A 144,179-nucleotide genomic window follows, 5' to 3' on the forward strand; every position below is an offset into this window, starting at 1 on the left:
CAGGGTGCATTGTAGGTGTAAGGTAGGACAAGCCCTGATGTGTGTGGCATGTCCTAGTAGTGAATTACAACTAAATTCGTATTTCACTATTGAAGGCTACCTGCTTCCGTTAGGCCAGAATGGGCTGCTGGAATTATTACACTCTATAATCCCAGCAGGCTCAGGGAGCATGGTAGAGAGTCATGTTTAGTATGCCTGAACTCAGAATAATAAAATATTTCTTTTAGTAAAGTTTATTTTAATATCCTGTGTTTGCAGATGCTACTTTTAGAAAGTTAGCATTTGCTTGCCTAACCATTTCAGCCCGCCTCTGCTGGTATGTGTATCTGACTGTCTGGGATGTGGGAGTGACAGGGCTGGGGGATGACAGGTGGTGAATGCGTAGATTGCACCTTAGTGGGAGGTAGGAGTGGCTCTTGACTCTGAATCTTGCTGTGCTCTGCCACCACAATGCTGGCTCCACCCTCCTGGGGAGCGACTGATGACTCAGCCGACACCTGGCCCAGGAAGGGCGAAGCCTCATCAACAAGGTACTTCTGGCTGCCCCTGTCCACACAATGCTGGCTCCACCTCCTGTGGGGCGTCTGATGCGCCTGCCCCTCACACTGAAAGCAGAAGCCGGATTGCACCCACCAGAGTACTCAAGGACTGAAAGTGGCTATGCAAAGGCCCCCCTGGCCTGCGAGAACAAAAGAAATGCAGTATAAAAGTAGGAGCCCTGCTCCTTGTAAATTAGATCCTGTTTGGGCTACAGAAGGAACTCTACCCGACGAGAAGGACCTGGAAGGACAAGGCGGAGTGCTGTCTCTGGCCTGTGTCTGGTGCCTTGCTGCAGAAGGAGAGGAAAAGAAAAGACTACAAGAAGACTTTTGCTTTGTGAAACTTTGTGCCAAACTCTGCTGAGAGATCTCCAAGGGCTTGCTGCTGAACTTGCCCCCTGACCAGCACCCCAGGACCAGTGGGCGCTACACCCTGAAGAAAGCGACTGTGTGTACTGCTTATCGCTGCAGTACTGACGGAGGAGTCTCATCCAAGGCAACGACATCCCTCCGAGCACCGTGACCGGGGCCCAAAGCAACAGAGAGAGCAACGTGAGGTCCAGCCGCCGCTGGCCTGAACACCATGACCGCATCTGCACCGGGAGCCCGAGAGCAAAGTGAAGGAGGACCCGTCCGGTCCAAGCTCCCGAATTGACTGCGCTTCGAGCCGTCAATCCACCTGCAAAGACGGACAGCCGCCCTGTGAGAACCCCCCCTCTGGTCGGTATCCTGCCCGACAGCTCAGCTGTGAGCGCACAGCTGCAACCCGCACTTGGCTGGGTACGTCCTGCACTTGAGGACCGTACTGCCACTTGCCGCCCCCACACAACCGCCGCCTCCAGGGTCGGAGCGGACGACGAAGGAAGGACCCTGCCGCCACTGAACACCGCCGCCCCGGATGACCCGTGACCTGCCCGGCTGAGAGCCGCAGCGAACAGCGACCCCGGAAAAGCAACGCGACGTGGGACAGCTCCCCTGGAAGCCGCCGCTCCACAAGAATTTGAAAGGTACTGTGTTGTATCCTCACGGTGCGAGTGTCCTGCAACTCGAGCTCGCACCGCGCTATCTGCTCCCAACGCGAGCTGCCTCTGAAACCAAGGCTCGCACGGCTCCTGGTCCTCGGAGCCCACGCGGGAAGCGTGAATTCTGGCCGACCGGGCCCGATCTCCTCTCTGAAGCGAGCGGAGACAGCGGAAAGCGCATTGGGGCGCTACAAGACACTGAACCTTTTTGAACCTGGGCAGAAGGCCCAAAAGATTGCTTATTAAAGAACTGTGGCAACCTGAACTTAAGTAACCTGGAACCGCTATTGAAAGTTTGACAACTGTATTTACAAGCCTGCTTGAAATTTATATAAAGATATATATTTTTACGAATACAGTTTGGTGTCATTGTGTGGTGGGTTGGTTGTGACGGTGTAATATTGCAAATGTTTAACCCTATGTGCCCCAGAGATTAGCCAAAGACTGCTTAAGCCACACTACCTAGAGGGTAAGCAGAGGTTGTCTTGAAGGTAGCCCTCAGCCCTGACGAGGAAGAGAGAGTCCCTGCTTGTCGCTAGTGTTGCACTGCGCCAACTAGAGGCTCCCCCTTCCTACACTCCCATTCTAGCCTTTCAATATTGAAAAACGAAATGCACTGTATTTCACCATAAGGACATGTCTTACCTTTCACATACACTGCACCCTGCCCAAAGGGGTACTTTGGGTCTACCGTAGGTGTGACTTACATGTCAGAAACGGGAAGGTTAGGGCCTGGCACGTGGGTGCACTTGCCAGGTTGAAATGGCAGTACTAAACTGCGCACAGACACTGCAGTTGCAGGTCTGAGAACCCTTTGCAGGGTTGCTTGTATGGGTGGCACAATCAGTGCTGCAAGCCCACTAGGAGCATTTGACTCACAGACCCTGAGTACTCACAGTGCACTGTTGTAGGGACTTAGTAGTAAATGAAAGAAGCCAATCCTGGAAACACCAATCCATAATAACAATTTACACAGAGATCATTTGCACTTTAGCACTGATCAGCAATGGCAAAGTGCCCAGAGTCCTAAAAGCAACAAAAACAGGGTCAAAAACAGGAGGTCAAAAAGCAAAAGGTCCAGGGATAAACCGGCTGGAAAAGCCAGGTCTAACAAGAGGAGATACATTTGTGCTTCAAAGTTTGTTACATGACAAAATCATATGTACTATCCATGAAGATAATTTGGGTCAGATAAATGTGTGCCTCAAAGTTTGTTACGTGACAAAATCATATGTACTATCCATGAAGATCATTTGGGTCAGACTATTACCTAGAGGAAAATACGCTCAATGTTTTGGTGGACAAGCATTGATACGGACATCACTCAATTTGTCAGGGAAGGTGTCATATGATTTACTAGTGATTAATCACTTAAAACTGAAAGACCACCATTAGATCCAGTATGACTACCAGAGGGTCCATGGTCTAAACTCACCATAGAGTTCAATGCTCCATTCAGGGTCCTTCCTCACATTTTTAAGTTTGCTGTGGTGGTTGTGATTTATTACAGCAAATGGTGGGAGGTGGATTTTGTTCATGAACCGAACAACAAGGCTTTTACCACATTACTGGGAATGATATTTCTTAGAGAGGGTTTGCCCTTAGAGTTAGTATCAGATAACAGTGTCCAGTTTGTTTCAAAGGAAATGAGCAATTGTTTGGCACAATGTAGTATTGTACATAAAGTGTGTCTTTATATCATCCACAAGTCAACGGTTTGGTAGCAAAATGAATTGTACGTTGGTAGAATATATTCAGTGGGCATATAGGAACAAGATGGATGTATGTAAGCAGTAGAGAGCATGTTATTCAAACATTGCACAGGTCCTAACTGAGTAGCTGACAAGACACATTTTAAGGTCATGAGAGAGCATTTGCTTGCATGTGTGATGTGCCCACCATGGCTTAAAGGGTAAAATCATGGTCTGAACACGAGTGCAATATGGATAAGGAGATCTGTTCCAAAGTGGAAGCCTCACAGAAGAAAATTAAAGACTATTTTCATGACAGGCATAGGGTCAAAGCGGTTGATCATAAAATCCAAGTGGGAGATTGGGTAGGTATTCAGGATCCCAGTCTGACTCAGGTACCTAAGGGTTCATCAAAGTAAATGCAGTCAAAGTAAATGCAATCAGGATAAAAAGGCATGAATGGTGGAATCTAAGTAGGGATAAAGATTCCCAAGAAAAACTGATAAACGGATTTTCTTTACAACATCAGTCAGAAAATGGTCACGCCAATATCAGAGAAAAAAGGGTGATCTGGAAACCGCTACAGTTTCGCACTTGAAAGGGATTCAGCGTTTTCTCTTGGTTTTTGCTAAACTGACATTCATATATTTACAATAGGTAAAATCATGTTTATGAAAGTGTACAGTTTATGTCAAAGTGTTTTTATTGTATTTATATTTTATTCATAGGTTGAATAAAGGGTGGAAGATGTTATAGTAATATAATGTTATCATGTTCAATCATTCTGTTATGGGTAAATTGATGCACATGTGAAGTGTCAATGGAATGCCTACATCATAGTAATTCTATGTTCTCTATGGAATGATAGTGGTTTTGTCAGGGTGGTAGTTGCTTCCTGGTGCTGTTGTTTGAGCACAACTAAATCGTCTCTGCTCATAATATCTATGCATGTCTTGGAGGTCTTGGTTTACCACTACTACAGAGATTCCACAGAAAGGAGCAGGATTCAGCCCTTTGAACTACTCTATGGCCATTCTGTCAGGGGACTTCTGAGCCTTGACACAGAAGAGTGGGAGCAAGTTCCTAAACCATCTCCCCAGAATGTGGTCAGCTACATGCTGGGCCTTCATAACCAAATATACCGCTTCTGGAAAAAGACAAAAAGTAATTTTGAGGCCAGTGAAGAAGTTATGAAGCTCTGGTATGACCAGGAGGCTATTCTGGTGGAGTTTCCGCATGGCCAGAATGTATGGGTCTTCAAGCCAGTAGAGCCCTGGGCTCTCCAGGACTGCTGGAACAGGCCATACAAAGTGAATGAGCAAAAGGGTGAAGACCCTCCTGGCAGAGCTCCAGACCCCCTAGGGACCCCTTAAGCGTCATCCATGTAAGCTGTCTTAAGCCTCTCTTTTAGAGGTCTGAATTGAGCAGTCTCCTGGTGACAGATGAGATAGTGGAAGAGGAGACTGAACACCTCCCTGACCTACTCTCTAAGCAAGAACATGATGGGTCAATGGAAGGTGTCAACCTCTGCTTCACTGACCTCAGAGCAGCAGGGCAACTGCTATTAGTTACTGGGACAGTTTGCCTCTCTGTTCTCCACCATCATTCCTTGACTCACATACATGTGCATCCATGATATTGACACTGAAGACAGTTTACCTGTGAAGAACAACATTTTCAGGTTGTCAATAAGGTGAGATCCAGCATCAAGGATAAGGTCTCCAAGATGCTGGCATTAGGGGTTGATTGAGCCCTCTAACGGTCACTGGTCAAGCCCTGTGGTGCTGGTCCCAATGTCTGCACCACCGGACGCCTCATCAGCACTCCAGTTCTGCATGGACTACCAAGGACTTAATTAATTAAAGAGGACTGATGCACATTCATTCTTGAGCTCATTTTACAGGATGGTTACTGCCAAATATTTTAGCATCTTTTTTTACATGAGGGTATTTTGAGATCACTTTGACTGAAGGGTGCAATGAAAGGTCAGCCTTTTCAATCACAGAGGGCAAATTCCAATTACAAGTGCCTGAAGAACACCCCTGCTACCTTCCAAAGTTGGTTTGTAGGGCCCTGGCTGGCAAGGAGGTATTTTATGCCATCTACTTAGATGACATTGCTGTGTACAGTTCCAGCTGGCAGGAATACCTTCATCACCTTCAAGAGGTGCTTCAGGCCCTGCAACAGGCAGGCCTAACCATCAAGGCAAGTAAGAGCTGGATTGGGCAGGGTTTTGTGGGATACCTGGGTCATCTGGTGGGTGTGGGGAAGGTGGAGCCCCTCCATGGCCAGAATTGAGACTTTCATGAGCTGGCTACCACGTAAATCTGAGACAGAAGTGAGAGTCTTCCTGGGCCTCACAGGATACTACCAAAAAATTGGCTCAGGGATATGGCACCATTGTTGCCCCTTAACAGAACTGACATCTAAAAAGCAGCCCAAATTGGTGATCTGGACAGAGGCTTGCAAGTAAGCCTTTGATACCCTCAAAGAAGCCACGTGAACAGTATCTGTATTCAAGGCACCTGATTTCTCTGAATAATTATTAGTGCAGATGGATGCTTCTGAGCATGACATAGGGGTAGTATTAACACAGTTTAATGAAGAGGGCCTAGACTGACCTGAGCCTTCATTAGCAGGAGGCTACTTCATGGGAATAGAAGTGAAGTGCAATTGAGAGAGAAGCACAGAAGAAGTTGAGACCATACCTGTACGGGACTCACTCTTCCTGGTTCAGACAGACCTCAGACCCCTCAGATGGCTCATGAGGATGAGAGATGATCATTTCAATGGGCTGAGATGGTTCATCTCCCTACAGGCAATGCACTTTATGGTCAATCACGCCAATGCTGATGGTCTCCCCAGGTTTTTCTGCCTTAATAAAGAGAACTCACAAGGGGTTGGGTAGCTCTCCCCACTTTTAGCTGAAGGGTATACATGTTAGACTTGACAGCCTAAGGGTGGTCTCCCCCTCACATTTTGCCTTTTGCCTCCACTTGTTCTGACCTCATTTTTACTGGCCTATTACTCTGAGCACTTTACCACTGCAAACAATTGCTAAAGTGCATGTTGTTAAAACTGGGATTTGTGGTTCTCTAAGGCTTGCGCCAAAGCCAGGCAGAAACCACCACTCTAGTCAAGGCAAGGGAGTTACACGCCAAAGATAACCCCTGCTCACCGCCTTGGTAGCTTGGCACAAGCAGACAGGCTTATCCCGGAGGCAATGTGTAAAGCATTTGAGCACGCACACAGCAACAACATCCCAGGCACACTACAAAAGGAACTCCACACAAGGTATATATAAAAATAAGTTTTGTATTCTTAAAACACATCAGATAGTAATCACACAATATACATTGTGCCAACTGGCACGGGCAATATTCACAAGGAATTATTTACACAGGACAGGGCCACGTGGGTCACTGTCAGGATCAACACTTAGTAGAAATAGCACTTAGAGTAACTGTAGCACCAAATAACAATTATAGACCACAACCAGTAACCAGTGGTAACAGGTAGGTACACACTACGCAATACTGATCAACATAGGCATAGATCACGCAGGGACACAAACTTACTAGTATAAATTATACTAGGCAAAACACCCTCCTAAGCATGAAAACACATTTAGAGGTATCACAGGCATAAAGGCATTCCACATTACGCATAAATCACATTAGGCCTAGACAGTATAAATACAGTAGGCAATCTCCTCACTAGTCTAAACACATTAGACCCTACCCCTTAAGCATAACTCACATTTAGGGGCGTAAATCATAGTGAAGCACAATCTCACTAACACAAGCCTCCACAAGTAAAACCATTTCTAGAGGTATCAACACAGGGTGCGTAAAACATACTAGATGCATTTAATTTCCTGGCACCACATTCAAAGCACATAAACCACATTAGGACCTTGCGCCCTATACATCCACCAACCCCCCCTGGCCAACTGGCCACCTAAGAAGGGGCTCAAATGCCCTGTGTCCAGAATGTCAGGGCGCGCTGCCAATGCAGCGCCAGTCAGGGGTGCGCCACCGGTGCAAACCTAAACGTTGCAGCTGCCCATTACTTGCTGGGCAGCTGAGAACAAGCACATGGGGCCTAAACACTGCAGCTGGCACTAAGTGCTGCGCAGCTGTGGAAGGCCTGGCACCTCTCTGCCACTTCTGTCCCTCTCAGGGGCTTTCACTCTAATTGCGCCTAAACGGTGCAGCTGCTGGGCAGCTGGGAATCAACAAAACTGCGGCATGGGCTCTCACTGGCCCCCAGGACAAACTACGCCACAGGTTGGAGCCCTCTAGGCTCTGGAACCAATACTGCGCACTTTGGAGCCCTTTCGGCTCTGAAAATGAACCTGCCTCTCGTTGGAGCCAACACACAGCTCTGGAAAATAAATACCACATTGGAGCGGCCCTCTAGCTAGCGGGCCGCTCAGGAAACAAACATGGTGCCCTCACTGGCACCCCACGGGGCTTTTAAATAAACTTGACCCCTCTGTGGAGCGCACTGGCTCCCGAAACAAAACAGGCCCCCATGGTGGAGCCTTGGGGCTCTGAAATCCACTGTGCAAAACATTGGAGCCGCCCGCTGTCATCCGGGGCCACTCTGAATGCCACCAACATACTCGGCCTCAGACAAGCACTACTACTCGGCCACACGGAGCTTTAAACAAAATATGCCCCCGGGGGGGCACGCACCGGCTCTGGGCACACCGGGGGCCCTAACACAAATGTCCCCCATGTTGGAGCGGCCCTCGGGCCACACAGGCCGCTTTGACTTGGGCCCTTACTGACACCACCTATGGTGCACACAGAGCCCCCAGGACCTCAGGACCCCCACGGGCCCTTGAAACAAATGAGGCCATCGGTGGAGCGGCCCGCAAAGGAGAGTCCGCTCTTCTCCACCAACAAGAACTGCCAGGAGCGGCCCGCAACATCAGGACCGCTCTGGGTAACAAAAGGGTCAACCCCCCAAGCCCTCGCTTACTCAGGGGACTGGGTAGCAGCGTTGCACTGCATTCCCTCTCCTCAATGTGGCAACACTTCTCCTGTAGTCGTGGCGGGGGCAGGCCAGCATGCGGGGCTCCATTTCCCCCAAGGAAGGGAGACGCGGAAGAGGAATTTGCCAGGCCCGCCCACATCCGGGCGTCTTTTGGCTGCCTTCTAATTTTGGGCCCGTTTGCGGCGGGGATTTCTCCAGCTGTACAACGCGGGGTCGGCGCCGTAAATTAATAATAAAACTAAAAGGTGGCAATGACGCGGGGTGGCTGCTGCTAATGCAAAAAAAAGTCGCGGGGTGGGCACCCGCGCACTAACGATAATTAAATAACTGGGCATAATGCAGGGTGGGCACCTGCAAGTCACAATCCAAATAAGCGAGGTGGGCACCCACATTGCAGGGGCCACCGGGGGAATCCCTATGCTGGGGATTCTCTCCTCCACGGCCAACAAGGAGAATAAAGCACAGCGCTCACAGGCGCTAGGGGCACAAGGAGTACTGGGACAAGGAAATGGAGCAGACATCTCCCTGCAAAGAAAAAGTCCCCCCAGTCCTCTTCAGGCAAGGCAGAAGGGTCCCAACAACAAGCAGGGAAACCCAGGAAAAGGTCTCCAGGGCAAGGAGAAAGTCTCCCAGCCATCCTCCGGCCAGGCAGAAGGGGCCCCAGAAAGAAGTCCTCCAGCAATCCAGGGGCTGGGCGGGGCAAGCCTTCCCCTGGGCCCCAGCAGCAGCACGCCCCTGATAGATTCAAGTCAGGAAACAAGAACATTTTTCATGGTGGTCACAGCCCCTTTTTATACACTTGTTTAACAGGGTGCAGGCAATGGGAGAACCAGCTACAACTGGTTCAGGGGAACTCCTGAGCACTTTGTTTTGCTCAGCCCCTTTCTCCCTTTCACTGGCCAGGCTAGGGACATCAGACGCACCACAGGGGGTGGAGCCAGCATTGTGGAGGGAAGGCCCAGCATTATTCAGGTCCCAGGTGCACTCCTTCCTCCTATCAACATCCAGATCTCTCAATTCACCGCCGGGGCAGACCCATCATGACTCTTGGAGCCAGGCACACCAGCCAGCTCCAGCCAATCACAAGCCAGACAGCCAATTCACCTTTACTGCACAGATATACCAACTTCTAGAAGTAGCACTTTCACACTAGACACAATAAATCCACACACATCATCGCGCAGCCTTTAATCACACGAGTTCGCACATACCAAACTTCACCCTCTACTCCCCACAAATCAGGAACTACCATGGACACACATATTCCCCATGCATTCCTTTGGGAGGGCAGAACACTCTCACCACACATACGCAGAGAGCGCACGCACTTTACACTGGACCACAGTGAAAAATTGCGGAGAGACCTAAAATCTCCAACACCAGGTTACAGAAACAGGCTAGGAAAATGCAAAACGTTTCGGGGTGAACCTGCCTAAAGGGCCAAGTCCAACACATGTACTCTCTCCCTAAAACACAGTAGTTTTGTTACATCCCTAATTGGCATTTTTAATTTACTTGTAGTTTTCTAGTAAAGTGCACTACACGTGCCCAGAACCTGTAAATGAAATTCTACTAGTAGGCCTGCAGCACTTATTCTGCTACCTACTTAAGTAGCCCGCTAGACATGGCTCAAGCCTGCCATCAAAGAGCCTGTGTGTGAAGATTATACTGCTGTTTGGACCTGGTAAGATAAACTTGTTGCCAGGCATAAAACCTTCCATTTTTCTACATATGTCACCCCTAATGTAGGCCCTAGACAACCCATAGGGCATTGTGAAATGTATTTAAATAGCAGACTATGTAATTTATTAGTTTTAAACGTCCTGGTAGTAGAAAACTCTTTTTTCATTACTTCAAGGCTATCACTCCCATTGGATAACATTGGGATTACCTTATTGTATCTTATAAATGTAATTCCGCATTGTGAAGGGATGGACTTTTCAAGTTTGGTGTCTTTGGAATTGCAATTTAAAATCCAAACTCATGGCATAGTCAGATTGCTTGCTGCCTTGTTCAGATTACATTCTGGGGTGGCTGTCTTTTGAGCTTTGTGTATTTCCCCTGGACAGCCACACATAATAGGAGTTTCAGTGTGACTTGATGGGCTACCCTGGCAGGAAGGGTGGGAGGAGCTGGACCCGCCTCACTAAAACCTGAATAAGCTGTGCATTGTCCCTACACCAAGGGGGGGAAAGGGGAAGAAGGGAGGGCCTCTGTGAACTTCAAAGGCATGTCTTTGAAGTCTCCCTACTTCAGAAAGCACAACTGGGTATTAGTACTGGAACTCTGACACCACCACTTCAGTGCACTTCTGGACCTGTAAAGACTATGAAAGGACGACGGACTGCTCTGGTGCTGAAGGAACTGCCACTCTGCTGGACTGCTGCTTTTAAAACATCTCTCCCATATAGCCAACGTGTTTTGTCCCCTAACAGAGACCTCTTCAGGACTTTAGGTAATGACAGCACATGTCAGTCAAAGACCCAGAGAGACTCACAGCATAGCTAGCATTGTTTGTGATGTTTTATGACTTTTCCAAGGTGTTAGGTCTCCTGTTTAATTTAGATTTGGTAATCGTAATATTAGGACACATTATATATGTATGTCCTAATCCCATGCTTCCATCTACTGGGCTGTTCTCAGCATGTAGGCATCTGCACCAGTTAACCCGGTTAGCTGACATGTGGTAAAATGTGGCATGAAGCCGATTCATTCTTTAAATTGAGAGTGAAGTTTTTAAAAGAATAAGAAGATGTGAATAAAGGAAACCTTTAGACAAATCTTGATAAAGTCTGTGCACTATTTAACTTAGACACTTCTATAATATTCACTTATTTGATATGATGGATGATCGGTACTGCTCCTTGTATTGCAAATTGTTCTATGGAGCAGTGCTCCTCTGTGGAAGATTAGGAGAATGATCTTCTAGATTGATGCACCACCTAAATTTGGACAAATATTGACTCACTAAAAGTGATAGATGCAAATTTGTTGCCGTAGCTTACTCTTTGTAAATTATATGTTGGACTCCGGTCTCACTGTCCTGACCTGATGCCTGATTCACTCTTGCCTGGGTGAGAGGACTGGCCCTGCATCATATGAACCTAGAGTGACTCCAAGGGCTGTCTGACAGGCTGCCTGCTCCGAAGTCTCAGGGATATAAAAGACTTTCAACCAACCTGCATTTGCCACCTGTTAGTTTGCCCTGCCAAGTGGTGCCATCTCAGTCCTGGACCCTTGGAGTTAGTCCTAAGGTGTATCTCCAGTGGAACCAATGCATCCTCGGTTGAGCAGAGGATCTTTGAGGACAACCTCTGCATCGCCCGTGTTGCATGGAGTGAACCCTTTGCAAAAGAGACACATCACTGCAGCCTCCCACATTTGGGACCAACGCATTGCTTTTGGAACTGCCTCTGTGCAACACTCTACTTGAAACAAGCTCCTTGCATTCCTCATTGACAGCCGCTACAGCGACGGATCTCAGCATCGCAGACTCAGCGCTCATAGAAACTGACATGTGACCTCCACTGCACCTCGCATCCTCAACAAAAGACTTCGCATCGTAAACCCTGTCAACAAATTATTTGACATCGATACATCAGGACCTTGCACTACAGCCTTGTCGCAGCTGGGAACTAACGCATCTGCTCAGCTACACAATATATCTTCAATGCGAATCCACACATACACTCCACAACTGGATGTGAGATTCTTTGGTTCAGCTGGCTTATCTGGGTCCTTGTATATGGCCCGCTCTCTATCACTGTTGGCTTGAACTATTCATTTTGTACCGGTCCGGCAGAAACAGATATCCCCAGTAGAGCTTTATTTTTCTATATGCTATTTTTACCTAAAACCTTTAAATTTAGCATCTTAAGTTCTAGTCAGTTGATACTTGTCTTGGTTAATTTTTGAAGTGAGAACTGTTTTCCAGACTTACCTTTTTGTGTGATGTTTTCACTGTTTTACTGTTTGAACTTTTGCACACAAACTTTACACATTGCCTCTCAGTTACGTCTGACTGCTCTGTGCCAACTACCAGAGGGTGAGCAAAAGTTAATTTAGGGTTGCCTAATACTTACCCTGACTAGGAATGTATTTGTGTTTTGACTAGGGTTTCAATCTCAGTCAAACAACAACCTTATGTCTAACAGATTTGTATTGTGTTGTGGGTTTGATTGTTTAGGTACTTCTAAATGCTTTACATATTTTGTTTAGCTTAGCCTGTCTCCTCTGTGCCATATCAATCAGGGGTTGAGTTCAGGTTTAAATGACTAAAATCTTTCCTGGACCTAACAAGAATGGTAATCTTTTTCTTGAGGTGGACTACTATCCACCCCAACTATTAATCTACTTTCTTACAAAGGTGAAATATGTATTCATTTTGCTGATTACCAGATTCTCCATGGTTCTATGACAAACACTGGCTTTTCTTGCCTTGTAAATTGACCAGCTGCATTGAAAACCTGCTCACATGATATACTGTCTACATAACATGTTAGATATATTTTGCTGGACTGCTGAGGTCTCACTATCATTCCATGTTCCCATGGATTTGGACCCATGTAGAATTGTGTTTCTTCATTCAAATAGTTTAAAAACGTCTGTATTGTTACAGTCATTGAAAGTTTCTGTCTTCTCCATCTACCATGGCTGTGGCAATACGGTAGCTGTCAGTGGAAATAAATCAATTAATGAGATCTGTGTGTTGAAGCCATTCATGAAATTTGATATTGCATGTATCCAGGATATTGGCAGCTGTGTGTGCTTTCTCCAAGAAGGGCATTGGAACTGTTGCATACCAAGGAATGCCCCAAAAAGTATTTGTAATGATGGAGCTCGCAGCAATCCGTTGTAAATCCCCTAAATGAGACTTGGGCCAAGATTTACGAAGGTTTTGCATTGGGTTTGCATTACTTTTTTAGCGCAAATCTGTTGCAAAGCCTTTTTGGGGATTTGCAAGCCAAAGGAATTTGGTATATTTGTTGGTTTGTTAGGAACAGTAACGCACATCAATGTGAAGCGCTGCTTTGCGTTACTTAGCGCCAAGGCTTCCTTTCATGGGTGTTTCCATGCAACTAACCATGCTTTTTGACATAAAATCCTATCTATTAACATTAGCATACAGGGGTTTGCACCAAAAAAGCCAGAAAGCAGGCGTTAAATGAAGAAATGTTTTCATTTTGCTTTTCTTTTTCTGACTTTGCATGTGTGCTGCACTGTATAGCATATAAACATAGTAGGAAAGGTTTTAACCCCTTCCACGATGATGACGAGCTGGGCTCGTCATGGCGTAGCCTCCTCGCACGCTGATGATGAGCCCAGCTCGTCACGTAAAGTGCGTTTTCGCAAAACCCAGCGTGCGAGCGGAATTACGCTAGCGCGCATGGTGTTAAAACTGGTTTACCCATAGTATTTAGTACTATGAGGGGAAACCTTTTAAAACAAAACATATGCTAGACTCATGCACACACCTTGGCACTATGGTGCACACACCTTTGCACTATGGTCCAAAGGCATATGTGTGGCGCTCGGCACCAAATTCTGCATCGGAACTAAGGAGAGGGGAAGGGAGTGAAATATCTTTGTAGATATAAATCTCTCCTGCTCTCTCACGCAACGAAGAGCAGTACCTTTGGGTGCTGGGCAGCATGACACCATTGTAAATCTGGGCCGACTTCTGTAGACTGACAACTGTTCTACATTGTGTAGTGAGATGGATGGTCTGTACAGTGCTAGAAGCATGCGATATTAGAGAAATGTACTTTTGTATTATTGCATGAAATTACAGCAATATTACAAAAAAATGATGTGTAGTTACACAAAATACACATCTTTCCTTTGGCGCTATATTTTATTGCATAATATGTCCTACCATAATTGTTGGACACAACGATGTATTTAATGCCCAAAAATTAGTAAAAAATAACAAATACACTGATAACAGTCACTCACATTCTGTTGATCCTGTTAGTTTGCAGGATATGTTTACAGTGAATGTCACATATGCTGCAAGCTTTTACACCAGAATGCAAGTCATTTTGTGAAGTGGAATAATGGCGTAATTTTTAGAGTTTAGCATAACAAGTATAACATAAAATTCCAGAAAGTTTTCCTTCGAACCTCAGAGGGTTACGCAGAAAAATAGCTTGTACCTCAGGACTCCCCTAATTGCACTTGTGGCAGGCCCATTCTTTTAAGCTTAATAGAGGTTAACGCATTTCATTTGTGAGCTAATGAAGAACAGTACAGTCCAAACAATAAGCTGGGATCCTTGCCAGGGCTACTTTTTCAAGAACCGACTACAACAGAGAAGACCAAGCAGTGTTGACTTAGCAATGCAGACCTTCACTGTTGTCTGCTAGTACCAGCCCCAGCCCTGGAATTACTTGATGGGCACTCTTACACTGCCAGACGGTCAAGCAAGCTTGAAAGGGCGAGTGTGTGAAGGTGCTTTTTGGTTCCTTTATGACCCACCATCCCAAAAAAACAACTACCCACACAGTGGCCCTTTCAGGCTGGTATATTTGGCAGTACCAGAGAGCCCAACAGGCCAGACCCAAACCATATCTTCTATATGAAGACCCTTACTTGTTCAGGACAAGTCCTGATAGATAGTAGCAGGCCAGTTTACAGACAAATGCAAACATCGTGCACAAAACTCTCCCTGGCTTAAATAATAGTTGTGTAGGGCTGAATCAGCTTCAAACACATTTGTAAAAGAATGGTAGATAATGTGCCTCCGTTCGGCAGCTACCAGGAGTGGAAATATCCCCTCGGAGATCAAACTGCAGTGTAGAGACATCGTAAGATGTAGGGGCATATTATCAAGGGGGTTTATCTCCGCTTTTTTGGCTTTAAAAGCCAAGAAAGCGGAGATAAAATGATCTCCCTATTACCTAGCTGTCGCTAACACCAGTTAGAGACAGCTAGTAGGAGATAGCGACCATCTTGGGCCCCACTTTGCATGTCAGTGATATTTATCACTAATGACATGCAAAGTGGGCGTGCCAAGATGTTAGCGACTGGAAACAGTTGCTAACATCGCTATCTCCTATTACCATTTATGGAGATATTCGCGCTAAGCGCGAATATCTCAAAAAGCTAACACCTGCCCTGAGCAGTTCTTAGCCATGTTACCAATGGGAGGTGGATAACATGGTTAAGAGCATTAGCTCGGTAATGCATGAATATTGCTGACTTATCAGTGATATTCATGCATTGCGGCCGATTTTTATCGCATTTGCGATAAACCTTGATAATACCAAGGTTTAACTGCGATAAAAATCGCCGCAGCTCAGCGGTAAATTTTTGTCTCTAACCAAGCAATAGCGATAATTATCGCTATTGCTTGGTAATATGCCCCCAAATCTTTTACACTTTTTTTCATTTCACCTGTTTAATAAACCGGCTGAGGTTTTGTTTTTCTTTAAATCTCGTACAGCTATTTTTATTCATGTGTATCATACAATTTTGTTTCTAATTTCACCTATTCTCCAATTCAAGCTTTAATTGTTTCTATAAAGTGCATTTGAACTATTTTAAGAATTTGTATATGTAGCCTGCGCCCAGACCCTTACTTTCCTTAGCTCTAAAACAAAGATGTTATCTTCAGCTGCAGATCTTTAACCCAATAAGAGCTGGATTTGGGACTTTTTGGAAGGAAGTTCAAAAGTTTCAAATTCATATAATCCGAAACTACACCCTCTTCTAGATGCGTTTGCCCTTACCGAAGTGGAATACTACATTTAGTGGTTAACCTGTGGTTTTATAGCATTCGAAGACTATTTTATGCCAATTTTAGTATTCTGTAGTATTCTTTTTGTGAAGGCTAGTGCATGAAGACTACTGATATGTGAGTAATTATTCTTGAACACTAACTGAATACTAAGCAAATACTTCTTTGCTAACCGTATAGTCTTCATTTACAATGCAGAACTTTAACTGAATACATACAATTTGAATACTACTGCACTTTACCCAGACTACTATTCAAGCTGCTGCCAAACACTTCTATGCTAACCGTATAGTCTTCATTTACAATGCAGAACTTTTACTGAATACATACAATTTGAATACTACTGCACTTACCCATAGCTGCAGATTCTATAAAAAGTTATGTCCAAAGCATTTGGGTCAATTGCTAAACCGAAAAGGTATGGCTAGGCTAATAGTCACAATATTAACAAATAAACAGGTACACTAGTAGATATTTCCCAATTACTCATGCATAGGTGGGAGGATCTTACATTCCTCAATCATATATTTGTTTGAATTAATGGTCAAAGTATTCCAATACTCGGTTGACTTTTTGGTTTATTTTCAACAGTCCAAAGATAACAAGTAAAAGTATAAGGGGTATCGGTAAGACAATGAACAATATCCACAATCAATGACAGAAGCCCATTCATTTATCATTGAAAACTCTTGGAAAACTATATGGTTGAATTTAATTTAATTTTCTTAAGTACATTTGATAATAGCACACAACAGTGTGAATTCCTATGGTGTTAAAATCTAGCTTTTACACAACATTTAAAATGTACTTAAAATGTACTTCTAAAAACATTTGGTAAAAGTAAACACATAAAAAGTAAACACATAAAAGTAAACATATCCTTACGGGTGCCCTGGCAATTACCAGTTTACAGTGGGGGAGAGGGTTGCAGTTTAAAGTGATGTGTATCATTTCCGATCACAGAGGATTGTGTATCATATCCTAGTAATTCCAGGGTGAAGTTTGCTAACCCCCATATCAGTTTTTCAAATCTGCTGAAATGTATGGTACCTTTTAAAGATCTGGACATGTCGATTTTTGGCTAATACAACAGCATCCACTAATCTCTCTCATAGTGATTTGGGAATTCACATACAAATGACAATTTTGTGGTACAAACAAAGCAGCAACTTCCTACTATTTCCGAAATATATACTGCTATTATCTTGTTCCAACTTGGGTTAACTTGATGGACATTGCAGTCACTGGAATATGTGTTTACACAAGGCATTGGATTTAATAGTGCCAAGTTGTGAGTTTTTCTATTTATGTCGTTGACCTGGATACATTTCAACACTTTTCCAAACTGTATTTCTGAATTATCTAAATATTTTATTGTACTTTGGTCCCGTCTGACTAGTTTGTTGTAGTTTGCTGCATACACATAGCAATAACCCTTCCTTAAACTAATTTTATCATATGATGCTACTTTCCTTTCAAAGTATACAGATACTCTTTTTTCAGCTGCTAGGAACTCATCATTTGTTAAATCTTTTATAGTCATTTTCCCCATTTGAAAACACCCATCTATTATCTCCATTCTCTCCACACGTATCGATGGATCCATAAGTCTATTGATTGCATTTTGTATCTCGCCATCAATATTGCAGGTTGCTTTAAGTAATGGTATCATCTGAATTAATGTCACAGTATTCAAAATTTGCATTTCTACATTTTGTGTTCCTTCGATGTGAGACACCATGTAGCCATTTAGGTCTTCAAAATGTAAACAGCTATTTGAAAAGAGTGGCCCATTGTGGTGTACACAGTCTGAAATATGCATTAACTGATGAATATTCATAGTCATGAACCTCTGATCATACAGGTCTTCAAAAATTTTGACAAAGGTGAGCAAGCAAGTCTCTGCTCGGTTGATTTCTGAAAATGTTAGACTTTCTTTATCTAGTAAATATATTCCTTTGGAGAAGAGGCAAAAATGTACAAATAGCTGATTGGGTAATACATCAGCTAGTACTGGTGTTCCCCAGAAGAGCAAGAAGTTTCTGTATTCAGAGGATTTCCATAAATGTACATCTTCAAGGCTACGAGGAGGTCTTGATATGTTAAATGGAGGCTTGATAGCCTGTACTCTCTTGCTAACAAGGTCTCTGTAAGAGTGTGCTGAAAAGCTTGACTTCTCATATTGCTTCTCGAACCACAATGTGAGCATCAGTTTCATTACACCTGCGCAGACCCCATGCATATAATCTAAACGAAATCCATTAATACATGGGAAAAGGGAAAGGAATAGAAACCGGAAAGTGCCTTTCACACCATGAACTGAATATTCATGTTCACCCTGTTGTATTTTAGCTAATGTTCATTTATATCAGTCTTCAGATTTTCAGTTGTTCTCGGTGGTCCTTCAGGATCATCATCATTGTAAGGAAAAACATGGCAATGCCCCATTCCCGATCTTGAAGTCATAACTGGCTGTAAACAGGACCAACAGCTAAATTTCCCATTGAACTGCTTACTGTTGGTAACCAAACAACGAGCTGGTAGATCACAAGTGCATGAAAGTAGTGCAGCACGACATACAAAAACAGAGCCTGTATGATCTGTAAACATAACTCCCTTTTCCAAACGACTCAATTCCCTCAGTTAAAGAATGTAGGTATGTCCACACATATGGCTTTCTTTGCCCAATCCAAATTCCATAGACAAGCATGTTTTCTTTTGCTTTACGTTTTGTTACGGAGAGCTCATTAATCATCAAATACACAGGCCACATGCTTAGTTTACTACTTTTAAAAATGTTGACTCCATCTGTGTTCATAACAAAAGAGATATTGTTTTTCATACTTAATATCCCCTTATCAAACAGGTTTTTGTATCCAATTCCATCATAAACATCACCTATTACAGAGTTTCCATTCTGTTTGTAGTGCTCATATCTGTGTGTTCTCACTTCCTCCGTAAAATCTCTCCTCTTAAACATAGTATTTAGCTGTTCAATTATGGAGTGTTGGACAAAAAAAGCAACAGCACCAGGCTCTGTAAGATCCTTCAGACAATGGGTGTTCGTGCATATCTTTGCATTATCGCTGATGCTTTCATAGCATGAGGAACAGTAGTTTCTTATCTTAGGAATGGGGATCAGGGGGTCGTGCTGGGGGTAGTGTTTTCGAGTTTAGGGTAGTGTTGTGGTGTGTGTGTAGGGTAGTTTTTAGGGTTTAGGGTAGTGCTGGTGTGTCGTGCAGGGTAGTGTTTTAGTGTGGGGACTGGACTGGGTGTAGAGGGATGGTCGGGGGAGAGTTGTGCTGGGGGTAGTGTTTTAGGGTTTAGGGTATGTTGAGTCCTCACTTATGACGCCCCCAGAGCGACCGCACAGCGGACGCGCGCAGCGGGAGCACCGATTGAGTGCCGAAGGTGCGCCAAAGGTAAGCCTGTCTGCGCCCGTCCGCGCCTGGACCGCGTCCAGTGCCAGGACCCCTGGACCCCTGGACCCCAGCCCACCCGCCGGACGTACGATGCCGCCGCCCTCAACGCACTCAACACCGGCCGAATCCCGGGATGCTACAGAGCCACCCCGAGACGAACCCACAGACCCTTCAGCTGCCACGCCTGCAAGTTCACCTGCATACGGACCGGCACTACACCAGCACCCACCAAGCCGAACAACAGCAGCAACCACCTGAAGTGCATCCTCCTCAACACCCGCTCCGTCCACAGACACGCCATCGAACTCTGGAACCTCCTCGACACCACAGCTCCTGACGTCGCCTTCCTCACGGAAACCTGGATGAACGACTCCTTAGCGCCCAACATCGCCATCGCCATCCCAGAGGGCTACAAGATCACCCGAAGAGACCGCGACAACCAGACTGGAGGAGGCATCGCCATCATCTACAGGGACACCATCCGCATCAAGACCAACACCGACGACACCCTGACAACCGCCGAACACCTGCACCTCCAGATCCACACGGACCCCAAAACCACCCTGAGAGGCACCCTGATCTACCGACCCCCGGGACCACGCACACAATTCAGCGAGGACATCGCCGACTTCATCAGCCCGCATGCCCTCCCCTCCGCTGACTACATCCTCCTGGGGGACATCAACTTCCACCTGGAGAACAACTATGACCGCAACACCATCACCCTGCTCGACAACCTCGCCACCCTCGGTCTCAAGCAGCTGGTGTCCACCCCCACCCACCTCGCCGGACACACACTCGACGCAGTCTTCTCATCCTGCAAAGACATCGTCTTCAGCCACGCCACCGGACTCCACTGGACGGACCACAGCTGCGTCCACTTCACCTTCAAAAGAACGACGATCCACCACCACCAGCAACAGGTTGCTCAAAGAAGCTGGAACAAGATCACAGCCGACCAGCTCGCCGCTTCCCTGAGCCAGCACCCTCCAGCCAGCTCAGCGAACCCCAGCCAGGCCGCCGACAACCTCACGAAGTGGATCAGCGACTGCGCGGACGAACTCACCCCACTGAGGACCCCGCCCAGCAGACCCGGCAGCAAGAAGGCCCCATGGTTCACCGACGAACTCAAGAGCTCCAAGAAGAACTGCCGAGCCCTCGAGAAAGCCTGGAGAAGGGAACCAACACCGGACAACATGACCACCCTCAAGCTTGCCACCCGGAAGCACCACCAACTGATCCACGCCACCAAGAAAACTGCATTCAAGGACCGGCTGGACAACAACGCACACAACTGCAAGGAACTCTTCAACATTGTGAAAGAGCTCTCCAACCCCAATGCCGGCAACAACGACATCACCCCATCGCAAGACCTCTGCAACTCCCTCGCCTCCTACTTCCACAACAAGATCGCGGACATACACAACAGCTTCAGCACTCAACCGACGCACGCCACACCCGAACCTCCGCTCCCCACCACCACCCTCCGCGCCTGGACTCCGATCAGCACCGAAGACACCGTCCGCATGATGAACTCCATCCACTCCGGATCTCCAACTGACCCCTGCCCTCACCACGTCTTCAACAAGGCCGACGCTGTCATCGCACCCCTCCTGCGGACATCATCAACACCTCCTTCGACACCGCCACCTTCCCGGAGAGCTGGAAGCATGCTGAACTCAGCGCCCTACTCAAGAAACCTACAGCGGACCCCACCGAACTCAAGAACTATCCCCCCATCTCGCTCCTCCCGTTTCCAGCCAAAGTCATCGAGAAGACCGTCAACAAGCAGCTGGCCGCCTTCCTCGAGACAAATGGATCCCTCGACCCCTCACAGTCTGGCTTCCGAGCCAACCACAGCACTGAGACCGCCCTCATCGCGGCCACCGATGACATCCGAGCCCTGATGGACAACGGAGAAACAGCGGCCCTCATCCTCCTAGACCTCTCCGCGGCCTTCGACACTGTCTGCCACCGCACCCTAGTGCAGCGCCTCAGCAACGTCGGAATCCAGGAGAGAGCACTGGAGTGGATCATCTCCTTCCTCGACGGAAGAACACAGAGAGTCCGACTTCCACCGTACAAGTCAGAGGCCACCGAAGTCATCTGCGGCGTCCCTCAAGGATCCTCGCTAAGCCCCACCCTCTTCAACGTCTACATGAGCCCCCTCGCGGCCATCGCATGCCAGCACAACCTCAACATCATCTCCTACGCCGATGACACCCAGCTGATCCTCTCCCTGACCAACGACCCCGCCGCCGCCAGAGCCGACCTTCACGAAGGGATGAAACACGTAGCCGAGTGGATGACGACCAGCCGCCTGAAACTGAACTCAGACAAGACGGAGGTCCTCATCCTGGGCTCCTCGCCCTCCGCCTGGGACGACTCCTGGTGGCCCCCCGCCCTGGGCACCGCACCCAAACCGACGGACCATGCACGGAACCTGGGCGTCATCCTGGACTCCTCCCTCTCCATGACCAGACAAGTCAACGACGTCTCCTCGTCATGCTTCAACATCCTGCGCATGTTACGGAAGATCTTCCGGTGGATCCCCACCGAGACCAGGAAGACGGTCACCCAGGCCCTCGTCACCAGCCGACTGGACTACGGCAACGCCCTCTACGCCGGAACCACCGCCAAGCTCCAGAAGAGACTCCAGCGGATCCAGAACGCCTCAGCCAGACTCATCCTCGACATCCCACGACACAGCCACATCTCCGGACACCTGAGAGACCTGCATTGGCTCCCCGTCAAATGTGTGTAAATGTATAGGCATTTATATAGCGCACTACTTACCCGGAGGGTCCCAAGGCGCTTCGACCGCTGCGAAACCCTTCCTGGCTTCCCTGAGAGATGGTCCCTTAATGGGTATCTCCAGGGTGAGACCAGGCATCCCCGGCGGTCTGGTGGGGCCGTTAGTGAGGATGAGGCAAGCTAATGCCCAGAGTTGCCGAGTGTGATCGCTGATCAGAGTGGGCACCGAGGTGAGAGAATTATCGAGTCCGCTGACCCTGGTCCAGAAACCTGCCGCGCCGGGAATCGAACCCTGGTCCCGGGCCGTCCTCTGCTCTCGGGTCTGCCGCCTCTAACCAGTGAGCCACACTACCTCACGTCAACAAAAGAATCACCTTCCGTCTCCTCACCCACGCACACAAAGCCCTACACGATCAAGGCCCGAGCTACCTCAACAACCGCATCAACTTCTACGCTCCCAAACGCCATCTCCGATCAGCCAGTCACGCCCTCGCCGCCGTCCCCCACATCCGAAGAACGACAACAGGAGGAAGGTCCTTCTCCTACCTGGCTGCCAAGACCTGGAACTCCCTCCCGACCGACCTGCGCCTGACCCAAGACCACCTCTCCTTCAGGAAGAAGCTCAAGACCTGGCTGTTCGAGCAGTAGCAGCACCCCCTCCCCCCACCCCCCCAAGCGCCTTGAGACCCTCCGGGTAAGTAGTGCGCTCTACAAATGTCTTTGAATGATTGATTGATAGTGTAGGGTAGTGTTTTAGGGTTTAGGGTAGTCACTCTCTATTACTCACTCTCTACTACTCTCTACTACTCTACTCATTCTCTCCTACTCACTACTACTCACTCTCTACTACTCACTCTCTACCACTCTCTACTACACTCTACTTCTCACTCTACTACTCTCTACTAGTCACTCTACTACTTTCTACTACTCTCTAGTACTCTCTCCTTACTACTCTCTACTCACTCTCTACTACTCTACTACTCACTACTACTCACTCTCTACTACTCTAATACTCACTCTACTACTAACTCTCTATTCCTACTCACTCTACTACTCACTACTACTCTCTACTACTCACTTCTACTCTACTATACTCTACTCACTCTAATACTCTACTACTCACTATCTACTACTCAGTTTCTACGACTCCCTACTACTCAGTCTCTACTACTCTACTCTCTACAACTCACTCCCTAATACTCACTCTCTACTACTCACTCTACTACACACTCTCTACTTCTCTCTACTCTCTACTCTCTATATATATATATATATATGTGTGTGTGTATATATGCATACATATATAAGCATGTATATAATCTGCATATCTATGATGTAAATACAAATATAAATGCATGTATATATATATATATATATATATATATATATATATATATATATATATATATATATACACATATATGCATACATATGCTTGATATGTACATGAAAGTGTGAAGGACACTAATAAAAGCAAAGCTAAAAAGCCACCTAATTCCAAACAGAATTGCTTTAACTTAAAGGAGGGCGAGACCTAATTCCTTTTCAATGCTTGTTTACTTGGATTATTTATTATTTTTTCACATTCGCCTTTTTTTTAAATTAGATTACTGTACTTTTCATATTTTATTCTTTCTCCAGTCATTGCCACTTTCTGGACGTTTGGATACTTTGCTAGATTGCTTGTGGCCTCCCGTTTTGTGAGTAGTATTTTTTCCCTGTTCTACTTGCGTAGCGCTGACGCGATGACGTACATTGTTTGCGTGGCTCCTAATAGGACCGCAGTTCAAAGTTTGGGAGGTTGTCAGCCTAGGCTGCGTGATGGCGCTGCTCGTATCGCCCGACCGGCCACGGCGGTAAATTTAAATCAATGCTCTTGAGTGACCTGCTCTGAGCTGCTGCCCCTGTTGTGAGCCTGAGGGATTCTGATGGGGATCTCCGGGAGTGCACGCACGTTTACAATTCCCAATGGACTGGAGACGAGTGAAAACGTGTGATCAGACTCTGGGGAGTAACCGGAATTGCTGTCCTTGCATGTAAGTGTGAGACCAGTGTCAACTGTTCTTTTTAATGCTTGCCTGCTAATGTAGAATAAATGAGTAAGTGAGACTGAGGGGTGCATTGCAGCCATCTGAGTATGTGTGTGTGTTAATCATTTACATTATACAAATACTTTGTGCAACTGCTTGCAGTCAGTGGGTGCGGCCCTTACAGACGTGTAGCTCACTCACAACGTCTGCCCTGGTGCTGGTGCGGGCCGGCTCCGAACAACTGTTTCTGGCTCCCTTCATTTCTTTCGGGTTTATTTCTCCAAAGATCCAGGAATACTCGCAGTTTGAAGGTTCGTTTCACGACAGTAACATTTGACTAATAATGAAAAACTGCTTAAGCTAAAGCTAGCTCGTATTTTAGAAATGTACTGTTAAACAGTTATGTTCTTGCAGGTTGTGATCCTTGTTGCTCACTTTAATTGCAGCGAAATGGGCTCCAATATTAGTTGACATGATGTAAAATGCACTGGGAAGATAAAAATGATCCATAAACCATACTATTTTTTCTCGTTTTTTTTTAAACGTGTTGCACAAGTTGAATTTGGTCAGCTTCAGGAAAGGTATTTTCATTTTGCTTGGGAAGTGATCAATGTGGCTTAACGGTAATCGCTGCCGGCTTTGCAACTGGGGAACGGGGTTCGAGTACCGATGTGGACTCAACAGCCTGTTGTTCTGGGCAAATCACTTAATCTTTACATGCCTGAAAGAAGAGGAATGCGACTGTGTGCATTTTAATTACCGCTCCACTACACTTTGGTTGAGTTCACACTGAAAATCTGCCCAAAAATATTTGCAGCGATATGGACCATTACCATATTTCCATCCATTTCCATAATTCTTGCCCTGTCCCTTCAGAGACCAGGCCCCCTATGGTCCGGGCTTGACCCTCCCTGGATTTGGGCAAACCCTCCCAGAGAGGCAGGGAAACTGATTCCATTTTCTGCTTGTTTACATGGCTGTGTTCCGCTGCAGGTCACTCTGTACCTGTATCCATTTATCTGTTTTTCGTTTTTGATAACAAATGTGTGCTTGACTAAGACCAACCTGTTGACTTTGCCAATGCATGTAGTATACGTATCACAAACCTGGTTGCTGTTGTACCACAGAAAATTGTGCACTCGAGGGGGTGATTTTATTAGCAGTGTGTGTGTTGCTGGTGTTTATGTTCACGGGGACAGCCATTGTGAGGTGGTGCTGTGCCAATCCTAGGGCTCTGGGGCTGCCCTGGGCGCAGGCATGATGGGGTGATTATGTCTTGAGTATGACTATCTATGGTGACAGTGCAATGGTTGTGGGCTGTGTTACTGCTGAAAGTACAACAAGCACTGGCAATGCTATTAGATTCACCAGGGCACATCTTATATGTTCTTTTTGCCTGTTACCCTGCTCCCCCCCCTCCCCCACGGATTTTTTGGGTATATTGCTTGACAAACCTTTCTGGAGTGGAACACACTAAGGCCTACTTCTTGCAAGTATAAATCTTTCTACTGCATGCTTTCTAGGTAAAGTATCTTTCTCTCTCTGTGCACAGATCCACTCTTATAACCTATACAGTCCTATCCTGTATGAGACTGAAGGTACCAGCAGAATATGGTTATCAGGCCTGCTGCAGAGCACTGATGCTTGCAGAATGCCTGGACACCATGCAGAGGGAATCCCAGCAATGAGGTGCACCTGGACCTGGGTGGACGCAGTGGGCTTGGTTGACTGGGGAAGACCCTTCTTTGTCACCAGGTTGAGTTGCTTTTCAAACGCCGGTTCTCCATCACCGGTTCTTTCTACGGGGGTATACTCACAGAGCTATTTTTCTACCTCAAGCCTCTCTGAAATTAAAACATATCTACAGCACGTTTTCTAGTGCCCAAAAACGCACAACATGTTCCCCTCAGACTTTCTTAAATATCAAATCATGTATGCTTCACCCTGGTAGGTTATTTACAATTAAGAATGTGCTGTCTTTGAAATGGTAAGTGGTAACAGTTCCAAGTGTAATTCTTATTTCACAGAGCGTGAGGTGTTTTCATGGCGCCACTGAGGCGGCAATACCTGAACTTCAATGACTACGCTTCTCAGATCTGTTCAGTTTTGCAGTTGTCAACTGCCGTGGTTTGTTAGTCATTCTTCTGGCGCGGTGCCCATTGCTGCTCACTCATTCCGATCAGGTGTCGTGGACACCAGGTGGGGTAAGTTGCCAGCCTCTGAGGTAAGTCAGGCGTTATTTCAGCATTGCCAGGCAATCCGACTGCTCATGGTAACAGATGCCATTGAAGACTGGATGAGAAAAGCTGAAAGAGGCCTGAGCTCTGGGTACCTAGGGATATCCCGACAGTCGGGGTGTGAAAGAGAAGTGGAGCGATGCTAACGTCAAAACCTATGTCACGTGATACGTAAAAGGTTAGGACTGGACAGGGCCAGTCACAGGCCAGGCAGCGCAGGGCTATGGCAGGCTCAGTCAAACGCCAGCTGACCTGTTGAGAAATCTGCTGCTTCTTTGGAGCTCAGTCCTCTTTGGAACAAACTGGGATGACAACAAGTGTTATCTGAAATACCCGCAGTCCTGTCATTGTCCATTTTATGTCAAAGTTGTAATATGCACGTTTTCTATCGCAGTATTTTTATGCTATGGGGGTTTGCTAGGCACTCTATCACCATGTCAGGGTTACTTGGCGCAGTGCCGAGATTCAGGGACTTTTAAGGCAGACAAACTAAAGGGAAAACAACTAGGAGTTTGTACCATAATCAAGGAATCTGTTACTCTGCTGCGTATCCATCTTTTCTACGTCCTCATTTATATAGATCTTGGTTTCCAGCGATAGGGCAAATGTGACTATTAACGAGTAATTGGCCAGCTGTGGACAAAGAAATCTGTGGTGCTGGAAGGTAAAACATGCTATTCACATGCAAGTGCAAAGTTAAACACTGCAAAGGCAGCGCAATAGGGCAAGCAACTCGTATATGCAACAAAATTAAAATAGATTTCTACCAAACCGGCGAAACTTCACGTTCATTTCTGAAGCTCACAATAAGATCACCGATATCCAACCATGTATGTAAAACCCAAAGCATTGCGCATATTTTGGAAATTTATACACATGTTCTTTGTGTGTCTGGAGATGAACACAAAGGAGTTTATGTGCAAACGGCCTTTTGCAGTACATTAGCAGTGGTGGCTGGTAATTTTGACAGGGAAGGGGGCGGGCGGGCCACAAATACACCCATACATTCACAAACATGCACTCATGCACCCATTCATAGCGCTCATTTACAACAAATTCATATGTTTATACATACACGCACGCACCTAACATTCAAAAACACAAAACGTACCTCTCCTGCAGCTCAGAGAAAGGTAAGCCTCAGAGGTCCTAGGAGTGGTGTGACTGCTGCTTTCCTGTATAGCCAGTGAGGGAAGGCAGCAGTCCCCTACTCATCACATTGTGGGATGGGTTTGGTGAGAGTTGCTGACCCGACCCCACTATGAGGACAAGGAGTGTCTCGCAGGCTGACCTTTGCTCAGCCTGACAGAAACTCTTCCTCTCTGGAAAAAGGTGAGGGGGCGTGGCCCCTTCACCCTTATGGGTGGGCTGCAGCTGAACATTAGTAGTACCAAATAGTACTCCTACAAAATGCTTTTCGGTAACCTGCATACAGATGTTAATGCCTCCGTCTCTCCTATTTTTTATATGTAGAGCTCTCCACTCTAACTGCGGAGGTCTCTGCACGCATATGGCTGCGTTTAGAAGTAAATGTGGGAGGAACGGTGGCATGGCTGGAAAATGCGGAATGCTTGCTACTAAATGGGAGTGGTTAAGGGAGGAGTAAGGAGGGGATTAGCGATGGTTAAGGAGCGGGTTATGGAACGACATGCACGCACCCACAAGACAGCAACCCTATTGATGTTCACAGACTCCATTTCTATAGTTATACTTGCGCTTCAAAACCCCATCAGGCGTAGCAAGCTCTATATAAATACAAACCTCTATCCCTTCACTATCCCGCCACCTACACTTCTATACCCAAAAAACTGAATAACATATCCACTACTCAAATTTCTTCATATTTTGCTATACCAATTTTCAACACTAATCCTTTGAGTTCCAGAGTGGCGTGCTACTTGCCAGAAAAGCGCTTCAACATCCATCGGGGTAACAAGTGCTATATGAATGCAAACCTTTCTTTCCCTTTTATCCCTCCGCTATCCGTCTCACTCCAAATAACTGATTAATATCCACCATTTGAAATTACTTTAATATTTCACCATATTAATTCACCACTAATCCTTTATGGGCTTCCTGAATAGCATGTTTCAACACCCCATCAGGGGTAACAAGCGCTATATAAATACAATCCTTTTTCCCTCCTCTATCCTTCTGATATTACCCTCCTTCTTCCCTCTCTCCTGCCTCCAGCTTTTCATTATTTATATCTTTTCTATTCATCTCCCATCCCATCATTTTCAATTATATGCCCCTGCTTTCCTTGTTAGTCCTTTATTCTCGCGGTCCCAGCTTTTTTTTTACTCAGCTTAGTATCTCCTTTCTCCATCTCTCACTGGTATCTACTTCATATCACTGTCACTGGTATCTCCTTCGTCCATCTCTCACTGGTCACCTTCGTCCATCCTTCACTCGTATCTGTTTCGTCCGTTTCTCACTCGTATCAGTGTACCCAAATAAATTATAAAGGCCGCCGCAATGGGCCAGTGCAGCGCGGCCGCCGTTTGAAGTTGTTGACTTTTCCCCACATCACCTTGGGACACCACCACTTTACTATGGGACACCACAACTTTACTATGGGACACCACCCCTTTACTATGGGACACCACAACTTTACTATGGGACACCACCCCTTTACTATGGGACACCACCCCTTTACTATGGGACACCACCACTTTACTATGGGACACCACCACTTTACTATGGGACACCACCACTTCACTCTGGGACACCACCACATCCACATCACTCTGGGGCACCCCCACATCACTCTGGGACACCACTGCTATTAATTTATATATTTTCAAAGCCAACACATATTAAAGAAAATTGTCATTTACAATACCAATAGCTCACACTTTCCTAATGCGAGACCTATTGCATTGCAAATGCTTGTTTTCTGCCTGCCCCTTGTACAGTGGCACAGAATGGGTCACTGATAAAGTGTGCTTGGATGGCCACTGTTGTCCAACCTTAAAAGCCCAAATTTAACACATTTCATGTGGAGCACTCATGCCAATATAAACCTATGAAGTAACTCCCGATCTTTGAAATCTTCTGAACTTTTGTGAAATGCACGAAATTTGGGAAATTTTGAAAAAAACTTCACAATATTTCAGAGGAAAACTATGTAATGCTGAACACCCCTAAAAAGAATTGGTTTGGTTATGACATGATGTTTGCTGGATTATATTTTCATTTGATGAAGTTTGATGAAGAGCAAAACATAACCCCAGTTATAACCAATTTGTAAAACTAGCAGATTGAGAAAATCATGGGCTGCATTTTTTTTAATTTAAATGTTGAACATGCTCTGTTACTCTAAATCCTATAGGTCTGCATTTTGCTTAAGTCTATACCGTTGGTTTTAGGAAAAGGGTAGCTCTAAACGACACTACATGGCGTTAGAGGATAGTAGAAGGCTCCAAATATCGTAAAATAGCTCCTCACTGACAATAATTCTATTTGGAAGTCAGTGATACTTGCTAATTACAACAAATACTGTGGCAGCGCTACATAAAAGTATATATTCAGTGACAAGTTTGCTTAGTGAATGTAATCACTTTTTTTATTTTTTAAACTTCATTTGCCTCTTTTGGCACACACCGTATTTGGAGGTGCAGCGCCGTCGTCCACATACTGAGCTAGTGTCATCGAAGGCGGGGCTGACAGGGTCCAGGGCTGCAGCAGTCACCGTAACCCAACTGCTCTTGTGTTTGGACTGTCTGCAGCCCGGAGTACAGCGTGGGACAGGCAGGCCACACCCGAGAGAGACACAGCCAGCACCGACACCACAGACACAGGTGAGGAGGAGGAGTGCGGGCTGCCGCGTGAACCCCCCCCCCCTTGCGCCAACACCCCCCTGCGCGACTCCCCGCGCTCATTGCCGTTAGTTTTCCGATACTGCTCACAAAGAATACCACTAGTCTTCAAATAGTGGTCCCAAAGAATACCAGTAGTCTTCAAATAGTGGTCACAAAGAATACCACTAGTCTTCAAATAGTGCTCACAAAGAATACCACTAGTCTTCAAATAGTGGTCCCAAAGAATACCAGTAGTCTTCAAATAGTGGTCACAAAGAATACCACTAGTCTTCAAATAGTGGTCACAAAGAATACCACTAGTCTTCAAATAGTGGTCACAATCAATGAGACTACCCTTCATTTTGCTCTTGAAATAGCACAAGAGCTGCAAATAAACCCTAACAGAATACTACTAAGCTTCAAATACTATTCTTATAGAATACTACTAGTCTTCTTTTAGCAATCAATTGAAGTATTCGCTATGTATTTGAAGGGTAGTTGAGTAGAACTAGTATTCCCTCATTAGCATATTTCGGCTTGTGGGCATACTACTTAGCCTTCATGCTTACTAAATGAATACTACATTTTAATAGTAAATGAATACCACTGTAACCACTGGAATCACACTATTTGAAGATCTTCCATTTTGGTGAGGGTGAAGGTGTCCTTTTGATCTGTATAGTTTCTATTGACAGTCGTGTTAGAATTTTTCCATCTCAGATCTGTATTCGGTATTTACTACAACAGCTTCAAAGTTTATAAAAGGTTCTTGGGACTGCTTCTGTCGCGGGTCAGATGTACTAACATTAGGAATAATGACTCCCAAATTGCGATTTTCTATGAATCACATTTAAGAAATCCCTACTCCTATAAGTGCCAACTTGAAGAACAATTTCACTTTGTGAGGCGGGGCAGGGCCTTGAGCTCAGAATTACCTATGAGACAGGGCGGGGCCTTGAGCCCAGAATTACCTATGAGGCCCTTTTTACCCTACCCCGCCTCCAAGTCTCCCCCCCCCACCCCCCACAAAAAATAAAAAGCTTGCTGAGGTTGGTACCGATGTCCTGGTGTGTTTTCACACCCCTTAATCGACCTTTGCAGTTCAAAGCCTCAGAAAACAAACTTAAAAACACTATTTACAGTGTTTTCCCTGCCACTGTATGACATCGGCTCCTCACCTGAAGACCGTGTGATGGGAGCCTATATTCTGTGTCACAACGAGGCACCTTGTGAGTTGGGAGGTATGTATTCCTGATGAGTGAAACTCTTACTTTTAAATTACAGATTCCAAGCGGTTCACAAATCAATCTACCTCATGAATATTAATGAGGTAGGTCACACATCAGAGGGATAGTGATCTGCTGGGGTCAGTAGACCACCATGTCTGTGATTGCTTTCAAATAAAGCAACATTTTTTTTTAATTTGGGTCGTTTTCCTTAAAAGAAAACGGGCTAAATTTTTCATTAATTTTTTAAGAGTAGGCAGGGGTCTGATTTGTAAACCCCAATTGCGATTCTGTAGAATCACAGTTTGGTGTTTGTACATAAAATAAGCAGGTTTGCAGTTGCAAACGACTCCATTCTGGAAATCAGGCCTTTGCGACCTCAAAACTGCCTCCTACATCTAGCTCTTCATTCGTTAACATTTTGGCAAAAAAAAAAATACCCTTAGGCGTACATCCCACCGGCATCAGATATTTCTGCTTTCTAAATGAAGCCTTGAATCTCTCCCACTGGGATACAGCATGTAAAAGACAACATCCGTGTATATTGTTTTCCATGAGCAATGTCTGACTAATGCAGAATAAAAAACAACCCAAACAAAGAATGCCCTTTCAAGCTCCTGCACCAGGAAATAAAATCAATATCGAATCTCTGGGGCCAGCTCTCTCACCGCAGGGTTGCAGGTAAAACGCCCGGTCAATAAAGAGTTCAAAGAATCGAGGGATTTTCAAATGGATTGACTGACTGTGGGGAGTATGAGAAGAGACAGATTTTAAAGCAGAAATCAAGACATGAAAGCAAACCTGTAGGAGAATGTTTGAAGAAACAACACATGAATCGATAAATTTCATGAAAAATAAGTTCTAAAGTAAGCTTGTTGGAATTCAGATGCTCTTGTTTTTAATGAGACTTGATGGATGTTTTTGTTTGTCATCATTTAAACGAAATGAGTGACTGTGCGAGGGAACGGGGGAGGGAGGGCATGAGAGAGTGGTCAGGGGATATAAATAAACTCTGGAATGGGCGCAGAGGGAGATTACTAATGGTGGCACTATTTCACGAATCTGTCCGAAATGTGCCCACATTAGTCAAATTTGTGATATACAGCGCCAGACTGGAAACCGCAATCATCCCGGGTAAATGCTCAAAGCAGCCCAAGTGCAGTAAGCAGTGACTGGAACGAGTCAAAAGGGGCATATATTGGGTCATGCTTCCATTACGTACTGGTAATTTCATCACTCCGAGTCCATCTCTTGCCTTGATTTTTACATACTGAGGCCTCTGTGCCTCCTCTATGCACTCCTTTATGCCTAATTTACAAACCACACTAACCCACACCACATCCGGTTTATTTCAGCAAGACCACATAACCACAGTTTGACTGGAAGGCATACTGGAAGGGCGGGAGCAGTAGTGGCTCATGGAGGGAGTGCCACCTGGTGGTGAGGCGGGGCGGGGGTGGGGCAGGGTGGGAGGTAGTAAACTCTGGCTCATGTCCGACCGGAGTAATGTAAATAAATACAACGAATTGCATTGCGCACGCTGAAACGCCAAATGCGTTTCCGCGCGCGCGATTAAATTAATTTTATTTATTTATTTATTTACATTACCCCAGTCGGCCACGAGCGGGAGTTTACTACCCCTCACCCTGCCCCTCCCCTGCCCCGCCCACCGCCCTGCGGCACTCCCTCCACGAGCTGCTACTGGGTGGGAATAATTAATCAAGAAAAAAGAAGGACATGGAGTAATGCAAATACTGGTAAGTAATTTAAGCATTACCTCAACACGCCTCTCACCTTGATTAATTGCATACTAAGTTGCACCCACGCAAGGGCAACTGTACATTACGGCTCAAAGAAAAATACATTTATTCTGCAATGAGTCTTCTACTCTTCACTTCACTGCAGACAGGACTATAGTGCCCAACACATCCTCTATTTCTGGACCCTAGACCTCTATGTAGTGCTTAATGATTATAGAGGGAGCTGCCCAGGTGTCAGCCATACAAATCTCATTTAATGATTGTTAGTCATGGGGGTCTGTAGTTGGCAGGTTGTTACCCTGTCCAGGTGGGGACCCTTCTTCCTCGTCAGGGTAAGAGAGATAAACTACTGAAATAACCCCTGCTCACCCCTTTGGTAGCTTGGCATGAGCAGGCAAGTTTATTTCAAAGGCAGTGTGTAAAGAGTTTGCACATAACCAACAGCCAAACAGTGAAAACACTACAAAGTGCTCCACACCAGTTTTAGAAAAAAATCCAATATTTTATCTGTGTAAAACAAGATCAAAAATCATTAAAAAAATCCACCATACAGTTCTTAGAAATAACAATAAGCAAACATAGGCTTAAAATACAGTTCCTTGAAGTCAATAGCTCTGTCCGGGGCTATGACAGTGTCATGAACAACAAATCCAAAGAGCTCTGGCTGACCGTGATGTCGCAGGCAAGCTATGGTGTCGGGGAAATGTACAAAACTGTTCCTTTAGAAATGCAAGGAGTTGGGGACCTCGCGGTGAGCTCTGAAGTACCAGCATCAGCAGGTTTTGGTTTTGGAGGTAGGTGCAGGAATTGTCAGGCCTTTGAAGTCACATGTGTTTCAGATTGAACTCCATGTGGTTGAAGTCAGAAGCGCTGCTATCGGTGGGCATTAGGAATGCAGTGTGAAGTGCAGCAGTGCTGTGTGCGGTGCCAACACATCTCGGCAGCGGCTCAGTGACGGTCATCTAGCGGCATCGGTGAGACTAGGACTGTGGGCCTAAGTGGTGCAGTGCTTGTTTCGGTGATAGCAGTCAATGGCACCAGCGTTGGTAGGCCAAGGCTGCTGTGTGGATGGGGCAGTGCATTGTGTAACTTATGAGCAGTGCCCTCAAACCACTGTGCAAGCAGCAGCGTTGATGTCAGCATGGAGCGGCATCATCGGGGATACCAGGGCAGCGATGTGAAGTGAGGCAGTACAGAGTGCGGTGCCCACAGGTCACTGTGCAAGCCGCGGCTCGGTGATGGCACCAGTCATCATTATTGGTGAGACCAGCGTTAGGGTGGAAAGTTAGGTGCCTTCAAGACACGAAGGTGGCAGTGGCACCATTGATCACGTTGGTTGCTCTTTCTTCTGTTGCAGCACAAAACACATACTTCCCAGTGCTGGTAGCAGCTGAACTTGAAGTCTTTGCTGTTTCTGAGACTTCTTGAACAGCGGGCAAGCTCTACCTCAAGCTCCTGGAAAAACTCAAACAAAGAAGTGAAGAAAGTTCAGTCCAGTCCTTTCTCTGCACAAGACAGAAGCAGCCACTGCAGGCCAACACAGCAAAGCACACGCCAAAGTGGCAGTTACTCTTCACAGTTTTTCCAGCTCTTCTTCTTGGCAAGTTCCTTGATCTAAAAGAGTTCTAAAGTTCAGGGGTCTGGGCCCCAATATTGACACCACATTTCCCTTTCTTCCAATGTAGCAGGGCGTCTCTGTGCTTAGTCCAAACCAGTTCTGTCCTCTCTGGCCCAGCTTACTGGCAGGATGTGGTGACAGTATTACGTAAGGCAGACTGGGCCTATTCAGGTGCAAGAAAATCTCCTCCCACAACTCTAACTGCAGCCCGGGTGTATTCAGCCAAGCCCTCCAAAGGCAATGTGTAAACCAATAGCCTTACAGTGAAAACAATACAAAAGTACACCACACTAGTTTTAGAAAAATATTCAGTGTTTTACCTGTGCAAAACAAGACCAACAATGATAAAAACAATCCACCATAAAGTTCTTGGAAATATCAATAAGCAAAAATAGGCTTAAAATCCAGTTCCTTGAAGACAATAGCTTTGTCCGGGGCTATCATGGCATAATGAACAACAAATCCAAACAGTTCTGGCTGACCGTGATGTCACAGGCCAGCTACGGTGTCTGGAAAACCCGCAAAACTGTTCCTTTAGAAATGCAGGGACTAAGGGACCTTGCTGTGAGCTCTGAAGTACCGGCATCAGCAGGTGTTGGTTTCCGAGGTTGATGCAGTAGTGGATGGGCCCTTGAAGTCATATGTGTTTCAGATCGAACTCCATGTGGTCGAAGTCAGAAGTACTGCTATCAGTGGGCATAAGAAATGCAGTGCGAAGTACAGCAGTGCTGCGTGCGGTGCCTGCACATTGTTGTGCAGGCAGCGACTCGGTGATGGTTGTCTAGTGGCATCGGTGAGACCAGGACTGTGGGGCTAAGTAGTGCAGTGCTTGTTGCGGTGATAGCAGTCAATGGCACCAGCGTCGGTAGGCCAAGGCTGTGGTGTGGGATGGGGCGGTGCGTTGTGTAACTTATGAGCAGTGCCCTCAAACCACGGTGCAAGCAGCAGCGTTGATGTCAGCGTGGAGCGGCATTATCGGGGATACCAGGGCGGCGGAGTGCTGTGTCCACAGGTCATGGTGCAAGCTGCAGCTCAGTGATGGCATCAGGCATCATCATTGGTGAGACCAGCATTGCGGTGCGATGTTAGGTGTCTTCAGGACACGAAGGTGGCAGCAGCGCCATTGATGGCGTTGGTTGCTTTTTCTTCTGTTGCAGCACAAAACACACAGGGGCATATTTACAATAACTGGCGCATCCCTGCAAATCAGCAGGGATGCGCCAGTTATTGTGCTCCACAGCTCCGCCATCATGAATGCGCCGCATTTACAATGCGGCCCACCATGGGGCAAAAACGCCATCTGTGCCGTAAAAGTGACGCATTGCTGGAGTTGCGTCGCAAGCGCAACGAAGCTCCAGCAATGCTCTGGGGGCCCTATCTAGTTAATGCTGCATCAATCCTTACACCTGCTTCAGGCAGGCGCATGGTTTTGACACAGCATGGGCCTAAAAGTGACTGAGTGAAATCTTGTAGATTTCACTCAGCCACTTTTAGGAGGCGTTCCTGCGCCGGAACGCCGCCCCCTGCAAAGGAGCGCCTACATGTGGCACAGGGCATTACAACGTGACACATCTCCCAGTTGTAAGTAGCCCCGCACCGTGGAGCAGTATTTGGGCCGCCACTGCATCACAAAAGTGACACAACAGCGGCGTAAATGAGGCGCAAGGGGCTTGTAAATCTGCCCCACAGTTCCCAGTGCTGGTAGCAGGTGAACTTGAAGTCTTTGCTGTTCCTGAGACTTCTTGAACAGGGGCATGCTCTACCTCAGGCTCTTGGAAAAACTCAAACAAAGAAGTGAATAAAGTTCAGGCCAGTCCTTTCTCTGCACAAGACAGAAGCAGCCACTGCAGGCCAACACAGCAAAGCACACACCAAAGTGGTAGTTACTCTTCACAGCTTCTCCAGCTCTTCTTCTTGGTAGGTTCCTTCATCTAAAAGAGTTCTATATTGATTATAGAAAGTACTTTTGACATGGTCTTTGATGATCTAATGAAAAGTCCTGTAGTCTCACATCATTAGAAAGAATGGACAAGTGTTGTTTCACCTGAGGCAATGTTAAGGTTTTTAGCCAATCAATGCATACCTTCCCAACTCTGTGAATTGTTACCACCCCAGATTTCCTCAGAGGAATTTGTGAAGTGTTACCAGTTTGCAAATTGTGCAAATATAGGAATATTGGTGCATTTAAATATTTTATCTTAGCTAGCCTAAGACAGGATGTTTGCTACACACTTTTGTTCAAGAAAAACATTTGTTATTGTATAAGGCATGCTCTAAATAAAGCCTTGTGCCCCTGAACCTGTCAATGCTTAGTTCCCCAAATGGATTTCATATCAACTTTGTCTTCCCAAAAGTCAAACCCTTGTACTTGGGTCTATTTTTGGCAGCTCTGGGGGTTGTGTAGAACTGGGAGCGGACTCGCATGGTAGAATGTTTCTGTAGATATCATCCTTATCAGTTTGCTGAATAGAAATCTGTGTTTCTGTGCATGATGTTTGTAAGGAGTTTGTTGATGTAACAGAAAGAAGTGATATATCAGTGTTAGCTGTCCCTTGGAAGGGAGAGGAGGCTTCATGGTTGATTAAAGCTTCCATAGGAACTTCCTGTAAGGTAGTGAGAGGGGGCAGGTAACTACCTTGGAGCCTTCTTGGCCTACTGTGTAGAACCAGCCACATAGTGTACTTTGACGAGATCCTTTGACAGAAAGCTATTGTTTTTGCAATGTGCAAGTGGTGCTAGAAGGACAGTTCTTGTACCCAACAGGTACATGCACTTCTAAGATGGCCCAAATTCCTTCTTGTCCATAATCTTCTCCCGGACTAGTTCACCAATCTTTGGGATCCAACCAGGAGTTGCTGGTGCTTCCTTTACTTCTCCAATGGCATAACGTTCTATTGGATGTTGCTCTGAGCTTCTCAAAAGTTGTTGAATGCTGAAAAACATCCAAACATTCATTAATATCAAAAGGGGTCCTGCCGTCACTGCACTGAACTGTCAAGTTTGGGAACTCACATCTTAACTCCAAACAGGATGTCCTATGGGGTCCGACCACCTTAGGATTTTCTCGACAGATTGCTTAGGGCTCTCTGGACTCAGTGCAGGTGATGGGCCCAACTATGACCTGAACCTAATACCCTAGCTGTTAAAGACTTCTTTAAGTCCCTGTTCTTCCTCTCCACTACTGCATTTCCCTCTGTATGATAGGGAGAGGAGTACCGCACAGTCACATCCAATTTTCTCATGATGTCTCTGTAAGCCCTTGAGCGAATGGAATGTGACTACTGCGTATGTCCCGATAAATACTTGCAAATCTTTTATAACAGTTTTATAACAGAGCAGAAATCCACTGCTACCAAGATATATTTGTAAATCCCATCTGTTTGTAGGGGCCACAGTGGTCCAAGTTAACACAAGCAAGAGGCTTATCTGAGATCAACAGAGGTGACTATAATGGACGTGTTATGGTGGAAACCTTTATCTGCTGGCTGATGTCGCAATTAAGGACTTGGTCTATTTGTGAAGACCAGGCTACCAATAGGGTTGCTGCAATAATGAAATTGTAGCTACCAACCTTGTGTGAGCAGGTATAAGACACTCATGTGCTGCTAGTATGAACCTTAACCTGCTATCTGAATTAGGTATCACTCAATCGCCCAGTTTAGGAATCTGAGAAAATGGAATGTTTTGTGCACTTAACTGATAGGAGTATTTTGCGAGAAAGTCTTTCGCCAGGTGAGTGGCATCACATGGAGTTTAACAGTCACCATGATGTCTCCATCTATCCTCGTACTTGAACTAGTAATTGCAGTGACTACAGCAGTTAGCACTGTTGCCTTTGTGGCTTTATCAGTTATGACATTTCCTTCAACATGCATTCCTACATGCTGGTGACTCAGTGTGTGTATTACATGAGTCTGTGGCAAACTTTCTTTCAGTTTTGCCACCTGTCCCCAAAGCCTTTTTTGCTTTAGAGTGTACCCTTTGGCGTCTCTGAATCCATTTTTTGGTCCAGTAGTGCAAGTACTTGTTGTAAGTTAGGACACAAAAATACAAATCACACACTGTGAGTGTGGGGAATCCAGGATCCATATTCTCCAGCTCCAGAATTACAGTCCAGAGTTCTGCCAGCTGCACTGTGCAATCACTTATTGACTACATGTTGATATTGTAAAAGTGGAATTCACCAACCTCCTTTCGAACCTTAACTATGGCGCATGCTGCTGAGTATTTGTGTTTTGTCCCTACAACAGGCTGTGCTGAACCATCAGTATACATTTTTTAATCATAATCATCAAGAGGCATGATTTCATTGGGCAGAGGATATTCATTTTTGTATTGCAGGTATGCTTGTGTTTGTAGAGTAGAGTCAAATCTGTAGCCTACATCTGTGCGGTGAGATAGTTGGCCCACTGTATCCATCTTGGCTATAAAGCCTCATCCGTATTAACACTGGCCTTTGTAACAGCTCAATGGCTGGGACAGGAGTCATGACAATAATGCATTTCCCCTTAGCCTTAGCAGTTTATATGGCCATCAGAATATTTTCTGATGATGCAAAACGCACCTCAGCATTAGTGTATAAATGTGATTTATGTGCTATTGGTACAGTGTCTTCTTCATTGAATGCAGTGTAGGTATATCATGATGCACATACAATTATATGGATCACCAGGCTGGTGGTGTTTACACATGTGTGTAAGTGTTTGGAAGATAGCATGACAACTTGTACTGAACGTAGTATTTGTGGGAGTTTAGTTGTTCTATCTGTGCTTTAAAGGTCTGGACGTATGAAGTCATTGAACGGTTTTACCCACTCTGCATAGTCTGGGGTATATGTTCGGCCAAAGTTCAGGAAACCTAAATATCGATTGGAGTTTCTTCAAGGTGTTTGGTGGTTGTAGAAGTACACACTTCTTGATGAAATGTGTTGTTTAGGCTTTTGCCTTCACTGGACCCTGGACCACTCATATCCTAAAAATAGGCCATTATGGTGTACTATTTTTGATTTAGAATTTATAGCTAATGTGAGCAAAGCCTAGACCCATGCGAGCTAGTCTGGCTAAGTGAGTTGAAAGGTCATCATCCATGAAGTATATGTCATCGACATACTGCAATGCCTGGTCATCATATCCCTGTGAACGTTTTGTAACCCGGCTGAAAACAACTCAAGGCTGTTCTTATACCCCTGGCGCAATCAACAGAACGTCATCTGAGACCTGAGGGCGCTAAGTGCGGTCAAATACCTGCTTTCAGGTGCTTTGATTTGGCAGAAAAATCCATTGGAAATGTCTCAGGTGATTTTGTATTTTTTCAGCACTATGTTATTCATTATTGCCACAGAGTGCACGTTCTGTACTGCAAATGTGCATGTAGCAGTGTTACAATGTCTGTAATCTAATACTTAACAATATGAATGGTCAGGTTTCATTACTGGAAGCATGGGATTATTCATAGGTGAGGTGCAACTTTATATTACACATTGGTATTCAAATTGTGTGAGTATCTCCCTAACTTGTTTTTTTTTGTCAAATTTTTAATGGGGGATAGTCTTTGAGGAAGTGGGGTTGACCTCACTGGTATATTGTGATAAGGGAACCAGCATCCCACCCCACTTAGTTGCGGTATAATGCAGGAGCTGGCGCTAAAGCCCACTCGTTGTTTAACTGCATCTGGGACAAGGTCGGAAAAAGCAGGTAAAATTACCATTTCTCCTTCGAGCCAATTAATCACAAATTCTGGTGGTCAATCTTTTTCGGCAAAGAGAATATCATAACCAATTGACAGGTTCTCTCAAAAGAACATTAAAGTATCCTTGTATGTCCCCCTGCAATTGGTGTTGCATCTCATATAACCGATGTGGGACGCTCACTCTTGTGTCCAGTGTTTCCACCTGAACATATTCACTCAACGCTACTGATGCCGACAATCTATCAGGCTCCAGTGTACTATTCTAACTTCTTCATCGCTGTCCATCATGGTCACAGACGACTCCCTGCTCAGAAGAAGAGTTCTCAATATCCATGGCATGCTATGATTTAATGTCAGCCACCTTCGTCTTTTTTAATTGAGGATTGAACGGTTTAGATTTATCTTCCTTTTTTATTCCATAATCATAAGGGAGTTGTGAGTCCTTCGTCAGTTTCAGGTACTCCTTTGATCTGCATTGTGATCAGCCACCTCTCTCCAAGCATTTTTCAGATGACTCCTGAAAGGAATGCGATGAACGTCTATCAGTATCCTGATAGCTGTCAATCATTTCAATATTATCACGATTACTCAGATTATTGCGCTTTTGCTGTGGCCTCCTGTTGAGGAGATCCTCCCAGCGATTTACTTTTTTTAATGTTTCCTATTATCCCACTTCTTAGAAGAGTCTGATACCTACCTTGAGTTATCCTTTTCAGAATTACTTTTAGTTTATGGTTTAGAAGGTCTGACTCCCAAATTATCTCTACCTATTGTTGCATAAATTTCCTCAAAATGTTTTGGTATAATTATATAATTATGGCAGATACTGCGACAAATATGCCCATCAGTTTCCTCTCTAAATCCAGGGCAGGGCCTGCCCCAAACTCATTTTGGATCTGCTTAAACATCACTGGCAAAACAACCAATGAGGGTGTACAGTGTGTTCTTATATATACTGCAGGAAAGACTGTACCCCAGGTGGTGCAGTCTTCCACTAGGGGATCCATACTTTTCCTGAGGTCCCGTATGGGGAAACACTGCATCAAAATGGTTTGTTTTTAGTGCAATCCTCCCGTCTGATGTGAATTTTAACCATGACTGCATTGATGGTTTGTGGATAAATTCCAGGTGTAGCCAATTGTGGTTGTGCAGTTTGAGCAGCCCTTGCAGAATTTATTGTCATTGTTTGCATGACAAATTGTATTAAACATCTATATGTTTTCACCAGATCTGTATGTAGCATACATAGGTCTGGAGGTGTCAGATTGTCTATATCTGGATAGGATGTGTAGCCGGTAACCCATGTTGCTCTTTCATTGCTAAGGGGACCTAGTCTAATATTATTGTTTGTATGTCATAGGGTGACTTCAAATACATTTTGATGTTATTGGTAAGTAAGTGGTATTACTAGTGCTTCATAAGCTGTGCTGTTAGGGGATGAATCTGAAGTGTATGTGTGAATCAGTCTTGTAGATGTATTAACTGCTGGGAATGTAACCCATGAATAGAATAACTCTGTTTTAAATGCTTCATGGGCCTCCACCATGAAGATAATGTATCCACCCATCTAGAGAAGGCCACAATGTAGCAGCATTTGTGTAACCACGTGACATGTCTGCAGTTAGCAGGTATGTTAATTGTTGGTTCGTCTTCAGACATTTCAATATGTGAAATCATAGAGGGTACCTCTATGGGGCAATTCTTTGAAAGGTTCAAGCTCGAACAACCTACAGCCAATAAATAGGGTTTACCTGCTCAACTGAGGAGGATATTTTCATTTACACCAAGGAATTCTCCTGTTAGTAGGTGAGTAGAGGTCTTTGGGTATACAAATGAAAACCACTCAGGCAATCCATTAAATAAGAACCCAAGCTTAAAAGTTGGCAGACCATGTCGTACGGCCCATACTTTCTCAAATAAACATAAATATTGGAAATGTGTGAGACTGATTCTGAGCACCCCTCAGTATATGTCCGCCTATAGTTCTGCTAGCTCTCTGTGCATCATCTGTACCTCTAACCAGATAAGGGAAAAAATGGATTGTGCATCCTTAGATCATGACCACCCTGAGTCCCCAAGGAAATCATGGTAACAGATCTAGAACCCCTTTCACTTAGTTACTTATGCATACCCACAGAAAGGCACAAGAAATACACAGTAAAGCGTTTACATTTTAATTGAAGCATTGAGATTCCTAAGTAAAATACTTGTGGTGTAATAATCAATAGAAGGAAACAGAATAATTTGATTAGCTTTACGAGAATTGTGAAAAAGATAAACAGTTCCACTGTTTTGCTCCTTATAGAGAATATAAGCTTGTATACAAGCACTGTAATATTTTGTACTCCTACCCAGCACATTCTAACCTATCATGTCTATGCCGTGTAGATCTGCCACGTCCATGTAGGGTGGGCTAACTCCCCATTACCAGTGGGTACATGTCAGCAAGGTGCCTGTTGAGTGTGACATTGTAAATCATCCCTCCAATGAGGTAAACAGGAGTTTTGGCATAGAACAATGTCTCACTACCAGAGAAATGCTCCTCTGTCTAGACAAATGGTTGATGTCATATATATAATACCATCCTCCATGTGCCATGCTGAAGCCCAGCCAGGCCACTATTGTTTATTCTTTTAGGATAGCTCTATAACCGAAGACCAAAACAAATAACTACTTCTTGTGTAATGAACTTGCAGCCTGATTCATCAAGCTGAAATCGGCTCGCAAAGGGTCAGATTCTGAGAATCTGGCCCTTTGCGAGCGCTATTTTTGCATTTGGGATTCATCATCCCAAATGCAAAAATCGGTAATTGCTAATTCGCTAAATTGCGAGGAATTACATTTAAGGAATCTCTATTTGAGATTCCTTAAATGCAATTCATCAACCATTTTTAAATTGCTAATTCGCAATTTCGGCCCGCTATTTACCGAGAGGTCAGACCTCTCGGTAAATAGCAAAAACTTAGAAAAATGCTTTTAAAAGCATTTTTCTAAGTTGCATGTTGCGCACACACATGTCCTTTGGACATGTGTGTGTGCAACACCTGTGTGAAATTTCATTTGAGGGGTGCTACAGGGTGTCCTGTGGACACCCCTGGCACCCTTCAAATCGCAATCTTATTTGCGATTAGCTAATTGCTAATCGCAAATAAGGAATACTCCCCATTCATTCCTATGGGCCTTTTGGCCCATAGGAATGAATGGAGAGTTATTCCTTATTTGCGATTAGCAATTAGCTAATCGCAAATAAGGAATTGTAAGGAATCGCATTTTTATTGCATATTCCTACAGGAATCCCGTTTTGCGAGTCCTTAATAGCGATTCGATATGAATCGCTATTAGGGAATCGCAAAACGGGAGCATGATGAATCAGGCGGTTAGCCCTTGTAAAAATGCTCAAGGTGTTCAGATAGAGTGCCTACAAATCCAGTTCCAAAGTGGGTCCCTTGCTCATTTTGCCACTGAATTCAAGCTAGCCTGGTTGATGACGTCTGATTAGCCAGAAACCGGTCCCAGGATGCTTGTTTCCGTTCCAGGGAAGACATGGCTTGGCAGACATAGGAGCATTTCTCTGCTAGTGAGACATTGTTCCATACCAAACATCCTGCTCAGCTGATTCCTGTTTACCTCATGGAGGGAATGCTGTACGACGCCACACACCACAAACATCTTGCTGACATATACCCACATGTAAAGGGGAGTTATACCACCCTTAAGGGACGTGGAAGGTCTACACAGCATAGACATGATAGGTTAGAATGCACCCATGAGGGACAGGGTCAGACTGATTTGCATATGGCCATATGGCTGAACTGGGGTGGCGGAGTGAGCTAAAGAATGATGATGGATTAAACCCAGATCTGTTGACTGGGGGTGAGTGCTTTCAATGTTCAACATTCCGTCCATCATCCCCTTTGGTTTTGCTTTATCCTGTATATGCAAGCAAATGAAGGTGTGTCAAATGTCATCCTGTTTAGGAAGAGATAGCAACTTAACAGCAAAAGCATGTAAAATGGAGTTTCTTAACTGGGGCTAGTGTACCTGCGTGACAAGAGATCATAAGCCTGTCCTTTCAACTTCCAGGCTGCCAGCCAGCCAGAGTCTTGTGAGCTTATTGGTCTAGAGATTCGGCAAGGAAAGAGGGGATGGGACGTTGGCAGTAACCGTTTAGGTCCTTCCTCCTCACTAGTGGCAGATGAAAGCCAGAAAACTAGGGCCTGACTGGCGCAGTCAAGATTATAAGGACTTCCTCTTACCTCACCCTGTACAGAACCCACTGAATTAGCGGATAGAAAGGAAAGGTATAGAGAGTTTTTGCTTAAGGACCAGTAAGAACATCTATGCCTTAAGAATTGTTTTCCCTTATTCTGGAGCAAAAAAGAGGAAGAACAACATTGTGATGGTTTGTGAACAGCTCTACCTTTGGACACACACAACTTTGGCAAATTTGATTAAATAGGTGATGGAGAGACAACATTTTTGGAAGGAGGGAATTTCCCTGCTCATCCTGTCTGCTTGAAAATTATGAATGTGAAATGCCTTCAAGGAAAGGATCCTGGATGGAGCCCAGAAAAATATATGATCTGAGATGGCTGAAAGAGAAGGAGCCCCTGCCCCAACCATGACAGTGAACATAGGACTTCAACATCACATTGTCTGCCCTGATCGCCACTGCTTTTTGCCATAGAAGATGGGAAAATGCCAAGCAACCCAGCCTGATAGCCATTAGCTCTCTCCAGTTGGATGATCGACTACTCTGAAGGTATGGCCATGTGTCCCGAACTTTATGTGATCATTTCCATGCTCCCCAACCTACTTTACCCGCATCTGTGGTAATAATGATTGGACTCTCAGGTCACAGTGAATCACCCTTTAATGGGATTGCAGGATATAGCCATCTTGCTAGCACTAACTTCATCTCTTTCAACATTAAAATTCTCACTGACATGTCCTGCCAGTGGAAAAAATATGATGCATTAGCACTTTCAAATGGAATCTTGGCCATAGTATCAACTATAACATTGCAGCCAAGTCTAGTTAGGCACAGTTGGACAAGGAGATGTCATCAGATATAACATATTGGCCTGAATATTCAACACTCAGTAGTCTGGTAGTTTAATAATTCCCTGATGTGTGCAAAACCTGGCTCCAATGAAACACTTATCCTGGTTGGGAACCAGATGAGATTTCTTGACATTCTTTATAAATCCATGACTCTAGAGAATGTCCAGTGCCTATTCAAAATCGTCTGATGTTTGTTACTGAGATGATGAGAGGACTAGACAATCATCCACATATGGTTGTACCCAGATTCACTGCTGATAAAGCACATCTATTGAAGGTGACAAAAAATGTGTGAACACACAAGGAGGAAATTTCAGCCCAAATGGAAGTAGCCTGATTTGGAAGTTTAATCTCACCACTGCAATCCTGAGGTATTGTTGAGAGTCCCCTGCATTGTTTGTCAACGCCCATGTGGTGGGAATATCAATCATATTGCAGAATTCCTACAATAAGTACTTTGACCAATGTTTGTTTTTTCTTTAAAGTATTTGCTTTTGCCAATGTTTATTCTTTTTGTATGGACCTTGCCAATGCTTGTTTGATATATGAGGACCAGGGGGCACAGGTGCAGCTGCTTGCAGTGGGTTTAACATGTGAGCTGTAACTGTACTGAGCACATGGATTGAACACGCCCTGCAACGCCCAGGATCTTGGCTATAAATAGCCTGGATCTGCAGACACTTATTGCTTGGCTTTCTGTTTCCTGTCACAGGCATTCCGTGGAGCCTCACATCATCGGAACCTCAGCTGAAGGGAAGGATTTCACCTCGTGACCTCTGCCAGCAGAAATTCTCCCTGTCTTTAAGCCCTCAGGACTGAGATAAGAACATTTCTGGACTCATTTTAAAAGTGCTTCAGAGTTAAGTGTTCAATTGAAGCTTTCCATTTTTTGTTGTTATTGTAAATGATCAAGAGCGAAGTGTTCAATTACAGCTTTACATTTTTTATTATTATTGTAAATGATCGTGAGTGCTATTTAAGTGAAGAACTTGGCTTTTAAATTAATGGTATTGCTTTTGAACGCAATTTGGAAAACTGCCTGATATTGTTTGCACATGTGTTTGATTGTACAATGGGCAACAATTCTTCCTGGTGTTTTTGAAGCTTTCAGATGCTTGATGCACCGGTTTTCTGGTTGTGAGTGGACAACAACTCTCCTTGTATTTTGAAATTGACTGATTTTAGTTGTGCACTTTTTTGACAGTAGTGAGGGGGCATTTGATAACATTGTAAAGCGCCAAGGACTATATGTAAAGTGCGCCTTTTCTGATGTTGTTGTGCACAATTACATTTTAGTGCGCCATTCTTAAAGTTGCTGGATATTTTGGACAGCATTTTAAGGCACAGTTGCTTAGTGTGTTGTAAAACAGGCTTGGAATGAACTCTGGAAATATATTTTGAAACATCTTTGGAAAAGTCTTATGCACAATCAGGTGAGATCATACGGTATTACAAAAGAACAAATATACTACATGAATTCATAAAATAGAATGCACAGTCTACTACAAATTCCTGTTTTATGTTCATAGAAACCTGTAAATACATTTCTTAAATGCTTATTGAGAGACTAATTGTTTGAAGCGCCATCACGCCTAAAAGGTAATCAGAAATAGTAGAAGACGTAATGTTGATATTGCTAGTAGTCTGAAGAGTTTTTAGGGCATAATGTGCTTATCTACCTCTGTATATTTTAGGAAAAGTTACGAGTGGTTCGCCATGTCAAATTCCAGAACCTGGCTGGTGAAGACGGTATACCCACTTCTTGGCAAAGCTTGAAGAGTTGAAGAGTAGCAGTCTCTCTTTCTTGACTCTCATCCCAAATTCCTTTCCCTCTTTGGGCACCTGCCATGGCTGCTGCTTTTTGTCAGTAGCACTGAGAGGTATTCAGGGGGGGTTGAGGAACTGTCATCGTCCCTGCAGATGGACCTGGTTTTCAGGTGAGTGGCTGGAATCACATTTAACATAGGAACATACAGGGATGCATCCTGTATATGGTGTGTGACCAAAAAGTCTATGTTTGAGACCAGAGCGACGATCTCCTGCAATGTGACAATCTGAACAGAATGTCTATCACTGATCTGGACTGCTCAACACTTTCTGTTCCAGGAAAAGTATAGAGAATATTCTGTGACAACTCTTGTTCTTCGGAACTAGAAGCATAGCCTTTTTTAGGATGCACCCTTAATAGGGAGGCCCTTAGTCAGATTTGATAATTTAACTATTCTTGATCAGACTCAGAACCCAGCGATCCAACATTTAATCCAATCAGACATTGTGGAATTTCATGATTCTCCCCCCAAATGGATTTGACATCACCAGAGGAGAATGGTGGTCAGAAACAATGCTTGAACAGCCTCACCTATCTTATCTCCTTCTTCTTCACGAAAAAGGCCTAGAGTCTCATGAGTATGCTTTTTGTCTTTAAATGATTTTTTAATCATCTCATTGAACTGATCTTGAAATAATTTCTGGCCCACAAAAGTAATCTTCAAGAAAGATGTTTTCATTGAGAAATCAGTCTTCTAATCATGGAGCCACGAGTTCCACTTAGCTAGAATTGCTGAGCCAGAGGACACAGCCCCTGCTTTGATAAGGTATGCTGAGACATCTTGACCAAGATCTCTGACACATCTGTATCTTTGTTGATGGCCTCTGCCAAAGCATTGACGTTATTAACCAATGACTGTGAGGAATGAGCGACGTAGGTTGCTGCCTTTAAGGGCAGACTGAATAATGTAAAATACTTCTTCAGCCCATTTTCAACCTGACAAGCGACAGGGTCTGCAGCAGAACAGTCCCCTGGATTCACTGAAGATCTCCCAATTGATAGAGCGAAGATGGAATCCACTTTTATAGCTTGAAAGAAGAACCTTTTCTTCTTCTTCTAAAGGAAAGGATTTCTGAAAAAACCCGGCAATTTTTGCCTTGTTAAGTTTTTTACCAGTTTTTGAGAATCACTTCTTTACACTTGGGATGGATCAAAAGAAAAAAGGACAAGGGGTTGGAATATTGAAGAAATAGCCCTACAACATCTTTTTCCAGCTTCAGTGGGTCAAACTTCAAATTCACTCTGTCCAAATGTTGACCTTGTCTTATTGTACACAGTTGAATTTAAAACGCCAACAACCTTCCTAACCAGAGTGATTCTATTGACAAAGTGAAGGAACTTTAAACTCTTGACCACACAAAAAATAGTCAGTTTCTTTTAGATAACAACTAATTGCTCAATTTTGTTATTGTTTGTATATTTAAGAACTTATTAACTATTCATTATATCGTATGCACTTCTTGCCATCATTTATGTTAAAAATATCAAAATATGCATATTCTTTTCATATGAACAGATGAAAGGCTAGTACATAAGAATAACATAGGCTTCTCTTACCATTTAGTAGTTTATTGCATAGATTACCCTTTGGGAGTTAGTATGAAAAATGGCCTACATGAAAAATTGTTTCTCATAATATATGTTTATATGGTCCCTTGTAAGTTATTTGGTTACCTTAATTAATTTTTCACCTGTTGTTTTGTAGGCTGCGAGGTGCTGGGAACAGCATTTCACAATTTCGGGCCCAATACGTATAGGGAGTCTTTGTTGCCTGTGTTATTGTGAACCCGGGAATATAAATGGTTGGCTCATATTCATAACATAAATAACAGATCACACATTGTTTGACCAAATGTAGCTCAGGTCTTTGGTGTCTTTGAGTATATTAAATGTTAAAGTCATTGAGAGTTCTTTCAGCTTTACTCTTAATGCTACAGGTGATTTACAAAAGAGAGATTGAGGCACAATGAAATCGCACCTATCACTATCATGGGATATAGAAATATTTTGAATACAGCGGTGCACAAATCTAGAAGACAATTCATCTTAATCTTCCACACTGGAGAAACTCTATCAACATTTGAAAAAAATGTGGCTCAGAACCAACTCATCATCAACGTTTCTAATAATGTACCTGTCAATAAAAGGTTTGAAATTAAGTCATAGTTGAATTACATAACACACAGACTACAGAAGACCTTTTCTTAAAAAGTTAATTTCTTTATTCATAATTGTTTCAATTTTTTATATAACTTCTTGTGTTTTGCCGTAGCCAATACTTTTTGTCCCAACAGACTTGTTCATGGCTACAAAACACACACAATGTATAACATTTTAAAATCAGTTTACAAAGACGAAATTAATATGACAATCCATGACAGAATATACATAAACAAGTCACATTCAAAGAATGACCAATATCCAATCATTAATACATTTAATTGTACAAACAAGTAAATAGCAAAATAAAAAATATTATGTCATAACCCCTTTAACCATGTTTACTGTGCATTATTTTCATAAATATTTATATTTAGCATCCAAATTAGCACGAGCATAAAGCTATCTCCCTACAAATTGTCAAGTAGAACTTGGCAATGATTGTGGTGTGGTTGACCAAGTAGTAAATAAAGGGGAAGGGGGACAATCCATTTGCCTACATGTAGACATTTTTTTTACTCGTTGGAAGAGTCTACACTGACTTATGATAATGTAAATCTTTTTTTCATTTTGGATTAGTTATCTGAGTCCCCCAATTCGATTGTACCTTCTTTTGTATGTGGTTTGTGAGATATTATGGCCAAATAAAACCTTCCTATTTGTCAAGACCAATCTTCCGAAAACGCTAGGAAGACCAGACCAGACAGGAGCTTACTATGGACTCCTTCCCTCTATAAGGCACATTTGGATGCTGTCTACAACATTTTATTAGTAGCACCGGATGTCAAATTACTTTTTAAAGTACTGCTCGCAATGTTTCTGCAACACAGCGTAACAGAATACACTTGGCAGCCTTCTGGAAGAAATTAATACAGTTTCCAGTGATATTGGAGGATGCTTTATATTGCAAGAAAGACTATTCTCCCATGTATCTTGCTACAAACCATTAGAAATATATATTTGGATCAAGTTACATATATCTATGGACAGTTTCCTAAATCTTTCAAGCCTTGAAAAAGTCATGTATTGACGAAACACGTATCAGCTGTTGGCTGTTTTTGAAGCAAAAATCTATAAAAGGGGAATGTACAGAAGAATACACGAATATTGAATGTATTAAAAACATGTATTTCTATGCTAAAAAATTCTTATTGTTTGGATCTTACACTTTTGTGGTACTTATAGAGTGCTTGGTTATCTGATTTCATAAATATTGTATTTAGTTGGGTTCTTAGGACCTAAACCCCAAACAGCACATTGGTTAGTAGGGTGTTCTTAAACCTATGAGTACCACTGTTCATGATATGTTCACTGATATTTACTTTATATCCATAGTATACATACTGTCTCCTATGAGGTGCAAGAATCAAACCACTACTACCCTTTCTGAATTGCTTATTTATCAATTCAGAAGACGCCTCGGAACTTGAAGTGCTATGTGTTCATCCTCCAAAGAATGGTGTTAAACACAGCAGTGATCCCTATATAGGTGTGCCTTTTGTAGTCCCTATAACATGAAAAAGCTGAATTTCAAACAAAAAATGTATAATGAATTATACGTACGAATAAAACCATGACTAGAGGCACATGTAAAAAATACCTCCAATAAATGTTTTCTCTTAAGTTGAGTTGCCACAATGAGAGAAATGTGTGCGGCCAGGACACTAAAGTGAAGTCCATAACCTTATGTATCCTCTTTACATTGTTGTCTAAAAAGTTTACAATCCCATATAGGAAACGGAACATGGGCGGTCCAGAAACAAGCAAGAAAAAACTTCTTATAATCAAATTGTACCCAAACACTGGAAACTTCAAATAAGATCACTCAATTTAGCCTTAGCTATGTATAATGGTCAAAACAGATGCTTCCTGTAACCAAACAGGCAGGATGCCAAAATAATTAGAAGTAGTCCTACACCCAGTTTTCAGCATGAAAGACTTAAATAAATAAAAGTAGCTGTGAACATCATTGGCACAAATACAACCAAAGAACATTGATATCAGTGTCAAAACGCCCCATTCCAGTATCTCTACAAACTAATAAAACCACCCACATGTTCAATTATCTAAATAAATGACCCAAATTGGAAAAATGCATTGCCATGTTAAGCTGCAAAAGAGAATTGTGTCCATACTATCCCCGAGGCAAAAATTTGTGAAAAAATATGAAAAGTTCTTAGTAAAGTAATGTTATTGGTAGTGGAGAGAGAAACTATTTTAAATGTGGCTTATGACCTGAACATATAAGTGAAAATTGGAGCCACTAACCTCTAAGAGACTCTTAATCTCAGGGTCGCGGTTCATGCCCCACATTGGGTGCCATGTTGTGTAGTTCTTAGGAGTCCCCCAGGACCTGGGCATTTTGATGACTGAAACTGAGGGCTAGGTGTCCCAACCGCTTTCGAACATCTCAACAGGATATGTTAGCTGTTAGGTAAGCTAGCTCTACAGTGCCACTACCACCCCCTGTACTCTACAGTGGTGTAGGTAGTATCTTTCAACCAATTCATAGGAGGGTATGTAGGAATTTGAACTCTGTGCAACTTTGACTAGCAAAGTACTGGGTTTCTGAAAACCAGGCACCCAGTACCACTGTTATTTCCTTAAACTCTACAATAATTCCACAATTGGCACCCCTATAGGATCCTTGAAAGTCCCTAGTAACTGGTACCACCTTTGAATTAAATATCTCCCCTAACAGCTGCAGCACAAATTATGCCACCCCTTACCAAGTTCATGCACATTGCCATTGCAGCCTCCTTGTCTTGGTGCAGAGAAAAAAGAAGAGCCAACATGGCACACACCTCTGTGTGCTATGCCAGCAAAACACTGCACGTGGTAGGGCAAGCCACACCTACAGCAGTCCTAACAGCTCGAAGGCAGGGTGCACTATACCCATGTGTGGGCATAAGTTAGCCAACTTCTTCAACGAGAAAATTACCCGTATCCTGGCCTCCCTCCCTCCCCCCAGCCTTCCCAGCCTCACGGAAAGTAGTACTGCCCCTGAACCGACTGAAAGCATCTGTCGTCCTTCGCTTAAGACTTTCCGACCTGTCACCCCCGCAGAGGTTGAGCGAACCCTAGTAAAAATGAAAAGTGGATCTCCTCTGGACCCAGCCCCTATCAGGTTCCTCAAGACAGTAGCCTCAGTAATTGTTCCTACCATTACGGACCTTATCAACTGTTCGTTTTCCCATGGAACCGTCCCCGACAGCTGGAAGAGTGCTGTGGTTAAAGCACTCTTAAAAAAACCCCAGCTGGATCCATCGGACCTATCCAACTATAGGCCAATATCCCTACTCCCTGGCATTAGTAAAGTCACCGAGAAATTAGTAAACTTCCAATTATCCCAGTTCCTTGAAACGAACAAACTGCTCAGACAATCCCAAACCGGATTTCGCCCAGGCCACGGAACGGACACCGCACTGCTTGCGGTGATTGAAGAGGCAAGGGGCTTACTAGATTCAGGAGGATCAGTGGCAGTGATCCTCCTGGATCTAAGTGCAGCCTTCGATACGGTCAACCACCGTGTCCTTTTGAGCAGACTGGCAAATGCAGGACTTACCGGGACAGCTATCAAATGGATCGAATCCTATCTTACAGGACGCACCTTTCAAGTATGGGATGACAGCCACCACTCATCCACCCTCCCACTCACTAGCGGCGTCCCACAGGGCTCTTCCCTAGGCCCCACGCTTTTTAATGTCTATATGGCCCCCCTCGAGGACGTGGTAACACCATTTAACATCAAAATGGTGAGTTACGCCAATGACACCCAACTAGTCGTCTCCCTGTCCCAGCTGACTGACCACCCTGAAAACCTGACTAACTGCCTCATAAACATCCACAATTGGATGAACGAATCATCATTGAAACTGAATGGGACCAAGACAGAGGTAATGTTACTCGGTAAGCAATGGGCAACTATCCCTCCCACGATATGGCCTGATGTGTTCGGTGAAATTCCCCTCCCCAAATCTGAAATCAAGACACTCGGGGTGTGGCTAGAGCCACAACTTACGATGAAGACCCAGGCAACCAAAACCTCGGGCACATGTTTTGGGCTCATGCGTACGACTCGTAAAATCCTGCCCCTACTCCCTCCTATGTCCAGAAAGCTCCTTATCCAGGGCCTAGTGCTGTCCCGTTTAGATTACAGCAATCTGGTCTATTTGGGAGCTCCCGAGGCTACCATCACGAAACTCCAGCGGACACAGAATGCGGCAGCACGCATGATCACCAACACCCCCTCCAGAACATCCGCCAAGCCAGCCCTTAAAACCCTGCATTGGCTCCCTGTTCGCCAAAGGGTGCACTTTAAAGCAATGTGTACCACACACAAGCTTTACAACGGTTCTGGCCCAGCGATCCTTAGCAAAATGATCACACCCTATACAGCAACCAGATCGCTACAATCTCAAAATGAGAATCTAGTCCTCATTCCCAGATTTAAAAAAGTCCGCACAGGAGGCCGTCAATTCTCCGTTCAGGCGTCCAAAGGCTGGAACGCACTCCCTCGCGCCCTCAGACTGGAATCCAATTTCCTTGCGTTCCGCAAAAAACTTAAGACCCCTTTGTTTCCCAAATAACACCCTTCGGCTACCTCCCCTCTCAATAGGTTCAAGTCACATAGCGCGGGGATGCCCTTGGGTCACCAGGCGCTGTAGAAATCGCTAAAAAAAAAAAAAAAATAATAATATCTGCATGAGTGGATGTGTCCTCGTGACATCTAAGTTCAACTAGGGATATCATGAGTGCACAGGGAACCCATGACAAGATCATGGGCTGGATATTTGTGATAACAAGTTCCCCAGAAATGTGATGGCTTCACTATACCACAAGGTGTTTGGTATCAAACGACTCATCTTGATAAACCCACATTGATGCCAGTGATGGATTTATCAGCTAATGCACCCAGAGGGCAAGGCAGAGATGCCCCCTGAAAACCTACCGCCTGCTAGTGTGTTGACTGACTGTTCTTGACCAGCCAGCCAACATAGACAGGTTTGTGGCCTCCTGAGGTGAGACAATTTGCTCTTGGAGACCAGGGACATAGCCTGCACTGGACGGAAATGCTCACACCTCCTACACACGATATGCATTCCAGGGCAGGAAGCTTCAAAGGCCCTGCCACTTTTGTTATGTGACCCAAGCCTTTGCAGATAGGGGAGATGCCCTCCCCTCTGTCCTGACCCTACTTTTTGGTATCAAGAAAGGCAGGAAAATTAGTAAGATAGGGAGGTGTGCTCACATTTAGCCAGCACCACCCGTAAGGCAGGTCAGCTGATGTAGACCCCACTTTTCAAATTCCTCTATTTTGATTTGCACAGAATTAGCCTTCTAGGGTCAGGGTTATTCCCACTTCCCACAGAAAGTGGTCAAATCGAGGGTGTCAACATCTTAAAGGTAGATAGCCTATTGGCCCCCTTAACACCCCTAAATGAAGTATTTAGGTGGTACCCCTGAACCCAAGCACGCAGATTTGACTGATCAAGAGAAGATGAACACAAAGAGTCTTTGTCTGGCGAGATCTGGAGCAGACCTGTGGACTTGGGTGCAAAACCCTGCCTGTCCCCAGCCCTCTTTTGATAACCACGACTGAGTGACTCATCCTGCAAGCTGGAGATCTACCAAAGTCTTGGGTACCCTTCCAGCATTTCAAAATTGTCTACAGTCTCCGTTGGAGTAGAGGAGCTACTCCCATGGAGTCCACATGTACTGACAAGCAGAGTACGGTCCACCGCCTTGCAGTTCCCCATCCTGACCGATGCCGCAGATTACCAGAGAAAGGTTTTCATGCTCTGAAATGTTATATCTGTCTCCCTATCAAGTGTGAAGACACCAGGACCAACCAGAGCTGTGCAGCACCAACCCCAGGGTACTTAAACGCCCTGTACCAAACACCAACAGTGAGAGTCCAGTCCGGATCCTCACTGCACCTGGACCAAGCAGCCATCAAGGGATGTCAACATCACTGAGACCCACTTCATGAGTGGCCCAGCTGTAGTGTAGTTCCTATATTTCCAATAGGGTCTGCACATTGGAATAATATATCCTATAGATATGATGTAGGACTTTGGTCAGTCGGTCTCTAACGAATATCTAAACTTAATTGTGAGTGCCAGCTATCTCAGAGGTCACTAGAAACTTTCTCGAATTCACAAGCCGGGATTAGTTTATGACAACTGCATAAAAATGACAACTTTGTTTCCCTAGGACTGGAAAATATCTTCAGAGTCGTAGAAACTATAGATAAGTATTTCACTCAGTCAATTGTGCATGCTTCGCTTTTGCAGATTTACAGAGAAATAGAGAGAAGGGCGTTTTCAATAAAAAGCTTATTGAACAGTCTTCTTTCTCATGCAAGAGAGGTCGTTAGACAGAATGCAAAGTATAATGTGTACAACGAGAAGAGTATTATGAAATAATACTGTAATAGCATTGTATGGTTTCTAAGCCATATAACAATACATACATAAATAACACAGGCTAAAATACTCTACTGGTGCTTCTAAAATATGCCTACCACATTGTACCTAACCTAGGTCCAGTACGAGGGAAGAAGTAAGTATGGTCTTTAGTAAGCATGGGCGAATTTTGCGAATTCACGATCTCCGAATTTGCGGATTTGCGAATTCGCAATCCACAAAATTCGCGAATTTGTGCGAATTTGCGGATTTTTGGTTTTTGCGTGTTCGCGGGGTTTTTTGCGTGTTCGCTGGGTTTTTTGCGTGTTCGCGGGGATTTTTGCGTCTTCGCAAGCCGCATGCATAGCGAAGTTACCCATGCAGTCGTTTATGGGAGAGGGAGAGAGAGATAGATAGATAGATAGATAGATAGATAGATAGATAGATAGATAGATAGATAGATAGATAGAAAGAGAGAGAAAGAGAGGGAGGGAAAGAGAGAGGGAGAGAGAGAACGAGAGAAAGAAAGAGAGGCCGGATCTCTGAAGGGCCAGATCCCTGAGTTGCCCCTACAGAACATACAGCTTTTTATTTTTAGCAAAATGCATATGAAAATTGTGCTGTAAAGGTCTCTTTTACTTTAACCCCTCCTGACAACTCAAAATGGGTGTATTTGCCATCCTCTCCCTTATTCCTGTTTTTTATATCTGTAAGTGCTTCCTGATGCGGTTTAATTCCTTGGACAAGCGCCTCGTTGCCTACTTGTAACTATTCTTTGACCCTGCTTCAAGGGTCAGAGCAGGGTCAGAGAATAGTTGCATGTAGGCAACGAGGCGCCAGGAAGCAATTAGCAGCAGGTGTCCAAGTTGAAGTTAATTTGTTTGTAACCCTTTTGTAAAAGGTTACAAAGAAATTAGGTTCAACTTTTGCACCTGCTGCTGTAACCCTTGCTTGGCTGAAAATTCGTCCCCGCTGATTCGCGGATTTTACCGCGATTTCGCGAGATTCGCGGATCGCGAAATCGCGGAAAATCCGCAAATTCGCCCGCGAAACGGATTTTTCGCCCACCCTTAGCTTTAGCATAGGTTTAGTTTTTGCCAAGAATCTACCAATGGTTTCTCTAGGTTCTTATCAGCTCCATACCTTAGAATGAAGGAGGTCTGGTATCTCTGTCTCAGTACTCGATTTCCCAACACCCCACAAGGGGAGTCAGAAACACTGGAGCTGGAATCTCGGCAGGAGAGGGCAGCTTCGTGATCAGTGCGTCAACAGGAGAGTCGGCTTCCTTCGGCACTTGCTGTGGCGAGCTGCGTCGGGCAAGTAGGTCGTCGAACTGCTCCAAACCCCTGTGCTTTGCAATAGCAAATAAAGGTATATTTATTCCTTGAAGGTATTTAGCAATGCCATGTTTGACGTAAAGTCGGGCATATGAAGGTCATGAATGAGCCCCTAAGGAATAGTTGGTCATTATAAAACTAACTGAGTTCTTGGAGAAATCAATATTTAAGCAAGGGGAAGTCCCTAAGGGCTTAAGCTGGTTTTCCAAGAAATCGTTGTGACGTTTAGTGAACGGATGGAAGTAGCCATGCCTGTATTTACTTTGCATGGGCTATGCCTAAATAAGGGCTTGATTTCTATGCCTATATAAGGGCAGCGTGAATTGTACCTATATAAGGGCATGAATCAGGAAAATCCATTCAGAATCTAAAACGCCATACAACACAGCAGTCTTGATTTCTCCTATTCCAGCTCTTTGTCTCTGATCATGAGGTACATCTTCACACTTAGCCCAGTTGTCCAAACCACTCTGCAACCGAACTGCCTGGCCATAGTCCCGACAAACCGGCAGTTTCCCTTTGCGCTGAGACCCCTTGTAACCTAATCCCCCACTTGGGAGCTCTCTGACTTGTCTTCATGTCCCTCTGTGCAGCCAATTTCCAGTTGCCCCCCCTCTCCCTAGTGTGCCTGCTGCCAGTTTTACCAGCACCCCGCTCCCAGTAGAACCTGGGCAGTTCCCAAAAAACTGCTGATAGTACTTTGGACCTTGGTCCATTACAACTCAGAACGCAGAAGGTGAATCACTCCAATCGACTCTACTTACCGTTATGCATCTCTGACATTTCCTTCTATAGGATTGCATTGTGTGTAAAGGCACACAACTTTAAATGCTTTACTTACCTGTACGAATTACAATTGAAAACAGTATTTACCTTTGACCAAGGTTCCTGGTTTTGAAACATAAATTTTTCTAATTTGATCCTGGATTTATTCTTTGGGTGGGTGTGTAATTTATTGCCTCTATGAGTACAACATTTGCTTAGCACTACCTTCTGATAAGCCTAACTGTTCGCCTACACTACCACAAAAAATAGCGTTAGTATTATCTACTTTAACTTCTGTAAATTAATTTGTGACACAACTGGACTCTCTACACAATGTACTTCTTTTTAGTACACTTTATAGACGCCCATCTTCCTACAGGGAGTTATTTAAGATGCTGGTTTTGGTTTTCAGAACTTTTCGTGCCACAGTTCCCAAATATATGACTGATAGGTTCTGTCACTATAGGGCTCAGAGGACACTTATATCATCCTATGCTAATCTGTTAATACCTCCCTCATTTAGGCTTAAATCCAGAGGAGGCAAATCAGTTATGGGCATGGAGTCAAGGCTTGGAATCAAAAAACAGTCCTGCTTCGGCTACTAGGAAGGAAGTCTGTTTCAAAAAGTCTTTGAAGACCTTGATCATTCAGATCCCAGACATTTTGTGCCTCTCTTTCATATAGCAAGTTTCGGATGTACATTTTCCTCAGTTATACAGTAGTCCGGCAATTACTTCCCTTCTGAGCATTCAAACTCTTTACAAATATTATATTCATTCATTCAATAAATGAATATAATTTTTTCTATTTTTGTATAATTCACACAGTATTATATAATTGGTACATATTTTGCCAGGTTTTTTCCTACAAACATTTTATTGGCATTTTCAAGTTGACATCAAATCATTTGCCTTGCACAGTTAGAAAAACAATACACATGGTATCAGTAGTGTTTTGTGCAACTGGAACGAGTCCCGCAGAGTAACCCCCGGCACATATAGAAGGTTTCTTGGACAACATCTATAGTGACAATCCATGATAGTCCTACCATTTTTTCCAGATCTTATCATATTTGAGGGGGCACTCCCTTGCTTCAGGAATCGTTTTTGGATCACTGAAATAATATCGAGCCCAATAATATCGACTTGCAAAAATATCGATGAGAAAATATCGAGGGACAAAATATCGAGTCTCTATCTTTATACAGGTAAGTACAAAAATATCGACTCTAAAATATCGACTGTAAGTAATATAGACTGTCAAAATATTGTTTTTTATATGTCTTTAAATTAAGTTAAAACTAATATAAAAATAAATATATTTAATATAAACTTAGTTAAAATGATTAAATAAATGTAATATTAATAAATAATTAATGTAAATTACAAAATTTTTTTAATAAATATATATATATATATATATATATATAAATACATAATATTAACTAAACATATATAATATTTTTACCGTAGCATAGCAAATTGGTTACAATTTATTGTAACAACTATAGTGAATTCAACAGTAGAAAAACGCAGGATAGCGTAGGGGTAAAAATTACTATTCCCACTCCAGTGGGTGCAACAGTAGGGAAAACATTGTATAGCATAAGGGTTAAAATTACTATTCCCACTCCAGTGGGTGCAACAGTAGGGAAAGCGTTGGATAGCGTAGAGGTTAAAATTACTATTGCCACTCCAGTGGGTGCAACAGTAGGGAAAGCGTTGGATAGCGTAGGGGTAAAAATTACTATTCCCACTCCAGTGGGTGCAACAGTAGGGAAAGCGTTGGATAGCGTAGGGGTTAAAATTACGATTCCCACTCCAGTGGGTGCAACAGTAGGGAAAACATTGGATAGCGTAAGGGTTAAAATTACTATTCCCACTCCAGTGGGTGCAACAGTAGGGAAAACATTGGATAGCGTAAGGGTTAAAATTACTATTCCCACTCCAGTGGGTGCAACAGTAGGGAAAGCGTTGGATAGCGTAGGGGTTAAAATTACTATTCCCACTCCAGTGGGTGCAACAGTAGGGAAAGCGTTGGCTAGCGTAGAGGTTAAAATTACTATTCCCACTCCAGTGGGTGCAACAGTAGGGAAAGCGCTGGATAGCGTAGGGGTTAAAATGACTATTAATTAATTAACAATTAACAATTTTAATTAATTTACATAATTAATTAATTATTATTAATTAACTTCCCACCCTATCCCCCTATAAACTCACAACCCACTACAGAAAATACATTACTAAATATTAATTATTTATCAATTAAATCTTTATAATTAAATACCAATTCTATTTTAAATAATTACCAATTAATAAATATTTAACAATTATCATTAATTTACATAATTAATTATAATAAAATTACTTCCCACCCTATTCCCCTATAAACCCACAACCCGCTACAGAAAATAATGTACTAAAAATTAATTAATAATTCTTTATTATTTTTTACCAATTATATTTTAATTATTTAACAAATAATAATTATTTAACAATTAATAATAATTTACATAATTAATGAATTATAATTAAATTACTTCCCACCCTATTCCCCTATAAACCCACAACCCGCTACAGATTTATATTACACAATTATTAAAAATTATTAATACCTACCTTATTTTCGATTTTTTTGTCTATATTCTATCTAGTCGATATTATGTCTAGTCTATATTTTTGATTCGATATTTTGGCTATTAATATCGATATTACTCGATATTTTTGTAGTCTATATTATGTCTGGTCGATATTTTGGCTAGTCTATATTTTTTACTCGATATTTTGTCCAAACGATATTTTGGAATCGATATTATGTCTGTTTACCATCGTTTTTACCACTTTGCCACACAAGTCCATTTCCCTAATCCACACCTAAATTGAAGGGGCCACAGAAGAGGTCCATTTGCGAGCTATATCTAGTTTAGCTAGTAGTGTGCCAAAGTTCATCAAGGTCCTATCTCCTCTAGGCCCTCCCAGTTCAACCATGATGCCTAGCAGCACAATCTTAGGATCAACATCATTAGTCACACCCACCACAGCAGATAATATGCCAAATCAGCAGTCCAGAACACCTGTATTACTGGGCATTGCCTCACAGCATGGAAAAGGCCCCAAGTGAGGAGTCTATAAGAACTGCTCTCCACAAGAGGAGTCTAGATGGAGGTATTTGAGTTGGATAAAGTGGAGTCTGACTAAGATAGTTAAAGTGCGGTTAGCCATACAGGCATCTCACCATTTCTCATCGTCCAGAGTCCCAACTCAACCTTCCCACTGCTGTTTCAGAGGAGTCAGTGAGGTGAGCAAGTGCATCTCAAGGGAACTCTAAATCTGGACGCCCAAATGGCCCATAAGAATTTTGTTTTCATGAGGATATATCCAGGGAGTTCCTAAAGCCATGGGTATGCAGAGCGTGTTGGAGTTGTAGATAGTAGTAGAATTGGGAGGATGGCATCTGAAATTCCCCTTGGAGCGCTTGGAAAGATATCATTTGATAGCTGCCCCAAACATCACCAAGTCTCCATATCCCATTAGAGTCCACCCTTTGTATTCTTCCAGGGACGACTCCTGGGCGAACCCCCTACCCACACAGAGTGGATCTCCCTAGTAAATACATGATCCCATCCCAGCCACCAGAGGGTATCTCTGTACATGTAAAATGCCACCTGGGTTACTAGCTGGATACCAGAAGATATAGCAGCACCATAAAGGACATGAATTACATTGTCTAGTCTCAGTAGTGCCATCTCACTCAGGTAGGCTGGGCTGTCCCATCCACCCTGTAAAGGTGTGGAGTAGTTGTGTTGTCCAGTAATATAGTTGTATGTCCACTATGGCCAGACCCCATCAGACATTGCCCGGGTGCATTTCCCAAAGGGCACCTTGAGGGCACCCCCAGCCCAAATTATTATGCGTCCTATGGCCAGAACTGAGTTAAACCATGTTTGAGGAATGGAAAAGGATAGTTTTGTAAAGCATGGGGTGTCAGGGCAAGAGCATCATTTTGTATAAGGCGATCCTTCCCATGGTATTAAGGGGCGATTAATCCAACGTGAGAGGTCCTCTCTGGCTATGTGCACCACAGGGGTGAGATTAAGGCTCCACGTCAAGTCTGGCTCCAAGGAACTATGTACCCTGAGGAAGTGGAAGCTAATCCAATACACTGGGATAATCGATTTCCAGGCCTGGTGCCTGTGGTCCCCTTTTATCTGGACTAGTAGGTATTTGCCCCAGTGACCTGAGGCACCAATGCCTCCCCAAATATGCTAAGGATTTGAAGAACCCTGGGCCCCTTGTCAACTGATTTGGACATGAATAAAAGGACATTATCCACGTATACTGCTATGCGGTCCTCCAGCGCCAGCCCCCAGTCGAAGCCCCCACTGCTGAGCGTCGCATCGAATCCACACTGCCAGCGACTCAATAGCGAGCATGAATAAAAGCAGGGAAAGTGGACACCCCTGACTGGTACCTCTCCTCACCAGAAACGGGTCAGACAAGACACCATGAACTCACATCCAGGCCTTTGCACCCATGTAGAGGATCCTAATGTATGTCTGGAATCAGGGTCCAATTCTCATGCTGCTGAGCACCTTGTCAGATACGTCCAGTCCACTGTATCAAATGCTTTTTCAAAGTCCGTTACCTGGAGATCTGCAGGACTTCTTAGACTTCCGATGTGGGAAAATGCTTTATGTACTCAACAGATACAGTGTCTGGTACTACACCGGGGAATAAGCATGCATTGGTCCGGGTGGATCAAATGATGGGGGACTGTCAGCAGCAGATTAGCCAGAATCTTTGCATCTAATTTACCCTCACTGTTAATAAGGGATATGGGCTGAAAATATGTACTTGTTGTTGGAGTGTAACCTGGTTTGGGGAGGACAACTATAGTAGCTTGATCCCCAGGGATATTTGGCCCTGGGAGACTGCCTCATTATACAATCAGAGGAGTGGCGGGATCATGTCAGGACAGAGCCTGTGATAGAGCTCCATGGGTAGCCCATCAGGTCTCGTTGTCTTTCCGGATTTGAGTTCTGCCAATGCATCCCCAGTCTCATCTGCAGCAATATCTTGATCTAAGGCAGTTTAATCTGGAGAGGATTTACAAGGCAAGGGATGTTCCACCACCAAAAAAGTTGCCCTGCGGTGTTCGGGCATGGTTTATGACTGTAAAGCTCCTTGTAGTACTGGGTGAAAACTTCAATGATCCCCTTTGTGTCATCCACCCATGCCCCAGAGCTTCGCATGATGTGGGGAGTCATCCTATTCTCAGTGTGGTGTGTGACAACCCAATGTAGCAATTACTTAATTTGTCTCCCCATTAGTAGAACCAGTGTATGTACACTAGCCACCATTTTCAGGCTTCCTCCAGACATAGTTTGCACGGAGGAGTCTTATCCAATTCTACCTGAGGTCTTTCCAGGGCTGTGATCTTCCCTGGGACCCTGGGGTCTATACACCTTATCGAGGTTTCGAGCTTGACCAAACTGAGGTGTTTTTTGCTATCAGTTCCCCTGATTAAGGAACAGGCTGCACCCCTCATATCTGCTTTACCAGCCTCCCACAGGGTCATAACTGAGTCAACAGAATCCATGTTAGTCTTGAGAAATTATTTAAATTCGGCTGATAAGTGGTCAGTAAGCTTCTCGTCTTGAAGGAACCAAGCGTTAAGACACCAGCTTTGACGACTACCCCCGGGGGATACGACGAGCTGAAGCACAGCCGGTGCACGATCTGATATCCCCTGAGGTAGGATCTGGGATTCTGAGCATCGAAGGAGGTCAGTGGCTGGCATAAATAAATAATAAATGAGGGCAAGGGATCTGTGGGTGGTCGAGGCATGAGTATAGCCCAGGTCAGCATGGTTCCACTCCCCCAAGCATCACCAAGACTGAGTCAGTTCAACCAGTCCTTTAACCCTTGGCTATATCTGGGAGTGAGTCCTTCGGGCCCATTCCAGTCATTTGGGTCCATAATATCATCATGTCGCCACCTATCACTGTTGTTGCCTGAATGAGGGAGACTTCGATTTCCCCAAGAGCTCTCAAGGTAGATTGGTGCAATGTGGGCAGTGGAGGGCATATAGACATGGGATATTATACAGGATGCTTTCTATTGATCCCTCAATGAGGATATATACACCTTGGGCACCACATGTAACATTAGTAATGGCTAGGGAAAGGGACCTATGAAGAATAATAGTGACCCCTATGTATCCCCCAGCATACACACGTGGAATATCCTATTATAACCCCTGTCATCCTGGAAACTACAATTGATGCCCCGGAGGTGTGTTTCCTGAAGTAATAGCACAGGTGGGGAGTGGCGCTGAAGGAAATGAAACAAAGCCTCTTGCTGAATGTGATCTAATAGGCCATTAACATTCCTTGTCAAGACTGTTAATGTGTGAGTCATGGTTGGGCTTGGAAAAATAAGTGATAGACCTCATGTGCAGGTTAGGAAGAAATTAATGGTGGTGGTGGAAGGAACATGCATGGTAGGGACCACCAGCGGGGGATCTTACCTGGGGGACTTTAAGACCAGGCCCCATGCAAGGTGAAGGCAAGGCTGAAGAAAAACACAATACAAACAGAACTAAAACATAGAGATCTCATCCCATTCCCCTCAACCCTCCCCAACTCCCCAAACTCCTTCCACTCTATACTTTCACCCATAAGAAGTTTTTGTTGCCCATTTCCAACAGATGATGAGCAGGAATAACTTGAGGGCGATGATTCTAAGCAGACTAAAAGGCCCCCCATCTGCTGCTCTCAGAACCCAATTAACAATACTTGTTTGGGATACAGCAGTGCTGGCGTGCAAAGAATAGTTTAAGAGTAGACGGCCCCTTTATCCAGAGTTTGCATTAATGGGTCAAGGGCTAGTCCATGCAGCCCATCCTGCTCCATAGGTTAGAGGTATCACCAACATACTGTTAAATAACTGGGAATAGATTCAGCCATTGCCACACTCCCAGGTGGTGCCCTGATTGCCCATGTCCCCACACTTGAGCGGCCCCTCATTTCAGTCTGCCAGGAGTTGACCAGTCAACAAGGCCCACATGGCGCACAATTCCATAGAGTGGGAGGATGTGGGGGGCCACCCAACCAACCACGAGGCTTGACCCGGCATGCCCTCAATTACTTGCAGATGATGCCAGGACCGGAGGAAAGGAGGCTGGTGCCCTGTGATCACTATGGCGGGCTGCCACAAGCTCTAGCAGCCCCGCCAAAGGCACAGACTGTGACCCAAGCGGACTTCACCTTAATGCCGACAGAGCCCAGCACAGCTGAGCAGAGCCCCACAGAGGGCTACCGCTGAGGGTGTGCACCCAGCAGAAACCAGGAAACGCCTCCCCTCTGGCAAGCACGCCTAACTCACTGCGGTCTTGGTGAGGAGGGAGCAGTGAGCCCCTGGTCATTCTGCAAGTTTTCCATCCAAATATACTGATATCATATCATTTTGAGTATCTGCCAGTCAGTTAAAAAACATACATTGAAACTGCATTTACATTAACACATATCACATTATAATAGAAGATAGGCATGGATATCAACAGAAAAAGTTTTTTTTATATAATGTTTATTAATTTTCAAATTGACAAATTTGGATAACAGAGCAGTTTAAGGATATACATGCATAGATGTATGACATTTAGTACAGAGTTGCAGAATTACATATCCCTAAGATACATTCAAGTATTTGATAACATAATGTGGAATTGCTGTGTCTGTATTGCTCCTTGAAAAAATTACAAAATAGAAACAACTTTATTTATTAAATGAGTATGCCCTATTAATTTATGAAACGGACCCTGTTATGCAAGTTACTCCTATGTTCTAGATTCATTGAGGTGTATTGTGCGGTGGTTCACCTGACGGATGCGCTGGAGTGTATGTGAGAAGGGGGGTTAAATTTGATCCTAATTGTGCCCAAGGAGGAACGTAAGACCTTTGGCCAGTTGTATCTATACAGGAGCATGGGGGAGGACCCCCAAGGTTGGAGAGTTGAAGTGGCTAACTCTGATGGTCTCGATTGGGATTGGCTGAGAAGGGTGGTCCATGACAGGACATTGTCAGGGGGGAGTCAGTTTTGTGAGACAGTATCATTTTGTTTGCATTGGGGGAGTTTTGTTTCCACGTACGTTAAGTACTTTTGCCACTCGGGGAGGTTAGCACCTATATTTGTGTGTATGCACGGTATCCTGTAGCTGTGAATGTTCTGCAATTAGCATTGTCCTAAGATCTGCGAGCCATGTGCGTGTACATACAGGTTGGCTTGACTTCCACATCATGGTCAGTCTATGTTTCGCCAGTTCGAGTGCCAAGTCAATGTATTTATGAATATTTTTTCTCCCGGTGGGGAGCTTGGTAATTCCTAATACGAAATGTGGCCCTTGTGCTATCATTGATTTCGCTGTGGTTCCTGATAGAATGGTTTTCACCTCGTTCCAATAGATGTCGCGGGAGCCCTCGTACATCCTTGCTAGTCTGTGTGGAGTTAAGTTGGTATGGTGTAGGTGGGTAAATTCTGTGAATTTTATTCGAGCAGTGAAATTAAATGAATCTTTCTTGTTCAATTAGATAAAATTGTTACGATATTCTATCAATAAAACAAGAACTTGTTTAAAAACTCACACAGTTAAGAATGAAGTAGTCGTTTAAAAAGATTTAAAATAATTAAAATGACTAATATTATAATTTTTGTCTTATCTAGCACTGAAGTGTTGTGCGTAGGATTTAAGAAAAAGTTTTTATCATAGTCTCTCTTGCTTGATGGCCGACTAAGTACTGTTCTAGTTCAGTTTTCAGTTTCAGTTTGGCTCAGATTGCGTCTGTGAATTTCCCTAGTTGGGCCTCAATTTGAGGTATTTTAATAGAGAAGCACAGGTCGGAAACTTCCCTGCAACTTTGTAGGCCAAGCAACCTGCAGATGGGGAGAACCAAGCACTGCCGCTCACTGACTAGCTGTGGGCAACAGCACAACAGATGAAGCCCAGATTCACGGTGGTATTTGCAGAGTCGGCAAGCCACTGAATTATCCTGCTGAACCCAAGTTGAATTAAAATCCGTGATGGGCAAAGCGAGCAGTCTCATGTAAGAGATTCTTCCCCGGGCCAGGACTGTCAGAGCTTGCTCCAGGTATGGCTGCGGTTTTCCCCTGGTGTATGAGGAGTCCAGTGAGGAGAGATTCAATTGATGATGCAGGCTTTCCAAGTCCCTTTCAAAAGATATTCTCTTTGCCTGAGTATTCACTGTTTTCCACCAAGCTGTTAGCGGGATGTCAGGGTTATGCAGATTTTGGATGTTGATGTCCAATAATCTAATGCCTCCTGCCAAATGCACCTGCCATGGGGAACCTTCCTCTTCAAAGAGCATTTTAATTTGTCTTTTTAATGACAATTCTGGTGCTTGCGTGGTCCTGATATAATATTTTATTAAATCACCTGAGCAAGTAATGTCCGGACTGGTGAGACTCAGCTCCAGCCTTACTCTAGCTCTCCTGGCCTGTCTAGGGAGAGCTAGGACCTTTTTGTAAGCCAAAATTTGATGGTTCGTGAGGAACTTATTGAAGGCACCGGGGACACCTAAATGGCCATAGTTAAGAGAGGGCACTAGCTTTGCCTTAAGGACTTTCAAAATGGGTTCAGCAGTTGGACTGTGAAGTTACTGATTAAGGCATTTAAAGAGAAAATGATGCCAGCCGCTTTCCTTCTCAGATGTTTCAGAAGGGCTGTAGGTTTTGCCCCTTCTGATAGCCAAAAGCCCAAATGATTGTAGCTCATACTTGTTTTAATTTGCAGGGCTCCAAGTTGCCAATGTGTGGTCTTCTTACGCGGGTACTTCCCGAATATAAGTACTCTAGTCTTCTCCTGGTTCACCAGGAGTTTGTTCTGTTGGTTATATTCATGCAAAGCTTTTAGGGCCTTCTGTAAGCCCGTTCTTGTGTGGACTATAATCACAATGTCGTCCGCATACTGAGGTATTTGTAAGCCGCTTTTTTCCCAATCTGGGGGGAAATAGGCTTTCCCCCTCCAGCGCTTTCCCCAGATCAGCTGTGTACAGATTGAAAAGCATAGGGGCAAGTACGCACCCTTGTTTTAAGCCGTTATTTGTTGGTACCTTAGCGGTGACTAATGTTTGACTGATTTTAATGCGGATCCAGGTCCCCTGATAGAGGAAAATTATGGCTTTTAGCAGCTGTTGTGGGGTTCCCCAAGTGTGTAGTTTTTCCACAGCTTCCCAAGATCAACCCTATCAAAAGCTGCACTATAATCCACAAAGCAACAGAAAAGTGGTAACTAAGATTTCTAGGTAGCGCGGTTAGACAGGTGGCCCAGTACTAAGATGTTGTCTGTGGTAGAGCTTTGGGACCTGAATCCTGTTTGAAATAGGGGAAGAATGTTATTATCTGTTACCCAGGCCTCCAGTTCTTTCAAAAGTATTCTGGCGTATGCTTTAGCTTCAACGTCCAATAAAGCAATGAGCCAGTAATTTCCCGGTTTTGTGCTGTACCCTTATTTATAAATTTGGGAAAGTATTGAACCTTTCCACGATAATGGAACAGTAGAGGTGGCAAAATTGTGCTTAAAAAGTGTTGTTAACTGCTCTGCCCAGAATCCCTGCAAGGCTTTAAACACTGATGCAGGAACTCCATTGGGTCCTGGAGCTCCATCTGACCTCATGTTTTTGATCAGGGTGATTACCTCGGCCACTGTGATGTTAGAGGTTTTAATTACTTTATCTTTTGTTGGAGATTGTTGATGGGAGTAAGTTTAGGTAATATCCTGTTGGGTTGAGTACAGCTGAGTTGCATGTTTAACCGACTCCATGGTGACCACTCCATTTTCGTATGTCTGGCTGGTGCTAGTAAATTGCTTAATATATCGGTGAACAACCTTTACAACGAAACTTTTACAACACACTACCATTACAACGCAGGCATTACAACACAAACCATTACAACGAATTGCGCTGGGGGGCGCTCTAGGATAGGGAATAAGTTTAATTTTCTATCCAACACCTTCCCTAGTGTCCACGGGGACTGGAGTTGGAATAGAAAATTAAACTTTTCACTATCCAGCACCTCTAAGTGCTATGCGTTGCAAAGGTTTGCGATGTTAAAACCGCTTTGTAAAGGCATGCATGGTAAAAGCATGCGTTGTAACGTCATACATCCAATATATCTCCAGAGTTGTATGTGTCCCCTTTCTTTGAGGAAGGTAAAAATGTTCACCCATTCTGACTCAATTTTCTTGGAGCGTATTTCCCAGACTTTCTTCCTGTGCGCTGCACGGAGAGCTGTTTTTTTCTGAGGTTTGTTTCGAGCAGTGATTGATATTATTTTTGGGATGATAAGCCCTGTGTCCATTGTTTTCGGTTAGTGTAGTCTCCTATCCATGTCAGGAGTGTTTGAAGTATGTCAGAGGTTTTTGGTTCGGCTTGTCTGGTACCCTGTGTCTGGGATGACCGCTGTGTTAGTGATGGGTATAGTAGGAGCGATCCAGGGGATATTCCAGAATGAGTGTGGAATCAATTAATAGGTTCCCCCAGGTTGTGAGTCCTGCGGTGTGCCATTCGGCCATTTCCAGATGCCAGATGCCACTTTGAGTATCGGGAAGCACCCCTTTAGGTAGGTCTGGGGCATATGGAGGGGTAAGCATGTGGTCTGTACATATCAAGCCCAGCAGCTACGTGCTGTGGACATTAAGATATTATCAGGGTGATTTGGGATTGTCGCATTCTATCCGCCCAGCCACTTCAGTAATGTTGTCTGACTGTTATGTGGTGACCACTGCCCCAGGTCAAAAATATTATGATTCACTAATCACCTCATCGGCCATTGCAGATGTGCAGCCGCATAATATTTTTAAGTAGTTAGGAGCCCCCAAACCCCCCTCTGTGATTGGAGCGAAAAGCTTTGTGAGGGTAGCTCTGACTTTGGATCTGCCCCAGACTAAGGAAGTTAGAATCAACTTCAATTCCCAAAACAATTTGTTTGGCAATGGGAATGGTATAGTCACATAAAATATACTAATCAAGGTAATAGTAGCATTTTGGATATCACTATTTGGACCATAGGGGAAAGAGATAATCCAATCCAAAATGTCATGGAAGAGCGAGCCCTAGTGAATGCCCTCCCCAAATTGCCTTTAACGACGTTCGTTTTTGAGTGATATATTTGCACCCATATGTATTTAAATGAGTCGTATGTCTGGGTAAGAGGTGCTGGATGTAAAGCCGCTTGTTGCTCTAAGGATTGAGGGACCAATGGAAACAGGAGGGAATTCTCGCAGTTTATTTTGAGGCCAGAGGTTCGTTCGAAAGATTCCAGTAGTGCCATCAGATCTTCTAATACTGCGTGATAGTCTTGGATGTAGATTAGTGCGTCATCCTCATATAATGATATTATGTGCCATTGGTTATGTGCTTTGATGCCCCACCCCATTACTTGATTACGCACTGCGCAAGCCAGGGGTTCCATCGCCCGAGCAATAAGGGGACATCCATGTCTGGTGCTGTGCTTGATACTGAATGGATCTGTGATAAAGTGGCCAGTTTTTACCCTGGCATGTGGTGCGCCATACAACAATCAAATCCATTTTGAGGAACTTGGGTACTATGCCATCCCTTGTTAGTATCATGTCTAGATACTCCCAGCCCGGAGTGTTGAATGCCTTCTCCATATCTAAGGAGGCTATCCAAGCCAATTATCCCAATGCGCTTGCCCAGTCTAGAAATCAGGAAAGATGTCATAAATTAAGGCTAGTGTTTCTGCTGGGTATGAATCTGTTTTGATCCTGATGTACCAGCAATTGTGTGACCTCCGACAGTTTATTGGACAGAACCTTGCCCAGTGTCTTGTAATCTATATTCAATAATGACAATGGGTGATACGATCCTATTTGTTGTGGGTCCCTGCCAGGTAGGGAGTACTACCAGTAAGGCTTCTTTCATCGAGGATGGCAGTATACCCCTCTTGTATGCGTCAAAATATACACAAGGAAGGCGTGGGACCAATTGTGTACTATGAATGATGTAAAATTCCAGAGGCCAGCCATCAACACCCGGGGTTTTCCCTCTTGCTATTTGCTGTATAACCACTGTTCATTGGTTGTGATGGGGGCTTCTACAGTTTCATAGTAATTGGGCGGGATTTGAGGGAGTGTAATGTGCTCTAAAAATGACAGCGTATGTCTCCCAGTATGTGACGAGGGGGCACTATAGATGGATGCATAGTACTATTGCCATAGCGACCCCAGAACAGTGTTTTACTCGCTCGATAATTCTAGAGAGGAAAGATTCTTTCACCTCGTCACGCTTATATCGACTCCCACGTCCTCCACGGACCACTCGGCATTGATTTATACCACCAATTTTTCGCCCCCCATCACGCATAGATCAACTTTCGCGTCCTTCACGGACCAATCAGCTTTGAATCATACTGCCGCTCTCAGGCTCCCATGGAATCCAAGATATAAGCCGGGACCAAACAGTCCCCCAGCACCTGATTGCCCCGAGACTCCCTACAGAGCTTTGAACCCATGGGACTCCCCTTTTGTCATCCACCAGCTGCCAGCTTCCAGCCCCTTAGTCCTGATGATGATCCTAATTATCTCGGATCGAAACGCCGTCGATTCCCCAGCGAGATTTTAGGCGCCCTGTACTCAGTGGTTCTCAGAAACTGGAAAATTGAAAACTAAATTGTTTGAATACCACGCACTGTATATATTTATTCACATTGCACCTTGCGCCGTCCACGCTGCTCTCACTGTCACTTGCGTCGCCGTAGTGCCACTCACCTTTGCACTCGTGCACCTTGTACAATTTGGGCTGTCACTTGTTATTGATTAATTGCAGTGCTGATATCAACAGTAATTTCATTTGCCCTATACAATTTTGATACGCTGAGATAAATGATGCCTTGAGCACATACGAAAATCAAACTGAGTCTCCTTGTTCCTTTATGGATAATGCTGTATAGATATCCTGTATAATTGTCTACAAATAATACCAGTTGGGATACTGTCTATTGTATATAGTACTATTGAAAGGCTGAGTTTATCTCAGCTTGTGTGTTGACCAGGCATCCCACTGAGTTATATATGTTGGAAATTGGTGTGTGGGTCAGGTCTCTTTTTAGTAACTAGGCTAGTGTCCTGCTAGCCTTGTCACCCTCTGCATGCTTTTTGCCAGGTACCTTTTATAATCCAGTGTACATAATTTGTTTAGTGCCTCCTTGTGGGATAATCTGGTTTGAGCCATTCTTGGTGCTGCCTGTGGGATCACGAGTAGTTGCTCTTCTTGATTACATATTTCTTCCTCTAGACCCTGTAATTCCTTTGTAAGTATCATGCTTGTCCCATATACTGCTTTTATCATAGGAACCCGTAAGACTCCTTGAGGTGTTAAAATCTAGTTTGCGACATCAACATTATCGGCGCCATCTTGTCCCTTTTCAGGCTTGTATGTGCGCGTAAGTAGCAGCCATTTTGATTGCCATGGCCTTTCTGCCCACTGCCGATAGCCAGCGCGTCTCTCTCTCTCCCTCTAATCTCACAAACATCCCCCCGCATGCCGACAGCCCCCGCACTCACATGCTTGGGCTATAAACCTCCCCTTCTGCACAACCCTGCCTCGGAACCACATCCCGTTCCCAGCTAAACACCTCCCTCCATCCCTTTCATTATCCCGTATCTTTTGATAAACCCCTTTCCTCTGTGCCCGATTGTCCTGCTCGTTCCCAGGCCGCCACCTGGCCCTGCGGATGCAGTTTATTGCCCCCATACAGTAGGAAGCTTCTCCCATCAAAGGATCCACAACTGATCAAAGCCCCCACCCCATGAGATTCGATCAGCCGCACGCATTCCGGGAATCGGCGGAATGTCCAGCTACGCGACAGTCATCACCTGTTGAGACCGGGGTGGGGACTTCTACTGTAAATGTGTGTGGGAATGGGCTTGAGGCGGGGATTCCGAGGATGTCTTTCCGTACATCAAAGTGTTGACAAAGATGTGTTTCATGTAATAAATGGATCAACAAAGTGGGTTGCTGAACTGTTCCTGAGAAAGGAAAGTGTGTGGGTCTGGCGTGACCGGAGGTGAAGATGTATCACCTTTGGGCATCCATTATGTTGGAAGTATTTGCCTCACACACCCATACAGGTGTCATGCTTCATCATCGGCATTGCTCCTCGTCGGGGAGGCGGTGCAATCCCCGACGGGCTCACCTCAAAGAGGGGCTCTTTGGCGGAGATCTTTTAAATCCAACTGCCTTTTGGTGAAGTGCGGGTGTGCGGGTGGTGCAGTATGTAGCCTAGGTGGTGATTTAAAATGAAGTAGAGGGTACTGGAAACTACTTTATTCTGGGGGTCCCCTACTGCAATTAAAAACATGGATCTAATTATCTAGGTGCCAACAAGTTAGGTAAAGTGGCCCTAGATTAGATTTGTAACAAAATTGGTCGACATGTTTCTCGCTCAGGCCAGGTGCCCGCGATTCTTCAGGACCTATAATGAGTAAGAGAAAGGTCTACACATTAAAACAACATGCTAGTGTCATGTGCCTAATATCGGAATTGTAGGATACTTAATGTTACCTCTGTGGCTTTTTCCTATGCCTAAATGGGAAATAAGAATACAGAATTAGTAACATTGGATGATCGCCAGAATGGATACAAGGTGCTAGACCAAAACAACACACAGTGTCATGCTAGTGATCGTGTATTTACACTAGCTTTAAGTCAAAGTGACTGTATTGTGACAATCGTGAATTCATCCTGTCACACCATCCTTTTATGAGTGCAAGGAAAGGTTTACAAGCTAGAGAGTATATAAAAACAGCAGCAGTCTATCAGGAGAGGCCACCTCCTTCTCGTTTGAACAGTAGATCTATTGTGTAATGACGTAGTGCTCACTAGGTAGTTATTAATGCACATTGCCGTAGTGCAAGGATGAAAACCGACTCACCTAATGGTCAGGGACTACATGCCACAACAATGCTCGGCGGGTCGGTACTGCAGGATGGGGCCCATTAGGTATGGCTGGGGGTGTAAAGGGAAGCGTTTACAGGGTCAAAACACAACGTATGTCCGGATAATCAATGTCCTATGAGGGTTCGGGTGCAGAACCCCCGATGTTGGAAAGCTAACAAGGATACAGTGTGCGAGTCCCAAACGCATAACTCGTATAGCCTCCTTACCTCTCCGTCACCGCGTACTTGTAACTTCACCTACCCATCGCCGCCGAGCTCGGATAGATGCTGGAGCTCGGTGGGGGTCGCCATTTCAAGGCGAAAACGTAACTATTCCGGTCACACCAGACACACACACTTTCCTTTCTCAGGAACAGTTCAGCTACCCACTTTGTTGATCCATACTTGAGGGCACAAGCTGATTCTGGACCTTCCACTTCCCTTAGTGGTAAATGGTGCCCAACTGATCGACTGATCCCTCTCCCTCCTTTTGATAACAACACATTTCATGTAATAAAGCCATAAACCTGTGTATAAGAGGCCAGGCCTCAGAGATGCGGTTAGAGCACCTCGAGAAGATACCCTGTTGTCTGATTTGATGTGTTCTGCTCCATTGGAATAAAACTCCTGTTTCCTGCCTTCCAGTCGCCAGCGCCTGCCTCTTTGTTTGATAGATTCGAGTGGTATGAGAGGTGATTAGCACCGGGCAATACTTAAAAAGGTTCTTGGTCAACATCGGCCCTACCCTTTTTCTACAGAGGGCATCCCATTCTATACCGATATTGGAGGCCATACCTTCATTGTCTGAAAAATATGTTGTGTCCGTTTGAGTGAGTGAGTTGTGCAGAGGTGCATCTTTGGCTGCCTCCAAGGGAAGACGCCAAGTTGGGATGTTAGATCGGATTGGTCCACAGGTCAAACATATTTGCAAAGAGTTGTGGTCCGAAAGTGTGCGGGAGAGATAGTCAGCTTGTGATATCATATAAGCCTGTCCTGGTGGGCCAGGCCTATAAGTGATGTGAGAGGGAAGTAGTTTGGGTACCCTGTACCAGTGGGCGTGATCGGTCTAGTGTCATATTGGGAATGTAGTTGAAGTCCCCACCCCAAATCATGGGGACGTCAGGATTTTGCAGTAGCGCCGGCATGAGCAGTTGGAAAAACTGGGCTGGATCAGAGTTTGAGGTGCGTAATGAGATCCATGCTACTGGTTGACTATTTAGTATCCCCTCTGGAATTGTATATCGTCCATTCAGATTAATGCGGGTAGACTGTATTTCAAGTGGTGTCCTTGGTGCCACCCATATCAAGGTTCCTCTGGCATAGCTCGAATATGGCGTTCCCACCACCGTTCCCCTACACCTTTTGCACATGGACGTGATTATCTGTGGACTCGAATGCGTTTCTTGTAGAAGCTCTATGGTGACCCTTTTCCTCCTCAAATATTGATACACTCGGTGCCGTTTTGCGCAGCCCCCCAACCAACACACATTCCAAGTTAGGAGTGTAATATTTTTACTCATTTGACCATGTATGCGAAAAGGTAATAATGCCTAAGTCTATGTTCCTCTTCCGTGGTATCATAACCACAGAATTTGTGCATATGTGTATATGTTGCACGACATCAGGGTGGGCGTGTCCAATAATGGTGATAGAGTACTTGTTTGGGCAAGGATTAAAAATTTGAATTGAAATCATTCCCCAACTCCCGCTCCCAGGCCTTAGAGCCAACGGGCATCCAGCCATCCACATTCAGCTGCAGTACAAAACTAAATTAGCGTACAAGAATATAAAAGAAAATCCTAAAGTTAGATATTACAGTGAATGCGAATACTACATCCATAAGAGCCACTTAAAGAGAGTGGTAAGTTGAGGAGCAAGATCTACAAATAGTTCCAATGTGCCTGCCTGCATAAGTTCCTGGTCTGGGCCCCAGCTTGACCTACTTGACTATACTGGAGCAGGGGGTATCCGGGCACCGGCTTCTGGTGGCTCACACATTTACATAAAACATGAGCAAACCTGTATAAGTCCTGTCACATGAGATCGTCTGCCATCTGGGGCGTGATATCTGGACCATCTGCCTTCAAGGCTGCCCTCTGTGAGTGTCAAAGAAGGGGTGTCCTCCAGTGAATTATCTGGCTTAGAGCCAGAGGATGGAGCAGATTAAAGTGCTGCATAGTGACCAGCATCCTGCACTGCTTGTGCTCTTTCCTTTTCAACTTGCGCTTTGGTGGGATCCCGTGGATGATGTCTAGAATGCTATTTGTGCCACCTTTTTGTCTTCCATGGGCCTTGAGATGTGGAGGACAAATCCCTAGTGTTTGCCAGGCCATTTTGTTCCATCCATTGCCATGTGGCTTCAGGTGTAGTGCCGAAGGTGGTCTTGCCATTATGCTAAAATCTGCAAGGTGGCCGGGAATTACAGTGCATATTTTATGTATGTGTTTATGTAGACTTTTCTCTATTGAGAGGAAGGAGGATCTACATTGTTATACCGCCAGCGTATAGTCTGGGTAACTATGGATCATGACGTTTTCGGTTGTCCGCGTTCCACGTCTCTTGTAACCTGAAGGATGTGGTCTCGGTCGTGGTAAATGAAGAGGTGAGCCACCACGGGACTTGGTGGGGCCCCAAGGTAAGGAGGACCTCCAGGTACCCTGTTGGCTCTTTCCATTGAGAACAATTTAGAGTGCTTGCCTTGCAGAATTGTGTCTGTAAACCACTTCTCCAAGTATAATTCCATACTTTGGCCTTCCGCCCATTCTGTGAGACCCACTATGCAGATGTTTTTTCTACGTGATCTGCCCTGCTGATCCTGCACCCCATTGCTTAGATATCCCACCTCCTTTTGCAAAACCTTAAGCTGTTCCTCTATTCCCTTTACCGTGGGTCTCAAAGACCCCAGAGTTGACTCTGAGTTTTCTACCGGTTCCTTTAGGCATTTTTGATCTTCTCCCAGGAGGTCCATCTCAATACAGACTGAGTAAATTTTGGGGCCTAGGGTGGATTTAATGTCCAATATGGCTGCCATGATAGCATCAAAGCGATCTGTGTGATCGGGTGTTGCTCCCAGGTGTTGTCCCGTTGTGGGGGCTGCCTTCGATGTCCTATCTGCTGAGTCAGACATAGCCCCGCTTGCATTTGAGGATTCTCTGACTTAGTTCTGCTCATTTTTGTTACCGGGGAAGGAGGAGGAGCAGGAGGGAAAACTGCAATTGTTGAAGCTCTGTGTCTATATGGTTCTGTACGTTTAGGATGTGCCGCAGTATTTGAATGCCCCTTGATAGGAACAGGTTCCTCTACTACATGTGCAGGCAATGTTGTTGTGATCCCGGGGATATTACGTTGCGGTGCACTGGAAGCCCATGGGGTAGATCTGCTTTGTGGCGTTAATTGATCACACCTATGGACAATTCCTGCGCGTTTGCAGCAGTGTTCAACAGAGATCTAGTCAGTTATTTCAATACAGGATCGAGGCCTGTCACAGTATGTGACCAGTTCTTTAAAATTTGGACAGCTTCTTTAACACAATTCCCAGGCCCACTTCGACACGTCAACAGCAATAGTATTTCTGGACAGCTCCACCTGCGCAATATCCTGTTTTACAGCAGCTTGCCAGCAATGTCAAGATTCCGGACGGTCCACCAGTTTATCGTCCAGCCCTGCACGATGCGCCTCAGGTGCTCCGGGCCCCGGACCCCCCCCCACCGCCCAAGGCCCAGGTTCCTTACACTGCAACATCAGTCTATGGAGCCCCGAACGGCTCCCACAAAACAAGGGCTGGGATCATCCCAACTCGTTGCCAGTACCAGTAGAGACCGGGCAGCTCCTCCAAGTCGGGCCCGTTTACTCCACATCACTCCGTCAGATCTTTGGTGGGGGCCTGAGTTGTTCCCTCTGCATTGGACCCAGGCCCACCCCGACGCACTGCCGATTCTTAGGTTTTACAGATAGTTCCCCGGACACAGGGCCTGAGACCTCTGTAGCTCAATACCAGGGCTCTGGTGTCATGCAGATCCGTCGGGGCTAGGGTCAAGCTTCCCACCTCCATTCTTAGGTTTCACCATTATCGGGCGGCAGCGGTATCCCACTCACTGGTGCGGTAACTCCCTGCTCACCGGTGGGGGCTCTTTGATCCTTGCACCAACAGCTTCTGTCCTCAGTGCGTAGCTCCAAGACCGCATATATGAGTATAATACAAAAAAAACATGATTAGCTTCGCCCAGTGGTTTAAGGAAGCAATTGTCAAATGCAAGAACATAATACCAACAATAAATATTCACATGCTTAATCAAAGTCTAGTCTGTGATTTTAACTGTGGAACCACGTGGTTAGTCACTAGACTGCAAAAAGCACCAGGGAGCAACACTTCGGAAAACAAAAACAGTTCTATTTAATTGCAAATGAAACAGCATGGGACAATTAAAAAAGTAAGATGGTCTTTGTGAGATGCAGGTGTAAGAATTGATCACCCCAGTAAGCTATATTTTGAATGAAAGCTTTTAATGCAGGAAACCCAATATTATTCAAATTCTGTGATTGAAAAGGCCCTTCCTCCAAAGTCAACAGCCAATTGAATGGTACTGATTTAGATTCTGTATAACTTATCAACGTCACCACAGTTTATGAGGCATACTGCACGAATATGTTGTCCTGTAAAGATATCTGGGTCTAAAGCAGCCTGAAACTGATTTGTTTCTTCCTTTGCTCACATGGATAGATCTGTATCACCAGCATAGAGCTCTTTGCATATTGAGCAAACCTGAGCAGCACACTAAAACAATGGACACCCATTCATGCAGAAATATGTCATGAAGAGGACTTCCTGATTGAATTAGATTGTATTAAATGCACATCAGTCATGATTATGTGGCGTATTGCATTAACAGTTAATAAAGAACTATTATATTAGGGAAAAAAAGTGTTCAGACTACCTGCACATCCAATCCTTATCCTCTCTGCAGAGTGCACAGTGTGATCGCTGGGACACCCCTTTGCTGTGGCAGCTGTTGCGCGATACAAATAGTAGTAACATAACATAACATAACATAACATAACATTCAATGACAATGAGTATTACGGAAGTACACAGCACTCAAAATACTAGCAGTGCCAAAGGAAAAGAAAATGCATAGCTTACATCGGAGTAAATGGGTTGTGTGTGTGGCTAGTTAGGTGGAACAGATGCAAGACAGTATGTGCAAAAAGAAAGAGTGAAGAGACAGTGATGAAGAGGAAAGAAAATCTCGGGACTGTGGGATGTGTTTTTTTCCGAAGAGAGACAAAAAAGAGCCACACGCTGGTCCTTTCAAGCTGGCCCATCTAGCAGTGCCTGACAGCCAGACTGCCCAAAAGGCCAATAGGACCCTGGAAAAGAGATGATGTATAAGATATGCAGAGGGAGGATTTTAGAATTTTGTGGAGGGAAAAGGGCATACATGTCTAACAGAGTGAGTGACTGCAGAGCAAGCAATTTAAAGGGGAGAATGAGAGTGGTTCAGACACTCTCAAATTACTACCCCTTCCAAAACCTTTGTAATGCTTAATACACAGGGCCTTATTTATGAAGGCCTTGCGCCACCGGTGCGTCACTTTTAACATGGGAAAAAGTGATGCACCGGTGGCGCAAGGCCTTCATAAATAAGGCCCACAGTGTAGTATTTCCAGAAACGATAGATTTTCAGCCCTAATTATTCACAACATAGCTCAACGAGGTCACTCATTTATGTGATACTGCTAATAAGCATTGGCAAAGTCAATAGGCCTGGCTTGTTTTAGGTGTATATCAATTGATGTGATTTATGTCTAGATACAATAACTGAAATTTCAAAGGGTGGCACCCAAATACTGGTCAGGTGCTAAGCTGTGTGAAACACAGAATTTCTGTTTAAATGTTTAAAGCCATGTCCTTAAATAACTCTTGGAAGACATTCTTAGTTACACCTCTTTGGCCATACCTCTTTTTAGAGACCCACCACATTTTATCATCCCACTTAAAACACTACCCAGGCCGCAGAAACAAAGAGCAAAACAATGATTTTTACACAAAAATCCAAGCGAGATAAGGCAGAGGCAGCCTCATGAAATGAAAGCAACAAGGACTTTTTCACAAATGTAGGGCTCGAGGACACTTTCAGCATGAACTCCTCTACAACCTCCATATAATTGTCTCTGAAAGAGGACCGAAAGAAATTCTCAGAACGAGTCTAATGGTCCTCCGCACAATCAACACGCACTTTTAACAAAAACTAAAGGTCCTGCCTAGGTCCCCTTAGACAGTGTGTCATATCTGCCCCTTACCTCATTTTTCTTTTTATAAAAGCAACCGCCTAGGCAGTAACAGCTCATCAAGGAGTAAAAATGACATTGTCGGCTATGTAGCAGAAGGACGGGGCAGTTTCCATGTAGACTACAACCGCCTAATAGCACAGGGAAACCAGGCAGCTATTAACTCTCGAATCCACAAGACACAATTCTGCGGTAATCATGTCTAAAAGTTCAGTGTAATGAGGTAGTGCGGTAGGATCAATAACTCGACGTGGTGCACAGGCCAAAGAGGACGAAAGCTGGCTCATATTTTCTTGTTCTATGATGGCTGCTCAATCAGCTTGTCTCTCTGACATCTCTACAGCGATTTCTATAGTGTAGCTCCTTCTCCCTCCAAATGCATGTCGTGTGTACGGCATTTAACTTGTTTGAGAAAAGGTTCGTCGTAGCACTCGCGTGTGGGTGCAGAATCTACTTAGCCACTTAAATTAACCAGCTTGTAATTTCCATAAACCAAAGCGTTTAAGGGTGAAGAAATTGTAGGACATGACAATTAATTCTGTTACAAGCTTAGCCGCTTCTTGGGAGCCATTGGGGGAGGGGAAGCAGTGCTTAATTTGTAAAATATAAAGTGCAAGGGCTCTAGCCAGGAAGCCACTGCAGCTTGCACCACCCATTGCCCTTGTCATCACTGCCAAAACAACAAATAACCATCTCTGTAGCAAGTAAATGCGATATTTCAGATTGTTCCATGTCCCCAAAGCTAAAGGAATGGCTGCGGATGCAGGTATTAGAACTATTTTAATTTATATTGTATTCCCAAACAGCCATTGTTCTGCTCATCTCTAAATTAGATGTGCAGCACCACCATGTGGTAGACTGTTCTAAGTATGGTGTTGACAATTAGGTGCCAGTGCTGAGCACCGGAAACCAATTGGTGATTAGCACCAGAAAGCACTGGCTCAAATTAAGCACTAAGGGGAAGTGATTTAAATAAATAGATTAATCATAAACTGGTAGAGACAATATGTGCGTGGAAGACTAAGGGCCTCCTTGCCGGCTGGTGCCTGCCTTTTGTTGACTCACCGGCGGCGAAGTGTGCCTGCACATATTTACAAGACCACTTAAAGTCACCCTGCTCGACTTTTCATGGCCTTTTAAATATGGGCCCCTTTCACGCACTACTCTGTGTGAAAGGGATGTTCCATGAGTGTTGCTGTGGGTGGTCCCATGCATCTTCCATGGAATCTGGCACATTCCCAGATTTACAGCGGTTTGTAAAGCTGGGAATGCGTCAGAATCCTAAGCCTCCAGGAGTGGCGCAAGGAAGAGAAAAACTTTTATTTCTCTTCATTTTTTCCTCTTACTATGCATACTGCATTCTGAGGCACGCATAGAGAGAGGAAAATGCCATCAATTATTGTTTTTATGCAGGAAGGTGTCCCTTCCTGCACAAAAACAATCATCCCCACAATGCAGACTCCCTTGCAACATGACGCTAGGGTGTCTGCGTTGGTGCATGGCTGCTGTATGTGTGCAGGCACAGGGGACAAGGACAGAAATATGCCATATCTTGTAGCTACAGCACATTCCTTCCCTTTTATTTTGACACACAGCAGCGTAGCAGAAAGGCTTGCTGCTCTGCCATGCATCAAACTCTAGTAAATGAGGGGCGGGGCATTCAGACAGCGATGTAAACTTAACAGCATATTTCTGAAGGTTTTGTGTCAGCCTGCAAGGGGGCTCAAGTGCGATGGAAAACCGAAGTCGGATTTATTAAGTCACCAAGGCCACCTTGCGTCTCCCTGAATGGCTTGATAAATCCAGAGTAACGCAAAGTAGCGCAAATCACTGCACTGCGTTACTCTGTCCCAGGGAGGCATTCCATGGGTGGAGCGTGGGTGCTCCCACGGATCCACCCATGGAATTTGGTGCATTTCTATATTTACCAACAATGGTAATGTGTCAAAATGCTACTTCTACCCAGGGAAGGCGTAACGAGGAAAAACAAGTTTACATCTTCCTATTTTTTCCTCTATATGTGATGCATTCTGCAGCACACATAGAAAGAGGAAAATGCCTAAGGGGATTGTTTTTGTGAAGGAAGGTCACCCTACCTGCACAAAAGCACTCCTGCTTACATCTCAGGCACCCTAGCACTATGGTGCAAGGGTAGCTGCATTAGGAGTAGGCAGCAGATTGTGCACCAGCGCTGGGATCTGACAGGCATGCACCGATATTGTTAACTATATCACATTCCTGCCCTTTCCCTATCATGCAGGTGGCTTGCTGCGCTTTGTGAAAATGTGTTACATATGCCCCTGACTTTACTTTATGAAGCATTAATAATATCTAAAAAGTATCCCTCTTGGTCAGGTGTCATGAGCAGCTTAACACCATAAAGCATGATTCACAAACTGTACTTTGCAGAATGTTTTGGAATACTGTAGTTGTAGTACAAAGCTTACCATAAAGTTCTACTCACAAACCGCATTGTTGTAGTGTTTTACACTTCGGTAGTAATTTCCTATCTCCTTTATTTTCTAAGGCAGTGTGTTGCAGTACCCGTAGTTGGCCATGTTTAGTGCTGGACTTACTATAAAATCATAAGAGACTGCAAAAGTGCAAGTTGCTGCAAAAGTGTAGGTTATCACTGTGAATAGGCCTCCAGAGTCTAAAGCTGCTTTAAAGGTAAGTCATGTTAATGAAAAAGACAACTGCACATATTGTAACACATTTTTAAATAACCACGAAGCAACATGTATGGTTTAAATACACTCTTCATTAAATCCGGGATCTATCTTCACTCGGAAACTGCACTTGGATCAATTGAGCCGAAATGAACAAGTTACCATTTCAGTGTTGGGGGGACCTGTGTGTTAGGGAGCTGGAGGCGAGCTTATGATGAGAAAAATAAATGGGAGAAGAGAAAGATGCTGACAGGAGCAGTTGTAGATGAAAGGAAAGGATTTCCTCCTATTTGGCTGACCACAATGGCAATGCCCCTAAAGTTTACTTTACAAGGCAAAGTTACCAAGAGGACCCATACATTACCACACACTAACGTTTATGTCACCCTTCAAGAGATCTGATATGGATGAGAAGCAACCTCTGTGGTAGTTGTGCATCAGGAGTCTCCAGAAATCAAGATTGTAGGTTACCTTGAAGTAGTCACCATCTAGACTCCACAGAGCGTGGATTAGCAGACATAAATCTATTAATATGAAAGACAAATGAGTGATCCCTACACCATCACCAAGAGAATAATTCATCAGTACCTGCCGGGCACCAGCAATGCTAGTAAAAAGTTGTAGTTTAGACTTAGTTGCACTGAGCAACAGTAGAATGTGTGGATTAGATGAAGGGACTCAGGATCCTCGGAAGGTTGGTGGACAGATGTTTGCTGTACTCTTGAATAATATGTCCTATTATAGGGAAAGGTGAGGAAGGTAGTTTGAGGAAGTTGTGAAGCAATGGTCGATCCATGAGAGCTTTTCATGGATATATTATAAATTCAGGATGGTAACAGGTTAAACTACATGAAGAATTGTTTATCAGACCTTCTTTGCTGGAAAGATTCATGGAACCCAGATCACCACCAAGGGTATTAACTCTTGAGGAATTAAAGGAATTAATCAAATACAGATGTCTTCACTTCAGAAAATGGTAATGGGAAGAATTTCACAAAAAAAAATCAGATTTCATGCTTATTGACTGCATGATGTGAGATGTACCAGGTTTAGAAAGGACCAGCGCACATATTGTCTAATCACTAAGCACCTAATTTTATATGCAGGTGAACTGAAGTGAAAAAATAAAACACAATAAGAAGTTAAAAATCCCCAAAACATGTTTTGTAATTATAACTAAACAGTTCTTTCACTAAAGGATGATGATGCCGATTTCTATCGCAATGATTAATCACCCATAAATGAGGTGGCAATGCACTGCATGAAAAATTGAATGGAAATTAAGTAGCTTTGTAGTCCAGGACAGAGCAGTATCTACAAGGGCAAAACTTTGACATTTTAAGAGTGTGAATGTTTTACAATTAGGAAACATGACTGAGGATCTAATAGGAGTTCTGCTCGCCTAATCTCATCTGCGGGTAAGAGTGTCAGCTCCAAACCCTACTAAAGAAGCCCCTAAAAGCACATCTCAGCAGTTTGCATCCCCTAAGCATCTCCATGGTGAGTGATCAAGGATAACCATGGAGTATTTCTAAAATGGGAGAAGTGTTACAAAAGGCTGCACACAGTGAAGATGCTACTGCTGTGATCAAATCATTTTTATGTCTTGCTTAAATGTTTTGTTGTAGGTGAAAGGTGTTAACATCTGTCATTGATTTTGACTGTGCAGTTGAGGACTGCTTGGTTGCTTCTTTTGCACAAAGTGTGATACAAAGGAATTCTTTTAATATCAATGTTGATAAATGTGGGATTGATTAAGGAAATTTAGGAAAGTATATATGTAAATTATGAGCTTTATACAAACACTCATCTCATCTGGAGTAGGTTTTATGGAACAGTATGTCTAAAGCCTGGATAAGACTGAATCTAAGAATGATTCAAAGACTCCTTACAGAAACCTCGAAATCTTCTATGTCTAAGATGGCGGCACATGCACGGCAATACAATGCCTCGAAGATATTTATTCCTAACCTGATCTACTATTTGAGTGCAAATAAATCAGGGTCATCTACACAGCACCCTCCCTGCATGAGTGTTGAACACTAAGATGTTTCATTTGTCACCAGCCTGCACGGAAAAAGGATCATCTGTTTCATCTTTGCTGCATGGTCAGAGTGTTACAACACTGAAAAAAGGTATGAATTAGAGCTAGCCATTTTGTCCTCTTTCAGGTATAGAATATCAACTATGGGAAATATGTTATGGGTCTTTACCCCTTTTTGTTATTTATAAAAGTTTCAAACTGTAGGAAGGAGGTAGTTTGAAAAATAATGTAAGAGGAGCAGGTATGGTACCCGATTGACTGAAATGAGATAAGAGACCAGTCATTGTGATGAAAGGTTTCAAATGCTGGTTTTCAGATGGGTTCCAAAAACGATTTTTTAGCAGCCAAGGATACTGGTTTTGACTGTAGTGTGTCATCATTGTGGTCAAGTTGGTAGAGGCCTGTGGATGACCTATTGTAATTGCAATGAATGAGTACAAAGTAATGCCCAACATTCTGCGTTTATGCAGCATGGTGTAGTCATCACACTTATACTGATGTACTTAGGCAGATCTGCATGGGCTCCTTGAGTAATGCACAGAAGTAAAGAGGTTCAAGTGAACTCTCTGGTGAGTGAAGATGGGTACTGTTGACTTTTCGATGAAGTAATCCTTGTGAAGATCAAAGGGAAAAGGTCAGCTTGCAGCCAAAGCATAGCTAGAGATGATTTTGCATACGCATGTGAAACACCAAGAAGATTGGCAGGAATGCAGCTTAATAGTACCTTGGAGGAGGCAAACAAAGGCTATTCTAGTGATGCAATAAAATGGCTCTCGTGAACAAGTGAAGAAAAATCTCAACTAATTTATTAAATGGGTTAATACCGGCCTACCTGATGTAGATAATCAAGAAGAAGGACATATAGAAATACCTAAAAAGTTGACAAGACTATTAGTAGATGCTAACCAGCAGATATATCAATCAAGGTAATAAAGCAAATTGATTCTTTCAGACCCGTGGTTGTGTAATTCATGTGTTTCAAAAGATGAGTGCTGAATAGAACAGCACTTAGGGCATGATTTAGGCTCACTTACGTTCCCTAGATAGGGAGTTAATTACACTAAAACAAGGTAGTCAGGACTTACTGTCTTACATAACCACATTCAACTGTATCATATCTGAAACAGATTGGCCCATTGAGAAAAGACCCTCACTATATTACCAGGGATTGCGTAGTGAACTGAAAGACGTCCTGGTACAAGTAGTGCATATGCCAACCACCTGTGACAAACTTATTGATCTCACTGTACAGTTAGATCGCAGGTTACAAGAACGAAAGGGAGATAAACATTGTATAGAAACTAGGTACTATACCCCTCGCTCGAGAGCAGTAGCTGAAGGAACCCCTACTGTTTCAGATGGAAGCGAACCTATGGAAATTAGCGGTATCAAAGGACCTCTAAATCCTGAAGAAAGAGAGAGAAGAAGAAAACAAAGACTGTGCATGTATTGTGGAAAATCTGGGCACTTTATTAAAGACTGTAGGGCGAAAACAAAAACCCCCTATAAAGTGTTTAAAGGTAGTCAAAAGGCACCTGTGGTCGATTACAGGAATGAGCCTTTGGAAAACTAACATGCTCAAACAAGTCCCAGATCCCTTGTTTCAGTTTAAAGGAAGAAGAGGTCTGTATCACACTCGGCAACTCTGGGCATTAGCTTGCCTCATCTCTACAACAGCCCCCCACATTCGCCGGGGATGCCTGGAGATACCCAGTAGAGACCATCTCACAGGGATAGCCAGGACGGGTTCCCCAGCGGTCTACAGCGCCATGACGCCTCAGGGCAGCAGTGCGCTTTACAAGACACATACATTCACATACATACATTTACATACATTTCCGTGGGGTGTACCAATTGGTAAGAGTGCGATGGGGGATGAATGGAAGACCTCCTTTAGAACCAAATTTGGTTTATACGAATATCAAGTGATGCCCTTCAGGCTCTGTAATGCCCTTGTCGCATTCCAGTACTTTATGGACGAGGTAGTCAGAGGATTATTGGATTATTGGATGTTTCATGCATTGTATACATAGATGATATCCTCATATACTCCAGTTCTATGGAAGACCATATCCCGCACGTTACAGCAGTTCTAGAAAGGCTACAGCAGTATTCACTATATTCGAAATTGGAGAAATGTCTTTTTCACTCCCAGGAGGTTGAGTTTTTGGGATATGTCATTGCTCCTAAAGGGTTATGCATGGACAAGAAGAAAACAAAGGCTATTATGGGATCGGACTCCATTAAGGCCCTGCAGAGTTTTCAAGGGTTTGCAAACTTTTACAGGAGATTAATAAAAAACTTTTCCAGCATTATTCAAACTCTGACTCACCTTCTTAGAAAGGGAGCTATCTTCAAATGGACTACAGCAGCGGAAGAAGCCTTTCAGACATTGAAGCGTCATTTCACTAGCGCCCCCATTCTGAGACATCCTGATGCATGTCAACCATACATCCTAGAGAACGACCCATCGCATTATGCCATTGGAGGAATCCTTTCCCAGCGCCATCCGGATACTGGTCAACTACATCCTATCGCCTTCTTTTCAAAGAAGGTTTCCAGTTGTGAGGTGAATTACAGTATTACGGACAAAGAACTACTAACCATCAGGCCTCAAAACCTGGCTGTTTACCCAGTAGGCCGTTTTTGTTGTTTTCCCTTTCTGCCTCTCGTCTTCTTTTAACTGTGTTATGTTATTGTGCTGTAGCTCTTCTTACTCAAAGCGCCGGGACACTCTTTTTGAGTAGCCGTGCGCTATACAAAAGTAAATATAACATACCATAACATAACCATCAAGTGCGCCTGTGAGGAATGGAGACCCCATTTGCTGGGTGCTAGACACACGGTAGAGATTTATACTGATCACCTAAACCTGCTGTTTCTAAACAGTGCTCGAGCCTTAACACCCAGACAACTATGTTGGTCATTGTTTTTTGCGGATTTCAACTTCGTAATAAAATACAGACCCGTCCCCAAAATGGAAAGGCTGATGCTCTTTCTAGGCCTATACCTACCTCTACCGACATCGCAGAGGGTATAGAAGAGCCTCCTAATATTCAGCAAAAAGTCTCCTTTCCTCAAGACACTGTAGCATTATTAGCCACCTAGGATTTCCTCAACGAAATAAAGAAGCAAACCACAGCCATGGACAAAAAGGCGTGGGTACAGAAGGAAGCAGTACATCGATCTTTGAAAGATGACTTGATGTTTCAAGATTACCGACTATATATCCCTAAAGGTCCCTAACAGCATCAAGTGCTACAATGGGTTCATGATACTACCTTGGGTGGTCACATGGGAGTGCAAAAAACCCTGCAAACCATGATTTGATACTTTTGGTGGGAAACAGTTCGAAAAGACACAGAACGATATGTTGCTGAATGCTCGGTGTGTATACACTCGAAGGCTCTACACCAACGGCCCAGTGGTTTACTGAGACCCATACCCACACCACCAGCTCCCTGGCACACAGTGTCTATGGACTTCATAGTAGAAATGCCTAATAGCTCTGGATTTGACACCATCTTGGTGGTTGTAGATCACTTAACAAAAATGGGCCACTTCATTGCTCTAGACAAACTACCATCTTCAGCTGAATTAGCTTCCATCTTCCTGCAACACATTGCTAGACTTCATGAAATCCCTTCAGTGAATATTGCAGACAGAGGGACCCAGTTTACTTCTAGATTTTGGAAGGCACTATGCGAGATCATGAAAATAGATGCTCGACTATCTACAAGTTACCATCCGCAAACGGATGGTAAAACAGAATGAATAAATCAGACGTTGGAACAATATCTCCAATGCTTCACCTTGTTACAGGAAGATGAATGGAATAAGTTATTGTGGACGGCGGAATTCGCCCATAATAATGCCAATCATGCTTCATTGGGATGTTCCCCTTTCTACTGCCTCAATGGGTTCCATCCCAACATGCTACCATTCAAACACCCTGTAGCTTCTAACATACCCTCTATAAAAGACCATCATGCACACCTCAAGTTAGTGTTAGACACTGCCAAAACACATTTAGCGGAGGCTCAATCACGAGACAAAGTAAATGCAGATAAGAAGAGGTCACCCGACCCTCTTATAAAGCAGGAGATCAGGTATGGTTAAGCACTAAACACCTCAAAATAAAGGGAGGCAAAAGGTTGCAGCCTAAATATATAGGTCCTTACCCCATAGAAAAGTGGTAAACCCAGTTGCCATGAAGCTTATACTTCCAGCATCTTGGAGAATACACCCAGGGTTCCACGTGTCTCTTCTGAAACCCTGCCTACCAGGCACTTGTTTACCTGTTAGACCACTCACAGTTGATTTAGATGGGGTGGAGGAGTATGAGGTACATAAGATCCTAGATTCCAGGTATGTCTGGGGACAAGTGCACTACTTGATAGACAGGAAAGGATATGGGCCTGAGGAGAGGTCTTGGGAACCTAGGTCTAACCTGCATTGCCCTAATCTTCTGAGGCAGTTTAATGCCCGACATTCGACCAAACCTGGTGTTCCGTCGAAATGACGGACGATGAGAGGGGTACTGTCATGGCCAGATGAAGGTAGAAGTGTATTATGCAGGAGTTACATATAGAATGCTGGATATCTACGTGGACTACATGTCCCACAGTTCCAAGCGAAAGTGGGCTGAGCACCTGACACAGTATGCAAGCCCCACCCTTGCAGGTACACGGGGCTTGTCACCTGTGGAGTTGATTTTCTATGGAGCAAACCAGCAGCGTTGACTAGAAAACGGCTGCCTTTTTGCTACTTCGTCTGCCTTTATAGAAACGTGAGGCGCTTGCTTAACCGTCCCCTTGCTGATCCTGAATCTCATTCACTTTCACTTCCGGTTGCGGAGCGTTTATGCCTCGCTTCCCGGTAAACGTTTCACCGCCTAGCGTGTCACGCTACGGTGGAAGGAATTCCTTGTACCGGCATTGCAGCAGCAGCCACGGAGACGTTTTGTGTGCCTGCCTGGATTTCCTTCATCTCTGCATTGCGGCAGCAGCCACGGAGACGTGTTGTGTGCCTGCCTGGGCAACTAGAATTCTCCAGTAGTTCAGGGTAGCAGCAGCTGAAGGGTCGAGCTGTGTGCCCCCAGTGGACAACTCGTCACGCTAGAAGCGCTCGAGTTTATTTATTGTTTCATCTTCTTTCAGGAGTGCTGTCAAGAAGAACAAAGACATCTCCTGTTTCTTTTGTGGTTACTTTCCTAGCATCCTTCTAAAGCCCAGCGCAAGGAGCGCTTATCATTTACTTTTGGATCTTAGACTCTTTATGAATCAAGCCTTGCCAACTACAAACTTTGGTATAGTAGCATTTGGTGCATGAAAGGCAGGAAGGAGTAAAGTGGTGTTAAGGATTATGGAACCTTCATCTCAGAGAGGATTATCATCAGATAGATAAGTACCTCATGCTTTGTGGACCAGACATTGAGATATGTTTTTGTTTATTTATTTTTACAATTTTTTGCCTGTGTTACCTTGGGTGAGTGTAGCTGTTGAAATAGTAAGTGCATACACACAGGGGGTAGACGGTGGGTTAGAAGTAGGGGATAGATCTTTAATACATGTCTTCTGTTTCACCTACCGGGCAGATGGGGGGAGTGCAGGAGAGTGAGGTCCACAGCATCTGACAAAATCCCTTATCTTTGCCAAGCAGCTGCAGCTTTTTGTTTCCTTTGTCCCTTTTTTCCCTTTCCCCTGTGGTGGCATTACCCTCGCAGTATTCTGTAATTACTCGGGGGTGTTTCCAGTTATGGGGAGGGGATTAATTAGCATCAACATTGTTCCTGCTGTGTCGGCTCAAAAGGTTAGTGGAACCTTTCTCTGCACGATCGTTAGTTTCTTTCTCTTTACTCTCATGCTCGCTTCTTCCTGGATCTGCAGTGGTGTTACATCATACTTCTGCTTTAGAGAGGGATTCAGATTACATTTTGAGGCTAGGTACGGTATGCCAACATCAGATGTTTCCAAACAGTGGGTCATGAGCTACCAGTAGCTCCCAGACACCTTCAGAGTAGCTCACTGCCTTGAGTTCATTTTTAAATAGGCACAGGGTCACATTTTACTTTAAAAGTTCCAGGAAGGCTGTGTTTATTTTAGATTATTATCATCAGGTTCCAAATAACATAGCCTGCTAATTTGCAGTGCTCAGTCAGAATTATGACCTGGTCTGGGGCACAGAGGTGGAGAACTGAACCACTGAGGTATTTAACCCTTAAAAGTCCTTGTCAACTCAATTTTTGAACTTGAGAACAAAAATGTTTCTAAATGCTTTGAAATGGGAAACAATTCAAATGAAAAGTTACCTTGATGATTACGTTAACGCTTAATATTAATTTTTTCCCACTTCAAAGTGTTGTATTTACAATCAGCAGGCCTCTTGCTTTCATTCGCTAGTGGACATTGTATCAGGTGTATTATCGTAAAATATAGTAATTGTGGAAGAAATTGAAAGTGCAGGAAAATGTTCCATATTTTGATAATTTTGCAGAACATCTTTCTGCACTTAAAATATCTCCAGAATAAAACAATGGCTGAATGTTTATGCTGTACATGTCACAGTGCAATATATGGAAAAAGGTATGTCCTATGGTGCAAGCACATACAATAGAGGCTCTCAGTCACCCATAGATATATTTCCCTTTCATACGCACACATGTTCATACATTCCAAAGACCACACTCTCACTGAAACACATCACATGGCAGCACTTTCACAGTGACCCTAGTCAAAGTTTGTTTTTCAAACCATAGTATCTGTCTCTAAGGACAATAGTCTTAAAATCAGTGAAGTGACCAGACTTAGCTTTCACTACTAAAAAGGTTGGATACCCCTGATCTACACGCTACACTGGATAAGTTCAGATCCTATTCTTGTGATAACTCTTCATTTGTATCCATCCATTTAGTGGGTTTCCCTTCATTTGTTTGTTCTATCTCTCCCACAAGTAGAGAAAAGTAGACCTCAGAAGCTTTTTTCATATACACTGAGACATAAGCGTCCCGCTGGGTTTTCCAAAAACTCTCACTCTCACTACCTCTTTTTCTCTTTAAACTTGGGTCTTCTTTATAGATCATGAGATAACTACAGATGGTGAGCGGACCCGTAGAAGAAGGAATTTCTGGCATTGACATCCTCAGTGCTGTAGGAGCACAGGTTGTAATAACTAGAACACAATTTTAAATCATCTTGTAAGTAAGTCACCATATTTCCCTAATGTATACGATTAATAACAATCATTTTAATGACTTTTGCACTGTCCTGGCAGTTCGGGCTGGCCTGTTCCCGTAGGGAGCAGGGTCAAGACTGATTTGCATATGGCTGGGTCTAAATTGAAATTGCATGGTGTGCAAAAGAAAGACGGATTTAGGCCCAGATCTCTCTACTGGGGGTGAATGTTTGACATTGTTCAGCATTCCGTCCATCAAGTGTTTACTTACATTTAGGTCAAAGTATAGCATCAATTTAATTATGTCACCGAGCTTTCCTGAGGTTGCAATCAATAGAAATGTATTGTTACTTCGATGTAATGGTCAAGCAATGTAGTCATGGTGATATAGAGGGGAGTCAGGTTAAGAAGCTTCAACATCTAATCACCTTTCAATAAGAACTACAACTAAATTGATGTATGATAATAAAGCACATAGAGGCCCAGATTATGATGGCGGTTTTCCCGCATCTTCCGCGCCGGCGGAAGCCACCACCGGCCCGGAGGATGGGGGGAAAACCACAGCGGACTGAAAAAGAAACCCCGCCAGATTAGGATGGCTGGGGGATCGTTTTTCAGTCCACAGCTTTTCCGCCACGGTCACCTTCCGTCCGTGGCGGAAAAGCACTAACATGGCTGGCAGTGTCAATCAGACACCGCCAGCAATATTAGGATGTCTGGAGGAACATGCCTTTACGCGGCGGCATTTTCGCAGTGCAAAGGCATACGGATTTTTGTTTGGGGGCCCGTTGCGGGCCCCCAGGAGTGAAGCGGGCGTGGGGGGTGCACATGGGGGGTACCTATGGTACCCCCTGCATTTGCCTGCACAAAGCGGCAGGCACCGCGTGGTGCCTGCCGCTTTGTGCATGCAGATGCACAACTTACATTTTTATCATTGCGGCAGGTACTGCTTCAAGCAGCACGTGCCGCAATGATAAAAATACAGGATGTGACCACCAGGGTGGCGGTCACATCCTAATTTGCACGGAGGGACCACCGCTGCCCCTGCGGACGGTCCCTCCTACTCTATGGTGGCGGACGGACTCAGGTCCGTCCGCCATCATAATCGGCCCCTAAGTGTTTATCATGACTTTTAGAAGTATATTGTAAAACATTCTGCATAGATCTCTGAGTAGATTATATAAGGGATGAAGATTTTAAATAAATATATTTGATCATTCACATATTAAACGGTTGTTCAGTGCATTAAGTGTAACATTCTGTAGTGTTGCAAGGGGTTACTCCTAGACAAAGCATGACCCATGCACACAAAATAAAAGGGATGCAGGAATTATTCAATATTAGAGTGCAGAGGTTTATAAGACTATGAAACATGAATGAGTCAAGGCTACAGACACAAGTCTCATAAACTCACCTGAATCAGATCTGAGACAAATCTTATCCCCTTCCCAGGAAACATCAAAGGAGTACTCTTCTATAAGGCTACAAAGGAGTACTCTTCTAATGATTAAATCACCCATGTACCTACCTGGTAGGCAAATAGGAATAGTAACAAGTGGGACTCACTATTCTGTTGCATTTCCAAAACCAATTTGCGATTCAGTAGCCCATTACCAAATTGCAAATTGGTTTGTTATTCGGTATTAGGAAGGGGCGTGTTTATGGCACCCTTTCCTAATACCGAATCACAGTGGTATTCATGAATGTTTTGCAAATAAGATTTAGCTAAAAAACATTAGCATTTTTTCCACCCACTTCAAGTAGGTGGTAACCCATTTGCAATTGGGAAGGAGTCCCAAAGGGACTCCTTCCCCTTTTTAAATGTTTGGAAAAACATGTCTTAAGAGCAGTCAGTGGTCGCACTAAAATGCATCATGTTTTCCCTTAAGGAAAACAGGTTGCATTAAAAAAAAATAAAAAAACATTGCTTTTTTTAAAAGCAATAACAGACATGGTGATAATCTGACCCCAGCAGGCCACTACCCCTGTGATTTTTGCGATTCCCAATGAGTCACAAACCGAGACCTACCTCATGCATACTAATGAGGTAGGTCTTGTTGAAACTCACTGAGAATCGCAGAAAGTGTAAAGCACGCTTTCATTCGTATGTGTTTACGATTACCAAATAGCCAATTTGCAAATATTGGTTATTTGGTAATCGCAAACCCTCACCTATGTACATCTGTCCCCGATCTTTACAAGCGAGTATAATAACCTTTTATTTATTCAGTGAAAGCAAAAATGTAATTCCCAGATGGCAAAATATTACTGGCTAAACAGCCAGAAAATAATTGAATGCATTAGATATTACATGAAGTAACTTGACTAAAGCATCACAATTATGTTTGTCTGTAATGTTTCCTATCTGGAGTAATATTTTCAGGCCATCTTCTAAACATTCTAAACATTGCCTTTATTACTGCATTGTGATGAATATATAATTCCAAAGTAATACATCCCTCACAAATAATACCTTGCGATAAATACATCATCCCAAAGTAATTCTTGTGCGAAAAGTATTGTCAACACATTTACAAAGAAGCCAATGTCTGATTTGGCACAGTGTAGGAAAAGATTTTCACCACATGCAGCTGTCGCCCATTGGACTGGGGCACTGGGAAGATACATGCGCCTCAGCTGCTCTCTCAGTGTGATCTGCAGATAGCTGGATAACTTACTTTTCCTGTTGAACTCAATGAAGGGGTGGAGGAAGAACATTCACCAAGGAAACACGAAATTGGTTTGAAATTCGATTATCCGTGCACCTCTGTTTCATATGCCCCGATGTCTATAACCCAGATGCAGCTTCATTGTTTCTTTTACCATTTGCAAGAGATTACACTGAAATATACATTAATTACATTTATTACATTACATTTAGGAACCTATGTCACCTTTTTAAAAGTGAATTTGAGGTTACAACCCTTGCTGCTGAGTTTAGTTTTGCTTTGTTTCTTGCCAGCTTGCATAATCCGATATAATAAACAACCCAATTTTGCCCTGTCTTGGGGTCCTTTAGATTGTAACAAGGACTACACCAAACAATTCTCTAATTGTCATGATCTTAGAAAATCTCGTCCAATGGGCATTCTGAGTATGATGTTGATTCAATTGTATTACATTCATTTTTTCTTAGAATCCATATTGTTCCCAGCTGCCAGTACACCTTATTGTTGGGTTACTGTACTCTTTTAAGCTATTCGATCATCTGCACAAAGATCATTCCATTGGGGCTCATAGGCACATTTGTGTGCAGGTTCAATTAGCATTTAGATACTCCATTACCCACCATTACTTATTATATTATTATTTTTTTATTTTTTTATTTTTATTTAATGCGATTTTATATAGCTCGACCTTTACCCGAAGGTGTCAGAGCGCTTTATATAAGAACCAGTTGCAAAACATAAGGACTACACGCATTACATAAAAGATACAAATAGAAAAAATTGCAAATGTACAAGATGTAGAGTCACACAAAGAAGAGATTAGTGATTAGAGTTATCTCTAAATACATAGGGATGGGATACGAATGGATGTACTCTAAGAGTCACATAGGAATGGTAGAGAGTACAAAGGTCTACTGCATATTCTATTGATTCGAGCTATCTCTTTATACATAGGGAAGGGATACGAATGGATATACTCTAAGAGTCACATAGGAATGGTAGAGAGTACAAATGTCTACTGCATATACTAGTGATTAGAGTTATCTCTGTATACATAGATATACAAATAGTAGATTTTCTCAGCTCAAGACCCAAAAAAACAGGAGAGCAGAGTTCCATTAAGTGGGATCGGAGGGGGGACGCAGTCACAACACCAAGGGAGGGTGGGAGGGATATAAGGGAATGGAGAAAAGGCAAATCAGAAAAAGGAAGAAACATTTAAGGATCGTAAAGGGAGAAACAAGGGAAAAGGGGAAAGGACGAGGGAATGGACAAGATGGTGGGTCATTGTTTTTAATAAAGGATGTGCACATGATGCTGACATTAATAGCAACCGGTTCTTGATCTGAGATGCTTCTCCAATGTGTTTTAACCAAACACTTGTCTTATGGGTTGTTTGTGACGTTTTCATTCTTTTGGAATGTCATGCTGTTTAAAAACATGAAAGAGATTATTCACCAAAGCCTTTTGAGCAAATAAAGAAGTATTCCAATAATACCACTTCACATAGTCACAAAACCAATTAATTCAGGTGTGGGTAGAGACCTATGCCTATGTCTCTTTTATTTATTTTGTGGTGTGCTTGGCCACAAGTGTGAAAAACTCTGTACATGCAGGTGTAAATACAGCACAACACAGGTGTATGTAGTTATCTGTTGCTTGGTATGTTCCCAATAATATGCGAAATGGATATACCTTCCAATTTCACAATGCTTGCTGAGTGGATGAAACCCTTGACATCACCAACTCATGATATACACAAAAGAACACAGGGTGTCTAAAGCAACACAACGTGTGGCTAGCTATCCTTAACTCCAATAGAACTTGTGAGTTGGTGCCCTAGTGACCCTAGATAACCTATGTGACAAAATTCAGTGTAATGATGGGTCTGTGTGCATTGAATCACGTACATACAATGCCAATTTCCTCAATCCCAATAGCTCATAAGTGGATTACCATCACAATGAACTTAGTGATCATTCCTATCATCAGGTTCACCAATATCACGCGGTTGGTCCCTTGATCATCGAGACCATTTAACCACGAATTCGATAGTGGAGTAAGATCAAGTCCACAGGCACTTATGGACGACCATATGACAGCCGATCATTGATGGTTATGAAAGTTATCTAGGGTGACTAGGGCACCAACTCACAAGTTCTACTGGAGTTAAGGATAGCTAGCCACGCGTCATGTTGCTTTTATGTATTGAGCTGGGGACTCGAACCAGGAGAGGTCCCTAAATATTTGCATGTCCCTATGACCCTCTCCCCCTGTTTGTTATGAGATAACCAACTCATGACAATCCATGGAGGTGGCAGTAGATGTGTCTGTCATTCTGACCTAGCAAAATGAACATTTTTCCAGGCCAAAACCCTCCTTTTTACTAGGTAAACAGCCATCAAAGCGCAACTATTACAACCCACTACCATTACATCAAAACTTTTACAATGCAACATCCATTACAATGCATGCTATTACAATGCATACCATTACATCCCAGATGCTATTACAACGCATGCCATTAAAACGTAAGTATTGGTAAGTATTTTAATTAGTTTATATTAATTGAATTTAATTTTAAAATAATTAAAATCAATTTTTAAATTATTTATAATTAAAAAAAAATATTTTAAGTATAGGTAAGTGTTTTAATTAATTAATATTATTTTAATTTTATTTTAATTAATTTAAAAAATTATTTTAATTAATTTTAATAATAATTTAAACACATTTTTTTAATATAAATTATTTTAATTTAGTAATTTTAACTCCTACTCTATCAAAAACTTACCCTACTTTTTCACCACCCTGGATTTAGAATAGTAATTTTAACCCCTACACTATCCAACACTTACTCTACTAGTACACCCCCCTGGAGTTAGAATAGTAATTTTAACCCCTACACTATCCAACACTTACTCTACTATTACACCCCCCAGGATTTAGAATAGAAATTGAAAATATATTTAATAAAATTAATAATTAAATTTAATTAATTTTAAAAAATTATAATAAAATTAAATTAATATTAATACATATACATATCATATTAAAGAAAATGAATAATTAATTTATATATATATTTTTTGAATTAAAACTATTTTAAAATTATCTTAATATCAATACAATTAAATAATATATTAAATAAATTTGATAATTAATTGAAATTGAAAAAAAAACATTAGTTATATTAAAACTAAATTAATATTTAAAAAATTAAATACTTACCTATACTCGCGTTGTAATGGTATGCGTTATAAAGACATCTGGGATGTAATGGCATGCATTGTAAAGCATGCGTTGTAATGTCTTACATTCTTTTTAATACATAAAAACAACCCCTAGGGCATGTCCTGAATAGTCCATAAAGCAATGTGTAGGATATTTAAAAAGTTGGCCATTTACTCTTAAAAACTCCTAAATTTGTTCTTCACTACTGCATTGCCTGCCTCTCCAATAGCATAACAGTGGGTTAACCTATCACATTTAATAAGTGAAAACGTTCAATTGGGAGTAGGTAGAAAGGCCAATCTTGGTGTCTAAAGAATTGAAATTCATACCACTATTTAATGGTAAAGTGGGATTTCAAGTCACAATTCAGGAAATGTCACTTTTAGAAAGTTACTTTAAATAACAAGGGGGGAGAGAGAGAAACAAGGGGTGGATTCCTTCTCCCAGACTATATAAATAAACAACAAGAATCCACCTGATCAGGGGATGTGTTCCCTAATGTGGTGGGGAGCACATAGTGTTTTTAAAATAACCCTCACACACCAAAATGATCCTTGGTGTCATGCTTCATCATTGGGGTCTTCGCACCCCTCTACGGGATGTGGCATGCTACGACCTACGACTACGCGGGAGCACTAATTGCAAAGACTATGCGTGGTGCGTGTGAGTGTTGTATGTGAGTACGTGGTGGAGTAATATAGTGAGTGAATGACTTAAAAAGAGGCATTGTACCAAGAACAAAAAGTTATTTGCATATTGGCAGAGAACTCCATTTAATTTGTAGGCACATTATAGTACTACATCTCCACTCTTTTTGTAAATACACTTTTTTACTTAGAAAAACGTGAGTAAGGTGGGGTGTGGTGCACCCTGTCCTGAAGAAGGAGTTGATCTCCAAAACATATCGATGCACCCAAGAGGTGATGTGCTTAATATCACATAATCACCTCAACCTGCACCCTTTTTAACAGTACCAGCTCGGGGGCCCATTAAAATTATTTTTCACTTACCCTACGAGCCAGGCCTAATTAAGTCATTCACTCACTATATTACTCCACCACGTACTCACATACAACCCCGTGTAGTCGTAGGTCGTAGCACGGTAAACAACACTTACAATGCAACTTTTACAACTCACTTCCTTTACAACGAAACTTTTACACCGCAACATCTATTACAACGCATGCCATTAGAACGCAACCATTACAACGCATGTCACTACAACGCATACCACTACAACGCATGTCATTACAATGCAGTCATTACAACGCATACCATTACAATGCATACCTACACTATCCAACACTTACCCTACTGTTGCACCCCCTGGAGTTAGAATAGTATTTTTTACCCCTACACTATCCAATACTTACCCTACTGTTGCAGCCCCTGGAGTTAGAATAGTAATTTTCACCCCTACACTATCCAACACTTACCCTACTGTTGCACCCCTCTGGAGTTAGATTAGTAATTTTTACCCTTACACTATCCACATGCAATGTCATGTTATGCGTTGTAATGGTATGCGTTGTAAATGTAGTATGCAGTGTAGTGGAATGCGTTGTAAAGGTAGTTTTAAATAATTCATTGTAATGGCATGCATTGTAATGGAATGCGTTGTAATGGATGTTGTGGTGTAAAAAATGCGTTGTAAAGGTATGCGTTGTAAAAGTATGCATTGTAACGACATACATCCTCGTAGCACACCGCATCCCGTAGAGGGGTGCGAAGACCCCAATGATGAAGCATGACACCAAGAGTCCTTTTGGTGTGTGAGGGGTATTTTAAAAACACTATGTGCTCCCCACCACAGTAGGGATGACATCCCCTGATCAGGTGGATTCTTGTTGTTTATTTACTTTTAGAAAGTTGACATTTGCTTGACCCAACTATTTGATGCCTGCAGCCTGTACCCTGGGTTACATGACTAGGTATAGCTGGCAGTTGGTCTATGTGTATCACTCCCAGACAGTGAGACAAAGGGTGAATTGGTGTTGGCAGCATGGGGCACCTCTAACTTGATAGGTGGGCAGAGATATCACCTACCACACTTACAGAGTTTTGGCCGCCAGAATCCTGCAATTTCCAACACCCCATCCAGTAATCTTTTTTTTAAAATCACCCATAGAGCATACCTCCTCTTTGTTAGGAATAGGATTGTTGGTTAATTGGTCAGAGAGCCCTGGTCAAGCAACAGTCATGGGGACAGATGTACGACCTAAAATTGCATGCACAAATGGGTTTGTGACCCGTTTACGTATGCAATTTAAGTCTGGACCATATACTTACACTATTTTGCGAGTCGCAAATAATTTGCGACCCACAAAATTAGTGTATTGCGACTTGCTATTAGGAAGGGGTGTTCCCTTCCTAATAGCGACCGCAGAGCCATGTATGAATGTTTTGCAACTGCAATTGGGGTTGCAAAACACTCGCAAATTAACGCCCTCTTCAAGAGGGTGGTAATGAAGTCGCAAATGGGAAGGGGTCCCCTTTGTGACTTGCTCCAAAAATATTTTTTAAGGGCAGGCAGTGGTCCCAGCGACCACTGCCCTACCTTAAAAAATGGGATGAAAACATTTCATTTTTTTTTTAATACATCCTGTTTTCCTTTAATGAAAACAGGCTGTATTTAAAAAAAGAAAGCTGCTGTGTATAAAACAACAAAAATCCAATCAGTACCACCAAAGTTATGAATGTTTAAATTTTAGTTAAAATAGCGCTAAAAAGCGCCAACTATGGATATCTGTTTGCGCTGGACTTAGTCAATTTCATAACTTCAGGCCAACCGCAATGGAGCGCAGATCAGCAATAGCCACTATGTGAGCCCACTGAAGTTTTACTTTCTCAAATCCATCCCAAGTGTGCATTAGTGTGTTATTAGTTATTTTTATGGATTTAGTACCTGTGGCATGGTAGTATTTTAGGTTGCTTATTTAGGGTTCATGTGTCATTATTTATTTTGGTTTTTGGAGTAAATGTGATTAAGTGTTAGTAGTATTTTTGAGGGGCTGTTTGTAATTTTAGGGTTCATGGTTGTTTTTCAGTTTAATATATTTAGCGTTTAGGGGTTAATTGATTGGATAGATTTTTAGGACGAATTTATTTTTAGTATTTGGGGTGGAATCTTTTGGTTTTGGTTTATTTTTTTGGATTCAGAGGTGGAGTTGGAGTTATGGGTTAAAGGGGTAATATGGGTTACGGGTGGGTAGTTTTCTGTGAACTTTTTTTGTAGTCTTCAGGGATCTGTTTTCAGTTATAGGCTATTGGAATATTAAAGGTCAAGAGTGCAATGTTTTTTTGAGTTACTGTTTATTACGTAGGGTTAAAAGTATTTTTAGGGTTTAGGGTGTGTTTTCAGCTATGGGTCATTGTGGTTTTACTGGTCCTGGACTGTGAAATGGAAACTGTAGTGTTTTTTGATGCTTCATTAGGGTTTAGTGTGGAAAGTTTTTGTTTTGAGTGGCATTTTCTTTCTAGAGTTCAAGTATCATTTGCTCAGGGTTGCATTATTAGGTTTATAAGGTAATAGTTGAATAGTGTTTTTTGCAGGAACACCAAGGATAAGGGTGGACTTTGTTTTTCAAACTGCAAATTACTGTCTGATTTAGTACCCTTCAAGGAATGTTTCTTGAAGTTCATGCAGGATTGCTTACAAAAATTTGTGAACATTACTGAATTTGTATTTCAGAGCAGAATGTTTTGATAACAGTAATAATTGCAATTCAAAATCAATTATAATAGCTTCAGGTCTTTGTCTTTCAGTTGCTTCATATATTACTATTAACATATAGTATATGCAGATAGATGCTTATCGGACATTAGATCAGATAACAGGGGAATATTATTATAGTTAGTTCTACTATGTATGGTGCATATTTGGCTGAATAGATGGGGGTAAGACTTAAAGGTTCCAACTGTCATATAATATCACTTTTATCAAGAACTGGTGGGTTATTTTTGATGGAAAATATTAGTAGGTGTTTTGGGGAGTCTTGGTTAACATGAAACGGCCATTAGTAAATGATACTTTGGTTGATCCCTATTCACCTGTTTCTGTATATGTATGATTCTCTTTAGATTAGGGATGGGAGACATTTGTCTGCAAAAATATTTGGCAAATTCTGGGCATCTTCTTTTCGAAGCGAATATGAAAGCTCCCATGAAATGCTAGCAATTCCTTTTATTTTTACAACCATTTCTCTTATCACTACATCTAACGCAGAGGCAGAATGGTCAGGCTCTGAAATTTTTTCTACAAAGTCCACTGGAGTAACCACTCTGCCCATGTAATGCCCAGAGAAATAGTTGTCATGTTTCCAGAGAGCCCTAGACTCATTGTATATTTTCCTGCAATAACCATACCCCATATGGTTAGTAGACCATTATCCTTTCTAGATAACACACATTTAGCCTGAGACAAGTAATCCATTTCTACTTTTATGTCTAATAAAATAGGAAAATGCTTAAAAAGTTAACTATTTAGGTATAACGGAGTTATTGAACTTTTGATATATTTCTGTAAACTGAACTTGGTTTACAAAGATAAATGCTTTTAAAATTGATTTCCTTCTGTTTCACCTTTTGCCAAAATTTACAGTTATAATACATTTTCCTTCTTTTTTCTATTTATGTTTATTCAATTTGTATCTGCACATAGAGAAACTATGTGTTTTTTCGATCATAAAAAACGGTTTGCTGGTAATTTAGCTTTTTCCTTCAATTTTTGTCAAGAAATTGTAGGATTTCTAATCACTTTTCTATTGAATCAGCCCCATCCATTTATGGGAGTGCAATTTAGGGTCACATAAAGCATGATCTCCTTCAGGTGTCAGAGAAGAAATTCCTCAGACACATCCTCTGTGTTTACCATTGTACCCCCTCGTACCTGGATCATAAAGAATTGGGGGTGAGTTACTTTTCTGACAGAATTTCTCTTGGCCCCCTATTGTGCTGGGTTGATATCTGGACCAAGGAAGCCCTTGGAGCAATTCTATATGAATGTTTACTTCTTCTCCTTACCCTGCATATTCCATGACTATGAGTATGTCAAGACCTCTTTAACTAGCCTAGGAAGGGAGCATCTATTTGCCTGCCCTGAAAAAATATGAAGGGAGGCTGGGGTTGGGTCAAAAATAACTTCTTAAAACATAGAAAACGAGATAGAGAATCTGTGGCCCTCCAAAACGTTTCTGACAGGAGATTTCTGTTATTGAAAACCCATCCTTTTACAGGACCCTATCTTATAATTTTCACCTCTGCCCATGCCCGTTTTCTGCTCACTAGATTTAGATATAATATGTTGCCCAAACTACTCACTTCCCTCGGGGATGGCGTGAGTCTTCAACACTAGCATCCTGTGGCTGCGACCAGGTGTCCCCGCATTATACCTTTCATTTGGCCTTGTATTGCAACTTGTATGAAATCCCCCAGAAGGCTTACTTGCTTCCCCTGCTTGAAGCATGTGAGTTCAAGCAGGTGCACCCGGCTCTCTTGTTTTTACTAATGTTGTCTGATGATATTGTAGCCTGTGTTGGCAGCTTTTAAGCAGCTGCAGTGAGATTCAGAAATTCAATAGGGGATTAACTGCTGTATAAAATGTGATTTTATAGTTTCTATCTCTTTTTGCTAGTTTTCTAACATCTGTAGTGAGAATTAGTAATATATCGGGAGATTAATTGTGTATGAAATGTGAATGTACATGTATTTTTAGATAATCTTTTATCTGATATATTTTATGTACACTTCCATAGATTTTTATGATTACCAAATAAAGCACTTCTTGATGATGTTATGGTAGTAGGTAAATGTTGCTGCAAAATGTAAGGATATTATTTTTTTTTTAACTGACTAAATGTTGATGTACATGAGTATTACTGGTGGTTGCTAGCCATGGTATTTCCTACTCAGGAGATTTTTGAAGGGTGTCATAGTATTGTTTATAGTTCTCCAAAAATTAAGATTTTCTGGCACACCTTTAATGGAGTAAAGAAAATTGCAAATAATTTAATTTTAACTTCAGTTACTGTTTGTTATATATTGCAATATGTGGTTTGTGTGCTTTCTTATTTTACATACTTATTCTACTTTAGAATGTAGGTCGCATTTCTCTTGCAGCTTGATTCGTCGCGCCTGTAAAGGAAACAGGTCTCCTCATGAGGGATTCCAAAATTTTGGCTCCTGCTTTATATATGCTATTTAGGGCCATATGTATGAAGGCAGTTTTGCGATCGCAAATGCCAAAATTCGCCGAATTTCGGCATTTGCGATCGCAAAATAGCTAAGTTGTATGTATGTGAGCAAAACAGCCTTCAAAATAAGAAATCGTAAATTTACGATTCCCTATTTTGCGATTGCATTTAAGGAATCGCAAATTGCAATTCCTCAAATGCAATGTATGAGGCCCAGAAAAAATGCAATTTGGCCATAAGGAATCGCCAATTACCACTAACTTCAAGTTGGTGGTAATTCGCATTTTTTTTTAAAAAAATGCACTTTTTGCATTTTTCAAAGTGCCATGTGGCACACATACATACCCTTAGGACATGTATGTGTGCCACATGGGCACTCATGAACATTTCAGGGGTGCAACGGGGTGTCATTTTGACACCCTGGCACCCTTGAAATTGCATTCTCAGTTTGCGATTCTCTATTTGAGAATCGCAAATAGAGAATGTCTTCCCATTCATTCCTATGGGCCTTTAGGCCCATATGAATGGATGGGGAGGTATTCCTTAATTGCGAATTGCAAATTGCGATTCACAATTAAGGAATATGTAGGATTTGCAAAATAATTAAGCAAATTCAATATACATAGCATTTTGCGATTCTCGAATAGCGATTCTCTAAAAATCGCTATTTGATGAATCGCAAAATTTAACTTTCATACATATGGCCTTTAGAGTTATCCACTATTTCTTTAAAAATGTGCTTTAGAATCTGAGAAAAATGTAGTTCATTTATATGACTGAATCTTATTTCCCCGCGCAGATGGTGATTTTCACATTTAAAAAAGATGTACACCCACCCCTTGTTGTTAAATATTTTGTCCACCTTAAGCGTGGAAGGGTATACTCAGATGTGAGTCCCTTGCTCATTGCACCATCAGGATTCAAGCAAGCTGGGCCGACGACGACTGAAATGCCAGAAACCGGTCCCCAGAAGATTGTTTTTTTCCCAGTGTAAGAATTGGCTTGGGAGTTTGGTTTGCTCTGGTCCCATCATGCACTGGGACAGGTATTAGACTAATTTGCATATAGCCAGGTTCTGAGCTGGGATGGTGCAGTGAGCTAAAAAACGGTGTTGGATCTAGCCCTGATCTCTTGACTGGGTGAGAGTATTCTGCTTAATTTAGAAACTCTGTCCATCACCACCCCTTGTTGTTAAATATTTTGTCCACCCTAAGTGTGGAAGGGTATACTCAGATGTGAGTCCCTTGCTCGTTGCACCATCAGGATTCAAGCAAGCCGGGCCGACGACGGCTGAAATGCCAGAAACCGGTCCCCAGAAGCTTGTTTTTTTCCCAGTGTAAGAATTGGCTTGGTAGTTTGGTTTGCCCTGTTCCTATCATGCACCGGGACAGGAACAGACTAATTTGCATATAGCCAGGTTCTGAGCTGGGATGGTGCAGTGAGCTAAAAAACGGCGTTGGACCTAGCCCTGATCTCTTGACTGGGTGAGAGTATTCTGCTTAATTCAGAAACTCTGTCCATCACCACCCCTTGTTGTTAAATATTTTGTCCACCCTGAGCATGGAAGGGTATACTCAGATGTGAGTCCCTTGCTCATTGCACCATCAGGATTCAAGCAAGCCGGGCCGACGACGGCTGAAATGCCAGAAACCGGTCCCCGGAAGCTTGTTTCCTTCCCAGTGTAAGAATTGGCTTGGTAGTTTGGTTTGCCCTGTTCCCATCATGCACTGGGACAGGAACAGACTAATTTGCATATCGCCAGGTTCTGAGCTGGGATGGTGCAGTGAGCTAAAAAACAGTGTTGGATCTAGCCCTGATCTCTTGACTGGGTGAGAGTATTCTGCTTAATTCAGAAACTCTATCCATCACCACCCCATGTTGTTAAATATTTTGTCCACCCTAAGTGTGGAAGGGTATACTCAGATGTGAGTCCCTTGCTCATTGCACCATCAGGATTCAAACAAGCCGGGACGATGACGGCTGAAATGCCAGAAACCGGTCCCCGGAAGCTTGTGAGAGTATTCTGCTTAATTCAGAAACTCTGTCCATCACCACCCTTTGTTGTTAAACACCCATAGGTAGTGGTCACCTCATTGGTTTAAGCCCTTACTCAAATGCAAAATGTTTTTTAAAACCCTTGAAGTGTTCCACAATTATATGATTCCATTTAAATACACTTTTCATTAAAACTGTCATTAAGGAATCGATCAAATCTATTTTTTCAAAAGTAAAGTAAAAATCCTCACTGCATTGTAAACACCTGCGTTGGAAAGATGAAATACATTGGAGTTATTGGTTTGCAGAGAGATAGCATATGTGGTAAAAATCACACTGTAAAGCGAGGTAATGTGTTTTACTGCATGATAGCAACTGATATTCTGTTAACTGCAAGTTATGTCTCCTTTTCAGTGTCGTTTCTTCTCCTCAAGGTTGGGATGGGCGGAATCCTGAAGGCTGTGGTTAGTCTAAGCCAGTCCCATATTGACACAGTACAAAGAAAGAGGGAAGAGCCAATAGTACAAAGAGCAGAGACAATAGTGTAGGTGGTATTTATATCAGGAGCAGCTGCTGTACCGGGTGGGAATGGGAAGGTGATAGTGTGAATAGGTGGATTAATAAGATTATGAGCTAATGGTTCGATGGATTTATTAATGGACTGATGGTGGTTGGATGGATGCATTCCAAGATGTCAGCACCCAAATTATAAAAAAAATGGGAGACCATAATTATAATTCATATCAGTTGAAGTTGGCATACATGACACTACATAATTTGATGGCTCATCGACATTTTTCAAAATAATGAATGCATGAAAAGATGGTTGGACTGATTGGCCTATGTATTAGTGGAATGGTAAATGGCTGAATAATGGATGACAAAATGAATGGATGACACAATGGAAATAAGAAATGGTGAATGTACAGATGATCCGATAGAAGAGTCAAGAGAGCTCTTCTAGGGAGAGGCAAGCGTACCTTTTTGCTTCATGATGCCATCTACCCATTGGCTCAAAGTGGGGGGTATTTTAATTTTCTGGCTACTCCTTTGATTTGCATGATTCTAATTGTAAAGTTCGGCAGGAGTGTCATTTTCCACAAGTGATGGCTCTTTCCCTATTCTTTTCAATTCATAATTTTACATCGCTTCGGTAAAGACCTCTAGTGTATACCTAAAATGAGCTTGTAAATTTACTACTTACGGTAGTATTTTCTGTAGTATGTGTCACTGCACTCAGGTAATGTGGTGAAGACGCATTCTCCTACTACTGTGTGGACATCTCCCCCAGGAGCTGCTATATTGCATATAGGCAGAGAGATGCACAAATGCATAGGGAAAATCTATTAGCACAGACATGTTAGCACATGGATTTCCCTTTGGGAAAAGATCCCAAAGTAGCCTCATATGTGTCTAGCACACTTTGGTGTCTGTGCAGGATGAATTGCAGATTTTTTTCACTTTCGGCACATGTTGTCTTGTTGACTTCTCTTGGTAAGGGTGACAATCTAAAAGGAGAAAAATAACAGCACAATGCTATATATTTTATATTTCAGTGATGAGCACTTGAAAGGCATCGCTTTTTTTTCTTGTTACAGCAAACTAAACTGTGCAATAAATACAAAAGCATGTAATTGTCAGAGAAGAGAAAGCATTCAATAAATAATACTACTGTGATTTACTTATATGGTTATGCCCTATACTAATTTGTCAATATGCAATATTTATGAATAGTCAATACAAAATTGCAGAGGCTCATATAAGGTGACATGCAACTCGACACTCCCTTAAGCTTGACAAAGAGATTCATATGCACACAAAAAGTGTGAAATCATTCCATAAAAACTAAATTAACCAGTGAAAGTGTCCCAAAACACGTGCAAACTATTTTTGCAGGCTTATCGACAATTTATCAACATAAAGTTTTGCTATCGTTTTTCATGGAAGAGAACCAAAAATGCTGCTTTTGGTGGACATATGACATTATAATTACATCATATTTTATAACTGCATTTTTAGCAGCATAAGCACCGTACAAACACATAGGTTTACTACTCTAAGCGTACGAGATCACAGTGACAACTAATAAATAACCGACATTGGTCAAGCTGAATTAATTTTTATGGTATTCAGCACGTTGCTGTACAAAAAATAATGAAGAAAAAGATTGAATTCAGATTGCCCCACGCTCCAATTTTTAAGATACACATCAGCGTACGTTTTTTTTTCTACTCCCTTGAGTGCATCAACAAACATTGGCCCTCATTTATAAGAACAGGCGCATCACTGCGTTGCTTCACTGATGCGCTAAAATGGCAAATTGCGAAGGGCCTGATTATGGTTTTTGGCACTCTTGGAGCTGGCTGCCATGCCAGCACCTGCTCCTGGACTGCCACATTCAACCTCCGTCCACCCACCAGCCAGATTATGAGTAATTTTGTTGTCTGGTGGGTGAGCAGCATGGCCGTCCCAGGGTGGTGCAGTTTAAAGCTCATAGTGAGCTTTAAAACTGCACCAACGTGGGACTGCTAATTGACCTTCCTGCATGGCATGGACTGAGCAGTCTATGCTGTGCAGGAACAGGGGTGCATTCACACAGGGAGACACTACATGGGCACCCTTGCTGCATGCACCTCCATACACAGAGGCAACAGGGGTACCTGTAAGGCCTCCTTTGTTTTCCTCACTGACAGCCTTTTCATGGCAGGCTCACCTCCGTGAAAAGGCTGTACGGTGGGGAATCTTGTAATATGCATGGCAGTGCAGCAGCAGCCCCGCCATGCATATTGCTTCTCCAGACTCCTGCGTCACCGCCAGGGATCGTGGATACCTGGTGGTTGCTGTGGTTCCAAAACACTCCAACCGCCGTACTCGCAACACGGCGGTCAAACCGCTTGTGTGGTGTTCTACGACTTTCACACACCTTCGCCACGGGTTCCGTGGGCCAAAGGACCACCAAACTTGTAATTAGGGGTAAGCAGCAAACTCTGTACCACCTGACCAGTTTGTGTAGCTTTTGGCACCTCGCACTCCACTTGCAGCACGAAGTTCAGAAAATGAACTCTGTCATTCGCTGGTGGAGTGGAGTGTACTGGTGCACGCAGATATCCTGACCTTGACTCCTCTGCCCCATGCCTTCCTGGCTGTGACATGCCATCCTGGTGTAGGACCCACCCCAGGACGAGGCTCTGCCTCCCGCCCTTGCTGCTTCTCGCCAGATGGAGCACTCTGGCCCCCACCTCGCCTCCTGTTTGGCTATCAGACTATGTTGTAAATGCAGTGTACGGTAGGGGAGCTTCTCGTTCTCAGCCTGTAGAAGCTCCAGTCCAGGGCTGCTGGCTGCTTCCTCCTGCTGTGTCAGGCGGCCGATCCCCCCAGTTAGTAGGTTGATCGCCTCGTCCTGAACGGCCAGATGGGAGGCCATGTGGGTTGCTGTGGTGTCAAGGCCAGGGAGGCCTTGAGAGCAGCAGCTGGGAGCCCGGCCAAGGATTAGGGAGGCGGGGATCTAATATGTGAGGTAAGGGAAGGGAGAGGCGGACAGAGAAAAAGCTGGGGTACAGAGGCCCGACTTCGGCCTCATGGGAACCAACAGTGCTGAATGAACTTGCACTTCCGATTTGCTCTCAGCCCTTCACCTTCACGAGCAGTCAAATCATGCAACTCCCAGAAATCCCTGCTGCACCACCCGGAAGTGCTTACTGCAGAGACTCCAAGAGCAGTGAGGCCTGTCCTGCATCAGTCACAGTGGTCAAGGGAGGGAGGGAGATACAAGGAGTGTCTTCATGCCCCGATTACATGGTGTAAAAAGAAGGGCAAGGAAAGGGGGAGGCTGCGCGGCCCCCACGTACGCATGGCTGGGCCTGGCCCCCCTTACTCCTCTTGATTGGTCGGGTCCCGCCGTGAGTGTGAGTGCTTCCGGGTCAAGGGGCGGGACCAAAAGGGGGGTTTAAGAGCCTGGGGTGCGCGGGAAGCACCCTCTTTGTGCCCCGCATTCCGCGCTCGCTCCTCGCCCCGCTGTGGGGCTGATACGTTTCTTTATTTTATTTTCCATGTTTCCGTATGCTGTGGGGAGCGGGAGCGGCTGTCTGCGTTTCGCGGAGAGTGGAAAACGGGCATCGGCACCCAGAGGACTGGAGGCGCAGGGACGCGAGGGAAGCTGAGCGGGTGTACGCCAGACACGCGGAGCACGCGAGGAGGATAGAGGATATCAACTTCTGGGAAGCCAGTCGGGCGTGGGGCATTGTACGGGCTCTTCGGGGCGGCTGTGGAGCGAGGATCGGCCCGATGAAGCACGGAGGTTTTGCTCAGCACAAGTGAGGCCCATTGTGATAAAGCAAAGCAGGGTCGTCCCAGGCAATAGCTGGATGGGAGACTACAGGGGTTTTTTAAGGGTAAAACGGATCGCTGAGTTTTCTGTGATTGCAGACTCTGTCACTGTTTTGTTTAAGGGATTAAACAGGCCTGTTATTAGGCGGGACAGTCTTGAATAAGTTAGTACAGCCACATTATTTAAGATACTGCGTCTACTTGCTGATTGGCACAGCCCAGCTGCAGCAGCAGGCAAAGTGACCAGTAAGAAGGTGTTTTTTGTGAAATACAGGCAGTATACATAATTCGCAATTGCAGCAAACTTTTGGATCTATAGCCACATTTTGGGGACCAGGTGAGGTAGTAGGGGGACTTTGTAAGATAGGGGTGATTTAAGGGGGCAGCCTTTCAGCTCCCCTCCCTCCCCACCACCATTTGCATTTAATAGCTAACTGTACAGATGAGATGGAGAGTGTTTTTCCAACTGCAAAGAACTTTTGTCTTGTGGAGCCAAGATTTGGTTTTAACATTTCTTTCATCGTAGGCTTACAGACAAGGGGCGCTGCGGACCGAGTAGCGGAAAAGCGCACGGTGGACGGCGGGATCGAGGACACGGGCAGGCCTGCATTTCACTGCTTCTGGCGGGCCGCGGGGCTACAGTGCGCTCGCCCAAACACCCAGGCTAGCTGGTGTGTGCGGTCACAGTTGCGTGGTGCTTACGGCCGGCCTGTGAACCTCCAACTTGGGACAGGTACAAGGCACATGGTGCCCATAATTAACGGATTGTACAGTGCAGGTGCTAGATTAGTAGGAAATGTCTGGTAAATGGGGTGCAGGGAATTCGCGCATGGAGCTAATGTTTCAAACCATGATGCTAGAATGTCAGCGATGGACAAGAGATTGGGGAAGGTGGATAGATTGGGAAAGACCGTGGTGGAATTGGGTGAGAGGGTCGATGCACAGGCAGGGACATCAGGGAGGCCCAAGCGGATAATAGTGCCACCTAGACTGAGGGGGGAATTTGAGGCCCCACCTAAACGTGGCAGAGCTAAGAAGGGTTGTAGCCGCCCCCCACGCCCCGTTTGGTAGGGGGGTCCCCGGGGCCAGTCCCTAGCGGACCGCCTACATCACCTGAGACGCCCACGCCAGCCCCACCTATCCCGATAGGTGTACCAGTAGCACCGGCTCCAGCCACGCCACCTATAAACTTAGTCCCGACCGTGGTCCGCCCAGAAATTCCGGCCAGCCCATCCCCTGGGGTGGGTCAGGTACCCCCAGAATTGGCAGCTCAGATAGCGGCAGTGCTTCCATGGTTGGGGATTGGGGGAATGTTACCTTCCGCAGCTGACCCCACGGCCAAGGCACAGAGAATGGTCGCAAAAATCAATTCTGTAACTCCTTGGAATTTCGTGGAGTGGAACTCCCCGAGCTCCTCCCAGCCTTACTCGTAATCAATCCCTAAGTCATTTTTAAACACCATGGGTGTACCATATTTACTGTATGGTGCACCATGGCATAAGTATCAGGCGGCATTCCAAAAAATTGGCGCTGGCACCTGCATGATGTCGCAGCAGAAACTGACGCAGCAGCAGCAAAACTGATGCACAGGTGTTTTGTGGCACGCAAAGTGATGCTAACCACCCTAGCATCACTTTTCATAGCATCACACGTAAACAAACATTTTTTTTAAAAGACGCAGTGGGAAAAAAATTATTTCTACACGTCACAGAAGGCAGCCATGAAGCAGTGAGAACAGCAGCCAGGACAACAACCCCAGCACCAGCCCGGGTGTTCAGGCAGACTCCCAGGGAAAGAGGAAGTGCAACTTCAGTGAGGAGCAGAATGACACCTTGATCACGGAGGTGACAGAGCACCAACATCAGCTCTTTATCTCCTCAAAATTGCAACTAGGAATGAAAGAGGCCCTTTGTCAGTCGATAGTGAACAAGATCAGCAGTGTGGTACAAGCCAAGAGGAAAGTGACTGACTATAAGAAATGCTGGCATGACTGTAAGTGCAGGACGAAGAAGAAACTGGCCCACAAACCGAAGGCAGCCATGCAGACCGGAAATGGAAGCCCGGTGCAACAGCAGCAGCTGGATGCCTCGGAGGAGCATGTGGCAGCAGTCATCCCAGAAGAGTTAGTGGCAGAAGTCCCGGGACAAAACAGTGCAGCCCATGAAGACCTACAGGGTAAGTCGCAGCTAGGGGTACTGTGGGAGAAAAGGTCATGTTGTGCAGTGCTGCCAGCTAGGCCCAGCACTCCACTGCAAGCAGGACAAAGGAATCTGGGTCATGTACCAATAAACATCACTTAAGAGTAAGTCACACTGTCTAGTCACATATGACACAGCTCAGTCGAGCTCCCTCAGGTTTGTCCCTTCCACAAGTGAAGTGCAGCACCAGTTCAGGTTCACCTTTGTATACTAGCACTTGTACTGAAATGTAAAACATGATTCTCTTGGACTACAAGTTCCACAATACAAAGCAAAATACATGGTGCCTCATGTACAAGAGGGCTGTGCTGCTGAAGTGTCACTTTGTATGATGCTTCCATGACCAGGCCTCACAATCTTATCTATGAGTTGACTAAAGGTACACTGTGTAGCTTTGCATGGTCTCAAATATATGGAGTGACGCAAGCCCATGCAAAGTGTTTTGTTACCTTATCTCCATATCAAGGAGGCTTTCTCATGCAACACCCATGGGATTTGACACATTCCCAGATTTACAAGGATCTGTTAACCTGGAAATGGATAAAAAATGTGGGACTCCCCAGGGGAGTTGCAAAGAGGAGAAATAACTTTATTTATCTTAATTTATTCCTCTCCCTATGTGTGCTGTCGGAGCACACATAGAAAGAGGAAAACCCCTCCATGGATTGCTTTTAAGCAGGAAGGTGTCCCTTCATGTATAAAAACAATCCTACCAACAACACAGGCACCCTTACACTTTGGTGCAAGGTGCCTGCATTGTCATTAGGCACCAATCTGTGTGCCGCCGTATCAATATCATCTATACTGCACATTGCTGCCCTTTCCTTTTGACTTGCCCCTTTGCTCCACCCCAGGCATTGGTCTGTGCAGGGGTGTCAGTTAGCAAGCCTGTGCTTAAGCATTTCACAATTTGTGAGTGAGGGCAGTCTTCTTTTATAAAGCACATGCCACTACTAAACTATAGTACACATTCGAATCTCTCTGTTGTGTGAATTGTATAGACTGGCGAGGCTGGGGTAGGAATGCAACCTCTCCCCCCTTCTTTGTGTGGATTAAGGTATAAGATGGACTAGTTTGCCACCACAAAGGACAGGAGTCAGGGATGGTTGGAGGGTGAGGTGGATGGGGCAAGTTGTGTTGCAAACCTGGATAGGTACGGGTCACCAATTCCAGCGTTTTCACAATGCGGGCTACAGTTCATCAAATAACCCTCAAAAGCAGACAACCATGTCAGTCCATTGGATATGGTTACACATATTGTTGATGTAGGCACATGAGAGTCAATTTATCATCAGGGTGCCATAAGTGTGTGGTAGTAAGTTGAGCGCCTAGTTCCAAAATCAGCTTGGCACATAATTTATATACATGTACAAGTGTGGGGGGCCTGAGTAAAAAGATGTCTGAAACTCTGCAGCAGACCTACTCTATCAATGAATAAATGGCTTGAGTTTTGATAGTAACTAGTATGACTGGTCCCATCCCTTCATAGGTACTACATAGTGCCCACTGTCAACAAATATAGGGCCAATTGTGTGTGCTATGAAATCGTATGTGCATAAACAAAAAGAAAACCCATTACAAGTACATGCCCTCACACATTCCTGCAGGGTCACAAGGTTGGAAACTGTGTAGAGGCACACAGGATATGTGTGAAAACTGATTCCTTGTCCAGATGAAAGCTCAATGTGTAAGCAACAGAGCACAACTAGGTAGCTTGCTGTGATGTACTGTGTGAAAGACAGACTGCATCGTCTACACAAATTCATGAGCAAACCTACGTCACCTTCACAGGAGCTGTGGGCCGAATGCTGATCACAGGGAATGCAGGGACCTTGGTGCAATGTGCACAGTAGTGGTGTCAGCATGTCAAAACTCTATAAGTATATGCATCATGAAAAACAAAGCTAACCTCCAAAGCAGAGGTGGATTGTACCTCAAATCACATGTGCAGGATAGGCAGGACCAGTGGGCTGTGTAATTGTGTTGCAACATGTATCATGACACGACACGTCAGCCCTGTCACACAGTGGTTGTGAGAGCAATGCAGTGATACTGCCATCTGAAAGCCAACTACACTGCAAATCGGTCTCCGAACCTATGAGGAACAGATGACCTAAGCATCAATGTTTTTTTTCTTTTAATTCTTTTTATTAACAAAACAACAAAAAAAGACATCAGGTGACATTAGCAGCGCATGCAATTTCCGTGGTTACATTTCCATACATTCAAAATAATAGATACAAAATTTAGATAAGGGATATCGGGGACGTATGCGCATCTACCTCCTCCAGGCATATCGGGGGCACACAAAGATCTACGCGGTAATGATTCCAAGCCTCCCAGACCTTCCCTAATTTCTCAGGACACCCCCTAGCCACGTAGACCGACCTTTCCCTGAACATGCACCAATCCAAGTCCTCCTCCCACTTCTCAATCTGAGGCGGCTGGCTGGCTACCCACAACTGGGCAATATTACGCTTAGCAATCATACATGCCAATGTTACCTATTGCTTCCTATAGGCATTCAGATCCGTGGGTTCCCAAACGTTCAAAATACATCTGTGGGCCTCTGGTTGTATCTCCATCCCCAGGACTTCCCGCAGTGTATCGTGGATCTTCCCCCAATACTCCTTCCTACAATCCCCACTCTTCAAGCGACCCCATACAGACCAGACAAGGCCCAGTAACATATGACCTGTGGAGAATCTTTAGTTGTACTAATCTGAGCCTCATCTGTATGGCAACCACCCGTGGAGATGAAACCGCCTCCCGCCAATCTTCATCGTCCAGTTCCACCCCATCCTCACTCCAGCGGGTCTTCCATATTGTTTGTGAGCTTCCAATATAATAATTAAATGGTCTTCTCGGGGAGATGACCGTCCAACACTCGATCTTTGAGAGGGGAAGCGTCAGGAATTATCGTATCCTTGGGGATGTGTGTAAGTAGTACATGTCTAATTTGAAGGTAACGCTAGTGTTCACTGCCATGAAGGTGGTGTTGTTGCTTAAGGGGACTGAAAGTGTGGACTGGGCCCTTCCCCCAAACATCCTTGATCTGTGTGATCCCGATGAGGTCCCATTTGTCAAACCTCTTAGACTTCCATAGAATTCCTAACTTCTCCGAGCTCCATAACTGGGTGGCAAGTGTGAGCTTCCCCTCCGACTGGAGATGTCTGTTGGCCGCATGCCACACCTGAACGGCATGAGCCATTGGTCCCGCGAGGGGAAACCGATGAGGTCCGGCATAGAGCCCCCTAGTGAAGTCACCCCCTGGTACCTGCCAGCGCTCCATAGCATTCCCTGGGTCCCCGGGGGCCCGTATATAGCATGATTCACCGCTGCCAACTGAGAGGCCCAGCAGTATTTCTGTAGGTCCGGCATCCCTATCCCACGTCATACAAGGGAAGAGTGAGTTGAAAAAAATGCCATGCAGGGCTTACCGTCCCAAAGAATCTGTCTCTGGAGGGGCTCTATCTCCCTGAAGTAGAAAGCGGATACTGGGTCCATTGTGTTGTGGAGTGGGTATAGAAACCAGGGAAGTGCCATCATCTTAAAAAGTACCACTCTACCCAGAAGGGAGAGTGGGAGCGCCTTCCAGCACGCCACATCCCCCTTAAATCGGGTCAGAAGGGGGCCCAGATTATTAGCATATCGTAATTTTGGGTCAAGCCTGACATAAATGCATATTTGTATCGGGCAGGTCTGCAAGACTACCAGCGGGTTGCCTCTAAGAACGAAGAGCACCGACTTTGACCAGTTTATTGCAAAACCTGAGTACCTCCCAAAGATGGCAAGCACGTCTAGAAAACACATTAGGAATACCCTTGGGTTGGTAAGGTAAAGCAGCATATCGTCAGCATATAGGTAAATTTTATCCTCCCATTCCAATGTCCATCGCATGCCGTGGATCGATCGGTCACACCGAACCCATGCCGCCAAGGGCTCTAAGGCCAAAGCAAACTGGAGCGGGGATAGGGGACATCCCTGTCTCGTGCCTCTGCCAAGGAGAACGTCAATGGACTTTTGATTATTTACCACCACTCTGGTCAAAGGATTTGCATACAGGGGGCACGCCCAGTTGACAAACTCGGGTCCAAAACCCAGCTTTCCCAATCTTGGAAATAAGTAGGGCCACTCGACCCTCTCAAACGCCATGGTGGCATCTCAAGACACCAGTACCACTGGCCCCTGGATCGTTGGGGTCCTGCCCAGAACCCCATGCAACCAGCGCAGATTGAGGACTGTATTCCGATGCGGCATGAAGCCGGACTGATCTGGGTGTATCAAGGAGCTGATGACTTTGGCTAATCTCGTCGCAAGCAGCTTCGCTAGGACTTTAGGCTCAGCGTCCAGCAACGAGATAGGTATGTACGACGAACAAAGCGTTTTGGGCTTACTCACTTTGTGGCTGACCACAATATTCGCCACCCGCTGGTCATACGGCAGCTGACCCCTCTCTCTGGTCTCTGTAAACATGGACCGGAGATACGGAGCAAGTTTGTTAGCAATCAGTTTATACAGTTCTATAGGGATTCCGTTCGAGCCTGTGGCTTTCCCTGAGTGCACTCCTCTGATGGCCTGCTCCACCTCGTCATCAGTAAGTGGGAAACCAACTACTCTCGGTTGTCGTCCGATAACATGGGCAATTGGATGCCTTTGATCATTGCACTGTTATCTGCCTCTGTATACACCCCAGCTGAGGTATATACCCCACTATAGTATTCCGCAAACCAATCTGCTACGGAGTGCGGGTCTGTGATTGTACTGGCATTTTCCCCCTGTAATTCTGGTACCAGCCACAATGCCACTCTCCCTTTTCAAGCCAAGCTATCAGTTTACCGGCTTTGTCTCCATGCTCGTACACCCTACTTTGAGTTTCATCATTCTGCACTCTAGCCTTGTCCCTAGCCAGGCTTCTATACTCATCCTGTCGCAGTTTTAGCCGGTGTAGACCCTCTGGGGTCGCTGCTCTAGATACCTCCACCTCCAACTTCGTCACTTCCTCCTCTGCCTTCTCCATTTCCGTTGGCCTTCCCTTTTTTTTCCCAGCAACCAGGGATAGAGCCTCCCCACGAACAATGGTTTTATACACCTCCCACAGGATCTGCGCTGAGTCTACCATATCCTTGTTCTCCTGGAAGTATCTGTCAGTGACCTTAACAATTTCTTTCTTAGTGGCGGGGTCTCTCAGATGCCATGCGCTAATAGGGGTAACCCTGCCCACATTGAACTGTTCGATCTCCAACTGGAGCCAAATTGGAGAGTGGTTGGAGATTCCCCTCCCCAAGTGTTGCACTCCCAAACTGCATTAGCCTGGGCAGCTGGCACCAGTACATAATCCAACCTGGATGGGCTATGGTGTGCGGCGCATACATGTGCTTAGTGCACCCCACCTGGATTGCGCATCTTCCAACCATCAACAAGCTCTGTTTTTTCTAAGAAACCAGAAAGCCACCTCTACGCCGATCTCAGTGCTCGGGCTGGATGCCGGTCTACCCCCCGTCCACTTCCGCATTAAAGTCCCCCCTCTCATCACAAGGAAGCCCAGTGGCAAAGTTAGGAAGATACGGCCAGATTCATGAAAGACCCGTTCTGCGAGTCTGAAATAGCGATCCATAAGGAATCGCTATTACAGACTCGCAAAACGGGATTCATGTAGGAATCGCAAAATTAAATCCTACAGGAATAACTCCCCATTCATTCCTATGGGCCAAAAGGCCCATAGGAATGAATGGGGAGTATTCCTTATTTGCGATTAGCAATTCGCTAATCGCAAATAAGATAGCGATTTGAAGGGTACCAGGGGTGTCCAAAGGACACTCTGTAGCACCCCTTAAATGCACATTTCAACAGGTATTGCGCACACACATGTCCTAAGGACATGTGTGTGTGTAACATGCAACTTAGAAAAATGCTTTTAAAAGCTTTCGCTATTTACCACGAGGTTTGACCTCGCGGTAAATAGCGGCCGAAATTTGCGATTTCGCAATTTTAAAATGTTTCAAGAATAGCATTTAAGGAATCTCTAATAGAGATTCCTTAAATGCTACTCCTCGCAAATTTGTGAGTTTCTAAATAGCGATTTTTGCATTTGGGATGATGAATCCCAAATGCAAAAATTGCACTCGCCGAATCTGGCCCTTTGCGAGCGCAAATATGATTGATGAATCAGGCTGATAGAGCCTAGGTCGCGGAAAGTGTTGGATTGGAGGTCCGGCGGGACATAAATGGAAATGAAGGTGACTGTCCTCCCCTCCCACTGCCCTTATATACCAATATACCAACCTCTCTGGTCAGACCATGTGGCCTGAATAGTTAGGAGAAAAGAGTTTTTCACCCCCTCCCTGCACCCCTGCACATGGCTGACGCCCATCCCCAAATAGTAGTGTGCCTGTCGCCCAATATTTAACCTACAAACTAACTAAAGGTATTAATGAGGAGGAAGGCTAATGCCCCGCCCCCCCAGCCCCCAGAACACATGCCCGGAACCCGGGGCAACCCACAGCAATCTTATAGTCAACAGATTCCAGCTAGGGAACTGGCTGCGGATCTGCCTCACTACCTGACAGTTCAAAACAGCATGAATGTTCTTATGGCCTCCTTTATTCCTGCTCCTGCAGTCCGCCTCCTCCGCCGCGGTCCCCCCCCTCCGACCCATCCGAGGGTCTGCTGTCAATCCAGTCTGATGCTACCTGATGCTACCTCAGGGTTGTCAAAAAACCAGGCCTTCCCTATGATTTCCACACGTAGGCGAGCCGGGAACATCATGGCATACTTTAGTCCCTTGTCCCTGAGTTTCTTCTTCACTGGGTGAAAGCTCTGCCGTTGTTTCTGCACCATCAGGGTGAAGACAGGGAAAAAGGAGAGCGTGGCATTCTCGTACCACAGGGGGGCCCCCGTACGAGCCTCCTGCCGGATCGCATCCCTGTTTTGGAAGTGCAGAACCCTCTCAATCGTCGGGCGGGGGAAGCCCCAGGCCTGGGCTTCCCCCCTGGAACCCTATGGGCCCGTTCAATTGTAAAAAATTGCCCAGTCCCTTGAGCTTGAGGTGATTGAGGATAATATCTTCAACGAACAGGTCTGGGGCCGGGCCCTCTGATGTCTCAGGCACCCCGAGGATGCACATGTTGTTATGCCTGGCCCTCCCCTCGTATTCGCTGAGCTTCTGATACATCAGAGCAGGAGAGGTCTTGACATCATGCACCTCCTGTTGCAGCAACGCCATATCATCTATTAAGCTAGCAGTCTTAATATCGAGCGATTTAACTTTTTCACTCGCCTTCGTAAGGTCTGCCCGTATCAAGTTAACTTCTAGCATGACAGTGTCTAATTTATTGTCTAATGACTCCATTTTCTGTCCCAGAGATGACTGAACCCCATTGATGGCTGCGATGACATCAGTGAGCATTAGTTCAACGGGAGAGCCCGAAGAGTCTCCCCCGTCATCCGGGCCCATTTGAAGTCTGTAGGGGAGCCCTTGGGTATGGTGTAGCGGTCTAGTTTGTTAGACTGGATTAGTTTTGACCCCTTAGAGAACCTGGGCATGTGCTTGTCAGTGTTAGATTTGGTCGCCATCGGGGCGCCGGCCACTCACCGACCCAACACACGGACCTCACTAATACTCTTGGGGTCTCAGGATCCCAGGCTCCAGCGCGCTTCCCATGGTGGTACCGCGCCCAGAGGCAGCTCCACCGCGACCCAGGTACCCAAGGCCAGCAAACGTCTGCACACCACAGTCAACGAGTAGGGACGCAGGCGGTCCCCCCAATGTCACCGGCACCAAGGAAGGTCCCTCGACAAGGTGATGGCAGGCCCACCATACATACGCCCAGCAACCCCAAACTCAAGGGCACAGCAGGGTTTCTTAGTAATGGTCCGCGACGTGGGGGGCTTGAGTCGGCAATACACACAAGGGCCACACACACTGGGAGCTTCTCAGTGGTCTTCCTGATACTGAAGGGCGCACGCGACCACCTGCCATTAACGTCTGAGATGCAGAGCGCGAGGTCACAAGAGCAATATCACCAGCACAATGATGTCATAAGCTTATGTGTGCTCCTCCGTAGCTTTCACCACCCAGAGAGTCTCGCCACAGCACCCCACCACTGCTCCAAGGACCAACCTAACTGGGAAGGATCGTTCACCGGGCCTGCTGCCCAAGCGCACCGTCAGTCTCTTCCCAGTACCCAGGCACAGCGGCCGCTGCCAGCCGCTCATTAACAGGATTCACCATGGTGCGCGTAGGGCCCACCACGCTCCATACCTGCGTAGTCCCAGCTTCACAGTAGCACAGGCCTCCCCGTGTGGGTGGGACAGCGCGGCCCGATCCCTCCAGTCTCGGGGGCCACCACAACTGACCCGTGGCACGCCGAGGCCGTGGCATGAATTCCGCCTCCACCACAGATCACGGCCCCTCTCCAGTACAGGTGCGCAGTCAAATGAACTCCCAATGCAGGTAACGAAGTTGCGCCTCCTTCCTCGGCGCTCCACAAAGTTCGGGCTGACCAGACTTATGGTGTGAGGCAGGGGGTCCCCCAGGAGCGTCTCGGTCCTCCCCGATCTTCCGCCTCACTTTTCGCAGCTGTTGGCCACCGGCAAACAAATTCCAGGGCCGTACCTGTTTTCAGCCCCGGTGTTGTTGACTTCAGTGCCGGGCACAGCACGCACTTAAGCTCCCGGCTCAGGAGGCGAGTAGTGCACCAGCTGCCGGACGGTGTATCTCTGGCCCCCGACGTCACAGGGGGCCTGGTAGCACAGCGGGGAGTGTTGCTTCTGCCCCACGATTAGGCAGTAGGGCCAAATATCAGGATGATTGCCAGGATATTGAAGCTGAAGGAAGGGGTCGACAGGGCCGAGCTCTCACGCGGCCACCTTGGACTCTTGCGTGCCTCTTCCTCCCCTAAGCATCAATGTTGACCTGACAGGGAATGTGTAGAAATTCAGAATGTAAAACAGATTACTCATGTCACCATCTAAGATAGATCAACATAAACATATCTCTTTTCTTTGCAGAGGATGTACCAACTTCTCCTGATCCGTTGCATATTCTGCATAAGGATCCGGCTGAAGATGACAGTCTGGCAACCATCAACCAAGACAACATCCGGGAGATCCTGTACTGCATTTGGACACCATCTCCGGTCACAAGAAGGGCCACCATCATCAGTGGGCCTACAATCCTGTCAGCCAACAAATACCACCAGCCATCCCACCACCAGCCCTGGACTACGAGGACCCCCAAGTTGAATTCCAACATTGTGCGGTTGAAGTCCAGTGGGAGCTGGTAGATGTAGTATGGGCAGGGATGGAGACAGTGGGTGGCACCCTAGAGGAAGTCCATGCGTGCCTGAGTCCCAAAAAGGACACCTCGGAGGCCATAAGAGGCACCTAACCTCTTTTCCATGGCTTGGAACAGTCCATGGCTGGCATCACAGGTAGTATGAGGAAGAAGCATGAGCAACTGCCCTGCCAAAGTCGCATCATCGAGGTTGCCAACCAGTTGGCATGATGCACAACATTGGGCAGTCCATGTAGCGAAAGCAGGACTCCTACATTGCGACAATAGGTACTTTACACCGCAATGCTATGCTGGCAAACCAGAAGTCCCTTCTTAGTGCTGTGCTGCCTTACTTGTTGGTGCAGAGAAATGAAGCTTCAGGCCGTGATGTTTGTGTGCCTCCGTAACCACCTGCACCGACAACACTCTACTCACAGGAGGCACTACACACATCAGAGGACAAAGATGTAGATTTTACCTCTTTCCAATGAAAAACTGAGAGGTAGCATTTCTCTGTTCCAAATGGCCAGCTTTCCAATGTCCCTACAATTATGACCATGCCATTGTATGTCTCAACTGGTACTGTCCTCCCTTTGCTTTCCCAACTATTGATCTCACCAATCTGTGGACTGTCTATAAGCCTATCTTCCTAATGCCAATTCAGGCTTCCTCACGAAAACACTCCTGTACTCCACATTTCCCATGACATGTATCCCCCATGGACTATGTCAGAACATATAACGTCTCACAAGCTATTATGGGGTTGTTGCCCCAAGGACTGCAACTTGCTCCTTGGTTAATGTGCCAATAAATTCACTAAGCAGAACCTGCTTGAGGTATATCTGTTCATGACTTGACTAAGTAGACCATGGTGGAAGTGCTGACCCAAAAGACACTACCTACCATCTAAAGTAAAATTTGTATGATAAACCCAAGGGCAAAAATGCACACACAATGCAAAATAGTTTTTGTGATCCCTATGTGCATCTAAACTAGCATTATTTGTGTAATATTAATATAGATATCTCTTGACCATTGGATCTGAATCTTAATACACTGTATGCCATACGTTCAAGTTATGGGGTGTATATTATTATTACACAAATAATGATAAGGAGTCTCCTTTTCTGGTCTTTGATATGTTTCATTATAATAATGTCATTGATTCTTGACAATTGTTGTTATCTATTTGAGTTACAATTCATAATCATGGGAATATTCTTATAGACAAACATTAATTGTTGAATGTGCCTTATGAAACAAAGAGTCTTTTTTTGGGTGCTGTGCATTTTATAAACAAATGTGAACAGGACACAGTCGGAAGTAAATAACTGTATATATGTTTGTAAAGATGTAAGCCTTTTTATGTATGTCTCATTATTTGATGAGTTTTAGCTCATTTAAAAAAAAAGAATTTAAAAAGAAATTAAAAGATTATATTTATGTGTATTTTTTCTAATAGCCCTGAAGAAGTGTCATTGGACTCGAAACGTGTTGGATATGACATGTGGAATGAAAAGAAAATCTACCTGCGAAAAATAAAGAAGAACATTTCACAAAGAAACATAGGGGCATATTACCAACAAGTAGCGATAATTATCGCTAAATAGGCTTAGCAACAATTTTTTTATCGCTGCCTATCACTGGATATGTTCGCGGAGAAAACATGCTATTAGCAACGTTTTTCTCCATTGTGCTAAAATATCCAGCGATAGAATATCACTGAGAATACAGGGATATTCATGCATTAGCGACAAAATGCTCTTAGCCATGTTATCCACCTCCCATTGGATGAAATGGCTAAGAACTGGTCTGGGCAGGTGTTAGTATTTGGAGATATTCGCGTTTAGCGTGAATATTTAAGCGCGAATATCTCCAACACTACGCCTGCCTTGCTAATAGGCGATAGCGACGTTAGCGACTGCTTTCAGTCGCTAACTGGTTGGGTACACCCACTTTGCATGTCATTAGCGATAAACATCGCTGACATGCAAAGCAGGCCCCAAACCGCTCGCTATCGCCTAAAAGCTGTCGCTAACATCAGTTAGCGACAGCTTGCTAATAGGGCGATAGAATTATCACCCCCCTTGGTAATATGCCCCACACACCCTGGAATTGGGTGCTTTCTTGTAGTGTAGTTCCTATTTTCCCAATAGGCCCTGCGCATTGGAATAACATAAACAATAGTATGGACGTAGAAGTGCTGTCTTCCAGGTCTCTACTGACTATGCTAAATTTAATTGGGTTTGTTACCAACTAGCTCAGAGGTCACTGGAAACTTTCTTGGCTGAATAGGAAGTGATCAGCTTCCCTGGTACAGACAAGAAGGGATCCAGTTTTCCAACAACCGCATAAACATGACAACTTTGCTCCTTAGAATAAGAGTCAATCTCTAGAGTCGTGTGAAACAATAGACAGTTATTTTACTCAGTCAGTTTTGTGCAGATTACTTTCACCAATATGCAGAGAATAGAGAGACGGGCGTTTTCAATAAAAGGTATTATTTATTGAACAGTCTTCCTTCTCATACAAGAGAAATCAATTGCCACAATTGCAAGACTAGTTATTATAAAAAGTGCGTACAGTAAAATGAGGATTGCGAAATAATACTGTAAAAGCATTGATATGGTTTCTTAGCCATACAATGGTTAAAATGAATAAAATATATACATTCATATATACATTAGCTAACGTACTCAACTGGTGCTTCTAACTACGCCTACCCCAGTGTACCTGACCTAAGCCTAATACTTGGGTGGGAGTAAGGAAGTAGCAGTTTTAGTTAAGTTGGTTTTGCCAAGGTTTGCTTCAAGAATTCTATCTAAGGGTTTAGTCAACACCATACCTCTGGAATAGAATGTTGGAGGTCTTGTATCTCCTCCCAGGACTCGATATCCCAGTCACTGGCAAGAGTAGGCTGGAAACGCCGGAGCTGGATTTTCTCGGCAAGAGAAAAGACAGCGTCTCTCTCAGCGCGTCGAGGAGGAGGAGGGGCAGTGTCCGTTGGCAGTTTGTATCTGCTGGGCTCTGCAAGGGACAGCTGTTCTGCTCCTGTGTTCACCACACCATCGCTTTCATCGATGTTGTTGAGGCAGCGTTTGCTTAAGGCAACGTTGGTAATATTTATACCTGAAGTTTTTGGACATAAGACGTCAATAAAGATGTCACTAGGAAGTGATCGTCTCTCAGTGCTCATTAGAGTTCTATTACTAATCAAAACATAGCAAGCGGGGCTTTCCCAGGTTGCTGAGTTTTATCTTGTTGAAGAACTCGGAGTGTAATCTAGGAATCTTAGATAGTGGCTTCTGCTGTGTCATTTGCTCTAATGAGCTGCAGAGGAAGAGATTCTGAAATGTGGCTCTGATCGTGTTAGGCCAGAGACGAGTTTCTGAAATATCACTCTTGATCGTTTATGCCATTATAGGGGTATAAAGGGATTATAGCCGTATAGGGGCATAAGGTCACAGTATTGATCGGGGTCCTAGATTAGAACGCGACACCCACTCCACGAATTTATGCCCATCAAATTACTAAAAACTATAGCAATAAGATGCATGTGTAACATTACCCACCCCAAAATACATATTCGCATTTGAAATGGCGTATTTGAAATACATGGTAATATTAGTACTGTACGTCTTTAAGCATAGAAATCATTCAAAATTATAGCATATGTAATCAATGAATGATTTTGCGAAAAAATTACACATGAAATATCTCTTAATACGGAAAAGAAGGGCGAGATAATTTCATCACATATAAATGCATTTGCTGTAACATATGTTAGAGGCTGATGTAGAGTTATTATGTCTCTAGAAGAACCTAAAAATAGAAGTTTCTGTTCTTTATGAATAGGTCTACTTTAAGCAAAGAATTTCGTGCCAGAAAAAGATAAATATTTTGAAAAAGTGTTCAATTCAAAAAGAATTTTGGTGAACGGGGGAATAGAGTTCCAACGCTTTTTAGCAGTTTTTGTTGATCAAAGCTGAAGGCCGAATTCAGAGTTCATGGGAACGCTGTGTGTCGGAATGCTTTTCAAAAGTTATTGTTTCTGTTCAGGGGAGAACATCATATCAGACAGGCTCTCAAAGAATTGGTCTACAAAATCAGGTGACAGTTCGACCAAGTTCGATAGTGCTGTAACTTGGCAGGTGTGAGAATGATTGCTATCATCAAAGTCTGGATCAGCAATGCTCACAGAGGGTCGTACCTGGGTGATGTTGCTTTTATTTCTCGCTCCACTGTTACCACCTAGTCGTAGCAAAGGAGTCTCAATGAATGACGTCATCAGGATTGGTAGCCACTGGGGACAACACAATGCGTGAGCCGTTACAGGACTTAGCAAAGTATCGATATCCATTGGCACTGCTGATGGAAGTGCAAGACAGATGTCCAACACGCACTCATCTCCGCATAGCATACATCGAAGCACAGGTAAGATGCATGTCTGCCATATAGGTCTGAATGAAAGAAACCAGGTCATGTTCAGATCTCTCAGCCTGGCCAATCCAAGGACTCTAGTTATTCGGTCCCAGTAGCGTATTGCTAGGATCATTTCTTCCATTCCTGCCGGAGTCATGTCTGTATTTTGGCTTGCCATATCGGAGCAGGAGGGTCAAAAATAAAATGCCTGCTACAAGTCCCAAAATCAGGGGTATGCCGCCAAAGACTGAATGGACAAAATTAGGAATGATTCCCAGCATTGCTTTGAATGGTGTTAAGAGTCCCGAAAAAATGGTCTTAAATACGCCTGGGATGCCTATGGCACTAGACATGTTAAGAATTTGGCTAAGCATTTCTGTGAAATGCACGGGGCAATTTGTTGATAAAAGGTCATGAATCTCCGATGCTGTCCTTGCAACTTGGAGATCATACGTCTCTTTTGATGACGTGATGGGCACTGTTGTCTGTAAAAGCACAGACTTCATTCTGCTTAAAGTATCAATTCGTATAGAAGAGAATTTCAAACGAGGCCATATGGGAGTCTCAGTGTCTCCAGGGCCATTTGGAAACAATGCTTGAATACAGCATTTGACCATGGAAGTTACGCTTACGAGATATGCTTTCCCTGGCAAAAGGCCTCAACAGCTGTGATCCGTTATTAGAATGTAACTCCCATTCGAGAGCTGCTTAAAGAAAGGCTCTATCTGCGTTGCAGGTGTGACATGTTGGTGGCATGAAAGGTTGTTAGAATTTCCTTCACAGGCTCCGTATAAATTAATACCTTGGCACAAAAGTATACCGCTTAGTGAATGTTTGCAGTTTTCACCACTAAGAAATACATTTTTGTTGCTGTCACTATAGAATGTGTGTGTGTATGGTAATTTCCATGCTGACTTAATGTACCCTTTACCCAATCGTTCATACTGGCCAGTAGGTATGAATTCAAGGCAATTTTTAAATCGGAAAGTTGTTATCGGAATTGTGATAATCCCGTGTATTATCCATTCAATGACAGGACTTTCTGACATTGTCAAAGGTAATCTTTCAAGTTTTTCAATGCTCAGGATTGTATAGTCTGCTCCTTTCTGTGCCAAGCTGATTTGTTTATCAGTAAGGTTAAAGATGGAAAACAATGACGTTGTGTTGATTAAAGGCCAAGGCACATAGCCTGAACGAAGATTTTGCAGCGTCCAGCCTAGCTGTACAATAGAACGCAATTGTGACTGGCCATGCTGTAACATTAGCAAGTCTTTGTCTATTATATCTATGGCAGATGATACAATACTGTCCAGTGAATATATTCTGGAGGACAGAGTCATTAGCCCATTGTCCACTACAGAAAGTGATTTTTCCAAATTAATACGATCAATTTCTCGTATTTTTTCAGCTGTTTCAATTTGTGTTATTTTCCAAGCCTCGTTGTAAGCCGCATATATACTGGTCGCTATGAAATGCTTTTGACGCTGTTTGCGTGGTCCCAGAATGAAATCGCGCAAATCAGCACCATCTTTAAGTAAAGGCAAGTGTTGCTTAATTTCAGCCAGTGTGGATGATTCTAGCCATTCAAGGCACAGCTTCCCTACACTGTATGTTGTTACTATCCCTGGATGTTGTCTCTGGGAGTATCTAGGGTCTAGTCTGGTCATTGCTAACCCCTGTGTTTTATTCAGGAATCTATCTTGACAGTTGTTTGTGTCAATAGGCCAGATTAACCACTTTTTCCAATCAGGATGTGTTCTGTTTAGATGTAAAATTTTGGATACGTCTATTTCAATGTCTGTTGTTGCATTATCAGGTATTGGCTTTGGAATAGATGGTTTGTTAAGTTCTTTAATCTTAGCTAGGCCAAGACAGGGTGTTTGTTGAATTGTGTCATTTAAGAACATTATTTGTTCTGGGATCATGCAGGCTCGAAATAATGCTTCTAGGCCTTGTACCTGCCACTCTTTTGTACCCCAGATGTTTTTTGTTTCAATGTTATTTTTCCAATAATGAAAACCAAATGTCACCATTTTTTCATAAAATGCTTCTGAATACATCAATTTAGTATATGTCAGAATTGTTTTCAACCCTGTTTTATCTAACAGTTTATAATAAAACGTTTCTGCATCACTGGTGTTAAACCCTGAGAAGTACTGAAATTTCTCATAGAATGTTTTAGAACTGCTTTTAGGTGGAGTAGCACAATGTTCCCATTGGTTATACTTTAAAACATTTCTAGGTTGTGCAGATTTATGTAAGTAATGGTCTCCATAATGTGAGAAGCAATACATTTGTTCATAACTAGACGAACCTTGTAAATAATCATGATCTGTAAATCTTGCTGACAACACTAAATCAGACATCATATTATTAATACTTTCAAAAACCCAATCATCTGAAAATGTACTTGGTTTTACAAAGTCACTTAAGGAAACCTTGAACTGATGAGGATATTTCAGGATTTCGACCGGACCATATATTTCATAGTCAGTTTTGTCCCATACTACCCCGCCGGTATTGGAATGGCAGTGACATTTACTGTTGACAGTTCTCTTTTCTTCACGTGGGATGATCTGTGTAGTTTGAGGACTAAGTTGATGTTCTGACTTGCTGTGTCCATTGTATTGTAATAAACTTTCCTAAAATTAAAACTAAAATTAGGCATAGTAGGAGTATAAAAACCCCTGAGATAATCCAATGCTCAATCAATGGTGCATCCAGATATACCTCTATGATTTGTTGAAAGAGTTCTGTTGCTTTTTCTTTAAAAGTCTTTGTTTCTGGCGTTACTTCAGGGTTGCTTTGATCTTCAGAAAAGTTATCGAAATTGATGAAGTAGCCAGAGGCAGTTCTGTCAATTGTTGGGATTGTTCTCTCAATTTGTCTTTCGGTAGCACATTCTGATGCCACATCATTGTAGACTGGTGTTTCTTGACGAACTGTTTCAATCTGTGTCTCAAGAGGCACGAGTTCCATGGCATTATTGCATAGTCCCTCTCTGTGCACTGCAGGCTGATCAAATGTGATTAGTCTTTTAGTTTGAATCTCTTGGATTGTTGCAAGTTTGGGTATTCTGTTGTTTCTCGGGAGTCCACTGGGCCTACTGTTGATTATAGGTCACATGATTGTAGTTTTACCAGGTCGATTGATACAACTCTGTTCTCCTTTTTACCAGCAAGGGGCGGTAGTACTACTGATCTTGTTCCGTTGACTGCTAAGACAGGTACTGCTTTTCTGTAAGAAGGCCCAAATTCCTTCTTCACCGCTATTTTTTCTCTGACTAGATCCCCAATCTTGGGAATCCAGACAGGCCTTGCTGGGGCTGGTGGTGCCTCGTCAGTGGTAGCTGGCTGTGGCTTTAACTTTATGTTGCTTAAGGATTTTCTTGTTTCATTCAAGTCCTGTAAAACAGCCAAACGATCTTTGATGTCAAAGTCTTTATTCTTATTTTCTACCACTGATACCTGACTATCTCAGTCCTGAATGTACATTCTAGTTCCGAACAATAGTTCGTATGGGCTGAAACCTTTCAGAGAATTTCTTGGCAAATTGTTAAGACTTAACTGGACACTTATTAAATGTTTGACCCACCCATCACCCGAACCTAATACCTTCGCTGTTATAGATTGCTTTATGTCCCGGTTTTTTCTTTCTACCACACTGTTCCCTTCTGGGTGTGACGGACAAGAATACCGCAAGCCAACGCCCATGCTGGCCATGGCCTCCTTATAAGCTTGAGAGCTGAAAGCAGGACCCTGGTCAGAATGGAACATGGCAATTGCGTATGTGCCGATAAAGACTCACAGATCTTTTATAACCGTTCTGGCGTCAGCCGAGCGCTGGGGCCACATTTTTTAAGTGGATTTTGTCTTAATGATATACAATGGGACGCATTTATCTTTTTTGATTATGCGAATAGATCGCCTTATGCTTTCTATTAGGGTTCCTGACACTACGCTGGCCGGTTCTCCATTGCAATCTCTGTTGCAGTCTTCACAATTTTTTGCAAAATCATGAATATCTACGCTCATTCCCGGCCACCAGTACTCTGATTGTAATTCTTTCAGATTGTTGGTGTCTCAGACCCAACCCCATATGTGCTTCCTGTGTGAGGAAACCTCTCCGGTTCGTGTTTGGAATTACCCTATCCCCCACTCCAGGGATTCGAGCAAAAGGAACGGAGTTTGCATCAATTACGTATGCATAATTGAGTGGATAGTTCACGGGTAGTGCTGCACAGTCGCCTTTTATGGACGTTTTGACTGCCAGCATGGTTTTCCCGTCTATGTATTTTTCTGAACGCTTTTTTGTGGCTACGGAAGCCGGTTTAGTTGCTTCCGCTATGGCTGTATTAGCCAATGAATTCCCTGCAACGTGAACGCCATCACGTTGATGACTCAGAGTGTGTATCACGTGAGTCTTTTGTAGTTCTTTCTGTAAAAGAGCTACCTGTTTCCAAAGCATTTTATGCTTGATTGTGGCACCTGTGTCATCTTTGTAATCATTTTCAATCCAGCTCTGCAACTTATTATTGTAAGAGTTGATGCAAAAATGCGAATCGCACACGATTAGTGTTGGGAATTCACGTTCTGCATTTTCAAGCGCCATCTTTAAAGACCTGATTTCAACTCTCTGACCCGAACAGTTTCTTACTGATTCAGTTTTTGTTATTTTCGGTCTGAATTTACCTCACAGCCAATGACCTTTAACAATCACACAGGCTGCATCGTAGGATTTGTTGAAATGCTGTACAAATCTATCTGTATAGATTATACAGGCGTACTGTGGGAGAGGCAGAAGTTCGATTGGCAGAGGATATTCTTCTTCAAAAGTCAAATCATTCAGTTTTTCGAATTGCGGGGCGAAATAGTATTTCACGTCATCCGCTCCAAGAGAATTTACACACTGTATCCATTTCGGATCCAGTGACACTGTAGGCAGGTTTACTGGGCTGAATAGCCCCTCGAAGGCGGATTCCGCTGTGAGGATATTGATCCTTTTGCCATGTGCTAGTTCTCGTTCATTCGCTATTGCAGTTTCTACTGCTTTCACAGTATTTTCTGTTGGACTGAATGTTTTTTCTGTTTGTGTGTACAAGTGAGATTTAATTGAAATTGATACCTTTTCTCCCTCATTAGAGGTCAGGTACGTGAATCTTCCTGGGATGACTCGGATTACAAGATTGCGAGTGCTGTCACGTGTATCTAATTTTGTTTTTACTAACATGTCTGTTTGCAGTGATCTCAAAATTTCTGTGTGTTTTTGAGTCCAATTGATTGGTTTAAAATCAGGTTTAATTAGTTCGTAGAGAGGTTTAACCCTCTCTGCGTAATTTAGAATGTAAGTTCTTCCGAAATTCAGGAAGCCTAGAATCTATTGTAAGTTCTTCAGCGTTTTTGGAGCTTGGAGTACAGCGCACTTCTCTAGGAAGTTGTCCGCTAGGCTGTTCCCTTCACTTGATAATTCGTATCCTAAAAATAATACTGTCAGATGGGCAATTCAAGACTTTTTAAAGTTGAATTTGTAACCCTCTGCTGCGAACCCAAGTATAATGGTGTTCACTCTTTTCAAGTGAGTCTCCAAGTCGTCGTCTGTGAGATAGATATCATCTACGTAAGATAATGCCTCATCATCATATATTTGTAGTAACTCTGTTACTCTGGCTGAAAATAGTCCTGGGCTGTTCTTGAATCCCTATGGGAGCCTACAGAAATTTTTCTGAGACCCCATTACTTAGAAAGCGGTCAAGTATCTACTTTCTGGTGCAATATTTTGACAAAAGAAACCATTAGATATGTCTAATGTTGTTTTATATTTTTTCCTAACTATGTTATTCATTAGTGCAGTACTATGCGAATTCTGTACTGCAAATGTTTTGCAACATGTGTTAAGGTGTCTGTAGTCCAAAACTAGACGATATGAATTGTCTGGTTTGGAGACAGGAAACAAAGGATTGTTCATTTGAGAGGTGCATATTTCAATCACCCCCTGGTATTCAAGTTGATCTAAAATCTCCCTGACTTGTTTTTTAGCTTCTTGCTTAATGGGATACTGCCTTTGTGCAGTCAGTTGACTTTCAACTGGATTTTGTGAGGAGGAGTGTCCTCATCCCATCCTACATGATTTTTATATAATGCTGGTGCCTGGGCTACAGACCCATTTCCTTGCATAAGTATATTTTTTGTGAATCGTAATATGATTTGAGAAGGCAGGCATAATCATTTCTTCGCCACGAGGGCACTCCCTGACAAACTCTGGGGGCCAGTCTTTTTCAGCTAACAGAATGTCATAGCCTTTTGAGAGTTTAAGCCAAAATAGACCCTTTATTTTCCTAGTCTTATCACCCTCTATACGCAGTGTTATTTCGTATATCTTATGGGGCTTGCTAACTCTGGTGTCGGCAGTTTCTACCTGAATGTATTCATTTGTGTCCACTGTCTCCAGATGACTCATCAGGATCTTGCGAGCTATACTGATTTCTGCTGCAGTGTCTAGCATTGTCTGTGCCCACTCCCCGTTTTTCAACTGTGTCCTCAGTATTCTCGGCATTTTCGATTACGGTGCAATGGTGTATTTGTGTGTGATGTCTACCAAAGATTTGTACTGGAAGGGTATCTTCCAGTACAAAATACAATGCTTAGATATAATTTAAAACTTTTCAAACTTTGTGTATGTGTAGCACTGTCCAGTATTCATGCAAAGTTAGGAAAGATGTAAAAAAAACGTTCTCTTAAATGTTACGCCTACCTCAAGTAGGCATACATTTCTGGTGCAAAGCCCTGCCCACCTTTTTTAGTAGATAGGGCTTTGCCTCCAAACGTGAATGGGTGAAATATTTCAACAAGCCAAGTACCTGGAGCATAAGGATAAAAAGTGTGAACAACATGAATAGGGAACATTTTTCAATAAAAGGAGATCGGGAGAGAACTTAAGGACAATACCTTACAGAGGTAACAGGGAACAGAGGAGAAAGACTACCTTAACTCAAACCAGATCCAAGGTTTAAGTTCTTCTGTTAAGTAAGGCACTTACATTTTGATGTTGTACAAAACCCTTCACACACTACCAAAACCAACAGAGGTCCACTTCCTGAAAAACACACCCCATCATCAAGGCAAATGTCAATATCTATATCATGTCTTCCTTAAATGTCCATAGTTCTTAATATCACCATAGGAAACTTGACCTTCAGCTCAGCCAACCTCATGAAGCATTTCCATTCATTTCTTAGCAGTGCTCATCATCATCATCCACATCAAAAACTTTATTACTGATCACTAGGATCATAAATGTACATCACAATACATCACATAAAACATTTAATGTCCATAAAAATAGGATAAAAAATGCATTAATAGTATCGTGAATAAAATATCGAAAAGCAATATCAACAGTCATGTTTAATGGGCTAAAACTAATAGACACAAACAACCCTAGCCAATTATTAGTTCAATATAAAAGAGCAAACAGCAAGTACATCATAGTAGCAGTAGGTAATCTAGGACACCCACGATAATTGACAACACAATATTGAACTCTGTCAATCATAGGATTTATCTTTCACAGTATGGATCAAAAAAACGATGTATATGTATTAAAATGCACATTCATAAGTGCCACAAAAGCAGCAACATAGCGAAAAAAGCTAGACCAACCATGTGTTAAGCTTCCGTACTACAGTAAATGTGCAGACTCTTGAAGTAGCCAGTGTATTTATGAAATAACTTAGCAAAGCTCTCACTACATTCTTGCATTCAATCTTAACAATCGAATGTGCGAGAAGTCTAGATTCCAGTGCATACTGGAGAACTGTCAGAACAGTAATTATCTTGTATACACTTGATGCATCTTAGCCAGAAGACCATCAGGAATCTAGTTTACAAAACACTACTACTCTACTTGTATCACATGTAAATATCCTAAACTCCCCCATGTGCTTTGTAGTGCCCAGCTTTCTACAGAGTGGCGCTATCTAGTTTTTCAACAGGAGGTGGTGAAAGGATGGGCAGAAAAACCGTACATGGGTTAATGATTCTGAACCCCCTCAGCATGTAGGACATAGGTCACCAGCAACACCCTTGCATGTGCTGCTGAAAGCTTTTATAGGTTAAGATCTGTACCTAAATTGCAATTACAGCTTCCTTGCCAATGGGTAAACAATTTCATCAATAGTGTATTCGTACTGTGCACTAGGTTTGAAGTCAGTGAGCGCTAATGATAACTTTCCTTTACAATTCAACATATTTTCCACAGTGGCACACTCCTGATAGTTTGCTTTAATTGTAGCTCTAGAAATCATACACAGTTTCTCAGGAGAAGACCAGTATAGTTCTAGGCCCAGTTTCTGAAGCAGATCCTTTACTATTTGAAGCAAGGGTATTTTTTCAACAGCCTGAGATGCCATAAGGTCTCAGGGGCCCACACAATAGGATTCTAGAGCCTGGTTATACCATAGTCAAAGCCAAAAAGTAAGGAGTCTGCACTTGATTCTTTGAGAGATCTTTCTTTGGGTCGGTCTAGATAAAGAGGGGTCAATGGGGCACTCACAGGAAGATTTAATAAAGCTCTAAGAAACCTGTGCTCTAGTAAAGTAAGACTATGGGGCTGTTTACGATGTCAGTTGGAAAGGCTCCGAATTGCATTCAGTTTGTCCGATTCTGATTCGGAACCAGTCTTTTCGATCGGTCTAATAATCCTTCTGACCGACTGATTACGATAGTGAGAAATCATTCAGACTTTTCGACTAGGTTCTGACTCAGTTCCGAACAGCATTCGGAGTAACCGAGTCATTCGGAATCGACTTGTGCAGGTCTAGGGAGCGTGTTTCTGACCGAAGTATTACGATCTCGGATTCAGACAGCCTTTCCAAATTGATTGTTCCGACATGAATCGGCTGTCGGAATCCAACTTTGGGGGCCCTTATCAGGCCCCCTCTACCTAAGGCCCTCTGAATAGGACCCGTGGGGGTACCCATGGGACCGCTCTTCAATTCCATGCACAGTATGGCAGGCACCCCAGGGTGCCTGCCACAGGGTGCATGATTTTCCCCACCCACCACTTTTTTCAATGGAAGTCTGTGTACTCCACCGGAACACGGACTCCTATTTAAGTAAATTGGAGTCCGACCGAACGGTGGTCGGAACCATCATAATCAGTCAGTTAGACACCCTGAATACGATTCGGTCGGAAACTATTCCAAGACTGAGTCGGCCCGAATTCTTTCCGACCAACATCATGATGAGGCCCTTTGTGTATTTCTGCAACCCCATAACTCAGCCCCATACATGACCGACCCCATACACTTAATGTTGTACATCTCGGGGTCACTGGCACCCATTCTGTACTTGGCTGATCTTTCAACTGACCTAGATAATTGTAACCATCATGCACCAAACCTGGGAGGCCTCCCTCTCTCAAATTTACTGTACGCCGACGACCTGATTTTAATCAGCCAAACTCCAGTCGGCTTACAACACCTGCTCCATACTACGAACAACCACGCCTCAAAAAACGGGTTAGAAATCAACTTAGAAAAGTCAAAAATAATGGTGCTAAACCAGCGCAACCCAAAAAAGCGACTGAAATGGCAGCTGGGTGAGAGAGAACTTGAAGTCGTCCACAACTATAAATATCTAGGAATTATCTTTGATAAGAACGGGACATATGACCAACAAAAAGAGGAGATTCAGAGACGAGGAACCATCTTAGCAATCACCCTGAATAATCTCAAAAGCAAAATAGCAGGACCAAACCTGCTCCCGCTGCTTGAAGTGCTTCGCGCAAAGCTGCCCACGCTCACATACGGCAGCGAGGCCTTGCGAGGGTCGGACGAAGAAACCCTCAATAAAACGGTTGCTAAAGCTTTAAGAATAATCTTCAAGCTTCCTAAATACACCTCCCCAGCCCAACTACGCCTCGAATTTGGAATAGTAAACCAGAGAATAAGCAGGAAGGCCGCATATGTAAAGAACTGGTATAAAATAAAGAGTGCAGAGGCGGGCTCACTGAACTCATTCCTATGGAAGGAAATCTCAAGGAAACATGCCTCACCGGCCAAAGACTACCTCCAATCAGGGATCAGCTTGTTAGCCCTGGAGAATATATGGGAGTCAGGACTCCCATTCAAGACCATAAAAGACCTGGTGAATAAGTCAACAAAGCTCGTCTCCACCGCAAATGATAAAGAATGTCTAAATAAGAGGGCCCATAACTGGTTCGTGATACAAAGCTATCCAAAATGCTCACCACAACCGTACTTCGGTACCAGCTTTTCCGGGCCTTTAAAAGAAGGCTTCTTGGCCCTGAGGATGGGTATCCTTCCTGTCAAACCACATTTGCCCCCCTGGAAACGTATATTCACATCTACACAATGCAGACTATGTGGCGAAACTAAAGAAGATATGCTGCATCTCCTATGCATATGTAAGTTCCTAGACCGGGAGAGGAGAGAACTGCTAAAACCGCATACAAATGAAATGCATATCCGGACGTGCAGACAGGCAGGGAAGGCGTGCTTCAGCAGGGCTAACGTTAAACTAACCTGCAGCTTCGTCTGCTACATGAAAACTGCCCAAATAAAGCTTCTCGCCGCAACCTGAGCACAGTTGCGCGCACACAAGCTCTTTTATCCAGCAACTCTCTTTGACTCCCACTACGTTCCGACCCTGAGGCAGTCGTCCACGACCACACAATAGACTATTAGAACCATGGACACTGGCATCACCCCCAGATGGGGACTCACCCTTACTTCTTCCTTAAATTTTATACCTTCATCACAAACAAACTGTATGTAATTTTAACCAGAAAATGGGTCGATTTTAATGCATATCCATCACGTTGTTTTTTTTAAGACAATATGAAATGATGTCAGATATATGTATCCTTTTATACATTTTTTACTGATGTGTGTACTGCTAAGATTTTAATTAATCAAGCAATAAACTTACTACTACCATTCTGTACATAGTTTTCTTATGAATCTTTGCTATTCTTGCAGTCTGCTGGATATGGGACAGATATACTTTTTCCAAGTGCAATGCCCAGCACAAATTTGATGTAAGTCTTATGCCTATGTAGCCAAATTTGGCTATCGGATCTCTTCGGATATCACCCACCGGCAGACGTTTCTTGCATTGAGTCTCCTTCTGTTTGGAAAAAACCATGCATTTGATCTTGCTGCTTTTAAGCTTGAGGCCCGACTCTTACCGGACCTGTTGCAAGTTATTTATTAACTGTTACAGCCCCTGTGGTGTCTTAGAAATCAACAGGGTATCATCTGCAAATAAAAGGGCAGGAACACTCCTCCCCCTATTTTGGGCACATTACATCCATTACTATTCACAAACTCATTCACTCCATTGACGTATAGGTTGAACATGGTAGGGGCCTGACCCTATGATCTACATGTATGGGATCTGTCAATTGCCTCCTCCTCTCCCATTTAAGGTGGGTGAGGTTATCGACATGCAGCCTTAGTAGGATATTCAATAAGAAGGTGGGAAAATCTATTTCTTCCAACACCCTCCACAACTTACCCCTGAGGACCAAATAAAAAGCGGTTTGAAGATCCACAAAGGCAACATATAGTTTACCTTGTTAATTATTACCTCTTTCCAGTAAATACAATTGAAATGTAAAACATGGTCTGTAGTGCTTACATTGGCTCTAAAGCCCGCCTGCCAATCTGACAAGACACCCTTTTCACTAACTCACTTGTAAGTGAGTCAAAATCATCCTAAAAAAATAGTTTTTGGGAGGGAATCAATCCAGTTTATAGGTTTGTAATTCCCTGGGATTGACCGATCCACCTTCTTATATATTCCTACAATATCTGCTGTTTTCCACGCGGTAGGGATATCCATGCCAGAGAGGATCGGATTAGTGAGGAAATATTTTTATGGACCAAAAATTTTGGAATTGCCCTATATCAATCATTTTGGATCTGGTCCGGACCCAGAACAGGAGCAGGGATACCAGAATTTATTGCATATATTGTTTCTTTAACCCCTTGGGGGCGGCTGCGATTCTGCACCTGTGTGGCGTTTTTTGAAGTGGGCGGGTTTATGACGGCCCCCAGCCGTCATCAGCACACGCCCACCGTAGTGCATGACGGCTGGGGGCCGTCATCCGCATCGAAGGGGTTAAGCAAAACCGTAATGGTGATGCAACTATATGAGACTGTTTCCTGAGGGTACCCTGTCTTCCTTATCTGTGTCACACCTACTAGAGTACAATATGCTAAAATCGGCCACCCACTTCCGAGGTTGTACTCAGAAATATAGTGCTGTTTTGGGGCCACCTAACTAGACTGCAGCTATACTCCAGAAATCCTTGTTATTTTTGGTAATCAAAGCTTTGTGTAGAGACATCCACATCAGTGGTTAATTTGTGAAAAATGAAGTGCCGGGCTCTCGTCAGGAGGCAGCTTGCACCAGTCCTCCTGCATCCTCTGTTACTGCCGGCAAAAAACGAATGAACTGCTGACCAGGATAGTGGGAAGAGGATGTGGCATAGTGGCCAGAGCTGCAAACTGTGATGCTGGGGAACCAGGTTAAAGTCTTGGCGTCCACTCAAAATCCTGTGATTCTGGGCAAACACTGAGGGGTCCATTATGATGTTGGGTGGATTGCCTTCGCCAGGCTGGCGGTAGCCACCGCCGGCCTGGCGGAGGCAATACGCCCGACACCTATGCCTGGATTCTCCCCCGCCGTATTAGGATGGCTGGGGGTAGTGCGGCGGACGGAAAGACCGTCCACGGCTTTACCGCCGCAGTCGCCTTTGGACCGGTGGTGGTAATGGAATAATATGGTTGCGGTGTCCAATGGACACCGCCAACCATATTATAATGGCCACAATTAGGTGCCTTTCCGCGGTGGCAATACCGCCACGGAAAGGCAGGCGGTGTTTCCTGCGGCTGCCCCCTGCGGGGCCCCCAAATCATGCCGGTTCAGGGGGAGGACAGGGGGGTTACCTATGGTACCTCCCCACATTTGCATATGCAAAGCAGCAGGCACCACGCAGTGCCTGCCACTTTGCACATGCAAATGCGTTCACAAGTGTTTTGCCCGTAGGGGGAATTAGGATGTGCCCACCAATGTGGTGGGCACATGCTTATTCCCCCTACGGGACCCCCGCCCTTATGGCGGCCGGTCCCGTTCTCCGTTAGGGTGGTGGGCGGCTAATGAGCCCCTTAATCTCCGACATGAATGTGTCCTTAACTGGTGCTCATGAAAAGCGCAATTGTTGATGATTAGGTGCCGGTGCTGCGCACCGGAAACCACTGGCTCAAATTAAGCACTAATCCACATCAAACTTTCCCAATCCCTTTTCACTTGGTTCAATACCTGCTGATATTGAGACCTTCAACTTGCCATCTCTGATTGATAGTTTGGTTTAATTGTTACTAGGAGCTTGCCTTTTACTAACCTGCATGTTCTATTATACCAAGCAGCAGGTTTGCGCCCTGACTTTCCCTTGCATCATACTTGACATAGCAGCTCCCTTATCTGAGTAAATAGCATTTCATGACAATTTTTAAATCCTTTGGTCCTGTGTTCAAGAGGTAACTGAGAGAGAGATTCGACCTCCAGATTGGCTGTGGGATTTTTTACCACCCAAACCCGCCTGATAGATTTCCTGGTTTTTGCGTACAAGAGGTCACTTATTTCCCCAACATACAGGTAATAAGGCTGGGTTGACCAACAGTGTCAGACTAAGGGCATTGTGATCACTGTCTGCTCGAGCCGCCACTTCCATATACAGTATAGCAGGCCAGAGTTTTTATATCAGCCAAGAATTAATCAATTCTACTACTACAACAAGGCCATTGGGTTTCTGCCATTAGTGGCGCTGAGATCAAAATGTAATGTTAATGCCAGAACTAGGCAGCTTTGGATGTCCATCTCACAGGTGACAGGTGAATTTGCAGGATACCCCACTGTCTGTCCCAATCCTCAGTAGGATCAAGGTGAGTGACCGCTAGTGGTTCGAAAATGGAGTGGAAATCTCCTGCCACCAACAGAGACCCATTCCCTAGATTTTGGACAGGGAATGCTCTAGTACATTGAGCACACTAGACCAACCCTACATCTGCCCGAACCAGGTGATGTACTTAGGTTCAGTGTTTAACCAGTATGCACCCAAGATGGTTTGGGAGTCAATGGCAATGAGGCCATCTACCAGATTCCTATGTAGATAAGAGACCCTCACCCTGTCATCCAGTTAATCAGGGGGAGGATATCCTTTCTGCACTTACATTATCACTCTTGATGATCAAGTAGTAGTACCTGACCTCTTGAAACTAATTAATCAGCTTGAGGATCTGCATGAGGTAAACTGCGGCCTGGTTTTGTCCTGCCCTTCTAGGGATATAGAAACCATTTTGAACCATCCCTCAGGTATGTAACATATGGGGTATGTCGGCGGGGGGCACATGGACCCATTGATACCCTCCCCACCCTGAGCCTGCAATCTTCTCCAGCAAACCTGCCCTAGGGAAGCAGTTTTGAGAACTTACCCACTTTGTATTAATGCATGAGCCATGATAAGGAACAGGCAGAGGACATAGAAGTTGAATAGAATTAATCAGTGATGGCTGCTTTAAGCCAGCTGTGAGGTGCAAAGAGTTAATAAATCCATATATATTATGGGACCCCACAGTCTCTCCTCCATTCCCCCGAGTCGACTCAACTCCTGCCCTCTACTGTTGCTCCCATTATGGCTCTCCACTATCTTGAGGAGAGTCTTGACCTGCTTCCTCAGCTCCCCAATTACCCCTATAGGACTCTGCAGCATAATAAAAATCCTTGATTTGAAAGACTAGACATTTCAGCTTGTGGCATCTTCTAAAAAAAGAACAGAATAACAATGACAAAACTCAATTTCATCCATGACTTGAACCGGTGGGGACTTCTCAGGGCTAGCAGGGGGAGGAGCTCAGGCATTTCCCTCAGAAAGGGAGTGCAGGGACAGGTTTTTTTTTTCCATTCGAGGGATATGCATTGAAGGCTCAGCTAAAGTGGAATCAGTTCTTGTATTGCTTGGGAGAAGATTGGAATTAATAATAGCTGCACATTCTGATATAAGATTGTCAATCTTATCTATGACACTGTTATTTCCCGTCAATATTGAAGGTGTCTTGACTTTTGAAGCCCTTAATGTCCCATACACAGCCTTTCTTATACTCATTTATTTAATTGGCCTATATGTAACAAGCACAAATAAAACTATTTGAGCACCCAGATGCACAATGATTTACAGTTGTAATCAACCCAATCAAACTCCCTTTATCAATCAAAAAATTCAACTGCCTTGGCAAACTTATATTCCCTTTTTAAAAGATGACCTATTAGCAATCACAACTTATAGCTGAGTAAAGTCCATGCCTTCCCAGACACACTTCTATAATGATGGCATAGATCGTCCCAAAACTTTCTCAGTGCTTTTGCAAAAACTGCTCAAACCAGTCACACAACAGGGCCTCCCCCATGGAATCTCCTCATTTTGAGGCCTGGCATAGAAAGTAAAAGTAAGATGAAAACAAATTTGATGAGATGGGAGCTGGTATGGTATACAGAGCAAGTCAAACCTTTACAGAAGTAGATTACCTGGTTGCAAATCTTTTCAGCCTCCCTTCTCATACAATCTTACAAAGCATATGCAAAACTGCCAGTTGGTACAAGACAAGGAGGCAGGATACACAGTCAGGCTCATTCACTTAACCCCTTCGATGCTGATGACGAGCTCAGCTCATCATCAGCCACGGTGGCCGTGTTCGGATGACAAGCTGAGCTCGTCTTGTAACGCGGCTTTTGGAAAAAAGCCGCGTAGCGCAAAAATAACCGCCGCAGCGATGCGGTTAAGGAGTACGTGGTTGTAGGTTGGAACAAGTTCCCAGCTTGAAGAATGAGTAATTTGAAGGGACAAGGGGGGTGACCTTGCCCTGCATCTTCTGAGACTGACGGGAGCAGGACGGGAATGCCCGATCACGGCCCCCACACGAGGCTCTGAATATGCAATACATTGCACCAGCATTGGTGAAGAAGATCCCAACAACTGTGTCCTGGGGTATTAGCACGCTGGGACTCGTATTCCCCTTCTCACAGATGGAGCTAGTGACCCCATGCAGCAGACTTTGAGGACCTGCTATTTGCTGCTAGCACTGTTGAATTAGATGCCAAGGGCCGCCTCCTGAGGCCTTTGCACGCTGGGACATGTAGTGTCCTCCTCACAGATGGAGCTTGAAAACTTTAGTGCTTATCAATTCTAACTTCACCCCCACACACTCAAACAGAAACCATACAATCTTTTCTTCTGAATCACCACACTCCCAAAGGCAATATATAATCGAGCCCTACCTTCATATGTTTAACTAGAACACCTGTCTCTTCTCCACAACTGTCAACATTCCCCTTATAATATTCTTTTCCAATCGCATCTCACCCAGAATTGAGCCCATAAAGACAATCAGATTACGACCAATATGCAGCCACGCATTTTTTAATAGATCAAACCTACCAGCTCCCTGTAATGATCCAATAAACACAATATACCAAGTGAAATTAAAAGTGGTCTTGAATTCAACACAAACCCTTACTCAACTCTGCTCTGCAATATATAACCTGATTCTTGGTACTCACCTATAGCCAGAAGGACTATTGTCTCTTTACGTTACCTCCTCAACAGTCATATTTCTCTGACATGGCCTAGTACCCACTTTTCCCTCCATTGCATTTGTGTGCTAAGGACAAACATAGTCTTCATCAGGTAAACAGGAGAGGGGTTCACAGTTCCCCACCTAAGCCGGGTTACACCACCTGAATTATTTTGGTCAGGCAAACCTTTTGTTCCAAGGTGTTTTTTATGCATTTTTGTGACTCAACTCTTCTGTTCCCCCTGAGGCTTCTGCAGAGGTCATGGGCTTCCATAAGTCAAGTTTGTTTTCTTAGCATAAACTATGCCTAAAATGACAGGCTTGGCCCTCACCGAGGCTTCTTGGGCCCCTCAGGCAAACATGTGAGTTCTAAGTGCCGCCTCTTAGATTTATGATGACTTGAAGTAGGTGAATAACTCAGATGCCCTTTGGAACCCACAAACAATATACTCAACCTTTCTTTTCTCATTGATGACCCAGTAGGAGTCTGTTAATGCGTGTTGTAATCTGAACAAAAGCGTCCTGCTACCCTTGGGTCTGATCACTTACTACAACTATAATCATCATAATTGTGGCTCCATGTTGAGTCCTCTTCTTACTTTGCTAGCCTACTTTCCCTAGAGCAGCCAGCGTTTGGTAAATGAGGACCAAAGAATGTCTTCCATGATCTTGCAGGATTTTTTAGGAGAGGAGGAGATGCATCTTCGAAACCGTCTGAGTTTACAATCCTACATTCACTTTACCTTGACTTGGTGCACCATGGACATCTCCAGAAGAACTCATGCTACACTCACTGTTGTTCATCGTCCTTCCTGTTGCCAGTACCCACTCCACAGGAAAAACCCTTTGAAAACATAGCACCTAGAATGATCCTGGCTGTTCAGCGGAAACCTAGGATTCCTGTGTCCACCTCTCACCTTCAGCAATTTACTTCCATGGAGGATTGACTCGCTCAGATCCAAGGTATTCCA

General features: G+C 43.9%; 1 pseudogene; it reads right to left on the minus strand.

The window, feature by feature from the left end:
- Window positions 1–17,093: 17,093 nt before the first annotated feature.
- On the minus strand, window positions 17,094–64,648 carry LOC147679964 (uncharacterized; annotated as a pseudogene).
- Window positions 64,649–144,179: the final 79,531 nt, after the last annotated feature.

Source organism: Lissotriton vulgaris, chromosome 11 (assembly GCF_964263255.1).
Source record: "Lissotriton vulgaris chromosome 11, aLisVul1.2, whole genome shotgun sequence".
Lineage (NCBI taxonomy): Eukaryota > Metazoa > Chordata > Amphibia > Caudata > Salamandridae > Lissotriton > Lissotriton vulgaris.